The sequence below is a fragment of the Scyliorhinus canicula genome, chromosome 16, assembly GCF_902713615.1.
Source record: "Scyliorhinus canicula chromosome 16, sScyCan1.1, whole genome shotgun sequence".
In the NCBI taxonomy this organism is placed as follows: domain Eukaryota; kingdom Metazoa; phylum Chordata; class Chondrichthyes; order Carcharhiniformes; family Scyliorhinidae; genus Scyliorhinus; species Scyliorhinus canicula.
The window spans coordinates 26,479,005-26,600,900 of record NC_052161.1 but is presented as its reverse complement, the minus strand read 5'-3'; the positions used below and the strand labels follow the sequence as shown (position 1 = coordinate 26,600,900).

Below are 121,896 nucleotides of genomic sequence, written 5' to 3'. Positions count from 1 at the left end.
TGACTAAACCGGCCGATCAGCTGCTGCAGAAACAGGAGTCGCAACTGGAAACGGTCAGTGGCAGTGACTGTAACAGTAACCCAAGGAGGCAAGAAAGACCACGACACCAATCTCTACATCGCCTCACGTGATCGTACACTGTACTGCATTGCAAATTTACCCAGAACTGCAATGCGAATTTACCCGGAGAGAAAACGGGGAAAAAATGTCAGGCAATCTTTGGGGATCATTTTTGACAACCTTTTGGAGGCCCATTTTACATTATCCCATGACCCACCCGCAGGTTCGACCCCCACTATGAAAAACAGTAGCGTAGAAGATGAATCCGTCTGAGCCAATATCGTTGCAGGGACCCACCTCTCACTCATGGTGGAGCTGCGTGCTAACACTTGTTCTCCTTGTTGAAATGAGCATTTCCTGGAGTTACTTTCTCATCTCAAGATCTGTGACTATGCGTTTCACTCTACTATGTCAGATGTCTCCTCTGACAAGAGTAAATTAAGGGTAGTTCTCAACTTTGCTTTATGTGGCCATACGTGTTGCATTCCGGTATTTTGCTAAAACTTGTTCATATAAAGCTGGAGTGAACTTTGGTCCTTAGAAACTTTCAGAGCATGTTTCAAGGACTGGACAAACCTTTCGGCTGAACCGCTCATGGATGGGTGGTAAAGTGCTGACTTTATATCTTGAACTCCACACACCTTTAAGTAGTCTTCGATTTCTTGGGCTGTAACCGGTGGCCCACTGTCGCTCACCATCTGCTCTGGTTTTCTAAATCTCGCAAAAATCTTGTTGAGTTTATCAATAGTATCTTCCCCACTGGTTGACTTGATTAAGACACCCTCAGGCCACTACAAAAATCATGAACATGTGCCCCTTGAATGAACCAGTAAGTTTATCATGCAAAGGTTGCCACAGCATTTCTGGCCACTCCCAAGGATACAATGGAGACAATGGCAGTCCGTTCCTTACCCGCGCATATGACTGGCACAGTCCTGATTTTTCTTCTTCTGGACATTAATTCCTGGCCACCAAAAGTAGCTTTGTGCTAGTTCCTGTATTTGGACTATCCCTGGGCGCCTTTCACATAACTATTCCAATACTCTCTTGCAAATTTGGAGGAATAATTACTCTCATCTCCCATAACAGGCATCCACCCTGTGCTGCCAATTTGAGTCTCCTGAAAATGTAGTTTTAATTCAGGAAGTTTTCATGCTATCCTCCCCTTTCCCCTTCACAGGATCATTCTGGTATGTCTTTGGACTTGAGCTGCACTCACTGGGACATTGTCACTCTGTGCACAATAAAAAATATTTATCATGACTAGAAAGTATGTGACTAGCTGGTAATGGCAGACATGATAATGCATTGGCATGATTCTCAGGCTGACGGTATTTGGTCTTGTAGGAATGTGCAGATCGTATTAAAGACCATCGTTGGGGTGTACTTGCGGACAACAAAGGGATACCTTTGTGCGGCCTAAAAATAGCTGTTAGGGGCCTGCGGTCGGTCAGCAATGTGATGGGACAACATTACAGGCATTGGTGAAATATACGTACACCAGATATAATATTCATTGCCTCCTTCTCCAACTGAGCATAATTAGATTCTGTGCTTGTTAGCATACGAATCGCAAAAGCTTTGCTGATTGATGAACTTTTTCGCATTCAGATGTCCATTGACATGTCTGTTTTGCACACAACAAGAAGTGTAACGGCTTCAACAGGATTGCCAGATTCTGGATGAATTTTCCATAGTAGATGATTAACCCTAGGAATGGCTTAAGTTGAGTGGCATTCATTGGTTGTGGAACCTCCATGATAGCAGCTATTTTTTAGATGCTTTATGTCACTGTTCTTCAAACTTTTCTTCCAGGGACCCATTTGTACCAACCAGCCAACCTTCGGGACCCAACCTGGCCGAACTTCACGACCCACGCCGCCCGACCTACGCAACCCAATCCGACCGACCTGCGCGACCCACCATTTTCTCTTACCTTGTTTGCTGCTGACAAAAATGGAGGAAATGGTTTTGGGTCCGTTTGGCCCTCGTACACGATCCTCCAATGGAACCTGTTGGATGAAGGTGAAGCCTTCCGGTGTCGGAAAGTATGGAGTCTCCATCTCTCCAAAGTTCTGCATTTTGGTCCTGTAAAGTTTTATCAGATAAACCCCCCCGAACTTGTAAAAAATAAATAAAATGAATAAAATAAATGAAAAAAATTAAAATTAAATGAATAAATTAAATGAATAAAATGAACAAGTCCCCACATCCCAAACTTGTAAAACAAAAAGCTGCAACCTTTTTTTTAAAAGTGGCTGCTCTACGCATGCGTGTCCGATCATCGGAGCGTACGCCCATAGTTTTGCGCATGCGCGCCAATGATCTGGCACGCATGCGCAATGCAACCACACTTTTTTCATGTTTGCGGCCATTTTGAAGGCCAATCGCATCTGGCAACGGAAATTCCGCCCTTTAACTCTGACACGTTCTTTGGGGTTGGTGCTTCTTCAATGGCCCAAACTTTATCTTCCATCCAGTGCAATCCTTGTGCATTTACTCTAAACCTTAACTAAGTCACTTTGTTTGCCTTGAAGGTGCATTTCTCTCTCTTTAACCTTACTCCAGCTTCCTGGAACTTTTTTAAAACCTCCTCTGGTTGGTTAGGTGTTTTCTTTCTGTGGCTCCCCTGATAAGCACATCATCCAAATAAACAACTACTTAACGGACATCTTGTAATCGGCTCTCAATTGAAAGGTTGCACAAGCCGGTGATACTCCAGATGGCAATCTGGGGTACTGGTGTTGGCCCTTATGTGTTTGTGGTGAACTTATTGCTACTACAATTCACCACTGTATTGTATTGTATTATGTTGATGCCCTTGTGGGCTCCGCCTGTGGCGCCACCCCCTCAGGGGTGGTATATAAACCTGTCAGGCTATAGGCAGCACTCAGTACAGAGCAGTCGCAGGCAGGCATAGATCTAGCATATTCAAACTACTGATCGTCTAATGTGAATTGATGGTCGTATCAATTTAGTAAGCTAAGATATCGCAATGGAAGCCGGCCTCAAACCTGATTGACTGGAACTTGACCCACTGGCAGCTGAAGCCAAAGGAATCTTTTCACATTGGCTCCACTGCTTTGAGGCCTACCTCACTGCCTCCTCCTCGCCCGCCGTCACCGAGGCACAGATGCTGAGTCTCCTTCACGCCCGGATGAGCCACAGAATCTCCGTACTAATCAAAGACGCGACCACGTACACAGGCGCGGTCGCGATCCTGAAAAGACATTACGTGAGGCCGGTGAACGAAGTGTTCGTGCAGCATCTCCTCAACACATGTCGTCAACGCCCCGGGGAATCACTGGAGGAATATCTACGCGACCTGAGGGTAATCGCACAAAACTGTAACTACAAGGACGTCACGGCCTCGCAGCACATGGAACTCGCCATCCGGGCCACCTATGTGGCTGGACTTTTATCAAGTCGGAGGTCCAGCGGCTCTTGAGGGATGGGATCATTGAGGCCAGTAATAGCCCCTGGAGAGCCCAAGTGGTGGTCTTCAGGACCGGGGAAAAGAACCGGATGGTTGTAGACTACAGCCAGACCATAAATCGGTACACACAACTCGATGCGTATCTCCTTCCCCGCATAGCGGACATGGTTAATCAGATTTCACACTACCGGGTTTTCTCCACGGTAGATCTGAAGTCCGCACACCACCGGCTTCTGATCTGCCCAGAAGCCCACCACTGCACTGCCTTTGAGGTAAACGGCTGCCTCTTCCACTTCCTCAGGGTCCCCTTCGGTGTCACCAACGGGGTCTCGATCTTCCAAAGAACGATGGACCGAATGGTTGACCAGTACGGATTGCGGGCCACGTTCCCATACTTGGATAACGAGAAAGAGCTATCAATCTGCAGGTCATCTGCGGCCATGATCATCAGGACCACGACGCTAACCTTCAGAAGTTCTTCCAAACCGCCCAACCCCTCAATCTCACCTACAACAAGGAGAAATGCGTTTTCCGCACAACCCAACTAGCCATCCTCGGCTATGTCGTGGAAAACGGAGTCCTAGGGCCCGACCCCGACCGCATGCGCCCCTTCCTGCAACTCCCCCTCCCCCACTGCCCCAAGGCCCTGAAAAGATGCCTGGAGTTCTTTTCATATAATGCCCAGTGGGTCCCCAACTATGTGGACAAAGCCCGTCCACTTATCAAAGCCACCATCTTTCCCCTGACAACTGAGGCTGCCTGGCGTTCAGCCACATCAAGGCAGACATTACCAAGGCTGCGACGCACGCGGTGGACGAGTCCATCCCCTTCCAGGTGGAGAGCGACGCTTCAGATGTTGCCCTGGCCGCGACCCTTAACCAGGCAGGCAGGCCCGTGGCCTTCTTTGCCCGTATCCTCAACGCCTCCGAAATTTGGTACTCCTCTGTCGAAAAGGAAGCACAGGCCATTGTGGAAGCGGTGCGGCATTGGAGGCACTACCTGGCCGGTAGGAGGTTCACCCTCGTCACCGACCAACGGTCGGTAGCCTTCATGTTCAATAACACACAGCGGGTTAAGATCAAGAATGATAAAATCTTGAGGTGGAGAATTGAACTCTCCACCTATAATTACGATATCGTGTGTCGTCCTGGGAAGCTCAATAAGCCTCCAGATGCCCTGTCCCGCAGCACATTTGCCAGCACGCAAGATGACCGACTTCGGGCCATCCACAGTGACCTCTGTCACTAGGGGGTCACCTGGCTTCTCCACTTCATCAAGGCCCGCAACCTGCCCTACTCCACTGAGGAGGTCAGGGCCATGACCAGGGACTGCCAATTCTGCGCGGAGTGCAAACCGCACTTCTATCGGCCAGACAAGGCCCACCTGGTGAAGGCATCCCACCCCTTTGAGCGCCTCAGCGTCGATTTCAAAGGGCCCCTCCCCTCCACTGACCGCAACATGTATTTTCTCAACGTCGTTGACGAATACTCCCGTTTCCCCTTTGCCATCCCATGCCCCGACATGACCGCGGCCACTGTCATTAAGGCCCTGCACAGCATCTTCACCCTGTTCAGTTTCCCCACTTATGTCCACAGTGACTGGGGCTCCTCGTTTATGAGCGATGAGCTGCGTAAATACCTGCTCGGTAAGGGCATTGCCTCAAGCAGGACTACCAGCTACAACCCCCCAGGGAAACGGACAGGTGGAGAGGGAGAACGCGACGGTATGGAAGGCCGTCGTCCTTCTGGCCCTACGGTCTAGAAGTCTTCCAGTTTCCCGCTGGCAGGAGGTCCTCCCCGACGTGCTCCAGTCCATTCTGTCACTCCTCTGCACAGCCACGAATGAGACCCCTCACAACAGCCTATTTGTCTTCCCCAGGAAATCCACCTCCGGGGTCTCGCTTCCATCCTGGCTGACAACACCAGGGCCTGTCCTCCTCCGGAAGCACGTGAGGAGCCATAAGTCCGACCCCCTGGTCGAGAGGGTCCAGCTCCTACATGCCAACCCTCAGTATGCCTGCGTGGCGCACCGCGGCGGCCGACACGATACAGTCTCCCTCCGGGATCTGGCATCCGCCGGTTCCCCAGCGACCATCGCCTACACCCCCCCTCCCCCCATCGCCAACCCACCGTGATGAGGCTCCAGATGACACGCTCCTGCAGTCAACGAGCCCAACACCTGTGCCCGCAGCGACGAGTTCAACACCTGTGCCCGCAGCGAAGGCGGAGCTGAGGCGATCACAGAGAACGATCATGGCGCTGGACAGACTCGATCTGTGAGCCCACTTCACCCCCACTGGACTTCAATTTTTAACAGGGGGTGAATGTGGTGAACGTATTGCTACTACAATTCACCACTGTATTGTATTATGTTGATGCCCTGTGGGCTCCGCCTGTGACTCCGCCCCCTCAGGGGTGGTATATAAACCTGTAAGCCTATAGGCAGCACTCAGTACAGAGCAATCACAGGCAGGCACAGGTCTAGCTTATTAAAACCACAGTTTACTTCTACTAATCGTCTTGTGTGAATTGATTGTCGCATCAGTGTGCTGATAGTAACAAACTCTCCAGATGCCTCATCCAACTCCAGCTGCTGGTATTCATGACTCACGTCTAAATTAGAGTCTGTTAGACCTCCAACTAGCTTGGCATACAGGTCCTCCATTTTAATATGAGGTCCTCCATTTTAGGAATAGGATAATTGTCTAATTTTGCCTCTTGATTGGCCGTTAATTTATAGTCCCCACATATTCGTACAGTCTTATCCAACTTAAGTATTGGTACAATGGAAGCTATCCACTCCACGATCTACACAGGCTTGATAATGCCCAAATTTTCTAATCTTCTAAGATCGGTTTCCACCTTCTCGTGCAGGGATCAGTGCGTGGGTCTTGCTCTGTATAATTTTGGTGTCGTCTCTGATCATACATAAATTTTGGCTTTCAAACCTCATATTTTGCCGCGTTGTTATTGAAATAATTCCTGGTATCACAAGAGGACATCATCTAGGTTCACTTCATTAATTTTCTAGCCAATTAAATTTTATTTCTGAAGCCTATCTCATCCCATCAAGCTTGGCCCTTTGTCCTTAACTACAATTGAAGGCAGTTGGGCAGACTGCTGCCTGAAACTAACAGGTGCTGTCATTGTTCCCAATATCCATATAGCCTTCCCCACATACATCACCAGCCTGGTTACCGTGTTTTTTAATCTGTAGCCATGTAAAATGGCCACCTGCATAGGACCATGGGAATTGTGGTCAATTTAGGACACAGACAGGTAGGTACACAGCCTCTGTGTATTGCGCAAAGAAACCAGACTTGGCTGAAACTTGTATCCATTGAGAGTCGATCAACATTTCCCCAGGACAATAGAGTTTGAATCAAGGAGTTACAACAGTAGCAGACTAACCGGCGCCACCCCCCCCCCTTTATTTGGAAAGGCCTACATGCCTGGGACAAGGATAGCTAGGACCTGCCCACCTATCGAGGTATCCACCCCCTAATTGGCTGAGATCGATGAGGGTGATCGAGAACCCTATCGATCCATTGGACCCAGAGTAAGAACCTCCCAAAAGGGCGCGAAAGAGACGAAGGATTAAAAGCCCTGCGCACTAGAGATCTATCTCATTTGGGACCGGCCTGTTTGCAACCAACTGCAGCAGAACAACCAAGTTCAAGGACCTGCGACCATTCCTGAAGGATGAGCCCAGCTGAGACGAACCCAACCACTTCCAAACCGACCATGTGGACCCGGATAAATACCAGCACAGTGCCGGTCACTTGAAGTTAAGTAAAGGTCATCTTAGTCGTTAGGTGTAGTTTAGTATGGAGTCGTGTGTGTTATTGCATAGAGATACAAGTCTTGTGTTATTAATAAACTGTGTTTTTGAGCTAACATATTGGTTGTGTGGTCATTTAGTCGCTAGAAGAAACAGCTTGTGGTTCACCCCAAAGTAAAGAAGGCAACGATCTCAGAGGCTGGACCCCTCCCGGTAGTTATCAATAAGTCTGTCTCCCACCACTGAAGCAGAGGCTCCTGTGTCGGCCTCCATTTTGAGCAGACGACCATTAATCATCAATACGATTGTGATGGGAGCCACTTTGCAGACTTTAATATTATTTAACCTGTATGCATCTGATCCTTCTTCTGAATTACTCTCTGCGCTGTGCACTGGAGCTGGAATTTTTAAAGCGCTACGTAGGTCCTGTTTATCCTTGTACTTGCTTCTTATATGCCCCTTCCTTCCACAGGCTTAACACACCGCTTTCCAAAACCCACATTTCGCCTGGGGGAGGCCTCCCCTACACCAATAGCATTCTTCACCATTCCTGGTTTGTAGACTTAATCTCCTGTACCTCTGCACACTCTCTGGTTCTCTATTTCTTTTTTGTTAAACTCTACGCCCACATCCTTGGCGCTATAGCCGTTAGCAGTGACCCTCCAAACATGGTGGACCTTGCCAGCTTGCACACTTTCCATCACATCTTTTCTGAACTTTCAACAGCAATGGCAATTTCTAACACCTTCTTTAAGATTATTTCTTTTCTTGCCAACAGTTTCTTCTGTATTGAAGTATTATTTACCTCACACTCTAGCCGGTCTCTCAACATCTCATTAAGAACAGACCCAAATTCAAAATGTTCAGCCATTTGCCTCAACCTCATCACGAAAGCTGCTGGTGCACTCCCTTCTTGCTGTTGAATTCAATTTCTATCTCTGTATAGTTACCGAGGGCTTTGGGTGATAATGCCCTTTTACTATTTCTATGAGTTCTTCATAGTTCTTAATGTCAGGGGCCTCCGGAGAAGTCAAGCTCCTTATCAACGTATATGTTTGGGCACCATAGGCTATTAACAGTATTACCCTCTGCTTCTCCTCCTCCCCCCCCCCCCCCCCCCCCCACCCCCCATTTTGTTTGCTTTGAAGAAATATCGCAGGCATTCAACGTATTGAACACAATCCTCCAAATTAGGTTCGAATGGCTTCAGCTTTCTGAATAAAAACATTATGACAACTCACGGACTGCTGAGTATACAACCTGTACATTAGATCTGCTCTGCCGTTCTCAGTGGCTAATGAAACGCCTCAACGGCAAATTTAGTATCTTGGAAGAGTAGCGACCACCAAGCCGAGTAACTAACAAGTTATTCATTAACAGAATAACTATGTACAGAGAATGATAATGATGCTAAATTTGACTTTAACTCCTGTTTCTAGACTGCCCGGGAGAGCCCACACTCAGCCCCAGGCATCGTGCTCTTTGGCTCGATTGGCTAAATGCGTGACCTTCTGAAACCCGCCCCGTAAAGGGGCTCGCTATTGTAATCAACTAAAAGAGACTGGTCACAACCTTGGTGTCACACTTGATTCCGATATGATGTTCTGACAACACATCTGTACCACTAGGACCACCGACATCCACCTCTTTAAGGTCACTCAACTATGCCCTTTCCTCAGCTCATCTGCTATTGAAATCCTCATCCATGGCTTTGTTGCTCAAGGCTTGACTTGTCCAATGTAGGCCTGGTTAGAATCTCACTTTGTACCCCTCATAAATTTAAGGTCATCCAAAACTCTGGTGCCTCTGCGTTAACTTGCATTAAGTTCCATCCATCCATCATCCTGCACTCGCTAACCTACACTGGTTGCTGGTTAAGCAATGCTTCAATTGTAAAACCACAATCCCATTTTCAAGTCACTTTTTTGTCTCTTCCTTCCCTACCTCTCATCTCCTCCAGCCCTACAAACCTCCAGGATATTTACACTCATCCAATTAGGGGCAGCATGGTAGCACAGTGGTTAGCACGGTTGGTTCACAGCACCAGGGTCCCATGTGCGATTCTCAGCTTGGGTCACTGTCTGTGCGGAGTCTGCACGTTCTCCCCGTGTCTGTGTGGGTTTCCTCCGGGTGCTCCGGTTTCCTCCCACAATCCAAAGATGTGCAGGTTAGGTGGATTGGCCATGATAAATTTCCCTTAGTGTCCAAAAAAGGTTAGGTGGGGTTACAGGTGGAGGTGTGGGGCTTAAGTGGGGTTCTCTTTCCGAGGGCCGGTGGAGACTCGAGGGGCCGAATGGCCTCCTTCTGCAATGTAAATTCTATGATTCTATGATTCAATTCTAGCCTCTGGGGTATTCCTGATTTTAATCACTCCAGGGTTAGTGTCCATGACTTCGCCTACAGACAGAATGGGAAGGTATTTAATTGGGGGGAGGGAAAATTATACTGCTATTAGACAGGAGCTGAGGAACATAAAGTGGGAACAATTGTTCTTGGGGAAATGACAACAGTAATGTGGGGTTGTTTAAGTAGCACTTGCTGTAAGTGCTGGATAGTTTTGTCCCACTGAGACGAGGAAGGAATGGTAAGGTGAAGGAGCCTTGGATGACAAGAGAAGTTGAGCTTCTGGTCAAGAGGAAGAAGGAAGCTTACGTAAGGTTGAGGAAGCAAGGATCTGGCACGGCTCTCGAGGGTTACAAGGTAGTCAGGAAGGAACTCAAAAATGGACTTAGAAGAGCCCAGAAGGGGGCATGAAAAATCCCTGGTGGGAAGGATTAGGGAAAACCCCAAGGCATTCTACACTTATGTGAGAAATAAAAGGATGATCAGAGTGAGAGAAGAGCCAATCAGGGATAATGGAGGAAACTTGTGCCTAGAGTCTGAGGACATAGGGGAGGCCCTAAATGAATATTTTGCTTCAGTATTCACTAGAGAGAGGGACCTTGTTGCTCATGAGAACAGTGTGAACCAGGTTAATAGACTCGAACAGATTGATATTAAGAAGGAGAATGTGCTGGAAATTTTGAAAAGCATCAGGATAGTTAAGTCCCCTGGGCCTGACGGGATATACCCAAGGTTACTACGGGAAGCGAGGGTGGAGATTGCTGTACCATTGGCGATGATCTTTGCGTTCTCACTCTCCACTGGGGTAGTACTGGATGATTGGAGGGAGGCAAATGTTGTTCCTCTGTTCAAGAAAGGGAACAGGGAAATCCTTGGGAATTACAGACCCATCAGTCTTACGTCTGTGGTGAGCAAAATATTGGAAAGGATTCTGAGATAGGAATTATGATTATTTAGAAAAACACAGTTTGATTGAAGATAGTCAGCATGGCCTTGTGAGGGGCAGGTCATGCCTCACAAGCCTCATTGAATTCTTTGAGGATGTGATGAGACACATCCTGATGAAGGTCAGGCAGAGAATGTGGTGTATATGGATTTCAGTCAGGCATTTGATCAGGTTTCCCATGGGAGGTTCATTCAGAAAGTTAGGGGGCATGGGATACAGGGAATTTAGCTCTCTGGATTCAGAATTGGCTGGCCGAAAGAAAACAGTGAATAGTAGTGGATGGAAAGTATTCCGCCTGGAGGTCGGTGACCAGTGATGACCCGCAAGGATCTGTTCTGGGACCTCTGCTCTTTGTGGTTTTTATAAATGACTTGGATAAGGAAGTGGAAGGGCAGGTTAGTAAGTTTGCCGATGATACAAAGGTTGGAGGAGTTGTAGGTAGTGTTGAGGGCTGTTGCAGGTTACAACAGGACATTGACAGGATGCAGAGCTGGGCTGAGAAGTGGCAGATGGAGTTTAACCTAGAAAAATCACCTTGCAGCACGATAGCACAAGTGGATAGCACAAGTGGCTTCACAGTGCCAGGGTCCCAGGTTCGATTGCCTGCTGGGTCACTCTGTGCGAAGTCTGCACATTCTCCCCGTGTCTGCGTGGGTTCCGGCTGGGTGCTCCGGTTTCCTCCCACAGTCCAAAGACATGCAGGCTAGGTGCATTGGCCATGATAAATTGCCCTTAGTGTCCAAAAAATGTTAGGAGAGGTTATTGGGTTACAGGGATGGGGTAGAAGTGAGGGCTTAAGTGGGTCGGTGCAGATTCGATGGGCCGAATGTTCTTAAATGTGAAGTGATTCATTTTGGAAGGTTGAATTTGCATGCTGAATACAGGGTTAAAGACAGGATTCTTGGAAGTGTGGAGGAACAGAGGGATCTTGGGGTCCACAAACATAGATCCCTCAAAGGTGCCACCCAGGTTGATACGGTTGTTCAGAAAGCATATGGTGTGTTGGCTTTCATTAACAGGGGGATTGAGTTTAAGAGCCGTGAGGTTTTGCTGCAACTTTATAAAACCCTAGTTAGACCACACTTGGAATATTGTGTCCAGTTCTGGTCGCCACATTATAGGAAGGATGTGGATGCTTTGGCGAGGGTACAGAGGAGATTTACCAGGATGCTGCCTGGAATAGAGGGCATGTCTTTTGAAGAAAGATTGAGAGAGCTAGGGCTTTTCTCACTGGAGCGAAGAAGGAAGAGAAGTGACTTGATAGAGATGTATAAGGTGATGAGAGGCATGGATAGAGTGGATAGCCAGAGACTTTTTCCCAGGGCGGAAATGGCTGTCACGGGAGGACATAATTTTAAGGTGATTGGAGGAAGGTATATGGGAGATGTCAGGGGTAGGTTCTTTACATAGAGAGTGGTGGGTGCATGGAATGCACTGCCAGCAGAGGTAGTGGAGTCTGAGTCTTTAGGGACATTTAAGCGACTCTTAGACAGGCACATGGACAGCAGTAAATTGAAGGGGTGTAGGTTAGGTTGACCCTAGATTAGGATAAATGGTTGGCACAACGTCGTGGGCCAAAGGGCCTGTACTGTGCTGTACTGTTCTATGTTCTATGTTCTACCAAGGACCTAAGCTCTGGAATTCCCTCTCTGAGACACTCTGCCTCTCTTTCCTACCTTTCAGATGCTGCATAGAATCTACCACTTTGATTAAGGTCTTGCTCATTTATCTTCATATCTCCTCAGTGGCTCGGTGTTAAACCCTGTTTCAGAATACTGCTCTGCAGCATCTTGGGAGATTTTACAATGTTAAGGGATCATATGGGCAGCACGGTAGCATAGTGGTTAGCACAGTCGCTTCACAGCACCAGGGTCCCAGGCTCGATTCCAGCTTGGGTCACTGTCTGTGCGGAGTCTGCATGTTCTCCCCATGTCTGCGTGGGTTTCCTCCGGGTGCTCTAGTTTCCTCCCACAAGTCCTGAAAGACGTGCTGTTAGGTGAATTGGACATTCTGAATTCTGCTTCTGTGTACCCAAACAGGTGCCGGAATGTGGCGACTAGCGGACTTTTCACAGTAACCTAATTGCAGTGTTAATGTAAGCCTACTTGTGACAATAATAAAGATTATTATTATATAAACACGAAATGTTCTTGTTGTTTGTGATGGTTAGTTCACAACCCACAGCATTGTTACAGCACAGAAGGGGGCCGTTTGGCTGTTATGCCTGCATGAGCTCTCCGAATGAGTAATTCACTCAGTGCCAGTCCCCCACCTTCTCCCCATAACCTTGAACATTCTTCCTTTTCAGGTTCAATTACCACTTGAACCTGCCTCCACCCCACTCTCAGGCAGCATCCTTAACCACTCGCTGCATGGAAAAGTTGCCCCCATGTCTCCATTGTTTCTTTGGCAAATTACCTCAAATCTGTGACCTCTTGTGCACAAACCTCCCACCAGTGGGAATAGTTTTTCCCTATCTATTCTGTCTAGACCCCTCATGATTTAGCCATGAGCCTTCATAATAAGAGTGCTTCTTAAAATGATGGTGGGAGGTAGTAATTCTAACGTAATCCCAACTGGCGGGAAACTGATATGATTGGGTCGGTCACACGTTTTGCACCCTGCCTGGTGTTATTCCCCATTGAAATCACCATATCGGGTGGCAAACCAGAAGCTGTCAGTTTTTCGTTGGACGGGTCAGATTAATATTACCGCAGGATGTTTTGTCCTAGTCTCCATTACAGAGAAAGAAAATCACAGCAAGGTTGGCTTCCCAGAATTTCCAGATTTGATGTGATGATCATGCCATAGCAACACACATGAAGTGAAATGTCTACCCATGATCACGGGGCGGCGCAGTGGCAAGGGGCGGCACGATGGCGCAGTGATTAGCAGTGCTGCCTCGGGTGACTATCTGTGTGGAATTTGCACTTTCTCCCCGTGTCTGCATGGGTTTCCTCCGGTTTCCTCCCACAGTCCAAAGATGTTCAGGTTAGGTGGATTAGCCATGCTAAATTGCCCCTTAGTGTGCAAAAGGTTAGGTGGCACTACTGGGTTACGGGGATAGGGCGGAGGCATGGGTTAAGCAGGGTGCTCTTTCCAAGGGCTGGTGCAGACTTGATGGGCCGAATGGCCTGCTTTTGCACTGTAAATTCTATGATGCCAGTTAATAATAATAAGATTTATTATTGTCACAAGTAGGCTGATATTAACACTTCAATGTAGTTACTGTGAAAATCCCGTAGTCACCACACCCTGGCGCCCGCTTGGGTACACTGAGGGAGAATTCAGAATGTCCAATTTGACCGGTCTGTCCAATCCAAAACATAAATAAGAACAATATCTGTTTGTTACAAAATTGACCAAAACTTTGCCTTTTAAAAAAAAAATTGCCCTTTCTTAATTTCTAGTTTCTAATTTAACTTTTTTTTAACATGGATGCCTCAACTGGCAAGATAGCATGATGACAAAGCACTAATTTTGCATTATTGATTAGCAGGCTGGCGAAGGCTGAAAGCAGAGTACAAACACTAATGGGCAGACAGAAAACCAAACAAACCAAGGGAGAGCTGAACAAGAGGAAGAGAAAAGGTAAGCTATTGAAAGAATGTAAAAAAAAGAGAGCAAAGAGATGAAAAAGAGCAAGTAAGGCAGAGACAGGGAGACTTTTTCTTGTTAAGTATCGGCGTAACAGTCAGAACCATCCAGTGTATTTCATTCACATTTTGGATGGTCCACAGAGGAAGTTTGCAATTCTGGGCAACTGCTGTGGAATCCTATCTGGGAACTTAAGCAGGGGCTCCTTACCTGCGAATTCTTCAGTGCATCTTTTGCTGATGGGGTGGTCAGAGGTTAAAGCCCATACAGTTGTATCACAATACAGAAACTCCCTCCCCAACAGCACTGTATATGTACCTACACCACATTGTGTACTACTGCTCAAGTTGGAGTCACCCCACCTACAATCTCAAGGGAAATTAGAGCTGAGCAATAAATGTTGGCTTTGCCAGCAGTCCCCAAATCCCATGGGGTGGCGGGGGGACTCCACCAAAGAGCTTTCATTTGGCAGCAGGAGTGTCAAACAATCAACTGATTGTTAATAGGTCATTTCTCGTAAGGAGAATTTAGCCTTGGGCGAATCGACCTAATTCTATCCAACAGTATTGATCCCAACTCTACGTTTGTGTGTGTACATAGATGTTTTATTTTTAAAGAGAGCTGCTCTTTCAACCAATACGGAGGCGGTGACAGACTTTATTGCAGAAAGTGTGCGTGGATTTCCGCATTGTACTTTCGATTGAACTGATCTCCCGGAATACAGCAACATGGCGTGGAAGGACAGTTTGCCCGGAATTGTAGTGCTGTGTCTCATCATCAATGGTAAGTTTTATTACATGTGAAACTCGACTGGGGTGGGTGGGGGGATCGTGTGTCTTTTCAGTGGGAAACGGGAAGCAGGTGCACAGATCCTTCAGGAGCTGATACAAACAGTGCAGGTTACCCAGTCCCAGCGGGAACTTTGTTCTATTCCTGACCCCGGTGTTGTGTTGCATCGACTGTGCTTAAACGTCCAGAGATACGTTTTCACTGGAGGTCCTTTTTGTTTTCAGTGAGAGACGGAAGACATGGCAATAATCTAAACTTGACTTTTTGTTTGTTTGTGCGTGTGTGTGGGGTGGGGGTGTATTAAGTATCTACTCACTGGGGAAACTGACCGTGGTCGGACCTTGGTCTTGGGCACGTGCTATCCCCCGGAACCAACTCCATTGTAACCAACTAATATCGCTAAAACTTCGCCTTCACTTTCGTTTTAATAACTTCCTTGTTTCAGAGAGGAAGGGGTTGTTTTTTGTTCTTGATGTTTGTGTCTGCCTCAAATTTTGCGGCGTATTTGTCCCCAGGGACACGGGCAATCTCCAATCCAAGTACGGAGCCTCCAGTATATTTGGGAGTCGAATGCAACGCTTCATCTCTCAAAGAGGTCTCAGCCCCCCCTGCCCATAAAAACGAGCCCCGCCCTTTTAAAATGAGGAGTTTCCGGAATGCACTGGTTCAAAGGGGGTTCTCTTCAGAATCACAGAATTGGTACAGAAGGAGGCCATTCGGCCCATCATGTCTGCACCAGCTCTCCAATGACACTGCCCTGCCTCTTTCCCTGTACCCCTGCACATTCTTTCAATTCAAATAATCATCTAACGCCCTCTTAAATGCCTCGATTGGACTTTCCTCCACCACACTTACACACAGTGCATTCCAGTCACAAATCACTCCTGTGAAAAAGATTTTTTTCTCGCATCACATTTGCTTGTTTTGCAAATCACTTTAAATCTGTGCCCTCTCGTTCTTAACCTTTTACGTTTCTCCCTCTCTATCCCAATCCCCTCATGATTTTCAACATCTCTAACAGAGTCGCCTTTCTTCCAAGGAGAACAGTCCCAACCCTTCCAATCTATCCTCATTGCTGAAGTTTCTCATTTTTAGAAATCTTTTCTGCACTCTTCAATGCGTTTACATCCTTAGTGTGGTGCCTGGGACTGTACACACTATTCCGGCTGAAGTCCAACTAATGTCTTGTGTAAGTTCAGCAAACCTCCTTGCTGCTATACTCTATGCCCCAATTAATAAAGACGAGAATATATAGGCTTTATTAACTGCTCTCTCCACATAGACCTTAGTCCCTCTGCTCCTGCACACTTTAAGAATATTACCCCTTATTTTATATTGGCCGGAATACTCCGCCTGTTCACTTTTCCCGCCAGCAGCGCAACCCCGCCCATGGTTTCCGGCGGTGTGGGGTGGTTTCAATTTGGAATCTAATTGACAAGCAGTGGGTGGATAGAATCGCGCTGCCGAGAAACATGTGGCTGGGGAAGCGGAGAATCCAGCGCATTGTCTCTCCATGTTCTACCCTGCCAGAATGCATCACCTCACGATCTTCACACTCAACTTCATCTGCCACCTATCTGCCCACTTCACCAGCTTGTATATGTCCTTTTGAAGTTCTGCACTGTCCTCCTCACACTTTACAATGCTTCCAAGTTTTGTGTCATCCAGAAACTTTGAAATTGTCCCTTGCGCACCAAAATCTAGATAACTAATATATACCAGGAAAAGCAAGGGTCCCAATACAGAGCACGAGGTAACACCTTCTTCCAACCCCCAAAAATATCCATTGTCCATTACACTCTGCTTCCTGTTATTCAGCTAATTTTGGATCCACGTTGCCACTGTTCCTTTTATTCCATAAGCTGTAACTTTTCTGAAGTCTGTTGTGTGGCACTGTATCGAATGCCTTTTGAAAGTCCATGTACACCACATCAACAGCAGTACCCTCATCAACCTTTTCTGTTATCCTCTTGAAACACTCCAGCAAATTAGTTAAAAATGATTTCCCCTTTAAAAATCCATGCTGACTCTTCCAATCAACCCACATTTTTCCATGTGACTACTTGACTACAAATGTTATAGAAAATCATAATTTCTCTGATAATCCATTGCAATTATTGAGCATCTTAAAGATTTTCCTCACTTAAGACCTGAACAGGAAATGAGGTTCAGTACATTTTTTTTGAGTGAAACCACATAAAAAATTTACAAAGTTTCCTGATTACAAGTTTTGGGCTCCTTCTGATTTGTATGAATGATTTAGTTAATGGAGTTGAAACTTTTACTTTATGTTCCTGGAATAAAATTTTCTGGTCTCTGGACTTTATATACAACAGAAGATTCACGCCTGGGCCCAGTGGAAATCCTGACACCCGGATCTACAAGGAAAGTTTTCACTTCTGGTGGAAAATTGCTCTGCTGCCCTGGACCCTCTGTGAATGTTTCTGATGCTAAGTTACAGTCTGAGGCTTTGGATAGTCTTGATGTACTTGCCTGGGTAGTTACCCAGGTAATGTTAAGACAGAAAAACTTGGCCAAAGGGCAACTAGGGGCATATCCTGTCTTCCTGACTCTACTCTGCCACAACAGAGTTCCCTGAGGGATGCTGCATTGTGAAGAAAATTGGGCTTTGAAGACCCCAACAGGAATGTGGAATAGTGTCGCGTCCGGGTTGGGAATTCTCAATAGCAGCAGCAGCAATCAGATTATTTTAGCCAGTGCTCGGAGGTTCCCAGCCTTTATCCTCCTTTGGCGCCTTATTGCTTATACTAGATTGCATGCATCCCCACGTTTGTGACTATTCTAATGAAATTCACAGGAAATTTGAATCAATCATAGCATGGGTGCATTTTTATAGTCTGGATTGTGCCCAATGACGGAAATCTATCTTTCAATATAGTACCTTCATTTGTCTGGTATTGATTGATTGATGTACTCAAATAAAATTGGCCCTAACATTAATAACATTTGGTTAAAATCCTGATTTGTGTGGGCCAGAGCTAGTCTGTGCTCGATAAACAATTGTACATTATTTGCTTTTTAAAAAAAATTTGCTTCAATCAATTGCTTTTAACCTTTATAATGCCAATCTTTTCTAAGTATTTATATTTCTGTCTGCCTGCTCAGTGCAAAAAGGGGAATTTTATTTACAGTTAACACCTTGACCTACACTTATCAACTCTGTTGCTGATAACGGTCCCAACATATTGGGAGCAGGCGCATTGTAGCAGCTATACACGGATAGCTGCCTCTTTTTCATAGAATTTACAGTGCAAAAGGAGGCCATCCGGCCCATCGAGTCAGCACTGGCTCTTGGAAAGAGCACCCTACCCAAGGTCAACACCTCCACCCTATCCCCATAACCCAGTAACCCCACCTAACACTAAGGGCAATTTTGGACACTAAGGGCAATTTATCATGGCCATTAGAACATAGAACAGTACAGCACAGAACAGGCCCTTCGGCCCTCAATGTTGTGCCGAGCCATGATCACCATACTCAAACCCACGTATCCACCCTATACCCGTAACCCAACAACCCCCCCCCCTTAACCTTACTTTTATTAGGACACTACGGGCAATTTAGCATGGCCAATCCACCTAACCCGCACATCTTTGGACTGTGGGAGGAAACCGGAGCACCCGGAGGAAACCCACGCACACAGGGGGAGGACGTGCAGACTCCACACAGACAGTGACCCAGCCGGGAATTGAACCTGGGACCCTGGAGCTGTGAAGCATTTATGCTAACCACCATGCTACCCTGCTGCCCCCAATGCACCTAACCTGCACATCTTTGGACTGTGGGAGGAAACCGGAGCACCTGGAGGAAACCCACGCACACACGGGGAGGATGTGCAGACTCCGCACAGCCAGTGACCCAAGCCGGAATCGAACCTGGGACCCTGGAGCTGTGAAGCAATTATGCTATCCACAGTGCTACCGTGCTGCCCCTTACTGTTCCTTAAAGTGGCACTGGGAGTTTAATTTACTTTTTTTACCTCTAATACTTAGAAACCCTCTGATCGATTACGAATGCATTGAATCTTGTATGCGGCTGGTGAGCACTGTCTCATTTTATGACTTGTTATTCAAAGTTGACTTTCTTTGGGAAAACCAATATTACTGCCTTGCACACTAATGTAAACTTGTGGCCAAGTCGGAAAAGCAAAAATGCCACTAATGGCATTATTGTATGTTCACCATTGTTTCAGAAAAGGAGGCCCAGAACTTAACAAGCTTGGGGAAAAAACAAAACATGTGCAAATGGTTTGCCACGCCCGTGGAACACCATTCAAGTCTCCTCTACCCCCGGGAAGAACCCACTTGGTCAAGTGCAGCCTATGCTGTATCAAACTTAAACCTTGCACATGAGGAGGTATAGTTGGCCCTATGCAAAGCCTCACTCCACACCCCGTCTTTCAAAACCAAACCCAACTATTCCTCCCATTTTCCCTTTACTTTCTCCATCGCCAGTATCTGCCCATAGATATCTGAAATTCTCCATTCCCCTATCCCATCATGAGACAGAACCTTATCCACAAATGAAGGCGCCAGCAACCGAGGAAACAAAGTTCTTATGCACAGTCTCGCGCCTTGAGAACATCCCTCTTGGAAGTTGGAACTTCTCCAGCTCAGCAAACCTACCCTCCTCAAACAAATTTCCAATCCACACTACCCCTTTCCCTCTCCCATATCTCAAATGTTGAATCTGTCCCAGCCAGTTCAAAACTATGATTCCCACATATCGGAACCCGTAACGACCTAGATCCTAACTTAAAATGTTGTCTGAATTCTCAGAGAGGCTATTACCACTGGGCTCGAAGAGAGCGTGACTGGAGAGAAGGGAAGAGGATCAGTACTAAGTGCCCCCAAACTCGAACCGACACAAGAAGCCACCTCAATCTGCCCTCATATACAAGAAGCCTCCTCCATCCACCCCCATACCGAATCTGAGTTCTTAAACCACCCCTGACCATTCTCAATGTTTTCTGCCCAGTTATAATCCATCAAATCAGGCAGTGCCAATCCCCTCGATTGTTTATCCCTTTGCAAAAAACCCTTCAAACCCACCTAAACAAAGGTCAAAATCAACTTGTTGACCCTACCGAAGAAAGACTGGGAGACACTGAAACATGGACAAAAACCTTGGGAGAATTTTTATCTTTCCCATCTGAACTCTACCTGCCAGCGACAATGGGAGGGCATCCCATCTCTTCATCTCTTCAAATCCACCTTCATCCCATTCACCAGATGGGCCAGGTTCAACCAAGGAACGAGGCCCAGTCAGCGCTACCCGTACCCCAAGATATCCGAAAGAAGTCCTGGCCAGACAAAACGTAATCCCCCCAGATCAGCTCCCCTCCCCTTCCTGGAGGATTCACCGGAAAGATTTCACTCGTTCCCATGTTTAATCTATACCCTGAGAAGGAACCAAACTTCCCAAGTACCTCAATTACCTTCCCCACTGGAGAGGGATGATCTGTGACCTATAACAACAAATCATTCGCGTACAAAGAAACCCCAAGTTCTCTATCTCCCATCTATTCCCTTCCGACTGGTCGATGACCAGAGTGCAATGGCCAACGGCTGAATTGCCAAAGTGATCAATAACAAGGAAAGTGGACAATCCTGCCTCGTACCTCTATTCAACCAAAAGTGCCCCAAATACAGGGCACTGTTACGGACACTTGCAGTGGGGGCGCTATACAAAAGCTTAACCCAAGATATGAATTTAGGCCCAAAACCAAACCAGCCCATAATTTCAAAAAGGTACCCGCACTCCTCCCAGTTGAACGCTTTTTCCGTGTCCATGGCGATAATCACTTCTGGCTCAAACCCGAAAGAGAGCGACAACACCACATTCAAAAGTCTCCTAATAATGGCAGGCAACTTTCAACCCTTAACAAAACCTGTCGGCTCCTCAGAATTCACCGAAGTGGGTTGCCAGCATCTTAGCCAACAGCTTTGCATCGAAAGTAGGCAGAGAGATGGATTTATACAATAGGTCTTTAGCCCTTTTTGGAAGATCAAAGAGATCGAAGCCAGTGTAGCGGGTAACACCCACACCCGGGACAAAGAACCATTGAACATATCTAATATATAAAACACCAACAGAGCCGCAAACTGTTTATAAAGTTCCATCCACCCCACCAACCCCGGGACCCACCCAGCCCCTCTTGGGGCCCCTTCTACTTCCGCAAGTAAGTCTGACAGGGCCCCAACCTGCACCCCCTCCAGGCCCACCCAAAATGACTACCGTCACTCTCCTCAAACCAGTATGTAAACAAAGGAACTTTCATTGTTGGCAATCCACCCATCGCCCGCACAGTCCCACCCTCCGCAAACAAAACCCAAGAAACCTATGCACGTTAGCTTAATGGACAAAAGAACCCCCCCTCCCCCCAACCCTCCCAGGTAACCAGCTGCAGTACTCTCCCCCACTCCGCTCCCATTAATCAGAATACCCGCCTGCACGGTGACCCCACCTGGGAAAACTCAAAGAATCAAAGTAATACGCATTATGTCTCAGCGAACCGGTCTCCTTATCCATACGTAACTTTAATGTCAAACATTATCGGATGGGAAAAAACACCCCGCCAACTCCTGCGCCCCCACCACCAACACACACACACATTACCAACAGGACAGTGAACATTCCCCAATTCATCCAAATACCACCCCCTCCTGTTTTCTGAATTCCCACGTTAGGAAACCACCAACCTCCTAGTCGACCACTGAGAGGACAACGACGCCACAGAGACTAATGCCATTTTCTCCCCTTCTGAGGCTGCAGGGCATTGGGGATCCTTTGTCAACTTATTCCTCGTGTTATAACCTCCAGACATCACACACCGAAGGGGGAACCAAAACTCTCGAGCTACACTACGCTTCTTCCCAAAAGACACCCATTAACTGGGCAAAAAGGGCCAAAAAACAAATCCCCAAACGGGAGCCACATTCTGTGAAACCGTTCATCTCATAGCCGTCACCAGAAGTCTGGTATACTTTAATTACAATGTTTATCTACAATACAATAATTGCTATATTTTGCTGGGAATGTTTTGTGTCATCTAGTGCAGTATGTTTAAAGAAAAAAGTAACCTTTTCAATCCTCTTTCTGCCACCACTTGCAATATAGGATGTTTATTGAACGGTGAGGGACCAGGAAAACAGGAACCAGGAAACAAAGAAAAATACGAAACTGCGGTGACAAAGGGCAAAGGAAACAACGGAACTGCGGTGACAAAGGGCAAAGTAAACGATGGAACTGAGGTGACAAAAGACAAAGTAAACAACGGAACTGCGGTGACAAAGGAGAAAGGAAACAACGGAACTGCGGTGACAAAGGGCAAAGGAAACAACGGAACTGCGGTGACAAAGGGCAAAGTAAACGATGGAACTGAGGTGACAAAAGACAAAGTAAACAACGGAACTGCGGTGACAAAGGGCAAAGTAAACAACGGAACTGCGGTGACAAAGGGCAAAGTAAACAACGGAACTGCGGTGACAAAGGGCAAAGTAAACGATGGAACTGAGGTGACAAAGGACAAAGGAAACAACGGAACTGCGGTGACAACGGGCAAAGTAAACAATGGAACTGAGGTGACAAAGGACAAAGGAAACAACGGAACTGCGGTGACAAAGGAGAAAGTAAACGATGGAACTGCGGTGACAAAGGGCAAAGTAAACAACGGAACTGCGGTGACAAAGGGCAAAGTAAACAACGGAACTGCGGTGACAAAGGGCAAAGTAAACGATGGAACTGCGGTGACAAAGGGCAAAGTAAACAATGGAACTGCGGTGACAAAGGGCAAAGTAAACGATGGAACTGCGGTGACAAAGGGCAAAGTAAACAATGGAACTGAGGTGACAAAGGGCAAAGGAAACAACGGAACTGCGGTGACAAAGGACAAAGGAAACAACGGAACTGCGGTGACAAAGGAGAAAGGAAACAACGGAACTGAGGTGACAAAGGGCAAAGTAAATAATGGAACTGCGGTGACAAAGGGCAAAGTAAATAATGGAACTGCGGTGACAAAGGAGAAAGTAAACGATGGAACTGCGGTGACAAAGGGCAAAGGAAACAACGGAACTGCGGTGACAAAGGAGAAAGTAAACGATGGAACTGCGGTGACAAAGGAGAAAGTAAACGATGGAACTGCGGTGACAAAGGACAAAGTAAACGATGGAACTGCGGTGACAAAGGGCAAAGTAAATAATGGAACTGTGGTGACAAAGGACAATGTAAACGATGGAACTGCGGTGACAAAGGAGAAAGTAAACGATGGAACTGCAGTGACAAAGGATAAAGTAAACGATGGAACTGCGGTGACAAAGGAGAAAGTAAACGATGGAACTGCAGTGACAAAGGATAAAGTAAACGATGGAACTGCGGTGACAAAGGAGAAAGTAAATGATGGAACTGTGGTGACAAAGGAGAAAGTAAACGATGGAACTGCGGTGACAAAGGACAATGTAAACAATGGAACTGCGGTGACAAAGGACAAAGTAAACGATGGACATGCAGTGCCAGAGGACAAAGGGAACAGTGGACACGCAGTGCCAGAGGACAAAGGGAACAGTGGACACGCAGTGCCAGAGGACAGAGGGAACAGCGAACACGCAGTGCCGGCCAGCCCTGCCATCCTGAAAACTGTGCTATCCGAAATATTTGAGCATCACTTCATAATTTATCTGCTAATTGGATCATCGCTTGTCGCGGTAGTGTATATCCTCTACCACAACAAAAATAAGGTATGCTTGTCAGCTTTCTGATTTTTCTGTACTAACTACAGTAATTTAAGTTTTGGATGTCAAGGATATATAATCAGCACACAAAGGTTTTCCTGCTGATTTTCATGCACTAAATACAGTTTTGAGAAGAGGGATAATCACGCATGTTAATTCAAAAACAATTGGAATCAAATGGTGTAAGTGTGAACTCTTCAAAACCAGGCATGTAGGTTAATGTCTAGTCATGGTCAATATGAAAGTCACAATGGGTAGCACGGTAGCAGAAGTGGCTAGCACTGTGGCTTCACAGCGCCAGGGTCCCAGGTTCGATTCCCTGCTGGGTCACTGTCTGTGGAGTCTGCACGTTCTCCCCGTGTGTGCGTGGGTTTCCTCCGGGTGCTCCAGTTTCCTCCCACAGTCCAAAGACGTGCAGGTTAGGTGGATTGGCCATGATAAATTGCCCTTAGTGACCCAAGTTAGGAGGGGTATTGGGTTACGGGGATAGGGTTGAAGTGAGGGCTTAAGTGGGTCAGTGCAGACTCGATGGGCCGAATGGCCTCCTTCTACACTGTATGTTCTTCATTCAATTGCACTGCATGTAAGTAATAGAATGCAGAGCCAATCTTTAAATTTCACATTCAGTGACTTGTTAGTGTAGCTGTTCTATACAGTGCCTACAATTAGCCTGATAAAATGCTGCTTGCAAAACAAATCTGCTGGCAATAGGTAAAACTTTGGTAATCAAAATTTTTTTTTTGTTTTTTTTAAATAAACATTTAATTGAGGCATTTGTTGGCATTGTAACAGCAACAATATAAACAATGTACATAAGACTATAAACATAGTGCAAATACCACCTCCCTCCATAACAGGTCCCACCATTAATTAACCTCCTAATCTACGCTAACCTAACCACCGCCCCCCCCTCCCCTCCACCGCCCCCCCCCCCCCCACACACACCCCTGCTGACGATTAATTTTCCGTGAAGAAGTTGATGAATGGTGGCCACCTCTGGGTGAACCCTAACAGTGACCCTCTCAAGGCGAACTTAATTTTCTCCAGACAGAGAAAGCTAGCCCTGCCAGATAGCCAGGTCTCCAACTTCGGGGGCTTTGAGTCCCTCGAAGCTAATAGTATCCGTCTCCAGGCTACCAGGGAAGCAAAGGCCAGAACATCTGCCTCTTTCTCCTCCTGGATTCCCGGATCTTGCGACACCCTGAAAATCGCCACCTCTGGACTCAATGTCACCCTTGTTTTTAATACCTTGGACATGATGTCAGCAAAACCCTGCCAAAATCCCCTAAGCTTTGGACATGGCCAGAACATGTGGACATGGTTCGCTGGTCCTCCCGCACATTTTGCACACCTGTCTTCCACCCCAAAGAATCTGCTCATCCGGGCCACTGTCATGTGAGCCCAGTGAACGATCTTGAATTGTATCAGGCTGAGTCCGGCACAAGTTGCGGTCGTGTTGACTCTACTCAATGCGTCCGCCCAAAGGCCCTCCTCTATCTCTTCCCCCCAATCCCTCCTCCCACTTGCACTTCAGCTCCTCGGTCTGCGTCTCCTCGGATCCCATAACTTCCTTGTAAATGTCAGAGACGCTCCCCTCTCCTACCCATCCTCTGAAAATTACCCTTAGCGGTAGGAGGCGGAAGGTTGACACCTGTCCACGCAGAAAGTCCCGCACCTGCAGATGTCTAAATTTGTTTCCCCTCACCAACGCAAACTTCTCCTCCAGCGCCCTCATACTCTGAAAGCTCCCCTCTATAAACAAGTCCTCCATCCTTTCAATCCCCGCTCTCCGCCATATTCGGAACGCCCCCATCCATACTCCCGAGGCAGACAGGTGATTATCGCAGATTGGGGACCAGACAATATCTCCTCCATTGCCCCCAGACTCTCAGGGCCGCCACCACCACAGGGCTGGTGGAGTACCGCACCGGCGGGAACGGCAGAGGCGCAGTTACCAATGTCCCCAAACTTGTGACCTTGCAATAAGCCGCCTCCATGTGCACCAATGCCAACCCTTCCCCCACCACCCACTTCCTGATCATGGCTATATTAGCCGCCCAGTAAAATTGCCCCCAACACAAAGCCCGCAATTACTTTGTTGACCCGCTTAAAAAAGGACCGCGGAATGAAGATGGGGAGACATTGAAATACAAACAGGAATTTTGGGAGGACCGTCATTTTCACTGTTTGAAGCTAGAGACAACGGGAGTGCATCCCATCTCCGGAAATCATCTTTCATCTGATCTACCAACTGGGCCAAGTTCAATTTATGTAGCCTGTCCCAGTCCCTCGTTACTTGAATACCTAGGTATCTGAAACTGTCCCCTACCAATCTAAACAGCAGATCCCCCAGTCGCCTCTCCTGACCCCTCGCCTGGACCACAAACATCTTGCTCTTCCCCATATTAAGCTTATACCCCGAGAACCGGACAAATTCCTCTAAAATTCCCATGATTTCTTCAACCCCTCAATTGGATCCGAAACATACAGGAGCAGGTCATCCGTATAAAGTGAGATTCTGTGCTCCAATCCGCCCCACCCCCCCCCACCCCCCGGACCAGCCCCATCCAGCCCCTTGAGGCTCTCAGAGCAATTGCCACTGGCTCTATAGCCAGCACAAACAGCAGTGGGGAGGGGGGCATCCCTGTCTCGTCCCCCGATGCAGTCTAAAATAGTCCAAAGTCGTCCTGTTCATCCGTACACTTGCACAGGAGCCTGGTACAGCAACCTGACCCAGTCAATAAAGCCCCTCCAAAATCCAAACCACCCCAGAACCTCCCATAAATAATCCCATTCAACCCGGTCAAAAGCTTTTTCCGCATCCATTGCGACCACTACCTCCACCTCCCTACTTTCCGGGGGCATCATGATCACATTTAACAGCCTTCTTACATTGGCCATCAGCTGCCTGCCGTTAACGAGCCCCGTCTGATCCTTCACAATAACGTCCGGCACATAATCCTCGATCCTGGAGGACAAAATTTTGGCCAATAGTCTGGCGTCAACATTCAACAGGGGTATCGGCCTGTAGGACCTACATAGCTCCGGGTTCTTGTCCCGTTTCAGGATAAGCTAAATCGCGGCCTGTGACATCATCTGGGGCAGAACCCCTCTTTCCCTTGCCTCATTAAACACCTTCATCAGCACCAGTCCCAGAGAACTTTTTATAGAACTCCGCTGGGTATCCGTCCGGTCCCGGGGCTTTACCCGACTGCATGGCCTTCAAGCCCTCCACTATCTCTTCCAACCCGATCGGGGCCCCCAGTCCTTCTACCAGCTCCCCGTCCACCTTCGGGAAAGTCAACCCCTCCAGGAAGTGCCTCATCCCCTCCAGCCCTGCAGGGGGCTCCGACCTGTAAAGCCTGCTGTAGAAATCCCTAAACGCCTTACTTACCCCTGCCGAATCCCCAACCTAGTTCCCATCCTCATCAATAACTTTCTCTATTTCTCTAGCTACCTCCCTCTTTTTGAACTGCTGTGTAAGCATCCTGCTGGCTTTCTCCCCGTGCTCGTAGATCACCCCCCTCGCTTTCTGACCTGTTCCACTGCCCTCCCTGTGGTTAACAAGCCGAACTCCACCTGTAGCCTCCGCCGTTCCCTTAAAAGCTCTATCTCTGGATTCTCCGCATATCTCCTGTCAACTTGTAGAATCTCTTTTACCAGTCGGTCTGTCTCTGCCCTGTCCGTCCTGTCCCTATGAGCCCGGATCGAGATCAGCTCTCCTCTCACCACTGCCTTCAGCGCTTCCCAGACCACTGCTGCTGAGACCTCTCCCATTTCATTTACTTGCAGGTAATTTTGTATGCATTTCCTCAGCGTCTCGCACACCGCTTCGTCCGCCAACATCCCTACATCTAACCTCCATGCGGGCACTGATTACTATCTTTACTAACCTGCAGGTCAACCCAGTGTGGAGCGTGGTCTGAGATTTTAATCGCCGAGTACCCGTGTCCACCACCCCTGGGAGAAGAAGAAAAGCTCCTTCACCCTCAGCTGCCTAAATCTCCATGGACCCCCCCCCCACCAATTGCACCTTGAACCCTTTCAGTTCCTTTGCCATTGCTGGAACCCTGCCTGTTTTCGTGTATGACCGATCCAGGCCGGGATCAATAACTGTATTAAAATCCCCTCCCATGATCAGCTTGTGCGAGTCCAGGTCCGGTACTTCCCCAACATCCTCTTTATGGATTCCACGTCATCCCAATTTGGAGCATATACATTAACCAACACTACCTTCATCCCCTCCAGCTTACCACTCACAATAATATATCGACCCCCCCCACATCCGAATCTATTCTGCCCACCTCAAATATCACCCGCTTATTAATCAAGATCGTAACCCCTCTAGTATTTGTCTTCAGCCCCGAGTGGAAGACCTGACTGACCCAGCGTTTCCTCACCTGGTCCGCTACTCTAAGGTGCGTCTCCTGCAACATTGCCACGTCCGCCTTCAGTCCCCTCAGGTGCGCGAACACAGGTACCCTCTTAACTGGCCCATTTAGCCCTCGAACATTCCAAGTGATCAGCCTAGTTGGGGGACACAGTGCTCTCCCCCCCCCCCCCCCTCCGCCGATCAGCCATCCCCTTTCTTGGGTCCACCTCCAGCCCATGCACCGCGCTTCCTCCAGCCCGGATTCCACCACCCCCCCCCCCCGCCCCCCGCCACCGACCTCCTCTCTGTCCTTCAACCGAAGTCTCTCCCTCGTCAGCAGAACAACGACCCCCACCTCCCCCTCCAGCAACACCACTCTGAAACATAATCTATACAATAAACTAAACAAATGCACCTGCCCCCCCCCCCCCACTGCGCTTCCGTGAGCTAGCTCACCCAGCTAGCTTGGTGGCCCTAGCCACTGGCGCCAGATAATCTCCCACCTATTGTTCCCTCACTCCCCTCCACCACCCCCCCCCCCCCCCCCGCTCATACAAACAAATTCCCTCATCTAACGATCCCCACACAATCACCCAACTGAAAGAAAAACACAGAAATCCAAACAAGCACTTCTCCATCCCACAAAAGTGCAAATCAAAGCAAACAGCATTGCTAACATTCATCAGAAAGAAAACACGAAAACAAAAACTTTTTTCCCCCCTTCTTAAACAGAACCCAAAACAGAAGAGAAAAAAACCCAAATATAAGCCAAAAAGCTGCAAGAAAGTTCTAAAGTTCTCAGTCCACCACCAGTCCTTTTCTGTTTGTGAAGTCCAGCGCGTCTTCGGATGACTCAAAATAATGATGCTGGTCCTCTTTTGTAACCCAGAGATGAGCCGGATACAACAGTCCAAACTTCACCTGTTTCTTGAAAAAGATTGACTTAATTTGGTTGAAGCCTGCCCTTTTCCCGGCCACCTCCACACTCGGGTCCTGTTAAACCCGCAGGATACTGTTGTCCCACTTACAGCTCCGCGATCGCTCCGCCCACTGAAGAATACATTCCTTGTCCAGGAACCTGTGGATTCTCACCACCATTGCCCTCGGAGGGTCCCCCGTTCGCGGCTTCCTCGCAAGCGCTCAGTACGGCCTGTCCACCTCCAAGGGTCGGGAGAATGTCCCCTCCCCCAGCAGCTTCTCGAAAATAGCCGCTATGTATGCCCCAGCATCAGCTCCCTCAGACCACTCAACATCCCCACCTCCAGCTCCACACAGTTTGATGCTCCTCCTGCTCAGCCAGTACCTTCTCAAACTTCTGGATCGCCCGATCCTGGGCGTCCAATCTGTGCTTCAGCCGATTAATCGACTCTTTTATCGTGTCCAGGCAGTTCCGTTTCTGCTTGGCAAAGCCGTCCTGGATGACCTGCATCAACTCCTCTTTTGATCGCTGGGCCAACACACCAGGGGCCCGGTCCTTGGCCATGCCACCTTCTGCCGCAGCTTCAGCCCAGCCCTTGCCTGTCTTTTTATTTCTGCCTTTTCGTGCACTTCTGGTTCTTTTCTCCATACACCGATACGTGGAAACGGTGCCCAATTGCCTCAGCCTTCGAATTTACAGTTTCAAACCGAAAAAAAGTCAGGGGGAAAGGTCCAAAAGTCTGACCAGAGCGGGAGCCACCAAATTTGCGACTTACTCCTTCATAGCCGCCACCGGAAGTCCGAAATCTAAGTTTTAATGGTGGGGCTGTTGTGGGCTCCACTTATACTGCTGCCACTATATTTTTGATGGCTATGTGGTGGGCAGAACTAACAATGGTCATCAAGCTAGTTCGTCAACCATTTTGCCCCCAGCACCTATCAACTCAGGAAAAGCCCATTATGAGGGCTTTCTTGTTAAATTGTTAGAACCAGTTTAGAAACGGATGGTGCCTTGTTCTTCCTCCCTATCCACCCACACTGAACCATCCAAAATGGGATGAAATTCCTTGGGTACAAACTAGTCTTTTCTTATCGTCCGTGATCAAAATGTTTTGTATGAAATGTTGACACTGCCCCCTGGTTGTCCCAAATAAAAATATATCCAGCAGCAAGCCTTTTGAGTTTTACAATAGGCATAGTCTCCACGAGGCCCACAGCGAAACCATCATTGATCTCCCTGTGGGGCTCATGGGGTACGAGCTTCCCAGGTAAGAGATGGAGGCCAATCACTTGGGGCTCGCTATGAGCAAAGATTAAAAGCAGGGCCTGGTGAGACGTCCTCCCAACTAGGATCACACTGACAGCCTCCTCTGTGTCATTAGAAAAATATTTATGATCCAACACTTGCACCCCGATGTTTACAAAGTGATGACGCACACACTATCACTCACACAAAGTTTTGATACAGATGAAGAAAAAAAACCAATTGGATTACTATCCAGAGATGTCTCAGTTCCTCTTTTCGGTGTGTTAGGCAGATAAACATCCTGCATTGTGGCTTTTTAACACGGTTCAGACAGCCAAGGTCTTTGTGTTTGGATGAGGGGCTATCACAATACAATGAAAGGTTGATGGGATCCATTTCATGTTCATCCTACACCCACTGACCTTGAATGTTCCTGGTGATCAGTTTCCTGCAAACCCCTTTAAAAAGGTATTGGCTGCTGATCCGACTGTTCAAATGCCAAAAGTCTGTTTATCTGCCTATGGTATGCTGCAGTTAACTTAACAGCTTTATAGCTAACTTTTAAAAAATTGTTTTAAATTTTGTAATATGTATGTGCGGGTCCATGACAGAGGCTGGGATGGGAGTAGATCCATGTATTTAAACAGAGGCTGGGATGGGATCAGCGAGTCATTTAACAGTCTTGTCAGGAAACCAATTTTACACCCCATCTGATTTTACTCTTATTAAAGTCCGCGTGTAAAAAGTTGACGGTGCAGTGTTCACCTCAAGTTAAAATTACTCTCCTGATGGTTCAAAACTCTGTTTTCAGATCGACAAAGTGAGTTGAATTATGCCGCGGTAGACAGGTTATTTCACCAATGGCCAGAGACTGAGTTTTAAACAGAACAATTTCTACTATGTATTTAATTAATTTCAGATCACTGCCGTGTGTCAGAAAAATAGCTACAGAAAAACTAGACGTCCGAATGTATCGGAATATCAACGGCTTGATCAGAATTTAAGTGAAATAATTGTCAGTCTGAAAAAAAGAAATCTTGATTAAGCGGCAAAGTTCTTAAAGAGGTATGTGTTTTCATAAAATGATTTTGAAATCTATCTGCATCTAATAAGTTTAACTGAATACATTGATTGTGGGTGGCTTTATTCAGCGTCCAAGTTGGGCCCCTGGGCCTAGTTGTTTTTGCATTTTTGTTTCATGGAACATTTATAGAAAGCTTACTGCCTGTCTGCGGTTGTTTACACCTGTGGTTTATTTTTACTCTGAAACTTATGCTCCTTATCTTGAGGAAGCAGTAGAAACAAATGCTTGTACAAAAAGAACAAAGAAAATTACAGCACAGGAACAGGCCCTTCGGCCCTCCCAGCCTGCGCCTATCCAGATCCTTTATCTAAACCTGTCGCCTATTTTCCAAGGTCTACTTCCCTCTGTTCCCCGCCCATTCATATATCTGTCTAGACGCATCTTAAATGATGCTATCGTGCCCGCCTCTACCACCTCCGCTGGCAAAGCGTTCCAGGCACCCACCACCCTCTGCGTAAAAAACTTTCCACGCACATCTCCCTTAAACTTTCCCCCTCTCACCTTGAAATCATGACCCCTTGTAATTGACACCCCCACTCTTGGAAAAAGCTTGTTGCTGTCCACCCTGTCCATACCTCTCATAATTTTGTACACCTCAATCAGGTCCCCCCTCAACCTCCGTCTTTCCAACTAAAACAATCCTAATCTACACAACCTTTCTTCATAGCTAGCACCCTCCATACCAGGCAACATCCCGGTGAATCTCCTCTGCACCCTCTCTAAAGCATCCACATCCTTCTGGTAATGTGGCGACCAGAACTGCACGCAGTATTCCAAATGGGGCCTAACCAAAGTCCTATACAACTGTAACGTGACCTGCCGACTCTTGTACTCAATACCCCGTCCGATGAAGGCAAGCATACTGTATGCCTTCTTGACCACTCTATCAACCTGCATTGCCACCTTCAGGGTACAATGGACCCATTGACCATATAGTCCGCTCTTGAATTAGATCTTCCAAAATGCATCACCTCGTATTTGCCTGGATTGAACTCCATCTGCCGTTTCTCTGCCCAACTCTCCAATCTATCTATATTTTGCTGTATTCTCTGACAGTCCTCCTCGCTATCTGCAACTCCACCAATCTTAGTATCATCTGCAAATTTGCTAATCAGACCACCTATACCTTCCTCCAGATCATTTATGTATATCACAAACAACAGTGGTCCGAGCACGGATCCCTGTGGAACACCATTAGTCACCCTTTTCCATTTTGAGACACTCCCTTCCACCACTACTCTCTGTCTCCTGTTGCCCAGCCAGTTCTTCATCCATCTAGCTAGTACACCCTGAACCCCATACGAGTTCACTTTTTCCATCAACCTACCATGGGAAACTTTATCAAACGTCTTACTGAAGTCCATGTATATGACATCTACAGCCCTTCCCTCATCAATTAACTTTGTCACTTCCTCAAAGAATTCTATTAGGTTTGTAAGACATGACCTTCCCTGCACAAAACTATGCTGCCTATCACTGATAAGTCTATTTTCTTCCAGATGTGAATAGATCCTATCCCTCAGTATCTTCTCCAACAGTTTGCCTACCACTGACGTCAAGCTCACAGGTCTATAATTCCCTGGATTATCCCTGCTACCCTTCTTAAACAAAGGGACAACATTAGCAATTCTCCAGTCCTCCGGGACCTCACCCGTGCTCAAGGATGCTGCAAAGATATCTGTTAAGGCCCCAGCTATTTCGACCCTCTCTTCCCTCAGTAACCTGGGATAGATCCCATTCGGTCCTGGGGACGTGTCCACCTTAATGTCTTTTAGAATACCCAAAACATCCCCCTTCCTTATGACGACTTGACCTAGAGTATTTAAACATCCATCCCTAGCCTCAACATCCGTCATGACCCTCTCCTTGGTGAATACCGATGCAAAGTACTCATTAAGAATCTCACCCATTTCCTCTGACTCCACGCATAAATTCCCTCTTTTGTCTTTTAATGGGCCAATCCGTTCTCTAGTTACCCTCTTGCTCCTTATATACGAATAAAAGGCTTTGGGATTTTCCTTAACCCTGTTAGCCAAAGATATTTCATGACCCCTTTTAGCCCTCTTTATTGCGCGTTTGAGATTCGTCCTACTTTCCTGATATTCCTCCAAAGCTTCATCAGTTTTGAGTTGCCTCGATCTTATGTATGCTTCCTTTTTCATCTTAGCTAGTCTCACAATTCCACCCGTCATCCATGGTTCCCTAATCTTGCCATTTCTATCCCTCATTTTCACAGGGACATGTCTGTCCTGCACTCTAATCAACCTTTCCTTAAAAGACTCCCACATTTCAAATGTGGATTTACCCTTAAACAGCTGTTCCCAGTCCACAGTCCCTAGCTCCTGCCGAATTTTGTTGTACTCTGCCTTTCCCCAATTTAGCACTCTTCCTTTAGGACCACTCGCGTCTTTGTCCATGAGTATTCTAAAACTTACGGAATTGTAATCGCTATTCCCAAAGTAATCACCGACTGAAACTTCAACCACCTGGCCGGGATCATTCCCCAATACCAGGTCCAGTATGGCCCCTTCGCGAGTTGGACTATTTACATACTGCTCTAAAAAAACTCTCCTGGATGCTCCTTACAAACTCTGCTCCATCTACGCCTCCAACACTACACGAGTCCCATTCAATGTTGGGGAAGTTAAAATCTCCCATCACAACCACCCTATTGCTCCTACATTTTTCTATAATCTGTCTGCATATTTGTACCTCTACTTCATGCTCGCTTTTGGGAGGCCTGTAGTAAAGTCCCAACAATGTTACTGCAGTCCTACTGTTACTACTGTACTCGAGGCATGTTTGCCTTTTCCTGGCCTAAGAAGGTAGCCTTGGCAAAATTGCTGATGGGATTTTGCTACAGTTTTGATGTGCCTTCTGAAACCCTTTTGTGACTTTTCCTTCTAACTGTTCACCCCCAATACCAGAGATTACGTTCACACTGAGGTGTCTTTTAATCTATCTTCAGTGTGACAAGACTGATTTAGCTGCACTGGTAGTTATCGGTAACATTTAACTGAACTTTACCAGTAATGATTGTATCAATAGACTGGCAGCTTTTGTTCCTGAATCTTATCGCTTCCCTTCTAACTGGGATTTGTAGGGAAGAGAAAGCACTTCCTCACTGACTGGAAAACTTCCAGTCTTGTCACGTTGCTTCATGAGAATAGCCACACATGACAGCCTTCACTCTTAATCACATCGTCTGCCTTTTTCAGAGGTGGGATGTGACCACATCTACTGGCTGACATGAGTCATGTTGACATGTAGCTCAACTCAAAGAGTGAGTGTTTTTTCCAGGTTTGGCACTGATGTTTACATCCCTGGCCAGGCTTCCTCAGACAGGTAGCCAGGAAGGTTTTTATGTTTAAATAGCATCCTCCTGGTGGGCAGTTTCAAAAATTGCAACGGCAGCAATGGAATGGAATCAAATTCAATCTAATAATTTATAATGTGCTCTCTTCCTTCAGGTTGACAACATGTCATCGAAAAGCTCTGAAACCTCAAATGCGTGAAGAAAAAGCTTGAAGCAGTTTTAAAAAAAAATATATGTTTCTTCCCATCGAAAATGGGAAGGAGATCCCCTTTAAAGATTTCGGACCATTTGCAACTTTGCTTACTAGTAAACCAGATGGAAGCAATCCATGTTAATGCTGCCCATATCTAATAACAAGTGCCTCTTTATCCTGTGCTTTAAAACTTCATTGTTTTACTTCAACATCTCAATTGAACAAAACCGCCTCAAATGAAACTTTAGTTAAATTGTGATTTATATGCAGCATTGATCAAATTTGTACATGCATTTATAAGATTGAATGATTCTTTACAATAATTTAGTTCTAGTTAAGTTGTATTTTCAGACCGTGTATTTTTTTAGAATAATTATTAAAATTAGATTGATGTCCAAATTGCAAGTTTTCTTTAATCAGATGCTCACTGGATCCAAGGCCATGATTTCATACAGTAACAAGTAGCACAAATACAGATTTGAAGACTACATTTTTAGCTTTCCAAAATTATCAAGAACATAACCTATCCATCCTCTCTATTTGTATTGTGCAAGTAGTTCTGATTTTTGACAACATAAAATGTAAATATTCTAGTCTGTCAATGACTTTAATAGGATGATGTTGAAAGACACAGGGAATAGGTGCAAACTTCACATAGCCAGTTTCCTGAGGTGGGAATCGCACCCGAATCCCTGGCGTTGTGAGGCAGCAGTGCTAACCACAGTGCCACCACTAGAGTAGAGATTCCTGAAAAGGCATTGTCTCTCTATCAGTCCTTCACAGATAGCCACACCTTACCGCATTGCTCTACAAAAAGGCTGGCAGCGACCAGATGGGCTAAATGACTGTCCCCTATAATAATAATCTTTATTGTCACAAGTAGGCTTACATTTCAATTAAGTTACTGTGAAAAGCCCCAAGACGCCACATTCCGGCGCCTGTTCGGGTACACAGAGGGAGAATTCAGAATGCCCAAATTACCTAACAGCACGTCTTTCGGGACTAGTGGGAGGAAACCGGTGCACCCGGAGGAAACCCACACAGACACGGGAGAACGTGCAGACTCCGCACAGATAGTGACCCAGCTGGGAATCGAACCCGGGACCCTGGTGCTGTGAAGTCACAATGCTAACCACTGTGCTGCCGTGCTGTGCTATTCTGATTTGTGGTGGAAGAGTTCTGGTCAGTGACCATTTATCAGTCCTACCATACTATGCCCTGTTGTTTCAGATAATGAACAGTAGTTGGAATGATAAAAAAAACTAGTCTTCATCAGCCCAGGTGGCGACCTTATGGCGCAATAGTAGCATCCTTACACTGGACCAGCAGCTTCGGGTTTGAGTCCAACGTCAGGACATATTGGCTCATATTCATAATGTGGCTGAAAGGGCTAATAACCAGCTCAGGAGTCCTCCCACCACTTCCCCACTGTTTCCCAGAGTAAAAAACAGTGTGGATGTAATGATACGCTAAAAGAAAACCAGTCCCAGGCTGTGAGCTCTGTCAAGTCGAATAGATGTTACATTTCTGATTGGAATATGGTGTACATGACGTTGGATGAATTAAATGACACAGCACGCCATGCTTGGGAGCAATAGCTGTGCTAGCCTGCTTGCTTGTGTTAGAATGGACTGTGTTCTCTAGTGGGTAGGCTCACTGAATACTTAGCTGGCTGTTATCGAAGAACAAGTGAAATGGGGGCCATGACCCGAATTTCTGGGAGGATGTCATTTTACCCAAAGTCCTTCCAGGAAAGGAAGTTTTATGTTTGGCTTTATATGAGGTGGGGGATAGGATTTTCAAATCTTTTGAGTTGGCTTTGGTGAAACCCGAGAGTTTGTCGGTGGTTGAGGCGCAGGACATGTCTACTCTTACCCTGAACCTAACTATATTGGTGGAGGAGGAGAATTAGAATGCCCGCAAAATATAATGCTTTTTATAGCACTGCTTGTGGGCCTTGGGAAGCAGGAGTACTTTCTCAGAGCTGGCTAACCTGCCAATTGACACTGGCCACTCAGCCCTGTTATCCCTGCTTTCCCACAAGCCCAATTCTTTTACAGAGTTCGAGAGGGTTGCTTTTGGTATGATAAGGAATGCTGGACAGTTGACCTCCATAATTTCACAGAATCCCTACAGTGCAGAAGATTATTCGGCCCATCGAGTCTGCAACGACACCCTGACAGGGAACTCTACCCAGGAGGACACCCCTCCCTATTGTTGCCCGTTCTGGGTGAGTGTGCTTAACACTCAATTTGGCTCTGTTTCTTTACTTAGCTCTGGAGTCGCCAGGTATCGTTAAGATACCGCCACAAGTTTCAAGGTGAAGTTCAAAGCAATAAAACCATACACCAATTAGTAAGTTCAAACAACTGAGTTTATTATAATACAATTATAAAACTACCCATGCATACGTTAAGAGGATTAAACTATTCCTACCGCTAAATAAACTAATACTTATCTCGAAGGAACTGCCGGATCAGGGAACAAGGCCTCTTGCTCTGCTGTGGTCTGCAGACTTCAGGTTGGTATAGGTTAAAAAGGGGTCAGGAGTGTCTATCTCTGGTAGCGATCGTTGTGAGACACTTGCTGGCGGCTGCTGTCCGAAACCTCTCCTCTCTCTCGTTCAAGGTCTTCTTGGCAAAAGCTGGTCGAGGTGCTGGTCCACAGGGGAGGGCTGGTCAAGGAGAGAGGAGGGCTGGACGAGAAGGCTGAACCATGTGTGGAACCTGTCTTTTATAGGTCCCAGGGACCCGCGCCCCTTTGGGCGGACTCCCTTACCTGTTTGGAATCGATTGGGTCTCTTCCCAATCGATATGTTTGAATCCCCCCAATACTGAGGCTATTCCTTAGCTACTGGGCGGGCTTTCAGGCTCTTTGTTTTCGAACCCTGCTGGTGCCTGGGTGTCTGGTGTCCTTTACAATGTTGCAGTTACTTCCCCATTTGTGTCCATTGTCTCTGGAATCATTCCATTAACATGCTAACTATCTCCGAGATTGCCTCATTAGTATGCGGAATGTTTGTTTCGGTGCTATCTGCTTTCTTAGCAGACAGAATCCATACCTGCTAGGTGCAGCCTGCTGGCACTGCAAACATTGTCCATTTTATCCTACATGCTTTGCGTTCCTCCATTTTGTATTCAGGGAAATGGCCAACTTCGGTGGCTACACTATAATCCCAACTAACCTTTTGGACACTAAGGGAAACTTGAGCACAGCCAATCCACCGAAACCTGCAAATCTTTTGTCCTGTGGGAGGAAATTGGAATACCCAGAGTAAACCTGGGAAATGTGCAAAGTCCACACAGGCAGTCATCCAAGATCGGAACTGAACTCGGGTCTCTGGCGCTATGAGGCAGGAGTGCTAACCCCTGTGCCACCGTCCCGTTTATGGTCTATTTGTCCTTGCTGGTCATTTGCCACTCATTGTGTGTGTGTTTGTTTATACACGCAAATACATTAATGTGACTAGATGTAAAAATGATTAGTAATTTAGAGCAGTTACATTGGTAGGAGCATGACAGTGATGGGGGAGGTATAATAAACACCTAACTGAGACTGGAGGAATGTTAACCATGAGTAGTGAGATACACAAGGAAGTGGTTGCCCTTATTTTGACAATGGTAGTCGAGAGCAGTCCAATGCAACAGTTGAAGCGGTGACCACAAGCTTAGTGTTCAGATGGAAGGAGCGATCAAGAAAGGACAAGGGGCTGTATTCTCGGTTTCTGGGACTATGTCCCCACACCGTCGTAAAAACTGTGGACTTTCACGCCAGAAAAACAGGTGTGAAAGGCTCGCATATTCTTTGCCCCGCAGGGGGCTAGCAGTGAACCATCGTAAAAGTAGCAGCTTTTGTGGCAGATACAGGCCTCCGGACTTCCAGATCAGAGGCTGTGTCGTGCTCCATGGCAGACTCAGATCGGCGAGCTGGACCTTAAACATAATGCTGCCAATTGGCCACGCGGCCAACCTACACCGCTCGCCCAAAGTTTGCCCGGTCCAATATAAGGCATCACTGCCCTCCGTTCGGCCCGCCCCCGGCCAGAGGGGCCGTGGACTGAGTCCGCAGCTGCCACGCTAGTATCCTGACTGGCAGGACCATGTTAGATCCACGGCGTTGGGACTTCGGCTGGTCGGGACGGAGAATGGCCTCCGGCAATGGCCACTTTTTGGGGCCGGGAGAATCGGGGAACCGGCGCCGGTGCCGATTCCATGCGAGGAAATGGAATCTCCGCCCCGGCGCCAGCCGCGATTTTGGCGCAGAATCCAGCCCAAGGTGGTTAAGATGAAGTTTGAGATCACAGAGAATAAGGTTACACAGTGCAGAGGCTAAAGGGAAAGCAGGTGGATGTCTTGATGAGAAGCTCCGGATAGGGTAAGATGGTAGGGAATGATTTTAGAGGAGAGACAAGACCAGTGGACCAAGATGAAGTGTTCAAAAGAGGACAAGGTTTCAGAGGAGTAGCTTGGTGACAAAGGTGGCAGTTTGGGAGAGAAAGCCGATATCGTGTGGCCAGGGACAACTGTTGTCACCAATTAGCCCAAATTTCAGTGAAAGCAAAATGACAATGTAATCAGCCATAATAAAGTAACAGATGCAAGGTTTGAGTGAATGGATATTCTGGAACCATATTTCATAGAATTTACAGTGCAGAAGGAGGCCATTCAGCCCACCGAGTCTGCACTCGCCCTTGGAAAGAGCACCCTACTTGAGCCCACGCCTCCACCCTATCCCAGTAACCCCATCTAACCTTTTGGACACTAAGAGACAATTTAGCATGGTCAATCCACCTAATCTGCACATCTTTGGACAGTGGGAGGAAACCTGAGTGATGGAACCATCAATTCAGCGAACACGTGTAGTTGGATCTGAACAGAGGCTTTAATACACTTACAATAGAGCCAGCCTATTCGTCGTTGAACTCCAGATAAACTGCAGGCTGGCTCTAAGGCACTGATCTTTATACATCGGTCCCAGGAGGAGGAATCCTGGGCGGAGCCAAGGGAGGAGCCCAGTACAAACTCTCGCGCACTCCCAGAGCGACTCCCCCTGGTGGTCGGATAGTGCAACTGCACTTACAATGGTGGATAGTGAACATATATACACGGAGTTATATTGGCAATTATATACAGCATTGATCTTACAACGGGTAGATAACGAACATATATACATGGAGTGATATTGGCAACTATATATAGTGTGAATCACATTCACCACACTGAGCACCCGGAGGAAACCCACACAGACACGGGGAGAAAGTGCAGACTCCACAGAGAAAGTCACCTGAGGACGGAATTGAACCCGGGTCTCTGGAGCTGAGGCAGCAGTGCTAACCACTGTGCCACCATGCCACAGAAACGGTGGTTATTTTTTGATCCTCTGGCAGAGGGGTAGGAGGTTGGTGTGAGTAGTTCCGGTGAAGTGGGAGGGTGGGAAGGTCGGGAAGAAAGAAGGAAAAGACAATCGTGTTTGCTGCACAGAGTCAGCAATGGAGGCTTCAATGGGCCCTTTGGAGAATGGCAGGAGGGGAACAGACAAGGAATTTGTCTTGTGGAGCAGAGGGTACTAGAGAGGTTGTGATGGAATGGAGGACAAAAGGCCTGACATGGAGCAAATGAGAGATGGCATGAGTGGATGACAACACAATATGCACACAAATGGACGAGGGACATTGATTATCTTTACTGGGTCAAGATACAAAACACCTATTTCATCCTATGTAACATCCTCTGCCCCTGCCCTGACTTCAGCCCATCAGCTACTGAAATGTTTATGCCCGTCTTTGGTACCTTTAGCCCTAACTATTCTCCACCTCAATACATTTCAGCTCATCCTAACCTTTGCTGTTCCTATCCTGTTCTGCACCTAAGTCCCAGTAACTACATTGCCTCTCAATGTAAAATGATCATCCTTTTATGGATCCCTCTGCGGCATTACCATCCTTAACCTCCTCCAACACCCCAAGACTGGACTCTTTGTCCCACCATTGGCAGCGGTGGTTTTTGTGGTGGCTCCGCACTCTAAATCCTTCTTTCTCAAGCTTAAAGTGCAAGCCTTTGCTCACTCCCCCCCCCCCCCCCCCCCCCCCGGCTTAAAACCGATTTCAGTACCAGCCTCATATCTCCCCCTCACTCAATAATTTATGGTGGTTCTGAGTTAATTTTCTGTCTGATTGGGCCACTGTCAAGTGGGCAGGAAGAATGTTGCAGCTACTGTAATAATGCCGTACTAATTGTGCATCTCTCCAGCTCACTCCTTCAGGCACAGAATATGTGAAGCTCACGAATGAACATCCTGCTGCAGATGTAACCTATACTATCGTCTCCTTTGGCAGGGACTGAAGGCAGGCTGACTTTGAATGTAGGTCTCATCTAATCCTGCGCCATGTCCAAACCGCAGGACCAACTGCGTCTTTCTCAGGCGCCACTTTTGTGGTCCCTGTTGGTGGGCGGCAGGGAAAGCCAAGGGCGCGATTCTCGGAAAGGTTTCTAAGTGTGTTAGCGAGCGGGAACTGCCAGGAGCTTCCCGGCCCTTGGTCCAGCAAGGCTTGCAACGCTATTCAAAGGTAATTGGTCCACTTAACAAGACTCCATGGGCCTCACAACGCAAATGAAGGTTTGCCAGCCGATTCTCCGGCACCGCGCTCACCAGCCCCTCCGCTAACAAGGTCAAATGTCACTTAAAAAGCACTTGCACAACCAAGCTTGCTCAGCTCACAGCCATGGCGCCGAGACAATCGGCCCCAAGGTTTGGAGACACGGACCTGAGGAGGCTCAAAGATGTGGTGGAGGCCAGGATGGAGGCCCCAGAGTGTGAGCCACAGGGCAGCCAGCCCCACCAGGGATGAGATGGCAGCGGCAGTCAGCTTGGGCAGCGTGGCAAGGAGGACTGGCCTCCAGTGCCCAAGATGGTCAACAACGCCAGGCAGCACGGGTCAGTTGACATCCCCCCACACCCTACCGAATCCCCCCAACACGACTAATTCCCCAATCCCCCATCTGCCCCCAACCCAACCTACACCCCAACCCTCTCTTCACATCTCTCCCCCCACCAATGTGAACCACACGTGTGGCTAACGATACCCTCTCAGTCTCCACAGGAGAAGCTCTCCCACGATCGTCGGGAGAGGGCCCAGATGGGCGGAGGGGTGTTGGATATAAGTATCCTCACGACGAGGAAATGGCCTGGAGGTTACAAGGGTGACTGAGATCAGAGCGGTCACCAATAGAACATACATAGAACATACAGTGCAGAAGGAGGCCATTTGGCCCATCGGGTCTGCACCGACCCACTTAAGCCCTCACTTCAACCCTATCCCCGTAACCCAATAACCCTTCCTAACCTTTTTGGACACTAAGGGCAATTTATGATGGCCAATCCACCTAGCCTACACGTCTTTCGATTGTGGGAGGAAACCGGAGCACCCGAAGGAAACCCATGCAGACATGTGACCCAGCGGGGAATCGAACCTGGGACCCTGGCGCTGTGAAGCCACAGTGCTAGCCACTTGTGCTACCGTGCTGCCCACAATGCGGAGGTCGGGCATGCCGCAAAGGTGGGGATCCACTGGACCCCACCCAGATGGACTATCACACGTGAGTTGTTATTGCCATACATCTGACCCATCCCTCCATCTGAACACATGTTCATTCTTCCACAGGTCCTCCAGCTGATGGCCCATCCGGGGTGGCCCCCTTCCCTGCCGACCATGAGACCACCTCAGAGGAGAGCTGCGAGGATGCCACAGTCGATGTGTCACAGCTGTCATCCGCACCCTCCACCAGAACAGATACACACAGCTCGGTGGGCAACGTTAGTGGACAGGCTGACGGGACACATTCTGGTGAGCACCACACAGTCGCTGATGCACATCAGGTGGAGGCAGTAACACCCAGGCGAGACAGCACTTGGAGGGCTGCTGGATGCCAGGACTCAGCTGGGTCCCAGCCAGATGCTGAGCCTCAAACAGGTTTACCAGAGCTGATGGAGATGTTAGGGTGCGGCCGGGACAGTCAGAGGGAGATGTCAGCAGGTCCATAGCTGATTGGAGGAGTCCCAGAGGCTACGGGTCCAGGAGATATCACCAGCAATGAGTGGCACCAAGGCCAACACTACTAGGGTGGTGACCGCAGTGGAGAACCTGGTGCACAACGTCAGCAGCATGTGTGAAGGTGTCCAAGGCGTTGTGCAGTCGGTGACGACCATGGCTGAGGGCCTTGGTAGATTGTCCGACCCGATGTGGGGACGTGACCCAGTACCAGGCTGACCTTGATGAGGTGCTACGGGACATATCCCGGTCTCAGATAGGATTGGCCAACGTGCTACGGAGCTTGCCCAATCACAGGTGTGCATTGCCGAATCTCTGCAGAGCATGGCCCAATCACTGAGGAGCAAGGGCATCGACACAGTGATGCAGATATTGCGGGCCACAAGAGCTGGCAGAGCCAGATGATGCAGGAGCAGCCGGGGTTCAATCCAGCTGCCTCCCCATCCTGAGTTGAACCCCAAGGCCCTATGCGCACCATCCGGGAGGAGGGGGTGATGGATGGCAATGCAGACCCATCCTATGGCTTGACAACAGTGACTACCAGCTCCCCCAAGTCCCAGCCCCTGATGAAGCCGAATCTCACAGCCAGCACCCAGAACAGGGCGGTACGGCTAAGCATGTGCCGCCGACAAGTATGCCGGGGCCCTGCGGCCCCAAAGCCCCAGAGGACGCCCGCTAAGGGCATCGAAGGCCACGGCGTTGGTAAGAAGCTGGCTGCCTCCACCTCTGATGTGGATCCTGGGGACACACCTAGAAATAGCCGTGGAGCAAGGAGGGAACATTGAGGATCACGGAGGGCACTGGGAGGGGGAGGAGTAGATGGGGGGTAAGGAATCGAGTGTGTATTGGGTGAAGGGGCATTGTAGCGGGTTGGGGGAGGGTGGAGATAGTAGGGTGGCACCATCAGGGTAATGGGGCAGTGACATACACTTGTACAAAGAACATTAAAATACATTCATCACAACCAGTATGAGGCCTCTGGCTCTTTGTTCCGGGATGCGTGCCGACCACCAACCCCAAGCCCCCCCACACCCTGCCCATACACACTTGGCCGCGGACATGTGCCCAGGACGGCTGGTGCCCATCCCTTGGGTGTTCAAAGTTTGGCTGCTGTGTGTGTTGTGTTGCCTCCCGCAGTATTCAGGCACAGTGTCCATGAATCAAGGTGTGATTTGGATGCTAGGCAATGATTCCCACATGCCACATGATCCGCCCATCCATGGATATCTGCTTGGGTTGTGTGAAGTGCTCACTTAACCATGACTGCCAATTCCCTATTAGCAATAGCCTTCAGCCACACGGCCTCCGTGGTCAGTGGGAGTTATGGGTGGTCGGTGAGGCAGACAGGCCAGGGCTGGGGTTGCTGCCTGTACAGGAGCACACGGCCCAGGGATTGACATGGCGGACCTGCACACACCCACCCCCAACCCCATTGCCCGCAGGGCTCTCCCAGCACTGATACCCCCAGCCCCACCATGCCAGGTACTTCATCCCCGGTTACCACCCCCTCCCCAAGCACAGGGGCAGGATGCCCAGTACCGCCGGGCTCACTGTCTGTGAGCGAAGATGGCTGCTGACGTCCTCGGCTCCCCGCAGCAGCCCACCCGCCACGTTCATGTTTTTCAAAAGGAGTACGAATCGGCGCCAGCGTGACCACTTGCTGGGGAGGCCGCTGAATGACGAGAGGCCATTGGATAAGGGGTGGCTCCTGTTAATTGTACAGAGATGGGGTTTAAGGGGTGATAAATGGTTCCTCGCCACGGCAACGCAAACGGTTTGGCGCCTGGCGCGATTCTCATTTTCCGCCTCTCAGGCTATTCGCCGGCCCCCCTCTCGCCCGCGACGAGTCCGGAGATTCGCGCCCTGGTTTCTAAAGCGAATCGGAAACTGGCCGGTTTTCCGGGCGTGGCCGAAGGGTCTAAACTGACCCCTTGCACCCAGTCCGGAGGTGGGGGGGGGGGTGGGATGTACTGCGAGGAAGTACAGCGACTGTCAAAATAAAGGCACCGATTCCTAGAATTGGAGCCGATCCGAATCTTGCGCCTGTCTTTCTTGGCCGAACGATTTTAAGATTAGCGCCGACGAGCGGGAGGAGTCCCGCCGGCGGATTGAAGTGAGATTCAGCGGGGAGCGGGGAGGAGCTGGCAGCCGGCAGTTGCCAGTTTCCCATCCAATCCCTTCCCCCGTCCAGCTCTGGGCGACCAATAGCAACTGTGTCAATTTCAGCCACAACCAACCAACTGCAAAGCAACTTTCTTCCTGTTATTTCACTCCGAGCAGCTGCCCCTTGCTTAGGCCGACGGTACTGGTTAGTGTCCAACAAAACCCTCCTTTCTTTTCTCTCCCCGATCTGGCGATTGTCAGGTTTCTAACTCGCGGCGTTTCTGTGTTTTTTTCGGGGTGGGTGGTGAAAGTTGGGCAACAAATGGGGTTACAGCCTGACCAATGAAAGAGCCTTTTTCAAAATCGGGAATGTTTTAAAGGATTACAAAAAAAATACATTTGGGCATTTGCGTGTTTCTTTAAAAAAATAAATGTGATTTAGAAAATAACCGCGGTACGGAGCCTTACAGAACTTAAAGCTGGCAGGATTTCTGGCGTGCTTTCAGTTTCTGGGGGTTTCTCTTTCATTTGAAATGTTTTCTGGATGTTTTATTTAAGCAACTGATTGTGGAGAGATGGCTTGTCTCCTGGAGGCGGATGAAATGTGAAAAGGGGATTTGTCAAAGTGAGGATTAACGATACATTCCACTGACATTTAATGTATTTTTGTACCTCCGGATTTCCGTACCACTCCTCGAAGCTGGTTGTACGACCGCAGGCCCACCGCTGAAGAATGCATTCAACTAAACATTAGTGGAAGTACTTGTTCCGCTTTAAACAAAAAAAATTCACAGTTGGCACTGACCGATTCCCGTTGCCAAATATGCCCCAACTCACTCTCAGCAATTGCCTTGAAGTGCAACATGCACTTGAGTTCCAGGGTCCATGAGTATTGTAGGGTGCAGCATGGGATAGAGGCAAATTCCAGAGGTCAGGGCTCGAAGATGAGTTTAGAACTTTTAATAGTTTCCTCTCTGACCTTTTGTTTTCCCCTGGCAATCCAGTTTCCCTGATTTTATCTTTTCCCTTTTGCTGTCATATGTCTGCTTCTCACCTTTTCTAGGATAAGAAGCCCAACCCTTCCTCCACTCTTTCCATGTCAATCAGATCCCTAATGGTAGAGATTTGTTGTGAGGTTCTGCGAGGAATTACCTTCAGTGCTTGAACATAGGGCCTCACGGTAGCATGGTGGTTAGCATCAATGCTTCACAGCTCCAGGGTCCCAGGTTCGATTCCCGGCTGGGTCACTGTCTGTGTGGAGTCTGCACATCCTCCCCGTGTGCGCGTGGGTTTACTCCGGGTGCTCCGGTTTCCTCCCACAGTCCAAAGATGTGCGGGATAGGTGGATTGGCCATGCTAAATTGCCCGTAGTGTAAGGTTAATGGGGGGATTGTTGGGTTACGGGTATACGGGTTACGTGGGTTTAAGTGGGGTGATCATTGTTCGGCACAACATCGAGGGCCGAAGGGCCTGTTCTGTGCTGTACTGTTCTATGTTCTATGTTCTATATATCCCCAGTACCTCAACCAGGTCTCGACAAATCGCTGGCTTTTAAAGCAGACCAAGCAGGCCAGCAGCACGGTTCGATTCCCGTAACAGCCTCCCCGAACAGGCGCCGGAATGTGGCGACTAGGGGCTTTCCACAGTAACTTCATTTGAAGCCTACTCGTGACAATAAGCGATTTTCCTTTCATTTCATTTCAAGGCTGTCTTCCTCCCTCACAGATCCCACCATTTCTAGCCTCCTACTCTACACTAAATCCCCCCCCCCCCCCCCTCTGCTGACGGTTAATTTTCCTGAAAGAAGTCGACAAATGGCTGCCACCTTCGGGCAAACCCTAACATTGACCCTCTCAAGGCGAACTTCATATTCTCCAGTGAAAGCTAGCCATGTCCGATAGCCAGGTCTCTGACTTCGGGGGCTTTGAGTCCCTCCAAGCTAATAATATCCGTCTCCGGGCTACCAGAGAGGCAAAGGCCAGAACGTCTGCCTCTTTCTCCTCCTGGAATCCCGGATCTTCTGACACCCCGAAAATCGTCACCTCAGGACTCGGCGTCACCCTTGTTTTCAGTAGTTTGGACATTACGTATGCAAACCCCTGTCAGAATCCCCAAGGCTTCGGACATGTCCTGAGCCTGTGGACATGGTTCGCTGGCCCTCCTGCACACTTTGCACACCTGTCTTCCACCCCAAAGAATCTGCTCGTCCGGGCCACTGTCATGTGAGACCGGTGAATGACCTTGAATTGTATGAGGCTGAGCCTGGTACGTGTTGTGGATGCGTTGACCCTACTCAACACATCCACCCAGAGACCATCCTCTAACTCTCCTCCTCTTCCCATTTGTGTTTCAGCTCCTCGGTCTGTGTTTCCTCTGATCCCCATAAGCTCCTTACATATGTCCAAAACCCTCACCCGTGAGCAGAACAACCCCCCCCCCCCCCAACACGGCTCGGAGACACATATGCAAACATAAATTCCAAACCCAACCCAATTGCCCAAAAGAAACACACAAAGAAAATCAAAAAGAAAATCTAAGAAAATCAAAAAGAAAATCTAACATTCATATCTCCATCCCCCATCAGAGCAAATGCAAATTTTAACTCCAGCAGCTCGTCTGCAGACTCCAACTCAATACAAAAGGCATTACAAGTAATATCCAAAGACAAAACCCTTTCTTTTTTTAAAAAGTAACTGAAGAGAAGAGAAAAAATAAACACATGAGCACTGCAGCAAAGTTCAGTCCAAACACCTCAGTCCGCTACCAGCCCTTTCCTTCTCGCGAAGTTCATCGCTTCCTCGAGCGACTCGAAGTAGAAATGTTGCTCTTTGTGCGTAACCCAAAGACGGGCCGGGTACAGTAGTCCAAACTTTACCTTCTTAAAAAGGGTTGATTTTATCTGGTTGAACCCTGCTCTTCTCCTGGCCATGTCAGCGCTCAGTTCCTGATATATACCGAGGGCACTGTTCTCCCATTTGCAGCTCCGCGCCTGCCTAGCCCACCATATAATGCACTCCTTGTCAAGGTACCTGTGGTATCTCCCCACCATTGCTCTCGAGGGGTCGCCTACACACAGCTTCCTCACTAGCCCTCTGTGCGCCCTGTCCACCTCCAAGGGTCGGGAGAATGTCCCCTCCTCCAGTAGCTTCTCAAACATAGCCGCTATGTATGCCCCTGCACCCATTCCTTCGGATCCCTCTGGGAGACCCACGATTCTCAGGTTCTGCCGGCGGGACATGTTCTCTAGATCCTCCACCTTCTCCTGGAGCCTTTTCTGTTGGTCTCTCAACATTTCCACCTCCAACTCCACTGCGGCTTGGGGCACCTCCTGCTCAGCCAGTGCCTTCTCCACTTTACAACAGTAAGAGACATGGGAAAATATATATATATATATATACACATTGGTCAGTTTCAACATTTACAGGCATACATCGTTGTTCTTTCTTTTGCATTATTTACAGTGGCGGCTGTGGTTTCCTGTTTATCGTTCCCCGCTGTTTTTTTTGGTTCTGGTTGTTGCCCCTGCCCCCCTTCGCTTCTTTTGTTGGGCATGGTTGGGTTCCGTGTTTCTCTGCCCCTCTGCCCCCCCCTTCCCTGCTGTATTGTGGCTACCCCCTCCTATTCTTTGGTGTCTTAGGTGTTGGCTACAAATAGGTCTTTGAACAACCGAGTGAATGACTTCCACGTTTTATGGAAGCCCTCCTCCGATCCTCAGATGGAGAATTAAATTTTCCCCATTTGTAGATATTCCAATAGGTTGGACAGCCAGTCTGCAGCATTGGTAAACGCTGCTGACCTTATTTCAGTTTGTAACTTGTCTGTTTTGAACTTCACCTTCCTTTGTCCTCCCCACTTAGATTATAGAACGTAAAGATCAGAAGGAGTCGAGGAATTGGAGGGGTCTGGTGCGGGGTAGGGAGGAGCACCGAGTGTCATTATACACAGATGACTTGTTGCTTTATGTGGCGGACCCAGTGGGGGGAATGCCGGAGGTGATGCAGATCCTTAGGGAATTTGGGGGCTTTTCTGGGTACAAGCTCAACCTGGGTAAGAGTGAGCTATTCGTCGTGCACCCGGGGGATCAAGGGGAGGGGATTGGTAGGCTCCCGCTGAAAAGGGCGGGGAGGAGCTTTCGGTACCTGGGAGTCCAGGTGGCTACGAGCTGGGGGGCCCTTCACAAGCTTAACCTCACTAGGCTGGTGGAGCAAATGGAGGAGGAGTTCAAAAGATGGGACATGTTGCCGCTGTCGCTGGCGGGGAGGGTGCAGTCCATCAAGATGACGGTGCTCCCAAGGTTTTTATTCCTGTTCCAGTGCCTCCCCATTTTATCCCGAAGGCCTTTTTTAGGAGGGTCAACAGGAGTATTACGGGATTTGTATGGGCGCATTGGACTCCGAGGGTGAGAAAGGTGTTTTTGGAGTGGGGCAGGGATAGGGGGGGGGCTGGCATTGCCCAACCTCTGTGGGTACTATTGGGCTGCCAATGCAGCAATGGTACGTAAGTGGGTAATTACCCATTGGATAATTAATGGACAGGGCAGGGGCAGCATGGAAGAGGATGGAGATGGCGTCCTGCGTGGACACGAGCCTGGAGGCGCTGGTAACGGCGCCATTGCCGCTCCCTCCAACGAGGTATAACACAAGCCCAGTGGTGGCGGATACCCTCAAAATTTGGGGGGCAATGGAGATGGCATAGGGGGAGGTGGGGTGTTCGATGGAGTCCCCGATACGGGGGAACCACCGGTTTGTTCCAGGGAGCATCGATGGCGGGTTTCTGGGTTGGCACAGGGTAGGTATTAGGAGGTTGAGGGACCTGTTTGTGGATGGGAGGTTTGCGCGCATGGTGAGTTAGAGGGGAAGTTTTGGCTCCCCCCAGGGAACATGTTTAGGTATATGCAGGTTAGGGCGTTTGCCAGGCGGCAGGTGGAGGGGTTCCCTCTGCTGCCCCCATGTGGGGTGTTCTCGGGGGTGTGGGTTGAAGGGGGGAGGATATCGGACGTGTACCACGTCATGCAGGAGGTGGATGAGGCCTCGGTGAAGGAGCTGAAGGGTAAATGGGAGGAGGAGCTGGGGGAGGAGATTGAGGAGGGGATGTGGGCGGATGCCCTGGAAAGAGTGAATTCCTCCTCTTCCTGTGCGAGGCTTAGCCTCATACAGTTCAAAGTGCTGCACAGGGCCCACATGACTGGGATGAGGATGAGTAGGTTTTTCGGGGGCGAAGACAGGTGTGCTAGGTGCTCGGGGAGCCCAGCGAACCACACCCATATGTTCTGGGCATGCCCAGCGCTGGGGGAGTTTTGGAAGGGGGTAGCAAGGACGGTGTCGAGGGTGGTAGGATCCAGGGTCAAGCCAGGCTGGGGACTTGCAATTTTTGGGGTTGCAGTGGAGCCAGGAGTGCAGAAGGCAAAAGAGGCTGGTGTTCTGGCCTTTGCGTCCCTTGTAGCCCGGCGGAGGATCTTGCTTCAATGGAAGGATGCGAGGCCCCCAAGCATGGAGGCCTGGATCAATGACATGGCGGGTTTCATTAAATTGGAGAAGGTGAAATTTGCCCTGAGGGGAGCAATACAGGGGTTCTTTAGGCGGTGGCAGCCTTTCCTGGACTTCCTGGCAGAACAGTAGGAAAATAGGCCGGCAGCAGCAGCAACCCGGAGGGGGGGGGGGGAGGGGGGGAGGGGGGGTAAGGGGGGGGGGGGGGAGGGGGGGAGGGGGGGTTGGGGGGGGGGGGGGGGGGGGTGGGGGGGGGGAGGGGGGGGGGGGGGGGGGGGGGGGGAGGGGGGGGGGGGGGGAGGGGGGGGGGAGGAGGGGGGGGGGAGGGGAGGGGAGGGGGGGGGGGAGGAGTGGGGGGGGGGGGGGGGGGGGAGGGGGGGGGGGGGGGAGGGGGGGGGGGGGGAGGGGGGGAGGGGGAGGGGGGGGGGGGGGGGGGGGGGGGGGGGGGGAGGGGGGGGAGGGGGGGAGGGGGGGGGGGGAGAGGGGGGGGAGGGGGGGGGGGGGAGGGGGAGGGAGGGGGAGGGGGGGAAGGGGAGGGAGGGGAGGGGGGAGGAGGGGGGGGGGAGGGAGGGGAGAGGGGGAGGAGGAAGGGGGGGGGGAGGGGAGAGAGAGAGGAGAGAGGGGGAGAGAGTGGAGAGGGGGAGAGAGGGGGGAGGGAGAGGGTGGGAGGGAGAGGGAGGAGGGGGAGGGGAGGGGGGTTTTGTTTCGGGTGGAGGGAGAAATGTGTATATGTGTTTATTGAATATGCCGGGTGTTTATCTATTCTTTTTGTAGTTACTGGGGGGGGGGGGGGTTTGGTTTTGGGGGTTAGTGTGTTTTTCTTTTTGTTGTTGTTAATACTGTTTTCTTGTTATTTTTTGGTTTTGATATGTTTTTGAAAATCTCAATAATCTCTTTTTAAACTCAGAAGGAGACCATTGGTCCATAATGCCCATGCCAGTTTGTTGAAAGAACTATACAATCAGCCCCACTTTCCTGCTCATTCTCTAGTCTTTCCACTTCGACGTATTTATCCATTTCCCTTTTGAATGTTAGTGCGGCCAGCATTCTTTCGGGCAACGTAATTGAGATCGTAACTGTTTGTTGTCAAAATGTATTCCTCATGTCACCTCTAGTTCTTCTGCCAATTATCTTTGATCTATATCCTCTTGTTACTAATTCTTCTGTCACTGGAAACAGTTAACAATCCAAAATTTTGAACACCACAATCAAATTGCCCTTTAACCTTCCCTGCTCTAACGAGAACACTCCCAGTTTCACAGCTCTCCCCGCGGATCTGCCAACATTTTATTCAATCTCCTTAGCACCCTCCCTAAGCTCTGAGCATCCTGAACCACTTTAGGTCTCTTAATCAATTCACTTGTATTTTTTGGGATGTCCCTCTCAATTTAACATACTTGTACTGAATTTCCTATTCATTAATGAAAATCAGGAACCGTAGTTATCTCAAAGGCATCCCACTGTCACCACCAGTTATTACTTAATAAATACCCATTGTTTTTAGTTTTCGGTCTATTTCTTATCCCGTCTCTGGGTTGATCCAGAATGTTCACAACTCTCCTGACAGTGCCACATCATAAAGCATTGATTGATTATGTTGATTGAGGTTGTCTGTTAAAATACCTTTGCTGGTCTCCCAGATGCTTCCCCTCTCTTTAGTAAAAAACTTACATTCAATCCCTGGACTCTGATATGATGTGACAATTTATCTCGGTGTCCTAGGTTGAGGAGTGGAAATATGTCCAGGGTTCTCATTCCCAGCTAATATTCAGTGATCCATGACGAGAAATGCATGTGTATAAACAGTTGCAGATGTGAAGTATGTGGGATAGGTATGTTTTGGGACTGTGTCTTTGGTTTGGAGTAGGATGTGGGATGGTCATGTGGCCTGCTCTGATGCCTGCTGATCAGGAGCCTGAGTGGCTTAGTTATTGAACGTTGGAGGGGGGCCTGGGTTATTTACTGGGAAGAAGGTACAAGATATTCACACTAAACAATGACTGGGGTAGTCATGCTGATGGTGGATGAACTTTGGTTCTCCTGGTCAAAGGGAAATGTTGGGAATAGCAGGTCCTTTTGGACTTTTCTTTAGACTGTCTATTTAATTTCAAGACAGGATGGAGACGTGGGTCATGATTCCTACCTAGATACAAGGCCCATGTGATTCACATTGCGGTGGACATCGGCTTTGGAGAGGGAAATGTCCATAGGAAGCTATTGAAGGGCAGAGTTGCAGATTTTCCAAAAATATCACTGAACCTCACCGACATGATGAGTCTTCTTGAATCTGAGCGAGAGAGCAACATTGAAGAAACACGTCTCTATTGTTCACCACTCAGCTCACACTCAGATTGAAGAGATCAATGAGGGTCTAAATGAGGCTCAAAGATTCACCTAGCTTTGGCTAGAAGGAAGAATCTCCCATTTCATCACTCACTGTGAAAGTCAGTTTAGGGATTAGAAGTAACCTGATGGGAAAGGGAAAGAAATTAAGTAATCCTCTGGGGTTAAGAATTGGATTGGACTGGTTCCTGTAGAATGAAGTATCCGAATAAGTATAGTGTAACCATTGGAGGGGGGGGGGGGGGGGGGGAGGGGGGGGGGGGGGAATTTCAGACATTTAAAAAGTTAATGAGAAACTTTTCTGTAGCTTATAATATACATTGCCTACTGAAAGAGTATTTGGTCAATGTCCCTTTTAGCTTGCTTGTTACAGTGAAAGTCTTAAAAGTTGATAGCCTGTTTTGTAATCCTTTCAGTCATTGGAAGTTAGAATTCTGTTTTAGAAAGTTAGCAGTCTCTACGGCGATCATCATGAGAAAACCTCAGGTGAAGATAGCATCGCATTATGTCGCGATATTATGGAAGGGTGGTTAAATTGCTGACAATTACTATCAGTTGAATCTTGCACAGCAATGACCTTGAGGCGAAAAAGGAAGGAAAATGATTGACAATATAAAAAATTGGGAATGAAAAGCATGTGAATTTGTGCAATAAGCCAAGGTACGATATTTGAGTCAGAAATTAAAACGGTCATTATGTTAAAGGTACTGTTCACAGACTGGGTCCAGTAGAGTGAGTCATACTGTTCAGTAACCAAGAAGCAAGAGAGTAAATGATCTGTGAAACTTAATGATCATCAATTTAATGGCTTTAAACTGGAACACTCTTGAAAGTGTGGGGACTACTCAGCTGGGGTCTCCTCAGCAAGACTGATAGATACCAGGAGGCCAATTGATCCGGCTAAATGAGTTCCATAATGGACAGGACCCAGATTGCGACATCCGGCAAGATCTGGTCTCGCAAGGTGTATCGGCCATCCAGTAATCCCAGGGGAGGCCTCTCTCACATCTACCAGCCGTATCCTGCTTCGATTCCAGTGGGACATGGCCGGTAAATCACGCCCGGAATCTTTGCCTGTGCATTAGTCCCTCAGTATTGCACTGCAGTGTCAACCTAGTGTCAAGAACACAGCTAAGGGTATCCCAAATCCCAGAAGGGAAACTTGGAACACCGGTTCCCAACTGTTCATTTTGCAATTTGGTAAAATGCGAGGAAAGAGATGTATACCAATGAGGAAAAGTCCAGTCTTGTGATCATTCAAATAAGAAAATGTTTATGAAACTGTAAAATGCCCAACACGAAAGGCAGCAGACAGAACAAAAATTATACATAACTGCATAATGGTCAGACACACCTCATACCTGAATTAATCACGTTCCAAATGGATCTCCTTTCCTAAACTCCGAGAATATACCTTCCCCAAAACACTATCCCATAGGTTTTAACACCAGGAACCAACTCCAGCGATAATTACCACACACAGTCTGCATCTTTCTTTTGGGAAACCTTTCCTGTGAGTTGAGTGTAGAATCTCTGCGTTTTAAAATGGCAGCCTTCAGGATGAAAGCTTGTTTTTGGGTGAGCTCTGCTTCTCATCTCCCCCCCCCCCCCCCTCCTGCTGACGTTCAATTTTCCTTAAAGAAGTCGATGAATGGCTGCCACGTCCGGGTGAACCCCTGGGTTGAAGCTCTCAAGGCAAAAGCTGTATTCTTCTGGTACACAACTAACCCTGACACTGATATATGATTTATCTCTTTTGATTGAGCCTTATCGGAACACCTAGCCTTTGAAGTTACACCATTATCATGCATGTTTTGATTTGATTTATTATTGTCACATGTATTAGTATACAGTGAAAAGTATTGTTTCTTGCATGCTATACAGACAACGCATACCACACATAGGGAAGGAAGGAGAGACTGCAGAATATAATGTTACAGTCATAGCTAGGGTGTAGAGAAAAGATTAACTTAATACGAGGTAGGTCCATTCAAAAGTCTGATGGCAGCAGGGAAGAAGCTGTTCTTAAGTCGGTTGGTATGTGACCTCAAACTTTTGTATCTTTTTCCTGACGGAAGAAGGTAAAAGAGAGTATGTCCGGGGTACGTGGGGTCCTTAATTATGCTGGCGGCCTGTCCGTGGCAGAGGGAATTATAGATAGAGTCAATGGATGGGAGGTTGGTTTGCGTGATGGATTAGGCTACATTTGTCATGATATGCAGACATGCACATAATGAGATACAGACAGGCAGCTAATGAACACAGAGAACAGAACATAACCAATCAGCAGGCAGAACACTTGGGGATGGTTTCCCACTATAAAAGACACGAGGCCTCACACTCCGCTTCTTTCCACTGGGGACATCTACAGAGTGAGTCAGGGTATATATATCACATAACATTTCCAGCACGTGGCTAAGAGCTAGTCTGGTTCAGTTAGACAGAGTAATTACACTTAGCTTAGCAGAGAGTCGAACTCACAGAGAACTGTGCTAACTGTGTGACAGGTTCAATAAATCAGATTGAACTAACTTCAAAGTCTGGAGTACCTTTCAGTTAAGACTGCATCCAGTTGCAGTCCGTGTTATCTCAGTGTGCCTAACACGACAACATTCATGACCTTTTGTAGTTTTCTGCGGTCTTGGGCAGAGCAGGCTCCATACCAAGCTGTGATACAGCCAGAAAGAATGCTTTCCATGGTACATCTGTAAAAGTTAGTGAGAGTCATTGCTGACATGCCAAATATCCTTAGTCTTCTGAGAAAGTAGAGTGGTTGGTGGGCCTTCTTAACTATAGTGCCGGCATGAGGGGACTAGGACAAGTTGTTAGTGATCTTGACACCTAAAAACTTGAAGCCCTCAACCCTTTCTACTTCGTTCCCATTGATGTAGACAGGGGCATGTTCTCCATTACGCATCCTGAAGTCGATGACTACCTCCTTCGATTTGTTGACATTGATGGAGAGTTTATTGTCATCACACCAGTTCACCAGATTCTCTATCTCATTCATGTACGCGTCATTGTTTGAGATCCGACCCACTACGATAGTGTCAGCAGCAAATTTGAAAATCGAGTTGAGGGGAATTTGGCCACACAGTCATAGGTGTACAAGGAGTATAGTAGGGGGCTGAGGACACAGCCTTGTGGGGAACCAGTGTTGAGGATGATCATGGAGGAGGTGTTGTTGCCTATCCTTACTGATTGCGGCTTGTGGGTTAGAAAGTTCAGGATACAAATGCAGAGAGAGGAGCCGAGGGCCAGGCCATGGAGTTTGGAGATGAGTTTCCTAGGAATAATGGTGTTGAAGGCTGAGCTGTAGTCAATAAATAGGAGTTTGACATAGGTGTCTTTGTTATCTAGATGTTCCAGGGTAGAGTGCAGGGCCAGGGAGATGGCATCTGCTGTGGACCTGTTGCAGCGGTAGGCGAACTGTAATGGATCAAGGCAATCTGGGAGGCTGGAGTTGTTTTGTGCCATGACTAACCTTTCGAAGCACTTCACAATAATGGACGTGAGAGTCACTGATGATAGTCACTAAGGCACGCTGCTTGGCTTTTCTTTGGTACAGGGATGTTAGTTGTCTTCTTGAAGCAGATAGGGACCTCAGATTGTTATCATAGAACATACAGTGCAGAAGCAGGCCATTCGGCCCATTGAGTCTGCACCGACCCACTTAAGCCCTCGCTTCCATCCTATCCCCGTAACCCATTAACCCCACCTAACCTTTTTGGTCACTAAGGGCAATTTATCATGGCCAATCCACCTAACCTGCACGTCTTCGGACTGTGGGAGGAAACCGGAGCACCCGGAGGAAACCCACACAGACATGGGGAGAACGTGCAGACTCCGCACAGACAGTGACCCAGCGGGGAATCAAACCTGGGACCCTGGCGCTGTGAAGCCACAGTGCTATCCACTTGTGCTACCGTAAAGAGTGGTTGAAGATGTCTGCCTATCCCCCCGCCAGCTGATCCACGCAAGACCTGAGTGCTCGTCCGGGTACCCCATCCGGGCCAGTAGTTTTCCTTGAGTTGACCTTCGAGAAGGCTGCTCTGACATCTGCAATGGTGACCTCAGATACAAGTTCATCCGAGGCTTCTGGGGGTGGAGGGTGTGCTCTCCCTGACCTCTGTACGACAGATATTCTTATTTCTCCTTTTGAGCCCCTACCCTCTTTATCTTTAACTCCTGTATTTCTATGCCCTATTGTTCTCCACTTTACTTATGTAAATACCTGTTCACCCTGCTACCAGGCTAATATGCACAACAAAAGTCCTCAGTGCTGCTGAATCCATATCCGTTTCATTTTATCCAATTCTTTAGTTTTCATTTTATTCTGACTTCCTGACACTAGATTATACACTCAAATCCCAGAGTGAGGCTCGAATCAGTGACGATCTGATACCGAAGCCTGTGTACTCTGCCAATAGCTGGACCATGTGGATCATAAAGAAATGGGGAAATTGGCAAGGCTTGCAGCCATTTGACATCCATTGCTAGCTGCAGGAAGTAGACAAGTAGATATTAGTTCTCAAAATAAAACTCAATGTGAATGTTGATGAATTAAGCCTTGGAACAAAATGATCCAAACTTTATTTGAAGAGACTGTGTACAACGTAGCGTATACAACTCGCCGCATGTGCATGATACAATTAAATTACTAGGGAATTTGACTAATTTATTTTTGACAAACTTTCTGAATGATATTAGTTTGTTAGTGGTGACTGGTTGGTTATACATTTAAATTTGTTTTCACTATTTAGTGAAGAATAATCATGTTTATTCAATTTCTCAAAGTTAAGTATTTACAGCTTCATGTGAGCACAATTTACTGGGTATTTACATTTAAGTTCAGAGAAAGTTACATGAATAACTCTTGTCATGCACTAGATATGGCTGAAAAGGAAGATGTACCAGAAAAAAAGGAAGATGATTCCTCTGCTGTCCCAGGAAAAGAGGAAGATGACAACGCATCGGAAGATACTGTTGATGCAAAGCCAGACAGAAAGTCAAGATTTCTCGTATTCAAGTAAGTTTTAAATGTAGAAGTGGTCAACTTGGCTACCATCATGTTTCCTGGCATTTGCGCTGTGCGGAATGCCTAGTGCCAGGCCTGTTTCCTAGGCTCTGGTGTTGAGAGATGATCTGGCACTACCTATCCAATGTGGCACAGACTAGATGCTGGAATTGAGTAGAAGTCCTTAACCTGTTGCAATGCTTTGGATTCTCAAGAATTCAGAGTGAAAATAAGAAAAGGTCAAGGCTCGCAATAAGGTTACAAGCTACAAGATATACGCTTCATAGAGCACTGTATTTGCTGAGAGTGACAAATATTGTTGTGTGTATTGAAGATCTTTACTGTCAATGGCTTCACTTGTTTCTTTTTTTGGCTGTGCATCAATTAAGTGTCAAGTCAAAAGCCGTGTAGAATCATCGAATCCCCGCAGTGCGCAAGGAGGCCATTTGGCCCATCGAGTCTGCACCGACCGTCTGAAAGAGCATCCTACCTAGGCCCACTCCCCCACCCTATCCCCGTAACCCCATCTAATCTCCACATCCTTTTCTGAACTGCAGAGAATAGAAGTAGAAGAGAAACATCAAATTCTAAAAGTTCATAGAGGGACTTCATTCAGCCGATTATGTTGGTGTCAATTCTTTGCTGCGACAATCCAAAACTAATCTTATTTCCCACCTCTCCCTCCCCTTCATCCTCAGCTTCAAATATTTGTCCAATTTTCCCTCAAAAGATCTGATGGCCTCAATCATAACTCCTCTCCATTGCAAAGCCTTCTCTGCTCCACCATGTTTCTCCATAAATACATTTCTCCAAACCCTTTCATTCACTCTCTTAGTAATTGTTGATGTCCCTACACTGATGCTCCCAACAGAAGTACTATATTGAATATCAAGCCCCTCAAAATTTTCTCTCTTGCCCCCATTACATTTGAAATAGTCCTAATTATCTGCATTCTCTCTTTTAAAAAAAAATTTTTTTTTTATTGAAGCATTTGTAATTTTCACATTTTTATCAATTTAACATTTCCTAAACAACTGAGCGGGACGACACACTCAACAACATTAAAATAAAATAACATACCCTACTGCCTCCCTGCCCTATCTCCTGACCACCTATACGTTAAGCTCCCTGTCCTTGTCTTACACTACCATGCCTCTCATCCGAGTCCCTCCATCACAGCAAAATCTGACTCTGGGCCAGCCGGGAGGAGATGACCAGGAAATCGGCCTCCCTCTCTCCCCGGGCCCCCGGATCTTCCAATATCCCAAATACTGCCATTTCCGGACTCGGAGTCACCCTTCCAGGACATAGACATAGACATAGAACAGTACAGCACAGAACAGGCCCTTCGGCCCTCGATGTTGTGCCGAGCCATGATCACCCTACTCAAACCCACGCATCCACCCTATACCCGTAACGCAACAACCCCCCACTTAACCTTACTTTTTTAAGACACTACGGGCAATTTAGCATGGCCAATCCACCTAACCCGCACATCTTTGGACTGTGGGAGGAAACCGGAGCACCCGGAGGAAACCCACGCACACACGGGGAGGACGTGCAGACTCCGCACAGACAGTGACCCAGCCGGGAATCGAACCTGGGACCCTGAAGCTGTGAAGCATTTATGCTAACCACCATGCTACCCTGCTGCCCAAAGGACCTCTGACATGACGTCCGCAAATCCCTGCCAGAATCCCCCCAACTTCGGCCATGCCCAGAATATATGTACATGATTCGCCGGGCTTCCCTCACAGTGTCCGCACCTGTCCTCCATTTCCTCGAAAAACCTACTCATCCGGGCTACCGTCATGTGGGCCCATGAACCACCTTGAACTGGATCAGGCTAAGCCTGGCACACAACGAGGATGAATTAACTCACCTCAAGGACTTTTCCCATAGTCCGACTTCCAATTCCCGTCCCCAATCTTCCTCCCATTTCCTTTTCACCTCCCCGATTGGGACCCCTTCCCACTCCATCAATTCTTTGTATATCTCCGAGACACTCCCCTCCCCAACTCCCGTTTGTGACATCACCTTATCCTGTAGTCCCCTCAGGGGTAGGCGAGGAAAGCTTGGAACCTGCCTCCGAACAAAGTCCTGTACCTGCTGGTACCGAAATCCGTTCCCACCTGGCAACTCCAACTCCTCCTCCAATGCCTCCAGACTCGGGGAAACCCTCCTCAATGAAGAGATCCCCAAATCTCTCAATCCCTGCCGCTGCTGCATTCCTTCTTCTTAACTATAATTTTGTTTTTTTGGTAAAGCCTGCACTTTAAGTTCATTCTAAAAGCTCCTAAGCCAGGTTGTCCCAAAAATGACAGGATGCTGCCATCAGGGTAGCCAGCAGCCCCCCCTGCCCACCCACCCCCCCTCCAAAATGGTGATCCAATCAGTGGATCTGCAGTGGAGGAGCTTCAGCAGTGCCACCAGGAGCAGTGGCCATGTATGTCTTCACAACCAGCTTAATGGGATCCGAGACATTGAAGCCAGTCAGGAAAGGTGGAGGAGAGCTCACTGAAGGTTGATGTCGCTGATGCTGCAAGGGCAACCATTGCTGCTGGGGCTAGATCGAGAAATATTGAAAATGGTGTTAAAAAAGAAACTATTTGGCTGTCAGTTAAGCCACACACAATTTTTGCTTTCCAATTGACTTAGGAAGGTAACGAGGATGGATGAGTCGTCTGACCAACGGCTGGAGCGTGAGGTCAAATCGTGATAAAGTCTCCAGGCATGCATTTGCTCACAGCTTGCAACCTTATCATCAGGGTATACCTAGCAGTGTCCCCACCTTTCCACATTGTGGAACCCCAACACCCCTCCCCATCCCCCCACCTCTGGCAAAATGGCAAACAGATGTGGGGAGGGGCCTTTCATTGGCCAAGTACCTCTGTTGGGCTGCAGATGGGCAGGCTTTGCGATTTCTAGCAAAACGGCATAGCAGCACAAAGGCATCTCTTTGGACGCCTTCCTGTGCCACTTTGCCTGCCTTTCCCTCCCCAAAGGCCCTATAAAATTCAGTCCCGAGTGGCATTCATGCAGTAACACAAAAGGATTTGTAATTCTTGTTATAAACCACCAAATGGCTTGTCAGACACCGGGAGAGCTGCAGATAGCGGGAAACGTTTTTATTAGAAATTTGGTTGGATGATAGCTATTGGAATGTAACATTAGAAACTGCAATAATGTATTCACTTGATCAAAACATTTTTGGAACTCACGTGAATGGCAGACTCTCATATCATAGAATTTACAGTGCAGAAGGAGGCCATTCGGCCCATCTAGTCTGCACTGGCTCCTGGAAAGAGCACCCTACCCAAGGTCAACACCTCCACCCTATCCCCATAACCCAGTAACCCCACCCAACACTAAGGGCAATTTTGTTTTTTTACAGTGCTAGTTGCCATATTCTAGTCTGTAAAAAGTTTCAGTGTCCCAAAGCTTCTTTGAAAAGCTAAGAAAAGAAGGTAAGATTGTAAGTGGGTAGGGTGCCAGATGAGTAGGGTGGCATATGGATGAAACGTGTAGGCGGAAGAAGTAGGCGGGCAGGTGGGTAAATGAATAGGTTTTTCGGACGGAAAATCAGGTTGGGAGAAGTTGTCAGGTCCATTTGGAGGGCCATTGGATGGTAAGGGCCAGTCAGCTGAAGTGGGTGTTGGGACTGGATTGGGAGGGTTCAAGTTGGTGGGGGCCAGTCAGGTCGAGTTGCGGGGGCTCATGGGGGTAGCTGTGGAATCTGGGCACGGATTAGTGGGTGAACAGTCGGAGGGAGGGCGATTGAGGGGGGCTCAAGCAGAGAGTCGGGGGTGTCATGGTGAATGATTGGGGATCAGTGTATAGCTAGCCAAGAGTTAGGCTAGAGTTATTCTGTCTAATATTTCCTGGGTAACTATCCAGTCGGAACTGTCCAAAATCTTGACTCCTCCTTACTCAGAGTTGGAGACGTTTGTGCGGGGTCCCAGGGAACAGGGGATTTGCCTATCAGGAGTACAATCTTCCTGGGCAATTGTGCATTGGGACCTCTGAGGGGCTCTATAATGCATCTTCCTGGGTACATCCGGTGTCCGACTATCGAGAGAATGGAAGATCTGGCCAAATGCATTTATCCATCCACTGAGCTAATAATTTTGCCTGAAATGGTTTGTCCAATGATTTGCTGATCTGAGACAATGGCTATTAAAACCTCGTGACCTCCTTTCACCTTCCTCTGATCTCTGACCCCAAGTATTGTTCCCTTTCAATCATCTTTGTATTAATAATACAAGAATTGGTGAGGGATTTAATTTATTATTGTAACTTTGCTTCTATTGTGTCAAAAAACAAAGCAACTACAGTATTGAACAGTAATTTTACTGTTAGCAATATTCACCATACTTCATTGGAAATCATTGCATGAAATAAACATAATTTAGTTTTTCTGTTACCAAATGTAATTGTTGTAACATGAAAGAATGTTGTTTTTTTAACAATATTAGTATTTTTTGGGTGTTCCTCCTTTTCTAAAATGTAAATAGGGAAAGTAACATTTGTGAGTTCAGTATAATATGACCTGCCTACATTTGTCAATCACATTTTTGAAGTCTTGTCACCACTGTTAAACTTTTGGGCTGATTGCTAAATTGGAGGGAGGGAGGGAATGTGGTTGCTGTTTTTCACATTGTGAAACCCCAAAAGCCACCGGCGAACCATATGAAGGACCTGATTTGCATGTTTTGACCCCATTTCCTCCTCTCAAGCAGTCAGATTGAGATGCTCAGCAAAGCGATCACCCAGTCTGCGTTTGGTCTCTCCGATATAGAGGAGACCACATTGGGAGCAGCGAATGCAGTAGACCAAATTGAAAGAGGTGCAAGTGAAACGCTGCTTAACCTGGAATGAGTGTTTTGGGCCTGGGATGTTAAGCATGGAAGAGGTAAAGGGGCAGGTGTTACACCTTCTGCGATTGAATGGGAAGGTGCCATGGGTGATGGGCGAGGTACTGGGTATGGTGGAGGAGTGGAGTAGATTATCTCGGAGGGAACGGTCTCTGCGGAATGCTGACAGAGGGAGTGAAGGGAAGATGTGTTTGGTGGTGGCATCACGCTGGAGTTGGCGAAAATAGAACATAGAACAGTACAGCACAGAACAGGCCCTTCAGCCCTCGATGTTGTGCCGAGCAATGATCACCCTACTCAAACCCACGTATCCACCCTATACCCGTAACCCAACAACCCCCCCCCACCTTACTTTTTTAGGACACTACGGGCAATTTAGCATGGCCAATCCACTTAACCCGCACATCTTTGGACTGTGGGAGGAAACTGGAGCACCCGGAGGAAACCCACGCACACACGGGGAGGACGTGCAGACTCCGCAGACAGTGACCCAGCCGGGAACCGAACCTGGGACCCTGGAGCTGTGAAGCATTTATGCTAACCACCATGCTACCGTGCTGCCCTAAATGGCGGAGGATTATGCTTTGCATACGGAGGCTGGTGGGATGAAATGTGAGAACGAGGGGGACTCTATCCTTGTTCTGGCAGGGAGAGGAGGGGGCGAGGGTAGTGGCGTGGGGGATGGACCGCACACTGTTGAGGGCCCTGTCCACAACTGTAGGTGGGAAATCACGGTCGAGGAAGAAGGAACACATTTTCGAAGCACCATTTTGGAAAGTGGCATCGTCGGAACAAATGCGGCGGAGGCGAAGGAGTTGAGAGAAAGGGATGGAGTCCTTACAGGGTGTAGGGTGTGAAGAGCTGTAGTCCAGATAGCTGTGGGAATCAATGGGCTTGTAGTGGATATTAGTGGATAGTCTATTGCCGGAAATGGAGACCGAAAGATCAAGGAAGGGAATGGAAGTGTCTGAGATTGTCCAGGTGAAAGTGATGGAGGGGTGGAAACTGGAAGCGAAGCTGATGAATTTTTCCAGTTCCGGGCGAGAGCATGACATGGCACCAAAATAGTCATCAATGTATCGGTAAAGGAGTTGTGGCAGGGGGCCCGGATAGGCCTGGAACAAGGAATGTTCCACATACCCCATAAAAAGGCAAGCGTAGCTAGGACCCATGCGGATACCCATTGCTACACCTTTGATTTGGAGAAAGTGAGATGAGTTAAAGGAGAAGTTGTTGAGAGATAGAACGAGTTCAGCCAGGCGGAGGAGAGCGTTGGTGGATGGGAATTGTCCGGGTCGCTTTTGGAGAACGAAGTGAAGAGCTCTCAGGCCATCCTGGTGTGGGATGGGGGTGTAGAGGGATTGCTTATCCATGGTGAATAGAATGCGGTTAGGGCCCGCGAACTGGAAGCTGTCAATATGACACAGGGCATCAGAGGAATCCCGGATGTAGGAGGGGAGGGAATGGACCAAAGGAGTGAGGATGGAGTCAAGATAAGAGGATATAAGTTCGGTGGGGCAGGAGCATGCTGACACAATGGGCCTACCGGGACAGTCCTTTTTGTGGATTTTGGGAAGTAGGTAAAAGCGGGCTGTACGGGGTTGGGGGACTATGAGGTTGGAAGCCGTAGGGGGAAGGCATCCGGAGGAAATTAGGTCACTAACGGTGTTGGAGATAATGGTTTGATGTTCAGTGGTCTGGTCATGGTCCAGGGGGAGGTAAGAGGAGGTATCGGAGAGTTGGCGCTCAGCGTCTGCGGGGTAGAGGTCAGTGCGCCAGACGACAACAGCGCCCCCTTTGTCGGCAGGTTTGATGACAAAGTCGGGGTTAGACCTGACAGAGTGAAGAGCAGAAAGTTCAGAAGGAGAGAGGTTGGAATTGGTGAGGGGGGGCAGAAAAATGAAGACGGCCAATATCCCGTCGACAGTTCTCAATGAAAAGATCAAGGGTAGGTAATTGTCCCGGCAGGGGGGTCCACTTGGAGGCAGAATGTTGGAGGCACATGAAAGGATCCGTGGAACGGGGGGAGGATTCTTGCCCAAAGAAGTGGGCACGGAGACGAAGGCGACGAAAGAAGAGTTCAACATCATGTCGAGCCCGGAATTCATTGAGGTGGGGATGTACGGGTACAAAGCCGAGTCCTTTGCTGAGAACAGCATGCTCAGCCTCAGAGAGGGGAAGGTCAGAGGGTATGGTGAACAGCAAGGGCTGGGATTGGGAGAAATGGGGTACGAGGGATTGGAACTGGTGGAGGGCCTGGGATGGGCAGCGGTGTTGATACTTGGAGAAATAGGGTACGAGGGGTAGAGATTGAGAAGCTGGCTGGCTACTGGTCCATGGGCCTCTGGTGTCAGGCTGCAGCCATGGAGGCTTGGGAGACCCCTGTTGTGGTAGGGTGGGGACGATCTGAGTCCAGAACCGGGGAAGATCAGGCAGGTCATTGCAATGGGAGATTGGTACGGAGCCAGGCTACAGTGGGGGATCCAGGATTGGGGGAGGGGTGTCGAGGTCGAAGACCAGAGACGAGGCAGAGGCCTTGCGAAGGAGATTGGAAGGTTCAAGGCAGAAGGGATCTGAGGCCTAATGGAGGCAAGAAAGGGCTGGGGGTATTGGCAGGCAATGGGAGGGGTAGGTGAAGCAGGAAAACTGGTTGCAATAGTTAAGTAAAAATACACTGAACTCCTGCATCCAGCAGTGTTTGCTTCCTTCCAGCCAGTGCATTTCTCAAATCCTGGTAAACTGAGCCAGTCAGGGTTAAACTTAAAATAGTGATTAAAAATGAGACATGCACCCTTATAATAGTTAAAGGGATAACTGTCTCAATAAGTGATTTATTTTCCTTCCTCTTTTATCTTTGCAGTTTGTTTTATTGTATAATGCTTCCTCAAAAAAGAGAACAAACAGCCCTGTGTATCCTCCCTACCTGTTAAATTTGTGTGAGCACACGTTTATGACTTTCTTCACTCGGTTTACTATTGAGAAAATAATCTCTATCAGCAGTGTGATTGTCAGCAAAGGTGTAAGAGGCCTGGATGACCTCAGCAGGTTGTTAAGTCACAGGGAGCCCTCTGAATAGTCCTATAGAAAAGTCCAGCGTGACCTGCTGCTGACTCGGGGGGATTTGAACATGTTGAATGGCCTCACTTGCACCATTATTCAGTGTCACACAGAGTAATGGTGGAGCATGACAGTTTTCTGGCCTGTTGCTGTTTCAAATAATCGGATAAAGATTTGCAGATGCAGAGTGGAGTACCAATTAATGTGGAATCCAGGTAAATTATCTTAAACTTTTGCAAGTAGGGTGCCTATAGATGTGCTTCAGTTCAGATTAAAATTCTTAAATCAATGCCGTGTTCGCAGTGTGTTAGAGGTTCCGGGCACTCATGAATTCCTCTGAACAAAACTGAACTGGATCGCCGCCAGTTTCTAATGAGGCCTGTCTCGTAAGGTCCTCCTGTCTATCTCGTTCTTCCTCAAAATGAGATGAACCTGGTCACGTGTATTATGCAGACATGTTGCCAGGAGTTTGCCAAACGGCTGGACTAAAATGACAATCAATCTAAATACGTCCAAAGCATTGCTCTTCCAAACGGTTGCTAAATCCCCCTGCTCAAACTGACAGATTTTCAGGCGTGTTTTATGATGTGTAGGTTTTATGGTCTTGTTGATAGCAGACGTCCAAGTAGCAAAGTAGTTTGTTCAATTATGATTGAGATTGTAAAGCTCTTTGAACCTGAATTGGCCAACGATTTGGTGATGCTTATTTATTGCCCCTGCTTGAATCTACACATATTGAAGTCATTTAAATGTTTCTTGCCTGAGACAAGGATTAGGTTTTAGAAAATGTGGCTGCCGCCATACTATTTCAAAGTCATTTAAACATTCCAAAGTGACCTTTTTATTTAATATAGTCATAATTCCCATAGTTTCAAACTTTAGATACCAGTAATTAAAACCTGTAGATTCCCCTCCCTATTAAAATATATTTATTACCTCCTTTAAGTTTATCCACCTAAAAAAAACAAGGAATTCCTGTTGATGAAGTACCACTTTCCTACCAGCAGTGGGTAATGCAGCACACAATCCGATGGTGTTGCTTGTTGTCACCCTCCCAATGCAGAGCATTTTAAATTAGTGAAGTGTCTGGCTTCATAGCTAAACACAGTAACAGGAGGGTTTGAACTTTGAATGTAAATGTAAAGTAAATGAGGAATTGCACTGTTCAGCCAGGGAGGGGGGTCTCCCTAACACTCTGGAAGCAGTCTGTCTGAACCAGCTGCTGTGACACATTACAAACCCATCATGTTAATTCTGCAAAGATCAGTTAAAGGAGCTTCTAAGTGCAGGTTTCACCGTCAAACCATTTTTGAAACATCGGGAGGGTTTGATCTGATACTGAATTGCCAGTAAGGTACACATTTCCTTTCTGGTTTAAATTATCACAGAAATTGGTATGTCTATGAGGTGAAGGAATAGGCAATTAAATTTGAAAAGCTGCTCTGCATTGCAACGTAATTCCATCTGTGGTATTCTATGGTGAAATATATAACACCTTACATAAATGAGGAACATACATTCCAACCTGTGATTCATTCTAGTTGTGTAGCATCGATACAAACTACAGCAAATTTTGCGTCACATTTTATGACTCATCGAGTGCCCCTCAAATAATACAGTATCAAAATGCAAGACACTTTAGTTTTATCATTCAGTTTTCATAATTTGTAATGATTATTTTTCCATCAATGTTCATGAAATTTTACTGTGAGCACAATTTTCAATGGCCAGGAGTTTCTTGTGGGATTCTGGACACTTGTCAGTCACAAATGAGAACTCGGGAAGCCTGCATTGTGTGAGAAACCGTCACTCAACTGTGATTTTCCCCAAATTGGTCAATTAATGGCAAGAGGTTGAGTTGGCTGTCTCTCGAAGCGGTATGGTGGACAGCCTCTCTAAGCGGGAGGACCAATAGGAGACCCTGCAGCTTGAAAGCGGTAGGATACCAAAATGGACGCATTCCCTCACCAAATGTTTCAAATATAAAATTTTTAAAAGCCTTTGCAGCCGGGCCACCATTGTGGCGAGGAAGGCCTCGAAGCCTGCCTGGGGTGCTGCCCTTCAGACAACCCCCGAGAAGACGGCTAGAAAATTCTAGTCAGTCTCCTACGATTGGCCTTAAAGTGGCCATCAACTAGGTCAATTAGCTGTCCATCTCTTTGCCACAGGAGGGGTCGGGATGGAGTCAGGCAACCGGCACGTCGGTTAATGACGCCATTTTTTTTTTTAGCGCTCTGTTTCCGGCTTCAATGGAGGCTCGAAATTCTGTCTTGTATTTCTGTTAAATTACATTTATTTTGTTTCAAATTCCTGCTTCAGTCCTGAAATGTGGAATCATTATAGTTTCCTTGTCTTGTTTGTTTCTAATGAAGGAAAGCACAAATATGAGGGATTAGTTAGTAGCATAATTCTATCGATGGATGTACAGTACATCAGCTGGATTCAGTTGATGAGTGACCTCTGCAACAGAAGGTTGTGGTGGGCCCAAGCACTTGATTTGTGCTGACGCTTGGTGTTAGTAGAGCAGCGGTGCTGCCTGGTACAGATTTGTTGTCTTTTAAATGGCATGTTATACTGTGATCGTGCTCGCCTATTGAAGGGAACACTGGGGATCCTAGCAGGGAGCTATTAAAAGAGACGAGGAGATCCTTCCTTGCGTCAAAAAGGCCCAACAATCTTGATTCATCTCATTTTGCTGGTGACTGTTTTTAACTACCTAATGGCCACTCCACTATCAAAATTATTTTTAAGGCTGAATTGGATAATTGACAATAATAATCTTTATTGTCACAGGTAGGCTTACCTTAACACTGCAATGAAGTTACTGTAAAAAGCCCCTCGTCGCCACATTCCGGCGCCTGTTTGGGAACACTGAGGAGAATTCAGAATGTCCAAATTACCTAACAGCATGTCTTTCGGTACTTGTGGGAGGAAACCGGAGCACCCGGAGGAAACCCACACAGACACAAGGAGAACGTACAGACACGGCACAGACAGTGACCTAAGCTAGGAATCAAACCTGGGACCCTGGCGCTGTAAACCACTGTGCGACATTAAAGGGTATAGAGGTAAGAAAGAAAGTGGAAGTAATGTTACAATCAGTCCATCCATGATCTTATTAAATGATGGAGTAGGCTTAAGGGGTTGAATGGCCTAATCCTATTTCTTGCATTCATTTGTTCGTAAATCTAATTGTACGAAAGCCTTTGTGAAATGAAATGAAATGAAAATCGCTTATTGTCACGAGTAGGCTTCAAATGAAGTTACTGTGAAAAGGCCCTAGTTGCCACATTCCAGCGCCTGTTCGGGGAGGCTGTTACGGGAATCAAACCGTGCTGCTGTCCTGCTTGGTCTGCTTTCAAAGCCAGCGATTTAGCCCTGTGCTAAACAGCCCCTTACTGTTGTGGGGTAAGATGCTGGATAAATGCAAGTTTCCTTTTCACGTGTTGACTGACATTCATGTGGTTGCCTTCTAAGGATTTATTTCCTATCTCAAAAGAGCCAGCTAAAGATTTTGAGAGCAAGTGTTTAGACACCCCAAAAAAGCTGCAAACCATATTGTGGGACTGCGTGGCATTTGAAGTTTGAGGGCTGCTCAGAAGCAGATTTACAGTTCATGGCGCACCTTGCTCATCCTTCATTTTGAGGCCCCTGCCCTCACCTGCCCCCCCCCCCCCCCCCCCCACCCACCCACCCAGGTCCAAAATGCAACCCGGCCCCCTCACACTCTCCCTCCTTGTAGGTATGCAACCCTGGCTAACCCTCGCACCCACTTTTTTTCTTCCCCACCCGCAAGCCCCATCCCCTCAGTGTCTCTCCCCACACCTCACACTCGCCCATTCCCACAATCTCACTCCCCTCACTTGCTTGGGGTATTCAAGGCAGCCTCCTTGCTTCATACATCGTCTTCTCATGGCTAAGATTTGATTCTGGGTCTCCTACCTCAACGTTGCTGGCCTGCCCTGCTCAAGCCGCAAACCTGCTCACCTCGCCTGCTTCGGTTTGAGGCCGGCCTCAGCTCATGGTGACTTTTGGCAGCTCGCGCTTCGTGGCTCGCTTGGCCTTCGGCACCCTGTAACTCCCTGTTGCTGTCCTGCTCTGGTCAAGTCACAAACCTGCTCGGCTTTCACAAAAATGAATTAACCTCAGGAGCCTCTGCCTCTCCCTCCTCGCCTAGTTGCCTCTCTTCGTTCCTCGCAACGCGTGCTTCAAGTTAAGCGTCCATACAGATCGGGCAAGTGTTTTCCCGCTCTTTCCGACTCACCAATCAGAATCTGTTTTGCTCTGCATTGCCTAATGATCAGCAAATGCAGAGTAATCAGGCTCTGATTGGATGCCCAGTGCATTGGCCTGCATGGGGCCCTCCCATTGGTTGGGGTCCTGTGCCTCGGCAGGGTGTGTTTCATTATAAATCTACCTCTGCTCAAGAGGTATTGATTCTGAGGTGTCATTGCCTCCCAAAAAATTGGTCAACAGAATTTGCTTTGCTTTCTACCCATGGAATTCTCCAACCTGTGCACAGCAAGAAGAACCTCTGCAAAGACTCACTCCTGCAGCCTGCCACGGTGCGGGTATTTTGTGGACCCGATTACTTCAAGTTTGAGAAATCCTGCTGTCTTGACAACATTATAATGTCTAGCTGCAGAAGCCAAAAAATGGGGCAAAGTGAAACTGCGTTCTGAAGGAAATCTACCCTCCAGAAGCCACTATTGGCACTGCTGCTGCACGTGGAAATTATGAAAACCGACCGCGACAGCAGTCTGTCATTTTTAGGACAAGATCTTTTTTGTTAAACTTTTGAGAAGCTATGAATATTGATCATCTCTAGTTAGGGTGCTGCATGGTGGCCTAAACGGAATGTGTGAACATCTTGTCTGCTTAAGATCTGCTTTAATGTTGCAATAAAAGCTCTAATCAAATTTTTTATAAAACTCTACTGACATTTGGAATGGGAAAACTGTTTCACGTTTAGGACAGTTTTTAATGCTCTGCCCATGGTGAGTTTGGCAGGTGGGGACACCCATCACCTTCTGCCATTGCCCTGACATAAGCCCATGGTGGTGCCAATTGAAGCCCTTGAGTGAGCAAAACTGAACACCCTACTCCAGGTGTTGACTCTGCCCGAGTGCATCCAGATGTTTTATGCTCCTTAATATATTCCAGCCTTTTCCCTATGACAGATGTTAGGCTAACTGGCCTGTAATTTCCTGCTTTCTGTCTCCCTTCTATCTTGAATAGATGAATTTGTTACTTTCTAATTGGATGGGACCGTTCCCGAATCTAGGAATTTTGGAAAATTTCTGGACTGGTTTAGCACACTGGGCTAAATCGCTGGCTTTTAAAGCAGACCAAGGCAGGCCAGCAGCACGGTTCAATTCCCGTACCAGCCTCCCCGAACAGGCGTCGGAATGTGGCGACTAGGGGCTTTTCACAGTAACTTCATTGAAGCCTACTCGTGACAATAAGCGATTTTCATTTTAATTTTAATTTTCAATGCAACTGTTATCCCTGAAACCGCTTCTATTAAGAGCCTGGAATGCAGGCCAACAGGGACTGGGGTCACACTTTAGTTCCAATAGTTTTGTAATGGTGCTTGTCGACATGTGTAATAACCCCTAGGAGACCCATTAATTGATCTGCCCGTGGGACTAATAGAATTCGAGCTCGCCCGATAGTGGGCGGAGGTCCACCTGCTGGGGCTCATAGAAATCGCCTCATAAAAGCCATCCTGGGTTGGGACCAGCGAGATCAGTCGCCCTGATTGGGACATTGGAAGTGTAAGCCATGTTGCAGCCATTACATTTGTTGTCAAACTAAACTTCTTTTGGATTTACCTTCTCGGGACTCCTGAGCTTTTATAACACGGAAGTGAATTCTTCAGCATTCACTCTCATTTTTGAGGTGCGTTTTCATAACTTTTAACTGCCTCAAGTCTATTTCTGCAGAACAGAACACAGTGATATTTCGGAATATCCATGGCTAGTGTAGGTGCTGCAAGATGCAATGTTTCGAAAGCTGACAATTCCAGTCTCATTGAAATGGAGCCATTATGTCTTCCAATCCCTTGCTCCGTTTTGTATAATCCAAAAGGACTTTGATCGTTCTGTAATTTGTTTTGGAGCTATTCCTGTAATTGGTGTGACATTAGACAAATTATTTACAATTGACGCTTGCCAGTGTATAGCTAGTGAGAAGGCTTCTTTTCCCAAGGATACTGGCCTAAAGGTCAGACATAAATTGAACTTTGTGGTCAGTATTTTCCCTGCCAGTTTCTGAATGCTGCTCAAATGGGAGTCAGAAGCCCATGCTGCATGGGTTAACAGTCAGTCAATATGATTTCACCCAGGAGAGCCATTTAACCACCATTAGGTGAGCTTGTTGTTCAAGTAAGGAAGGTGGGTGGGCTCTTAAAGCTGATGGGACAATCAAAGGCCTTCCAGCCAGAAAGTAGCAGCAGGCTATCATAGCCACTAAGCGAAGGGCACTTCAAAATGTATGTTCCTCTCTCCAACATTTTCAAATTTTATGTAAAAAATGGCCTTTGCAGCTGGACCACGATTCTGTGGTGGAGATGGGCGGTGGGGTGGGGGGGTCTTTTCCCACAGAACAAAGAACAATACAGCACAGGAACAGGCCTTTCGGCCCTCCAAGCCTGTACCAGTCATGATACCAACCTTGCCAAACCCCTCAGCACTTCCTTGAGCCATATCCCTCTATACCCATCCTATCCATGTGTTTGTCAAGATGTCTTTTGAACGGTATTAATATATCTGTTTCCACAAGCTCCTCTGGCCACGTGTTCCAGGTAGCCTCTCCAAAGCCTCCACATCCTTCTGGTAGTGTGGCGACCAGAATTGTGTGCAATATTCCAAGTGCGGCCTTACCCAGGTTCTACACAAATGTACCATGACTTGCCAGTTTTTATACTCAATGCCCCATGCCATGAAAATAAGCATTCCGTATGCTTTCTTGACTACCTTGTCCACTTGTGTTGCCATCTTCAAAGACCTGTGGACCTGCACGCCCAGATCTCTCTGACTTTTTATAGCCCCAGGAGTTTTACCATTTACAGTATATTTCCCCTCTGTATGTACTAAAATGCATTACCTCACATTTGTCCGGATTAAACTCCATTTGTCATTTCTCTGCCCAAGTCTCCAACCTATCTATGTCCTGCTGTATCTTCTGACAATCCTCAACATTATCTGCCACTCCAGCAACCTTGGTGTCATCCGCGAACTTACTAATCAGACCTGCTACATTTTCCTCCAAATCATTTATGTACACCACAAACAACTGAGGCCTAAGCACCGATCCCTGTGGACCACTAGTCACAACCTTCCATTCAGAAAAACACCCTTCTACTGCTAACCTTTGCTTTCTGTGACCGAGCCAGTTCTGTATCCATCTTACCACCTCACCTCTGATCCTTCTCTTATTGTACCAGTCTGCCATGAGGCACGTTGTCAAAGGCTTTACTGAAGTCCATGTAAACAACATCCACCGCCCTCCCCTTATCAATCATCTTTGTCACCTCCTCAGAAAAAACAATCAGGTTAGTGAGGCATGACCTCCCCTACACAAGTCTCCAGTGTTCCTGGCATGCTGGGCATCATTTCACCATTCTCTCTTGATGTCGCCGTCAATTCCAGACCACCACACATAGCTCCTTGCAAGCATCTTCATCTTTGAGGTCCCAGATGTACACTATGAAGATTCTGCAGGATCGTCTCTTGACCAGACTGCGGGATGACCATGCGAGCTCCCCATAGGAGGATACTGTCCTCCACCAGTGTTTCATGATGTAGGCTGCTTGGTGCTTCCCTGTAAAACGACCGTGCAGGATGAGGTGGCGTGGTTTTGCCAACGTGAGATCCCTCTGAGTCCAAGTACAAATCTACACGGCCGTCACTGGAAGAGTGTCCACGAATTCAGCGTTTCCACGCTCTCGACCGTTACTGGTGGAGGTGGGGCTCATAGGCAGCAGGAGAAAACTGAGGGCATCAGTGTTTGCTACTCGATCAATTTATGGAGGCACGACCTCCCCTTCACAAAACCATGCTGTCAATTGCTTACGAGTATTTGTTTCTGATGCTCGATCAATGACTCCAGAAGCGAGATTGGATGACAATTGAAGGCTTTATTGGACAAGATGTTTCCCCCAGCAGCGCAGGTACAGAATGCAGCTGCTAGGGAGACACAGGCTCTTACACTCCGCCTTACTGGAGCCAGCAGGCAGGCTTCACCAATGATATTGCTGCCTCAGGTACCTCCCACACCAATGGTCTTACAGCATCAACCTAGGTACCGTAATACCCCTAATACCGACTACCCCAGTTTCCAAATGGTTATAAATCCTATCCCTGAGAACTCTCTCCAATAAGTTACCTACTACCAATGTGAGGCTCACCGGCCTATAGTTTCCAGGATTATCCCTGCTACCTTCCTTAAACAGCGGTCTATAGGGTGGCCTCTAGCTGCTGCTTCAACCAGCCAAGCAGTAAAGGGTGGCCTTTAGGCCTGCAAGGGGAGCTGGCCCCTCAGAATACTGCAGGCGGAAGGGGAGCACCTTCAGGCAGCTAGATTCTCCCTCCCCAAGTGCCTTTGGAGGCCAGCTGGAAAATCTCAGTCAGCTCCCTTCAGTAGGCCTTAATCACCCCGTAACTATTTTAACCCCCCCCCCCCCCCCCGCCCCCCCCCCGCCCCCGCCTCACACACTCCACACAGTCCCAACGTTCCATCTCTGGGAAAATGGCCTATTAGAGGATGGCCAGAGAACTGCCATGCAGGCCGGTGGCATGAAATTCCAAGTCTACCCTCCTCTGGTCACATCCCTGACAGCAGCTGAAAATGCAATCCTTTATGCCTGATTCCATAACTGAATCTTAATTTAATCCTCCTCCAACACCGGAACATTAAGATACCCTTGGACCAATGTCTCAAACTCGGGGTCAAAACCGTCTTGGGAGTAAATGGGAGGCACTGAGGGGGGAAATTCAATGGTTGGCTAGTGTTGACTACACTTTATCAGAGACCTTTTGACTGAGGACTAGTCTGTGGGATTGCCACAACCAAAGAGAAGTAATATTAAAATGGACAAAACTGATGACTATCCAGATGGTGTGCCATGATTAGTAGACCATAAGACCATTGTAAAATGGTGTGTAGGATAAATTTGTTTTGTTTTAGCTCTAGTGTGATGTTGCAATATGGTAATCTACTTCTGCGTCATTAATAATTTGACTTTGACAACTTGTGTGTTTATGCTGCTACAGGAGGCAAAACTCCAACAGTGACAAACTGGCAACTTAAGGGTAACATTAAATTGAAAACTCGGAATCTGGCTCTACTGCGTTAGAATTTATCGGCAAACATGAAAACACAAAAGTGTTAAGCCACTTTGTGATTCAGTCCTTCATTTCTTTCTGTCTTATCATAACCTCACACAGAAATGTACATGTGGAAATATTTGATTGTTATGATTGCGTAAAATGTATTTGTTTTCGCACACCTATAACGTTTAGGGCAATTCTGCTGGGTGTGTCTTTAGCTAGAAACACATTGCACTCTTCAAACTTGGGCATTCCCGCAGCAAAAATATTTGCATATTTTTGATCAAATTTTTATTACAGGAAGTAGATCATTTTAAAACAGGACGTTGGGCAGTAATTCAGTTCTGACATGTCTGAAGATTGTTATTTTTACTAATTCCACTTAGTTGTAAAAATAAATGTGCTTCTTTTATGCTGCTCACTGCTGAATTAAAATAGCCTTAACGCATGGTTTTATTGAAGTGGCTAAGCAGCGTAAGTGATGTAGTCTGACACTTGTGACTTACAGGCATATAATCGCTCTTGTATCAGCAGATCTACCCCGGGTGAATTCATCTGCGTGCACAGACTCAAAACATCTCTCCCTTCAATAAAGTAAGCTTTCTGCCCCAAATAAAACTGCCCTACCCTAACACAGTGATGTATTTCTAATAATAATAATCTTTATTAGTGTCGCAAGTAGGCTTTTATTAACACTGCAGTGAAGTTACTGTGAAAAGCCCCTAGTTGCCACATTCCAGCGCCTGTTCGTTTGCACTGAGGGAGAAGTCAATGTGAAATTCACCTAACAAGCACCTTTGCCCATCTTTCGGGACTTGTGGCAGGAAACTGGAGCACCTGGAGGAAACCCACGCAGACGCGGGGAGAACGGGTAGACTCTGCACAGACAGTGACCCAAGCCGGGAATCGAACCCGGGACCCTGGCTCAGTGAAGCCACAGTGCTAACCACTGTGCTGCCGTGCCGCTCAGCTAGATTCTCAACCCTGAAACTGAGGGCAAGTGTCCACTTTGTGAAGTGCGTCTGAATCAGAATGAATGTGAATATGCCTCTGGTCAAGAATTGCAGCAAAACATGGGCAGTTGTGCCTGTTGCATATGCCAGCCTACATATACCCATGTTGTATATTGTTAAATCCTTTTTAACCAGCCAGTTCAGTTATGTGTGTCATGGTGCTGCACATTGTGTTTATGTTGCGCAAGGCTGTGTAATGAGGTATCAGATAAAATAATCTAATGGTTTTTCTAACTTGACTTCGCCATTCAGAACAAAAGCTTTCCTCATACATTCTCAATGTTTTAACAGCAAGGTTTTAATCATGATCAACGATTTGGGGTGGGATTCTCCATCGGCGGAATCCTCGGCTTCGCCGGCAGCGCACTTGCGGCCGTAGATTTCCCGACGGCATGGGGGTACCCACAATGGGAAACCCCATTGGCTGGCTGCCGGGGTGGAGGATCCCGCTGCCGGCAAGGGCTCACCACACCAGAAACTGGGTGCGGCGAGACGGAGAATCCCACCCAGGTTTCCAGTAGTTACTCCAAATTCAGAAAAAGGAAAGACTTGCATTTATATAGCATCTTTCATAGCCCCCAGAGAAGGCAAAACTTTACAGCCCATGAAGGACATGAGAATGTAGTCACTGTTGTAAATTAGGAAACACAACAGCCAAATTGTGCAGAGCGAACTTTCACAAACTGGAATGTGGTAATGTTCAGATACTCTGTATTTGTGATGTTGATTGGGGGCTGACATCCCTGTTCTTCAGAATAGTCCCATGAGGGGCGCCATTCTCCCAAAGGGAGACTAAGTCCCGACGCCGGAGTGAAAACCGGAGTGTTTCACTCCAGCGTCGGAGCCCGCTCCCAGCCCCCTATTCTTCCACCCCCGGGGGGCTAGGAGTGGGGTCGCGTCTTTTATGTGCGCTGGGCCTTGGCGCCACGTAAAAAGCAGCGCCGCGTAAATGACGCGGCCGGCGTCGCGTAAATGACGTCACCTGCGCATATGCATGCGCGGTTGCCGTCCTCCCCTAGGCCACCCCGCAAGAAGATGGCAGATGGATCTTGTGGGGCGGCGGAGGAAAGGAAGTCCTCCTTTAGAGTGGCCGGCCCGCCGATCGGCGTGCACCGATCGCGGGCCAGACCCCATCGGAGGCCCCCTCCACCCCGGTGAAGGAACCCCCCTCCCCCCGCCCCCCCACAGGCCGCCCCCCCTCAGCATTCCCGCACAGTTCCCGCCGGCAGCGACCAGGTGTGGACAGAGCTGGCGGGACTGTCAGACTTTTCACCAGCCGCTCGGCCCATCCGGGCAGGGAGTCACCGCAAACGGTGAGTGGCAATTCTCCGAACAGCCCGGCGCGATTCGCACAGCGCTGGTTTTGCGGGGGGTGTGGGAGAATCGCGTGAGGGTGTTGGGGCGGCGTGGCACGACTCGCACGGCGCCCAGGCGATTCTCCCACCCGGCATGGGGGGGGGGAGGGGGGGGGGGGGGGGGGGGAGAATAGAGTCATGCCAACACTGGTATGCAGACATTCCACTCTGGGTTAATGCTTTATTTTCCTTCATTTAATTTTCGATTAAAAATTCTCCTCTTCATTATTCTTTTATGTATTAGCAAGCAAGGCTACTCGGTCAGAACCCACAGGTTTATAGGCCTGAAACAACCAATGAGGTGGAGCGATTCTCTTTCTGGAACAGAATTAAGTTTGAGACTTTTACTTTGACCCTGTAAATATTTGCTGCCAGTTTAAACTTGCCACAAAATCTGTACTAACCTGTAGAACAACAAATGAACAAAAAATAATGGCTATACCTGTATATAGATTTTCAAAAAAGCAATAAAGATGCCATACAAGAAACCTGTGTCAAATGGAACGCGCATTAAAGTAAGGGGAGAGTGAAGTCATTTGATCGAGATTTTGAGAGAGTAGAAAGCTAAGGGTAGCGAGTAACATTAACTAAAGAATTACATTTTTTAAAACAGCAGGACAAAGCAAACAAACAATGGCGCTCGCTCCTGATCTTGAAGAAAACCTTCCTGAGAGAGTGCAGGGTAGCACAGTGCTTAGCACTGTTGCTTCACAGTGCCAGGGTCTCAGGTTCGATTCCCATCTTGGGTGATGTTCTGCATTTTCTCCCCGTGTCTGCGTGGGTTTCCTCTGGGTGCTCCAGTTTTCTCCCACAAGTCCCTAATGACATGCTGTTAGGTAATTTGGACATTCTGAATTCCCCCTCACTGTACCCGAACAGGCGCCGGAATGTGGCGACTGGGGGCTTTTCAAAGTAACTTCATTGCAGTGTTAATGTAAGCCTACTTGCGACAATAAGATTGTTATATTATTATAACCATCTCTTGATAAGGGGACTTTACCTCCATCTGTTGTGCAACATTCTTTTACGGTGTTTTCGCCAGGGAGCTCCAGTGGTATCAATCAAGCTGGCCCAGCAGACAATCAAGTTAAAGAATTCTCTCAAACCATGAAAGAGGAAATGAAAGGGTACTGAAGTCAAACAAGTTCTTTAAACATTTGGCACAGCAAAACCTAAAAATTGGGACATATACACGGGGTGGAGGGGGTGGGGGGGGGGCGGAGGAGACAAACGCTGAAATAAAAATTTATTAATTTTTAAATCTAGAAATTAATCATAATGGAGATGCTTCACACTCCACAAATGTGAAATAATATTTTCAGAATTATTACTCACGTCATCATCTAAAGACTGACTTAACAGAGTGCAACTTTTAACCAGCTTTATAGAATTTACAGTGCAGAAGGGGGCCATTCGGCCCATCGAGTCTGCACCGGTTCTTGAAAAGAGCACCCTACTCAAGCCCAATGGCTTCACAGATCCAGGGTCCCAGGTTTGATTGCTGGCTTGGGTCACTGTCTGTGCGGAGTCTGCACGTTCTCCTCATGTCTGCGTGGGTTTCCTCCGGGTGCTCCGGTTTCTTCCCACAAGTCCTGAAAGACATGCTATTAGGTAATTTAGACATTCTGAATTCTCCCTCAGTTTACCCGAACAGGCGCCGGAATGTGGCGACTACGGGCTTTTCATAGTAACTTCATTGCCGCATTAATGTAAGGCTACTTGTGACAATAAGGATTATTATTATAAGAATCAGATACCTTCCGAGGTCACGGCCAAATCTTCCCCTGTATTGAGGTTCCTGGTGGCGGAAGCCCCACCCAATCAACAAGGAGTTCATGCATGCCAAAGATTTTTAGCTCAGGTTGGGCGTGGTTGATTACCCACAGAAATACGTAGCCTAGAACAGCTATTTGAATATGTCAGAGGCCAGAAGCTCCTCATGGCACCCACACCAGTGAGAGCAGTGGCTGCTGGCAGCAATAGACCCGTCAGACACTCGATCATTGGGCAACTGCAGACCAAGGTCACGGGTCACAGGTGGGGTTTGGGCAAGAGGGACTGAGGAGGGGAGGTGTGGCCAGAGGTAAGGGCGGGGGTGCAACATTTAGAGGCACATCCCCAACTCAATGTTGCGTCCTTCGTTAGGCATAGAGTGCCTGATTATGAAAAACACCTCAGGAGGGAAACAGAACAGGGTTTGCAAGGTGACCTTCCAAGGGCCAGGAAAGCCATGTGGCCTCCATTTAATCCCCTAGGCAACACTAATTCACTAATTTGTTGTGAACCCGGGATGATGGGTGACATTGAACTCATGAATGAGCCAAAATGGCATCTCAATGGAGATAGCTAGGGATTACACTTTCGACCCTTGGGCCCCCTGCTCTGAATTAATTGGTGTGGGTTTTACCACTGCTAGGTGACTGAAGTGGGACTCTCCACAATTAAATGGGTCACTCCACCATGTTGCCCAGCTCGATAGGCGGCATTAAATCCAGCCCTTTGAGTTTGAAAAGTCCGGCCCGCGGTTCTCCACTGAATATTTTTCTTCGTCTTGAGTCAATCAGAATGATTAATTGTTGAATTAATTTGGGATCTGGACAATTGATCTGCTGCTAAATTTGGTCTGCTAACCTTTTGACACTTCCTCTACAGTAATACTAAACAATAATATTCGCTTATGCTTTGGTTGATTTGCATTGTCCACTTTCACAATTTTAAAGCAACCTTCCAAAAGGTTGAGCTGTTGATTATGATGTGTCCAGAAATAAATCTGAGTATTTAATAGACTTAGTATTTTAATTGCGATGGGGCACAACTTTGGCCATACAGCCACGCAATACATTGGGCGATTCAGCGGCCTCATCGCACCCGACTTGATGTCGGGACCAGGCCATTGAATCTCGTGAGAGGCCTCTCGTGTGATTTGTACCTCTCAAAACGCCTCGCATAATTTTGTTAAATCTCGTGAAACATCGTGATCTGGATCTCGCCCTCACTGGGCATGACCCAGATCTACATATTTAAATATCCATTAGGCTCACTTAAAGATGCATTGGATTTTCCCGCTGCCCGGGACATAATGGGAGACCTCGCTAGGGCACTATTTAGTATTGGTTTCCACAAACGTGGACCAGTCATAATGGCATCTGGGATGTGGTTCTCAGGCCATTAGAGACTCTCAGGTGGTCGGGACAGGGCAGGATGGCACCCTGACACTTCTGGTACCCGAGCACCCTGGCAGTGCCACCCTGACATTTCCACTGTGTTAGGGTGGAACTGCGAGGCTGGAAGGGGCAATGTCACGGTGCCAGGCGTGAGGTTGGCACCGCCAGGGGTGCTTTACCATGTGGAGGGAGATGACGGGGTGTTCCCGGGGGCCTCCCCGAGGATTATGGGGGGGGGGGGGGCTGAAACGCAGGAGCGGGGGAGATTGAGGCAGCCAGACAAAATGGTGCCCTGATAAGCCAGGAGCCTTTACTGCTGGGCAGCCCACCAGTAAAAGACAGAGCGAAACGCCCCATGGCCAAAGAAAAATGGCAAAGTGCTGTTGGATAACAGGGTGTTCCTCGGCATTCCAGCCACTGGAAAACATCCCACCAAGCAAAGATTTTTTTTCACTGGTGAATTGAGCCCTTTTTTACGCTGCTTTTTGCTACATCTGCTGAACTGAACAAATTTTGTTTTGAATGGATCAAGAGATTAACTTAAAGTAGTTCCTTGTTGAATTCATTTATCGTGGCATATATCTCAAATGTCTGGTATTTATACCAGTAGAATTTGAAACTTTTACACTTGACAATGGGCAGGAAATAAAATGCAGGGGGAAGAAAAGCCAGAATATACCCATGGGAAGTGTAAATCTGGAACTTGGGAGATTCCGAGTTAGTTTTCTCATTGCTTCTGAGCTCTACCATAGAAGAATTCTCTATTTATTTTCTCTTTGGAGAACACAACACTAAATATTTATGCAAATAGTTTGAATGTATCTTGGCATAATTTTGGATCATGCTTTTATGTCAACAGGATGTTCATGCATGCCAAAGATGTTTAGCACAGATTGGGAGTGTTTGACTACATTGTCAGGCAGTGCATTCTGGATCCTAACCACTCGTTGGAAGGAGAAATGTTTTCCCCCTGTCACCTCTGGTTCTTTTGCCAATCACCTTAAATCTGTCACTTCTGGTCCTATTGCCAATCACTTTAAATTTGTCACCTCTAGTTCCGGACCCTTGTGTCAATGGAACAGTTTTGCTCAATCTACACAGTCCAGACACTCTTGAGCAGCTTTCTCTTCTGAAGGAGAACAGCTCAATTTAACCAATCTGTTTATTCAACAGACGTCAATCCGGGCTAAGTGTTGACGCCGGCGTGAAGCCCTGAGTGATTCATGCCAGTGTCAACAGGCCCCTTGGCCCAGCGATTCAGTGGCCCACAGGGGGCTAACACGGCGACGGAGTGCTCCAAGCAGCTCCAGCGCCGATACGCGGCCCTGCGGTGCCGGCACGGGTCCGAGCATGCGCGCGGCAGCTGTTTCTGCGCGTGCGCATGGTGGCCATTTCTGCGTTGGCGCTGTGCAACATGGTGTAGTGACACAGCAGGCCCGCACGGAAGAAGGTAGACCGCCCCCCCAGATCGCGCGTGCCCGCCGATCGGTTTACATTGCCTCTCCTCTTCCTTCCCAACAAAATCTATCACTTAACGTTTCTCTACAATAAATTTTAACCTGTCAATTCTACCAGCCGAGCTCTGTCCTCTTGGAGTCTTTCAGTATCCTCCTCACAGTGAACCATATTTCCAAGTTTTGTATCGTCTGCAGGTTTTGAAGTTGTGTCCTGAACACCCAAGTCTAGGTCATCATTTCTCAAGTATATGACAGCAATTTTAGGACAGCAATTTCTTTTTTTTCTGAAAATCTTTTTATTGGCCTTTCTCATATTTATAAACAGTTGTTACTTATATACATTACATTTTTCTTGCCCGCGCTAATTTGCTTTATTTTATAGAGAGGTTTGTTTTGTCCTTCATTTGACTAACTGTAAGTATATTTTGCTGCCCTCTGGATCGGTCTATGATGTCCTCCCCTTCCTCCTTTTTTCCTCTCCCATTTTTCTTCCCTGGTTTGCTCCTCATTGCTGGCCTTGAACAGTTTTGGAACATTTCAACGAACTGCCCCAAAGTATCCAGGAAGCCTTCCTCTGACCCTCGGGTGGAGAAATTCTGAGAGTTCAGCCAGCCAGTCTGCAGCTTTGGGTGGTGCTGCCGATCGCCAGCCGAGCAGGATTCTCCGGCGTGAGATTAGGGAAGCGAAAGCAAGGGCGTTGGCCCACTTCCCCATGTGTAGCTCTGGCTGCTCCGATACACCGAAGATTGCCACAATTGGGCATGGCTTCACCCTCACCCCCACAACCTTGGACATTGCCTCGGAGAAGGCTGTCCAGAACCCAGCAAGTGTGGGTGTGGTTGGCCAGGCCCCTCTGGCACCGTTCACATTTGTCTTCCACATCCGGGAAGAGCCTGCTCATTCGGGCTCTGGTCAGGTGCGCTCTGTGCACCACTTTGAGCTGCATTAGGCTTAGCCTTGCGCAGGAGGAGATGGAGCTCACCCTGCTCAGTGCTTCGCTCCAGAGTTCCATCCCACCTCTGACCCAGTTCGTCCTCCCATTTTTGCCTGGTCCCGTCCAGTGGTGTTCGGGCTCTGTCCAGTAGCTGTCCGTATATTTTTCCACATAGCCCCACCTTCATGCTGCGTGTGCCGATCAGGTCCTCTAGTAGTGTGCTTTCTGGGGCCCCGGGGTACCCTACTGTCTCTTTGCGGAGGAAGTGCTTTATTTGGAGGTGTCTCAATTCCTGTCCTCTCGATAGTTTCCACTTCCTTGTCAGTTTGTCCGGTGTCGCCAGTCTGTGCCCTACGTAAAAGTCCCCGACCGTCAGTGTCCTCCCGTCCCGCCTCCATCTTTTGAAGGTGGTATCTAGAATGGCTGGGGGAATCTGTGATTGCCGCAGATGGGGGCCATAGGGGACATTCTGGCTATCCTGAAGTGCTGTCTCAACTGGGTCCACGTTCCCAGCGTGGCCGCTACCACTGGGCTCGTTGTGTACCTTGTTGAGGAGGATGGGAGTGCTGCTGTGGCCGGGGCCCGGAGGGTCATTCCTTTACAGGATGCCTCCTCCATTTGTACCCAATCTGCGTCCCGCCAGGGGGAGTGGGAGTGAGCCCCACCATTGCAGGTCTTCTCTTACCTCCTCCACCAGGCTGGTCAGGTTCCACTTGTGGATCTGTGTCCATTTTCTGGCTATTTGGATCCCCAGGTAACGGAATCTGTTCTGGGCTGTTTTGAGCGGGAGCCCCTTCAGCTCTGTCCCTACCCCTTTTGTGTTCACTGGGAAAGGACAGCAATTTCATGCTCTTTCTTAAATATTCAGATGAAATATTTGATTGTATACTTTTTTCTTAGGTGATCTAGCAAAAAGAGCAAATTATTAATATCCAAACAAAGTCAACAAATGTGTGTGTGTCTTCATACAAATACTGTATTGCACACTAGCTGATATTCAAGCAACAGTAAAATCAGATTGTGCTGTGTGTGCTAGAGTTGAACATTTGTTGATTTGTGAAAGACAACGTTATACCAGCTTGCGGGTGAGAAATTGTAAGCAAATGTTTTAACTCCAAATATAAATGTGTCACTGGTAATTTATATAATTTAGAATATTATTGATGTTTGTTCCTCATCTCCAATGCTGTCTGTATGCTGCAATGGGGCTGTTCAGGGCAGCACGGTGGCACAGTGGTTAGCAATGCTGCCTCACAGCGTGAGTGACCTGGGTTCAATTCCAGACTTGGGTGACTGTCTGTGTGGAGTCTGCACGTTCTCCCCATGTCTGCGTGGGTTTGCTCCAGGTGCTCCAGTTTCCTCCCACAGTCCAAAGATGTGCAGATTAAGTAGATTGGCCGTACTAAATTGTCCTTCAGTGTCCAAAGATGTGCAGGTGAGGTGAGGAGATCGGGTGGCGGAGTGGTCCTAGGTAGAGTCCTCTTTCAGAAGGTCGGCCCAGACTCGATGGGCCAAATGGTCGCCTTCTGCACTGTAGGAAATCTTATAATAATAATCTTTATTAGTGTCACAAGTAGGCTTGCATTAACGCTGCAAATTAGTTACTGTGACAATCCCCTATGGTTCTACATACGCAATTGTGATCAAGAAAGACATTCTATCTCTGTCCCATAGTTGGGAACAGTAGACCTGAATTTACTAGGTGCTCATTTTGCTATTAACAGTGCAACAGTCTGCCCTTTCCCTAACTGCGACCTAAATCCCAGGGCTAGGATCATTTGAGTGAGGAGTTGACCATATTTTTTCCAGCTTTTACTGAACATCTCCCTTCCCGGATGCCGATAAATTCTCAATGACACCTTGCTGTTCCATGTAGGGAACTGATAAAGGTGGAAAGTTGTTTTTTCTTAAACTTAATTGCATGGTTGCCATTCGGAATCTGGCATGTCGGGCTTTTTTCTTTTAGGAGCAGGATAAAGGCGTGCTTTTGTGGCGAGGCAAGATTTCTAACGGGTAACATCATCTTACAAATCCCACACCCTCTTCAGACATATAGGCAGGGTGACCACAAGAAGCCCGCTCCCACTTGCAACAGAATTTCACTACCTTGGAAAAGGGAGGAGAACTGGATCCTGCCCCAAATTCTAACCTGCCTTTCACACTGAACAATGTTTTCTTGGCCGCAGAAAATATGCATCCTATGAGGCGAGTGAACAATTCAAAAAACAAAATGAATTGGTTGTTAACACCAGCAGTCATTAACACAGCTGGCAAAATGTCCATAACCTGAATAACTTTTGCAAAACAATTTAAAATAAAAGACCTAATTTGATGTCTGAGTTTGAATCTTGGTAAGGGCCAAGTGACCTTAATTTTCCTTTTTTTTTAAAAAAATGGGATAAGTAAAGTTGCAAGATTGTGACCTGCAGCATAAAGAGCAATTGAACTCTGACCTCACCTATTCCTCACTGACTAGCTATCTGTGGTGATTTGTGGTGATTGTCCCTTTAAATGCAACACAACAGAATAGAGTCTCGGGGGACATATTGGGACTGAGAATGGGTAATCACCCCAAGGGGTGGAGTCCTTTCTCAGGACAGCCATGTGGCTGCCCTGCAGTTTTTCTTGTACATAATGTTTTTAAGGAAGTCTGTGAAAGTGCACAACACATCTGGCAACGAGGATCAGCTTATGGTGACACTGTCTCTGGCAAGGCATCTGTGAATATTCTGTTTCAATCAAAGTCTTTAAAACAAAATACTCAGCTGGATGTTTCTCTTTGGGCAAATAGACCCATTTGAGATATTGGGACATACAAGCTCCCGATCAAAGCAGAACTTGCAGGGGTTCCATGGCAGCAATCACTGCACTGATGGACTTCAAACAGAGACATTCTAAAGTTTTAAAAGAAAAGTCCCCTGCCTGTTTGAACAGAAGTTGCAATGTTACTGCCCCAAATGGACCGTGTTGGATCTTGCAGTGAAATCAATGAAAGGGCCAGCACATCAAAAAGAAGGGACAAAAAAACAGACTCTCTAGGCAGCCAGGAACAAAAATACTGCAGAGATCGCTAAAAATTCAGGAAAAGTGAAAAAAGAGCAGCCAGGTTTGCGCCAAAATTCCAGAAGCACAGGAACAACACCAAGGAAGTTGGCAGCTGCTGAAAGCTGAGTCATGTTAGGGTAAATCCTATGTCTGTTCTGTGTTTCCTTTTTAATTCCTGTCCTGCTGACTGCCTTTAATCTCTAATTTGTGCTGGCTGCTGCCACACTGAGACTTTTGCTTAAGCTGCAGACTTTCAGCACAGCAAAAAACCCTTGGTCCAATGAACTAGCTCAGGACGTCCCTTTTTGGGTTCTGTGACAGAGCCCATGATGTCAGTTTGATGGACTTGGAAAGCAGCCAATCTGGAATTCTGAGCCATCTCCTGCTGTTGTTGGTGGTGCTGTTCAGAATCCTCCAGAAAAAAGGCGGGTCATCTGAAGAGCTCCATCTGTAAGAAGATGCAGCCAGGAAACACCTGGAAGACACTTTCCCTCTCTGCTCTCTCTCCCTGCCAGGTGATTTAAAAGGCTTCTCAACCAGTCCTGTGTCGGCACTCTTATTTGGAAGACTGCAGGCAACTATCAGGTCTATGAAGGGAACTTCTGGAGTGAAATCTCACCAGGTCTGTAATACTTTAATGCTCTGTCTGAAGGGCTGGGGAAAACCCAACCTGAGAATCCTCTTCATAATACAGCTGGTGTCTCTGCGCAGAGATCAGGTGAACGGGAAAGACTGCAACTCGGGTATAAAGCTCCAGTGATATCACAGGGAAACCGGTGATGGTAGGCCAGTATTTCACTGATCTGAATCCCCTGTGTTTGCTCCATCTGGTGGTCGAAGGACAGAATTGCACCAACCTGAAACTCTTGTGTAAATCCATTCCCCAGAGAGTTGATCACTGCAAAAAGACAGATTTGACAAAATGAAGTTAAAAAGGAGAAATTAATGAGTCAATGTAGAATAAGCTGAACTCGAACTAGAAAATAAGAACAAGTCCAATGAAGAATTGATTCAAGAGAATAAGAGCAGAAGGAGGAAGCTTGGGAATGAGAAATTAACTGAAGAGATAAAAATATTGAAATTGACAGTGAGAATCAACAATTCCAACAGAGAGGGAAACTGAAGGAAACTGAGATGATGGGTTCGATCTAGACTGTAAAACGGTCACACTAATAGAAAAGCATAAAATGGTCGATGAAAAAATGCTGAATTGAAAGGCTGGAATGAGAAGGAGCTTTATCACACAACCTATGTACCAGAAATCAGAGAACTACAATCATTCCTCCACATGCGACAGACTGAGATTGTGAAAAAAACTATCAAGACTTTAGACTTGTTGTATTGTAATGATATGTGCCTGTGTGCGATATATGCCTACGTATGATGTGTGTCTGTGTGCATTGTAATGTAAGGTGCTCGGTAAAGCAAGGGGTAACGTGGGATGCAGAGTGGCACCGTGCACAGCGTGAAGTCTGCAGTCACATGGTCAGATAACACTCTAGGACAGAACTCGATAAGCAGCAAGCCTGTATGAGCTCCATGCAAGACTATATTTGAAACTGTACATAGTTAACTATCAATGAAAGTGTTTATGTTAAAAACCACAAGCCCCAAGATCTCATCAATGAGCCATCTCATTGCCACATTAAAAAAATCATATCAAGTACATAATATTGCATGGTGTCATAATATGAACTTCGATAGATGATCAAGTTAGATCCCCAGAATTTTCTCTAAGACTGAACCCCTGTCATACCAAGTTGACATGAGGGGGGGGGGGGGGGGTGGGGTCATTCGTAAACGCGTGGGCCACTTGAGGAGTAGAGAGGCATTCCATTAGTCAGCGTTACCATCAAGAAATGTGTTCAAACCTGTAAGCCCCAAAGTCCATGGTCTCCATGGGAATGCACTGCCTGTGCCAGAAGAGTTAGGTATTATTGCAGGTCCTATTAATATAGATGTTGTGGAAGTATCTCAGACTACAGAATTACCCCATGTTACAAGAAAAGAAAAACCTCACAAAGATTCGATTCATGATTGTCCAACTTGTGCATACATTGCGAGACTCTCCATCGGCGGGATCCTCTGCTTCGGTGGCAGTGCATGCACGCACGTGGGTTTCCCGACGGCGTGGGATAACCACAATGGGAAACCTCATTGGCCGGCTGCTGGAACAGAGGATCTCGCTGTCGGTGGGGCCGTGCATCCCACACCATGCCGGAAAACGGGGCAGGTGGGACAGAGAATCCTGCCCATAAAGTTTAGTTAGAATTTAGGAGAGAGTAACTTTGTTTTTGAACATTGTATAAAGGGGGGAGGGAGGTGGTGATTAATGTGATTGTCCCTTTTAAGGTCAACAGAGCAGAATGGGGTCACCTGGCTTAGGGGACCAATTGGGACGCAGAGTGGGTAACCACATTGGGGATGGAGTCCTTTCTCGGGCAGAAGACATGTAGGGGACTGGGAAAGCTGTGTGGCTGCTGTGCAGGTGCATAGTTTTTCTTATCAATAAATACCTTTTGTGTTTCTAATGAAGCCAGTGAAAGTGCGTTGTGCATCATTACACTATCACATTTTCTTATCCTTGATGGAAGAAAGCTATACCTTTGTAGACCCAATTAGTCTGCTGCTTTGTTTGGATACTGGTCTTTATAAAACAGTGTAACATCCCACTTTCTGTAAACAATGCTAAAAGAAATCCTCCTCACCTCAGCGGAATTTCCAGCACTGGGTTGTTAACGTAGTGAAGATGGATTCATGAGCCAAAATTGTTGAGTGGAAAATAGTCACAGTGAGCTTTCTGGGATTGCTGATGAAATGAGAAATTTTTATCTTTTAATTTTCTTTACGCACACGAAAATGTCCTGGTGAAGATAGTACCATCTCTTGACACACAGACATAGAAAATAGAAGCAGGAGGAGGTATTGCTGGTTATTACATTGGCTGTTTGGATTTCTTGCAGCTGGTCGACCGGTTTCTGGTGGAATCTGATGGAGTTTTTTCTGAGCAACTTCTTGCTGATTTTTTTCATGGAGACTAAAAATGGCTTCCTCACCATGTGACTTGAGCAAGTTCAAAGTCCCCTTTTTCAAAATTGTGTACTGAGCACACATCCTGCGTTGTAGTTTGATTTTTGAAAAGTCTAAGATTGGACGAGAGACCATCACAGTACAAACAAATGTCAATGGGTGTCCATTCGCCATCGTCTTTTACACATTGAGTTTGAACGTTTCTTTTGTCTGCGGTGAAACAACAGATGAGCCAGCTGGAATGCAAATATTCTTTTGATGATGTCCCATCCTGAGGCAAAGGATTGTGTGAATTCCCCAGATGGCTGTGCCTGTTCACATTTAATTAGGTAATTAACTGAGAGTTGGGGCTGCCTGGAGCTCTTAAGCCAAAAGGCCACATGATTTGCAGTGGCTATTTGAAAAGACTGCTTGTGTTCAAAATGTATTGACTGAAAGTTCATAATATACTGGGAGATGACAATACAAGCAATTAAAATATTGTAATCAGGTCAGCTATTTCTTGCTTTCTGCTAACTCCATTCATCTGGGCTTCTCCTAAGGAAATTTACACATGGCTGACATTCTCGAGAAACAAATTCACGAGTGAATTCATGAGTTTGTGAAGAATGGCCCAGGTGAAGTACATTCCACACGAGCAGCTAAACTCGACAAAATAGCTTTCCGACCCCATTCTATTCATGTGCAATGCCTAAAGAGATCAGTTAGCTTTAAAGAGGAGCGGCAAGAGCAACATTGTTATGTCTTTGTCGAAGTAAGTTACACGTATGACAATCTGGTTCTGTTTTATTTTCCATACAGCAAGAAAAAAAAAGATGAACAAGGAAGGGATTCTGAAATATCTAATTGTCACACACGGATTGTTGCACCGACATTCCTGTATAATATGAACTTCAAAAGCGTAGGAAAGTGCATCATTATCAATAATAAGAATTTTGATGACAAAACAGGTACTGTACCACTTTCATCACTCGCTGCAATTTAGAATTAGAACAGTACAGCACAGAACAGGCCCTTCGGCCCTCGATGTTGTGCCGAGCAATGATCACTCTACTCAAACCCACGTATCCACCCTATACCAGTAACCCAACAACCCCCATTAACCTTATTTTTTAGGACACTAAGGGCAATTTAGCCTGGCCAATCCACCTAACCCGCACATCTTTGGACTGTGGGAGGAAACCGGAGCACCTGGAGGAAACCCACGCACACACGGGGAGGACGTGCAGACTCCGCACAGACAGTGACCCAGCCGGGAATCGAACCTGGGACCCTGGAGCTGTGAAGCATTGATGCTAACCACCATGCTACCGTGCTGCCCAATTTATTGTGTGGCTGCAGGGAATCACTTGCTAAACTGCATAGACCGGTTTTGAGGATCAACAGTAAATCTTTCCAGGGCAGCACGGTGGCACAGTGGTTAGCACAGCTGCCTCACAGCACCAAGATCCCAGGTTCGATCCCGGCTCTGGGTCACTGTCCATGTGGAGTTTGCACATTCTCCCCGTTTTTGCGTGGGTTTCGCCCCCACAATCCAAAGATGTGCAGGGTAGCTGGATTAGCCGCACTAAATTGCCCCTTAATTGGAAAAAATTAATTGGGTACTCTAAAAAATATTTAAAGAGTAAATCTTTCCTGTAGAAATACCTTTTTTTTGGCATAATTTAATTTCAGGAACTAATAATGTTCACCGTGACAACAAGCCTGGCCATGTATCTTGATCTCTCCACTCTCCAAAAGAAGTAGCTTTCAGCAGTGCAAGCAGTACAGGCTAGCTTTAACGGGTGCTAGTAAGTTGTAATTTTGGACCCACTGCTAATGTGTGCAGCCAATAAACAGCACAGCTAGCATTGGCTGCATGCAACAATCATTCAAATGAGCGGGCAGTGGGCATGTTGTATGCACTACATTGAAAGAACATATGGGTAACTTTTTTAAATTTAAGAGTACCCGATTCATTTTTTTCTATTTAAGGGGCAATTTAGCGTGGCCAATCCACCGAGCCTGCACATCCTTTGGGTTGTGGGGGCAAACCCACGCAAACACGGGGAGAATGTGCAAACGCCACACGGACAGTGACCCAGAGCTGGGATCAAACCTGGAACCCTGGTGTAGTGAGGCAGCAGTGCTAACCACGGTGCCGCCGTGCTACCCTAGAACATGGGTTAGTTGGCATTGCGATCCCCATGCCCGTTTTCAGGGGCTACCCAAGTTAACACTTCTTCTAGGGGGGAATTATAGCTGATTTATTATACTGGTTCTCTAAAAGCACACCCCTTCCCCTAAACTGCACTAAACCGGACACGTACTGGCAACAACCTCTCAGTTTAATGATTTGTTAATTTTGCTGATTGAAGTAGCTATGTGAAGGGATTATATCAACTGTTCCGACTTTGTGTTGTTTGTTCCAGAAATGAATGTGCGGAACGGCACTGACATTGATGCTGGGAATCTGTTTGCATGTTTTACCTCTTTGGATTTCAACGTTGTTGTTTTAAATGATCAAACTTGTTCTCAAATGGAGAGGATACTGCAAGATGGTGAGTAAATGTTTAAATAAAATAGTTTGGTTTAATTAAGCTGTAATCTCTACTTTGTGCTCACTTTCTTGCAGTGATGCAATGCTCTGTAACCGTTTATAGTCATCAAATCTATCGTATCCTAAATATCACATTGATATTCCAACCAATTCTAGAACTTTTTTGAAAAACGTCCATGCTAAGATTACACTTCCTGGTAGCTTTCCAAGACTATACAAAGTCAGTGTTCAGGCAAAATGAACACTTAGATTTGTGTTTTTTAGCCAAGCTTTTTTAGTACATCTACAACACTAGCACCTGCCTGACAATGTGAATAATTACCCCGATTTGGCCTGTACACAAGAAACAGGACTAAATCCAACCAATCAATTACTGCCCTATCAATGTATCCTCCATCATCAGCAAAGTAATGGAAGGAGTCATCAACAGTACTATCAAACAGCACTTACTCAACAATATTCTGCTCATGGACGCTGTGTTTGGGTTCCGCCAGCGTCTCTCAGCTCCTGACCTCATTACAGCCTTGGTTCAACCATGGACAAAAGAGCTGAATGCCAGAGGTGAGGTGAGAGTGCCCTTGACATCAAGGTAGCATTATGGGTCAGGGTTTAGAGAACCCCAAAGTGTATCATGGAGTTCACCTGACCCACAACTTTTACTAGATTGTAGTATGGGGAGCACACGGCCCACTCTACAGGTGTGGTAGAGCAGAAATGGAAAAGTAAATTTTAAAGCAAAACAATGTTTATTCTATGAACTCAAGTTAACCTTTTTGAAACATACAGTGAACATCTTAGCAACCATCAATCCAAATACAACCCCCAAAGAATACAACACTGAGTAATCCTTAATAACTTCCCAAACAACATCCAGAAGACCGAAGAAACACCTTTAAACAGAAGCATATTAGGTTTACATTCACTACTGAGAACATTTATAATTCTGAATTCACCAAATGATCATGAGATCGTCTTTTCATGGCGGAGAGATCAATAGCACACCTGCTCTGTCTGGCATCAGCTCCAACACTGAAAACGAAACTAAAACACACCCTGCAGTCTGCTCAAAAACGAAAGTAAAAAGCTGACAGACAGCCCAGCTCCATCCACACTCTGACATCACTGCAGTAATATGAGCAGCCAAACATTTCTTAAAGCGACATTCTCATGCCACCTATTACGGCATCAAGGAGCCCTAGCTAAACTGCAATCAATGGGAATCAAGGGGGAAACTCTCCGTTGATTGGCGTTATACCTGGAAAATGGTTGTGGTAGTTGGAGGTCAATTATCTCAGCTCCAGGACATCTTCCTCATCCCCAATCCCACTTTTTTTTTAAAAACTATATCTTCAAAAATGTTATGGAGTTCCTCAGTGTGGTATCCAAGGCCCAACCATCTTCAGCTGCTTCATCAATTACCTCCCTTCCATCATAAGGTCATAAGTGGGGATGTTTGCGGATAACTGCACAATGTTCTGCACCATTTGCAACTCCTCAGATAATGAAGCAGTCCTTGTCCAAATGCAACAAGACCTGGACAACATCCAGGCTTACGCTGACAAGTGGCAAGTTACATTTGCACCACACAAGTGCGAGGTAATGACCATCTCCTACAAGAGAGGATCTAACCCCTGACGTTTGACATTGAATGGCATTACCATCGCTGAATCCCCCACAATCAACATCCTGAGGGTTACTATTGATCAGGAACTGAACTAGACTAGCCATGTTAACACTGTGGCTACCAGCGCAGGTCATAGAATCATAGAATTTACAGTGCAGAAGTAGGCTATTCGGCCCATCAAGTCTGCACCAGCCCTTACAAAGAGCATCCTACTCAAGCCCACGTATCTACCCTATTCCCATAACCAGTCACCCCCACTTAACCTTTTTGGACACTTAGGGTAATTTAGCATGACCAATCTACCTAACCCGCACATCTTTGGAGTGTGGGAGGAAACTGGAGCACCCGGAGGAAACCCACGCCGGCACGGGGAGAACGTGCAGACTCCGCACAGTCAGTGACCCAGCGGGGAATCGAAGCTGGGACCCTGGAGCTGTGAAGCAACTGTGCTAACTGCTACCGTGCTTCCTAGGTGGGGCGAGGGGGGGACTCTTGGGGAATATGGCCGATTTTCGGGGTATAAGCTAAATATGGGGGAAAGTGAGATGTTTGCGGTCCAGGCGAGGGGACAGGAGAGGCGATTGTGGGAGCTGCCGTTTAGATCAATAGGGGGAAGCTTTAGGTACCTAGGCATTCAAGTGGCACAGGAATGGGACCGGCTGCATAAATTAAATCTGGCCCGACTAGTAGACCAAATGAAGGACGATTTTCGGAGATGGGACACGCTCCTGTTGTCATTAGCTGTGAGGGTGCAGACGGTGACGGTCCTCCCGAGATTCCCGTTCGTGTTTCAGTGTCTCCCCATCTTTATTCCGCGGTCCTTTTTTAAACAGGTCAACAAAGTGATCTCTGGCTTTGCTTGGCCAGGCAGGACCCCGTGGGTAAGGAAGGTAATGCTTGAGCGGAGTTGGGAGAGGGCGCTGCCAAATCTTAGTAACTATTACTGGGCGGCGAATATAGACATGATCAGGAAGTGGGTGGTGGGGGAGGGGTCAGCATGTGAGCGTCTTGAGGCGGCTTCATGCAAGGGCACCAGTTTGGGGGCATTGGTAACTGAGCCTCTGCCGTTCCCGCCGGCATGGTACTCCACCAGACCCGTGGTGGTGGCGGCCCTGAGAGTCTGGGGGCAATGGAGGAGATATGTGGGAGCAGAGGGAGCATTGGTCTTGTCCCCAATCTGTAATAATCACTGGTTTGCCCCGGGAAGTATAGATGGGGGGTTCTGGATATAGCGGAGAGCAGGGATTGAGAGGATGGGGGATATGTTTATAGAGGGGAGCTTTCCGAGTACGAGGGCGCTGAAGGAGAAGTTTGGGTTGGCGAGGGGAAACAAATTCAGGTATCTGCGGGTGCGGGACTTCCTTCGTAAACAGGTGTCAACCTTCCCACTCCTACCGCTAAGGGGGATTCAGGACAGGGTAGTTTCCAGAGTGTGGTAGGAGAAGGGAGCGTCTCTGACATTTACAAGGAACTTATGGGGTCAGAGGAGACGCAGACCGAGGAGCTGAAGCGCAAGTGGGAGGAGGAACTGGGAGGAGAGATAGAGGATGGTCTATGGATGGACACGTTGAGTACAGTCAACGCATCAGCAACATGTGCCTGATACAATTCAAGATCATGCACCGGGCTCACATGACAGTGGCCCGGATGAGCAGATTCTTTGGGGTGGAAGATAGGTGTGCAAAATGTGCGGGAGGCCCAGCTAACCGTGTTCACATGTTCTGGGCATGTCCGAAGCTTAGGATATTTTGGCAGGGGTTTGCAGATGTCATGTCCATGGTGTTAAAAACAAGGGTGGCACTGAGGCCAGAGGTGGCAATTTTCGGGGTGTCGGAAGATCGGGGACTCCAGAAAGAGAAAGAGGCAGACGTTCTGGCCTTTGCTTCCCTTGTAGCCTGGAGACAGATACCATTAGCTTGGAGGGACTCAAAGCCCCCGAAGTCGGAGACCTGGCTATCGGACATGGCTAGCTTTCTCTGTTTGGATAAAATCAAGTTCGCCTTGAGAGGGTCAATGTTAGGGTTCGCCCGGAGGTGGCAACCGTTCGTCGACTTCTTCGTGGAAAAGTAATCGTCAGTGGAAAGGGGGGGGGGGTTAGTTTAGCTTAGAGTAGGGGGTTAATAAAGGTGGGACCTGTAAGGGAGGGAGACGGCTTTTCCACTAAGTTTATATTTTAATGTACGTTGTTTATTGTGTTGTTGTTATAATACCAAAAATACCTCAATAAAATGTTTATTAAAAAACAAATGTTCAGATCATGGTGTACAAATATTTTTTTGAAAAGTTCAGGTGTGTTGGATGAGGACAGGATTGAGTGCAACTGCTGAAGTGCACTGTCCAATCACACATTTCCGACCATTTGTTAAAGAATGTGCTGGATCCTGGTGCCCATAGCACCCAGCGTGAATCAGGGCACTCAGCTGGGAAAGGAAAAGGTGAAGCTTTATCAGATGGAGAATGAATAGAAATGAAGGATTGGATTGGATTGTATTTGTTTATTGTCACGTGTACCGAGGTACAGTGAAAAGTATTGTTCTGCGTACAGTTCAGGCAGATCATTCTGTACTTGAAAAGAAATACATGGGGCAAACATAAAATACCCAATGTAAATACATAGACACAGGCACTGGGTGAAGCTTACAGGAGTGTAGTACTCAGTAAAGGAGATGTGTGACGAGATCAGATCAGTTCATAAGAGGGTGGTTTAGGAGTCTGGTAATAACAGGGAAGAAGCTGTTTTCAAATCTGTTAGTGCGTGTTCTCAGACTTTTGATTTGAAGTTGAACTAACTACATATATTTAACATGTTACAATTATTAAAAGACGTGTACATGACGATTTATTTTTGAGCTAGTGAAAAAGTGGATAGGAGGCGTTCTGACAAAATCACCTAAGTGACATAAATAATTGCATTTTTAACCAAAAGATCAGGGGGTAAAGTAACGCGTAATATTGGTCATTTCTCCTAGTATTCCTTCAGCTTAAAAGAACACTTTTTGGAAATTGTCATTTTGATTTTGGTACTGTCACTGTCTGCTATGATGGCCTTATATAGGGTGAAGCTGTTGTCCTCTCCTTGACCTCCGAGCAATTGGGCACCATAACAATTGTACCTCTTTTGAAATGTTTGGCATGTGGTGTTGATAAGCAAATACTTCTGTTGATTTAGTTTCTGGTAAATCAACTGCTAATTCTATACAGGTCAATGTGAATCGTAGCATGATAAAATTAATCTAAATAATGCATTTCCTTTTGGAGTGCCACACTTTTGTATATAAATACTGCCACATTTTAGTTTCTCAGGAAAATCACAGCAACAATGCATGTTTTGCCTGCATCCTTTTAAGCCATGGCGACGAAGGCTTGATCTATGGCACCGATGGAGCAATGCCTATAAAGAGACTCACTTCTCTCTTTCGAGGGGATATGTGCAAGACGCTTGTGGGAAAACCAAAACTCTTTTTCATTCAGGTAACACGATCATCCAGGATTTTGCTTTAATAATGGGGGTGCTTAGAAAATTCCAAGTTCGATTCCCGGCTTGGGTCACTGTCTGTGCGGAGTCTGCACGTTGTCCCCGTGTCTGCGTGGGTTTCCTCCGGGTGCTCCGGTTTCCTCTCACAAGTCCTGAAAGAGGGGCTTGTTAGGCGATTTGGACATTCTGAATTTTCCCTTTGTGTACCCGAACAGGAGCTGGACAACGAGGGGATTGTCACAGTAACGTCATTGCAGTATTAATGTAAGCCCACTTATGACACTAATAAAGATTCTTCTTATAATAAAGATTATTATTATTACATCTCTGCAGTATGCAGGATTTCTCGGGGCTTCCCCACCATCTATAATTGGCACAGTGCCTATAGTAGGTGCAGACTCAGTGTTCGCATTGGCGGGTGCTTTCCGAGGCTTGCTCCATTTCCTCTAACCCTGAAACACTCGGTGCTTTAACAGATGAGTGTTTCTGCAGTATCGGTGTTTACCAAGTGGGAAACATGTAGCCCTGGGAAAAGGGCGGATGCCTCGACGGTCTACTTTTTCTTGATTGCTGCCCGATGGAGTTTTTAGAGATGAGAGCTTTTACGGACCTTCGCCTCCCCATCTCTGTAGTTGAGGGGTTCCCAGCTCCAATGTCTCTGGTGCCCAGCCTCATTTACCCTCACTCACCTTCCCGTTGCCCGCACTAGTGAGCTGCAGGTTGTGTCTATGAGCAGCAAGCGCAGGAGAGATTGTGATTGGAGGAGTGGCGGGAGGGTGAGTGCCGACTGAGCCTGAAAAGCGCACATGGCGCAGGAGCAGCAGCTGCTGGCCAAAACATGTCCGAACGAGAGTGGCGACTGCCTGACCCACAGGTCAGTGGGCTGCTGGGCGGCTGCCTGACCCACAGGTCAGTGGGCTGCTGGGCGGCTGCCTGACCCACAGGTCAGTGGGCTGCTGGGCGGCTGCCTGACCCACAGGTCAGTGGGCTGCTGGGCGGACATGTCCTGCCTGGCTGTTGCCAGCGCCCTGATGGAATTGTCTCAAAAAGACACAAAGGAGTGACTGGAGGTAGGGAGGTTGTAAAGAGGAGCTGCTGAGGGAGGGCGTGAGTGTGTTCGGGGAGGAGGTTGTGAAGAGAGGCTGCTGGTTGACACTGTGGGAGGGTGGTTATAATAGCTAAATTATTTTCATATTTTCCAAATGAGAGTACAGTGAATGCAGAAGAAGCATAGGATTCCGACACTGCAGAAGGAGGCCATTCAGCCCATCGAATCTGCACTGACCCTTTGAAAGAGCACTCCACCAAGCCCCCTTCCCCACGCTATCCCCCTAACCTCATCTAACCTACACATGTTTGTACATTAAGGAGCAATTTAGCTTGGCCAATCCACCTATCCTGCACATCTTTGGACTGTGGGAGGAAACAGCAGCACCCGGAGAAAACCCACGCAGACACTGGGAGGCAGTGCAAACTCCACACAGTGACCCAAGGCTGGAATTCAACACGGGACTTGGGTGCTGTGAGGCAACAGTGCTAACCACTGTGCCTTGTGCCGCCTTTATGTGCACAATTTGCATCCAAAGATCATACAATTGTTTGCCTCCTTTGAAACCTGTTTGGCTGCAACTTTTCAAAAGTTAAAGGGTGGTAGTTAAAAAATATATTTTTTATTCTTTCATGGGATGTGGACATCACTGGCGAGGTCAGCATTTATTGCCTGCCCCTAATTTTGCTAGGCCATTGAAGAGTCAACCACATTGGTGTGGTCCTGGAATTACAAATAGGCCAGACCAGGTAACAATGGCAGATTTCCTTCCCCAAAGGACATTAGAGAACCAGATGGCGTTTTATGGCTTCATGGTCATTAGACTTTTAATTTCAGATTAAAATCCCATTGGTGGGATTTGAACCCATATCTCTGGATTACTAGTCCACTGACGAAAGCACTACCGCACCACCTCCCTACTTGTAGGGTATGCAAACAATTAGTAAAGAGGCTAGATCCTGGATTAAAAAAATTTAAATATTCAAAACCTTTCAATATATACCTATTGGTATCAAAAGAAAAATACTGCAGAGGCTGGAAATCTGAAATAAAAACAGAAAATACTGGAAAGACACCAGAGGTCTGGCACTATCTGAAGTGAAAATTGCCTATTGTCACAAGTAGGCTTCAAATGAAGTTACTGTGAAAAGCCCCTAGTCACCACATTACGGCACCTGTTCAGGGAGGCTGGTACGGGAATTGAACCCACGCTGCTGGACGCCTTCTGCTTTACAAGCCAGCTGTTTAGCCCACTGTGGAGGGAGAAACAGTTAATAGTTCCAACAGGTGAACTTTGATCTGGGAAACGTAATGTAATCAAGTGGTAACTTCAACCTTAAGTGTTTGTATTCCAATTATTATTCAGCGTATGTTCCAGTCGTTGATGCCTTGTTCAGTTGCTTTACAATGTATTTCATATTTATCCAATTTAAACACTTTTATTCTGGCTTGTTTCAGGCATGTAGAGGTTCAGAATTTGATCAAGGGATACAGACCGATTCAGGTCCTACTGGTGATGTAGAAACAGATGCAAATCCTCGGCACAAGATCCCAGTAGAAGCTGATTTCTTGTACGCCTACTCCACTGTTCCAGGTAATGCAAAGATTATAGCCATGAATGCATAATATTTTTATGTTTAATCGATTAATTAAATTAGATTGGAGTCTCTAAAAAAGAACTTTTGCCTTCACAATTCTTCATTGTATATTTTGACCTGACCTGATGCCTGGGTGGTACTGCCAGGGTGCCACCCTACACTGTCCCTGATCACCCGAGGGACTCCAATGGCCTGGAGACCCCCCCAGGTGCCGATGTGACTGGTCTACGTTTGTGCGGACCAGTGCTAAACGGCACCGTGGCGAGGTCCCCCAGGCGCACAGCCGGTGAGTACCAGGCACCGCCGAATCCGGTGTCCCGGTATTTAAATGAGCAGTATAGAAATGGATCGTGCCGGGCAGAGCGAGTCAGGTGACGCACACGAGGGTTCGCGTCTGTGGTGGAGCCCAATTTGGGGCTCGCGCACGATTCACTCATTACACCCGGATCCGCGCTGGGCTCAATGGGGTCACTGAATCGTGCCTATTGAAATGGAGAATACACCAAAGAATCGTTATCTGCCAAACTTTTGTTTAATTCAAACCAGACAAATCAGCTCTCATTGGTCAAAGCATGCCATGAGGAATGAACAAGGGAATGGCTGTCTTACAAGCATTTATTTAGTTGAAAAAGGTGCAATGTGTGGACATGTTCTTTTTGCTTGCACAAATAGAGCTGCTAGTAAGTGTAAATGAGCCACACTGTGGGACCAAATAATAATCTTAAATTTGTTGTTAATGTATTCATAGAATTTACAGTGCAGAAGGAGGCCATTCGACCCATCACGTCTGCGCCAGCCCTTGGAAAGAGCACCTACACCCCATCCCTGTAACCCAGTAACTCCACCTAACCTTTTTAGAAATGTAAGGGCAATTTAGCGTGGCCAATCCGCCTAACCTGCACATCTTTGGACTGTGGGAGGAAACCGGAGCACCCGGAAGAAACCCACACAGTCACGGGGAGAATGTGCAGACTCCGCACAGACAGTGACCCAAGCCGGGAAACGAACCTGGGACCCTGGAGCTGTGAAGTAACAGAGCTGACACTGTGCTACCGTGCCGCCCATTGTAATTCTTAGCACAATCAGAATTGGTTAATAAGTGTTGCCCAGTCAAAATCACATCCAATGTCAGATACTCTAGGCAGAATTTTCCCTCATCAGCAGGTTTGTAGGCAGGGGTGTGACTGTAAAACGTTTTATATGAGCTGCCCACCGGGCTCCCGCCACCCGACCTCTCCGCAGTTTTGCGACTTAAGTAGGTCTGGCTGCCATTGTCCCAATTGAGGCCCTTATTGGCCAATTATTAACCATTTCAGGGCTATTTCCTGTCCTCGCCCAATTTAGCAGGAGGAGTTCAGGGGTGGGAAGAAAGCCCAAAAATAAACCTGCTGAGGCCTTGGGGAGGAAGGGGGTGTGTCTCCATTAATGGCTCCCCCATTAAAAATCAAGCCACTCCCCCACCCCCACTACCACCACCCAACAAAAAAAGTCTGGGCCCTGCAGATGTTCCCTGCCCAATGCAGATGTTCCCTGCCCCCACCATTGCCTCTCCACCAAGAGCCCCAACGCTCTGTCTACCTTTCTAGGACTTAACCTTCCTTCCCGGCCCTGAGGACCCAAACTGGTCCTCGATTCTGCCAACTTGGACTCTGGAGACTGCATACAGTCCCTGGCCTGTTCACTGCAGAGACCAAGAGTTGCCAGTCAATCTGATTGGCTGCCAGCTCCCTGAGCCTGGACTTCCTCCTAAGTGAGAGGCGGAAGCCCCACCTCCAGTTAATTAACACTCAGAGACTTTGGGTGCGATTCTCCGAGCCCCGCGCCGGGCCGGAGAATCGGCGCAACTGCGCCGCAATGGTGGCGCGCAATTCTCCAAGGTGCGGGGAATCGGCGCATTTGCGCCGGCGCATTTGACGCGTCGCTGGCCGCGGGCCGCTGGAATCGGCAGGGCCGCCGATTCTCCAGCTCGGATGGGCCAAGCAGCCACACAGAAACGGCAGTGCCGCCGGCGCCGTTCACCCCTGGTCGCTGCCGGCGGGAACTCTGCGCGATGGGTCGGGGGACGGCTGTGGGTCGGGGAAAAGTGCTTCTTTACTGGGTGGGAGGGCCTCCGCTGGGGTCTGGCCCACTATTGGGGATCACCGATCGGTGGGCCGGCCCCCCCCTACCCTCCCGGGCCTACTTTGTTGCGCAGCCGGCCCCTGGACCCCCCACGCCATGTTGCGTAGGGGCCGGCGCGCTGAAGAAGTCCCCCGCGCATGCGCAGGTTGGCGTGGCCCAACTGCACCTGCACAGGTTGACGCGGCGCCCATTTGACAAGGGGAAGGTAGGCTGGAGCGGCGTAAACCGCTCCAGTGCCGTGCTGGCCCCCTGTGGGGGACAGAATCAGTCGTCCCCATGCCCGTTTCGTGCCGTCATGAAGCGCGACGGTGCAAACACTTTGTCTGCATTTTGGAGAATCGCCCCCTTTACTACCTACAAGGAAGCCAGTATCGGTGGTGATGTGGAAATCCCCCATCTGAAAAATCCTGCCCTATATTTTGAGTTTTAGCAACATGGGCTTGTTGGGTACAGTCAGAACTTTGCCTGTTGCAAACAGCCAGAGATGTGCTGTTCAATAGCATGCACCTGTCATTGGGTCATTCCACCTACATACCTGGCATTGCCCTGGCACTGATATTACTGATTTGTGAGATCGGCAGATCGGCTTTTTCATTGAGGACTGCACCTGTTAGTGGAGAATGTCACTCATGTTGCTACTGTGTAGAAGCAGTGTGAAGCGGCTGGCTTTACCTGTTATTCAGGTTTTTTAGACTCCTTAATCTGAGGTAGACTGTAGACTGGACACTTTTCATTACTGAAAGTGATGACTACAGGCCCATTCATGAGCGATTGCGATACCAACAAGCAATGATCTGATCAGGGTAACCATTACCCCGCAGGATGGCTTTAATGCATCCTATTTCAACATCAAGCTTACACAATCGATCAATGGTTAGAGGTACTATTTGCGAGGTTGGAGATGAGGCCCATTTTAGTGCATGGAACTGTAGAAATCCCAATGTGTAGATTGGCTAGTGAAGGTAGGGTCGACAGTACTGAGGAACCCAGTGGCAGTTTTCTCAATCGGTACATTGAGCAAAGGGAGCTCATTTGATGCTCCACATCGAAGGTCAATTTGAGCGCAGATTGGAGCCCCTGTGTAAGGAAATACTTAAATGCAGCTGCTGATGAAAATATAGCCGTTTCACGTTTCTACAATACAGCAGCAACACGAGTGGTATTCGCCACCGACAGGCTCATGCCATCAAACCAAGCAGACGTTCTGTCTCTCACATAAAGGAGTAATGTGGTCTATGAATATCAGTGCCAGTGTAATGCCCGGAATGTAGGCAGTATCTAACACCATGTCCCTTTGATGGCTCATATCAGGCAAAATGCTGACCATATTCAACCAGGCCATGCTTCTAAAACTCAAAATATTGGGCTGGATTCTCCGATTTGGAGACTATGTCCCCAGCCGGCGTGAAAACTGTGGCATTTTACGCCAGGAAAACGGGCGCAAAACGGCCACAGATTCCCCGTTTTGCTGCGGGCTAGCATAGAGCACCCAGCTCTAGCTGCCGATACAGCCTGGAGAATTGCTGGGTCCGTGGCCGCGCATGGCGGCAGCCGCGACGTGCAAAATTGACCCCCCTTCGGTCGGCTCGCACCGAACCACCACAGTGCCCCCAGTCCTGAATCTGTCCACCCCTGCCCGTGGATCGGCCCTCCCCCGACTATGGCGGTGCTGGACTGAGTCCGCAGCATCCACGCTGAGTTCCTGACGGGTGAGACCACACCGTTGGAAACATCGGCCGGTCGGGGACGGAGCATCGTGGGTCGGGCCTCAGCAATGTCTGGAGGCCGTGGATACGGTGTGCAGAGTATGCTGCTTTTCAGGGGGCGGAGCATCGCAAAAACAGCGCCGCCCCGATTTCGGCGTCATTGGGGATTCTGTCATCGGGGATTCTCCGCCCGTCACACTGCACGCGATTTCGGCGTCAAGGATCGGACAATCCAGCCCGTAGTGTTCAACGTGAGATGTAATTCCACGATTAAGAAACATTTGCTAAACAATACTAAATATGCTATGAATTTCACTAACAACCATTTTAATTAGTTGGGTTCACCATATGGCTCCTTTATGCAAACCAGAAGCTATGTATGTTCACACACAAAGGCCTGTCCTTGACAGGCCCCTCTTTGTGCCTTTTTCAAGAAATGCTTCGGTGACAGTTGTTCCTTGGTTCATTCCTCATAGTAAAGCCTTGACCAATGAGAGCGACTTGCCTGTGAATATAAACAAAAACTCGGAAGTTACATTCTCCATGGCGATTACACGAGAAACCTGACTCTGCTTGCCAATCAATCAGTGCCCTATTCTTGTGTAGCATAAATTGTGTTCCCTTTGAAATTTGGTATTCTTACGAATCTGTCCTGATGAGTACAAGACAAAAAGCTTTGACTTCATCTCTCTTTGTTCAGTTATACTCACGTTCTATAGTACTAAGCAACTGATTGTTTGAGCAACAATGTGCCCTTGCTCAGCACATATTTGAGAACTGTAAAATGCGATGTCTGTCATTGCAGGCTACTACTCGTGGAGGAATCCAGGCAAGGGCTCTTGGTTTGCACAGGCCCTATGCAATGCCTTCAAAGAATATGGTAAAGAATTTGAGATAATGCAGATCCTAACCAGAGTCAACTACATGGTGGCCATGCACTTTGAGTCTTGGTCCGAAGATCCCCGATTCAGTGAGAAGAAGCAGATACCCTGCATTGTCTCCATGTTGACTAAAGAACTTTACTTTAAAAAGAAATAAAGCACAACATCTCAGTTTACATTTCAGGGAAGTTTTGAATTGTAAGGTTTAAGTTGCTCTTTAGGTCAGACTTTCGAGTGGAGATTTAGAATTGAGCTAAAGCAATCCGCAGAATTCAGGAAAACCATTTGCTTTCTCTGCAATTGATCATTTTCTTGGGTTTCATACTCTGAAGGATGAAAAAAGTAATGAACTATCTGTTCCGATATGGTCTGGGTCAGTTTACAATGCAGCTTATGAATGGCTTCAATGTAAAATTGCAAAATGCAAAGTATGACTGATATGGATTTGTCACTCATTTGTTATGACTTCTCGTTTAAAGTACTCTTTACAAAGCTTGTTTTTACAACCTCAGCAGTGTGAATTTCAGTACGGTTTGCATCATGAGCTATGGATTTTAAACTTTAAAACAAAACCTGTTCATCAAATATACTTGGTTTATGTTTCTCAATCAACTATTGGGACAGGGTCTGTTTTTTTTTATGCGTCATCTACCTTACTGATGTGCACTCATTTTTAGCAAAAGTGATTTATTTTTTTCAGTTCTTTCTTCTCCCCAACAATCCATTCGCTACGATACGCGAAGGATGTAGTATCTCCTACTCTGTTTATGTAACGTTGATGTATTTTAAAGAAGTATTTTGTCAAACACTCGGATGTGGGGTTGATGATTGTGTGACTTATCGGAAACAGTCAAGGTACTTTTCTTAAGGGCGGCACGGTGACACAGTGGTTAGCACTGCTGCCTCAGGGCACCGAGGACCCAGGTTTGATCCCGCCCCTGGATCACTGTCCATGTGGAGTTTGCACATTCTCCGCTTGTCTGCGTGGGTCTTGCCCTCACAACCCAAAAGATGTGCAGGGTAGGTGGATTGGCCACGCTAAATTGCCGCTTTATTGGGGAAAAAATAAATTAGGGCCTCACGGTAGCATGGTGGTTAGCATCAATGCTTCACAGCTCCAGGGTCCCAGGTTCGATTCCCGGCTGGGTCACTGTCTGTGCGGAGTCTGCACGTCCTCCCCGTGTGTGTGCGTGGGTTTCCTCCGGGTGCTCCGGTTTCCTCCCACAGTCCAAAGATGTGCGGGTTAGGTGGATTGGCCATGCTAAATTGCCCGTAGTGTAAGGTTAATGGGGGGATTGTTGGGTTATGGGTATACGGGTTACGTGGGTTTAAGTAGGGTGATCATTGTTCGGCACAACATTGAGGGCCGAAGGGCCTGTTCTGTGCTGTACTGTTCTATGTTCTATGGTACTTTAAAAAAAATTTTAAGTACTTTTCTTGACATACCTTTCACTGATTTTGAACACTTTTTAATGGTTTTTCTGTATTTCACAGCACATTGATGAATATCAAATTTGGATTGGAATTTGGACAATTTTAACTAAATTTAGCCTAATATTCTTTGAACAGTAGTTTCCTCTTGGACGTTGGTGTTCTGGGTTCACCCCCCTTTTGGTGAACAGCAAAATAAACTAACTGCTCGCTTATCTCATTGCTGCTTGGTGGATGTAGTAGGGCAAAATTATTTGCTGACAAAGCAACAAGCTCATTCACTTATAAAAAAATCATTGTGTGAAGAGTTTTGAGCCAGTTGTTAAGGACCGATATAAATATTAATAGCTAGGAAACATGTGACAGGAAATAAATAATTTAGCCGGTTACTGGCAACCAATACGCATGAATAACAGGGCTACGTTTCTGAGTGGTACATATTTAATGCTCAGGCTGTAATCATGACTTTAAGATTGTGCACTTGACCTGACCGCTTTAAATTCAACGAATAATTTCAATCTGCTAGATCAAAGCAATGGGCTGCTGTTGTATCGGACCTGATAGCCATAATCTGAGTGTACAGCTGTTAATGTTCAGCCATAATCTTGCTCACAAATCTCATTAGGGGAGCCTACTTTCCTCAGTGTTCCATGTCATTACTGAGAGAATGGAGATATTAGAAAAAACGTAAGTAATGGCTGTGTATTTTCAACTTGACTGGTGGTTCTGGCACTGATATTTCTTTCTCCTCCATCAGAGGTAGCTGGTATCGTCAGATTAAACTGAAGTATTAGCCATCCACTGAATTTTGCTCTGTTTGATTTACGTTTGTCAGCTTTTACCTTGTTTCTTTTTTTTTTAAAAGCTGTATCGTTATTTATCTTTGTTTTTTTAATTATAGGCCAGCAGAAAATTACGTAAATCATAATCACTTTTTCTGATCTCATTTACAAATTTAAGAAACAAGATCCCTGGAGCCTCATGTTGCCAGCAGAAATTCGGCCTGTAAAGTTTGTTGACTTTGCCCCAAGTCCTGAGTTTGGTGTCATTTCAATAATCAGGATGGCAGCACACTCCTGTGGAGCCACAATAGAAGCCGCCCCTCCCCAAGTGTGTGGTAAGTAAATCACTGAAGCCCCAGTGAAAGGGAGCCCCAGTCCTTTATTGGAATAAGGAGGACGTGTTTCTTTTGGGTTCTCCAAGCAAAGCCAACAGGCTGCATTTGGAATGAATTTATCTTGCTCTGCAACCTCCTTGGTTGCCTTTTGACCCTCAGCAGGCATCGGACCTGTGTTTGGTGGAATTTCCAGGGGAGGCGGGGAATGGCACCAGACACATTTAAAATGGCTGCTCAGCCTTTTCAGGGGGGGGGGGGGGGGGGGGGGGGGAAGTCTTCTGAAAATGATGCGGCACAAAAGGAGTCCATTCAGTTCCTTGCGCCTCTGCTGGCTCTTTGACCGAGCTATTCAATGTGTCCACTCCTCTATATTTTTCTCCGTAGAACTGTAATTCTTTTTCCTTTCCAAGCGTGTATCCAATCTGCATTCACCACTGACCACAACAACTCACTGAGCTGGATTCTCCTGCCGCCCCCAGCCACGTGTTCCTCGGTGGTGCAACATTCGCTGGTGACAGGATTCTCTACTCCTGCCGTTTGTCAATGGGATTTTCCATTGAAACCACCCCATATCGCAGAGAAACCTGTGGGCGGGGGTGCACTGTCGACGGGAGCACAGAATCCCAACGGCCGGAGAATTCTGGCCACTGGTGTCTTTTCCTCTGCCCTTTTCCAATTAATTTAAATCTGTGCACTCTGGTTACCGACCCTTCTGGTCCTGGAAGCAGCTTCCTCTTAAAGACCTTCAACGTTTGCACCTCTTTCGAATCTCACCTCAACCTCTTCTCCAAGAAGAATAACCTCTAGCCTGTTCTTCATTTCCCAAAGCACGTTGAGATTACCGATGAAGGACAAATGAAGATGAAATACAAGTTCCGCCTCAGCTTCCCTCTCCTTGATAGGCTATCGGCCCAACCCGTGCTCTCTCCCATCCTAGGAATTTCAGGCTCACGATATGCAGAACTACACAGCATGGTTACATTGAATGACAGTAAGGTGGCGCCATCAAATTTGCCTCATTAATTACCTGGCAAACAGAAATCTACTGTGTGCAGATAGGACATAAACTTGTAGGCCGCAAGGACGTTGCACATGGCTGAACATTTGAGAGGGGGAAGCCACAAGATATCGGTAACTCGTATGATGGTTAGTTTAGTTTAAACATGAATGTGATTGTTTTGAATACAAGAAAAATGTGTGCAGTTTAATCATTCCTAGACATAAAAGTTTTTTAAATTCATTTACAGGATATGGGCATCGCTGGCAAGACCAGCATTTATTGCCCATCCCAAGTTACCCTTCAGAAGATGGCTGTGAGTTGCATTCTTGAGCCGTTGCAGTCCCTGAGGTGTGGGTACACCCACAGTGCTGTTAGGGATGGACTTCAAAATTTTGGGGCGGAATCCTGCAACCACGCTCAAAAAGCAGCTCACCAAAAAGCAGAGTGGCCGGTGAAGGCCAGGAGAACCCGCTCCTGGGATCTACCTGGCCCATCACGTCTCTTGAGGTCCAACATGATCTCACGAGACGTTGCGAATGCATCCTGCGCACAATGCACAAGATCACGTTTTTGAAAATCTGCATATTAGAGTGGGGCAGTAACCCTCACTGTAATGTGCAGATTCCCAAGGTACCTGAGGCATTGGGATTCAACTCCTTTGCCTGAGAGATCTCAGCCAAGCACTGTTCACAAATGGGGACCAGATGGAATGGCACTCGTGAGGGTGTCCCAGGGGATCAGAGGCCCCCAACGACATGCCCTTTGGGCAGGTGGTGCCCTGGCACTGCTGGTATCACCTGGGTACCATGGTAATAACAGCCTAGCACCTGAGTGGTGCCAACTCAGTGGCAGCCTGGCACTGCCCAGGTGGCATAGGCATGATGCCAGGTTGGCACTTCCAAGGTGCCAGCTGGCATTTTATGTGTGTGCACGATCAGACCGGGGTTGCTCGGCGTGGGTGCGGGGAGGGGGGAGGTCTGGGATTGTTTTGGGGGTCTTGCAGATCGGGTTGCCTTTTTTTAATGGTGTCCCAATCTCTCGCTGCGATGGAGAATTCCGGCGAGCTGAGCTCCCCACTGTACAAAACGGAGCACGTTCCCTGTTCAGGCCCCTTATTCAGTGTGAGATGCGATGAATAGCTATGTGTTTCTCTACACTTCTCAGCGCGCACTGGGAAACACGCGGCTAAACGTGCTCACTAGGGGACTTTGTTCCCTTTTGGGAGAAAAGGTTCCTTGACCTTTTATTCAGCTGTTTTTTAACAAAGATTTTACCTTCACAGACTTGATGATTACTTGATTTTTGCAGGAAGGAAAGCACATTGAGTGATGGAAAGGGGGAAATAAACATGCATTTGTTTAGCGTCCATCACTCCCTCAGGATGTCCCAAGATGCTTTCCAATCTATGAAGTTCTGATGCAGGAAATGCCGTTGCCAATCTGGGCTTAGCAAGGCCCCACAGAGAGTAATGTGATCATGATCGGCTCACCTGTTTTTGGTGATGTTGGTTAATGGATAAATATTTGCCAGGGCACCAGGGATGACTCTTCTGTTCTGGTCGGGAATAAGGCCGAGAATATATTTAAGCCCTGGATAGCCAACCATCAAGTTCCAATTGACTCTACTCGTTACAAATAAACTATTGTGTGCACAGGGTTGGCTGTACATAGGGATATGCACGCCTACAGTGCCTCCATGGACAAGGATCCTCACCCCATGCTAATGGTCATAGGGAAAGTCAGTGAACATCTTTTGAGACCCCAGCAGTCTCTGAAAGGTGTACCAAGGCATTTGTGGATTTACAGTTAATAGGGCTCTGTGCTCAGATTCATTTTGGGGCTCCTGTCCTGACGTCCATGAGCCTGCAACCTCGTCTGGCTACACTGCTCACCTGGGATCCACTGCCACACGGAGAGTTCACAATCTGGGGTCTGGGTACGCCGCCTTGCCTGGGGTAAGCCGTCTTGCCTGGGGTCTGCCGCCTTGCCTGGGATCTGCTGCCTCATCTGGGATCTGCTGCCTCACCTGGGTTTGCTGCTTCACCTAGGTCCACTGCCCCGCCTGGAATCCTTCACCTCGCCGCCTCTCCCTCACATGCTGGGATCTGGTACTACCTCACCCTCCCCTGGGACACGCTGCCTCACTCTCTCCCAGGGCTCGCTATCTCTCCCTCACTTGCTGGGGTCTGGCGCTACCTCTCCCTCACTTGCAGGGGTCTGGCACTGTCTCTCCCTCACCTGCCTCCATCTTGTTTATCACAGCCATTTGATCACTCCTGGAGGTAGTAACAACATCAAGGAGCGACCGAACGACTCGAATAAAGCACTGAGGTGTGAGCGTTTTCAAATCATTTTAATTTACATTAGTTGAAAGTTGATAATGCCATATACCAGAAGGCAGATAGTAACATATTTCCCAGAATCTGAGCTCTGTGTTTGACAACACGTTACAAAAACTCCATGAGCAAGTTTAACAAATACACAATCCTATTGTGGTCCGACATTGTTGAGTTCACTGGTAACCTTACAGCTAGTCTCCGAAAGAATCTTAATTGTGACATGATGTGGAGATGCCGGCGTTGGACTGGGGTGAGCACAGTAAGAAGTCTTACAACACCAGGTTAAAGTCCAACAGGTTTGTTTCAAACACTAGCTTTTGGAGCACTGCGGAAGCACTTCACCTGTGGAAGGAGCAGTGCTCTGAAAGCTAGTGTTTGAAACAAACATCTTTGACTTTAACCTGGTGTTGTAAGACTTCTTTATTGTGACATGCAGACCTCACAAAACAATTAACTGTTGTTCAGTGTGTCTTAGTAGTGGAATGCTGCATCATTGCATAACTGACCAGGTTATTCAAGCCCACTGAAGCATTGCAGGCCCTTCCACGTAACAAGTATTGTACCAGAAGTTTTTAGATTTAAAAAAAATGTTTGAAACAGTTGCTTGAAAACTGATCACCGTAAGAAGTCTTACAACACCAGGTTAAAGTCCAACAGGTTTGTTTCAAACACGAGCTTTCGGAGCACTGCTCCTTCCTCACTGCAGAAGCACTTCACCTGAGGAAGGAGCAGTGCTCCGAAAGCTCGTGTTTGAAACAAACCCTGTTGGACGTTAACCTGGTGTTGTAAGACTTCTTACTGTGCTCACCCCAGTCCAACGCCGGCATCTCCACATCTTGAAAACTGATGGCCTTGGATTGCAGAAACCTTGACCTCATTTTTATACAGACAGCAAGAATCACCTTTTCAATTTTATTCTGAATGTGCTTTGTACTCCTCAAGGCAATGGCCTTGTGACCTTTTTTGAAAGCTATGTTGGTATCGTGTGCTGTTAAATGAAGCAGGGAATCTGGAAACGGTCAAAGAAATCTTGCACCTCTCTATCAACATTACACATTACTCCGAGGGCAGAACATATCCCAACTGTGCCAGTTGTGCTGATTCCGTTTCCCACACCTGTTATTCCATGTTTGCAAAGGTGCAGTCATAGCTGGATATTATTCTCACGGTGAGACTGCATGAACGCAGTTCACTTGAGGATCAAGTAGCCAGCAAAGAAAAAGCGCTCCTCATTATCAACTAACCTGGATTAATTCTCAGGTTCCAAGATGAACTCATCATGTTCTACTGACTAGAACCAGCTGGTTCCCACTCCTGCTGCAATTTATTATGAGGTGATTCTCCGGTCCCCCAGCTATGTGTTTCACGGCAGCATGCCATTCACTGGCGGTGGGATTCTCTCTTCACCTGGCAGGGGTGAAACCATAATGATGGTGGTGGTTGGCCCAGGACGAAGCTCGACTGTAAAGTTTTGTCAATGAGATTTCCCATTGAAGACACCCCACGCTGCCAGGAAACCCACAGGCTGGGGTGTGGTGCCAGCGGGGAAAGAGAATCCCAATATCCAGAGAACTCCAAACTAACATACGTAGTGTATCAGCAATGACATGATTCTCAAGATGTCCACTCCCCGGGCCTCATAAATTTGAAAATAAATCCTTTTCCCTCTTTTGAAATTGGGTGCAGTTTGTTGTAACCTCAATGAATGAGTCTGAATGCAATCTAGACAAGATGAGAAATGGAATCTCATAATTGTGCTAATGGTCTGGTATTGAACATGATGGGCGCGACGTAACGGCCACACCGCGTCCGACTCAGATGCGATACGGCTAGTAAATCTCGAGAGGATACTCGCACGATTACCTCGTAACCTAGTGGGATCTTGCGAGACCCTGCAATCTGGATCTCAACCACAATGGGTGGGGCCTAAATCAGCATATTCCAAGTGTGCAAGCAGGCTCATTTGAATATGCTCTCGCCGGAGTTAACCCTAGCGCCTGCCTATCGGAGATCCTAAGCGAGCGCCGTTTAGCACCGGTTTCCACAAATGTGCATCAGGTGGAACAACATTTAGGGTGGTCTCCCAGGTGAGTGGAAGCCCCCGATGGTTGACCTCTAGGCAGGGTGGAACACACACTGTTAGCATCGCTCCACATCATGAACCAGCCAACTGAGCTAATGAACCCCCAGTTATTTTTGAATACTAAGGCTTCAAGGAACATGGGGACAGGGCAGAAAATTGAAGTTGAGATAGAAATTCAGCCATGATCTAATTGAATGGCAGAGTGAACTAGTGAAAAATACTCCTGCTCCTATTTCTATGTGACGCAGGAGCAGAAGTTGGTCATTTGGCCTATCGAGTCTGCTCCAGGATTCAGTGAGATCATGACACATCTGAAATGATAATTCTCAACTCCACTTTCCCACCTTATCCCCATAAACCGTCATGGAATCATATAATTTACAGTGCAGAAGGAGGCCTTCTGCACCGGCCCTTGAAAAGAGAACCTTACATAAGCCCACACCTCCACCCTATCCCAGTAACCCCACCTAACCTTTTTGGACATTTAAAGGCAATTCAGCATAGCCAATCCACCTAACCTGCACATCTTTGGACTGTGGAAACAGGAGCACCCAGGCAGACACGAGAAGAACATGCAGACTCCGCACAATCACCCAAGCTGGAGAAACGAGGAGAAAATTCTTCTCCCAGAGGGAAATGTATCTGTGGAATTCTTTACCACAAAGAGCTGTAGAGGCAAGTTTGAGATAGTCAGATTTTTATTCAGTATGGGAATCAAGGATGGCACGGTAGCACAGTGGCCAGCACCGTTGCTTCACAGCGCCAGGGACACAGGTTAGATTCGCAGCTTGGGTCATTGCTTGTCTACCCAAGTTTATTCAACATTAAATAACTAGTCTTGGACTAGATGTTCTGTTGTACACTGATTCATTTATTATCTGGCCGAATATGGTGGGGGGGGGGGGGGTTATATCTCGGGTATTTATGGACACATCATGCCAATGGAATTGGTTCCGGTAGGTGAGGGGGTTAAAATGAGAGGGTGAACTGGGTCCTATTCTGCACGAGGAGGTGTAGAGTGAGGATCATCGTCGGGTCAAATTCACGTCCTCCTGTGCTCAGCTTAATGTGATCCAGTTCAAGGTGGTGCACAGGGCGCATCTGACCAAGGTGAGGAGGAGTGGTGTTTTTTCGGGGGTAGATGCTAGGTGCGAGCAATGTTATCATAGAATTTACAGTGCAGAAGGAGGCCATTCATCCCATCGAGTCTGCAACGGCCCATGGAAAGAGCACCCCACCTAAGTCCATGCCTCCACCTCATCCCTGTAACCCAGTAACCACAACTAACCTTATTGGACACTAAGTGGAAATTTTAGCATGACCAATCCACCTAACCTGCACATCTTTGGACTGTGGGAGGAAACCAGAGCACTCGGAGGAAACCCACACAGACACTGGGAGAACGTGCAGACTCCGCACAGACAGTGGCCCAAGCCGGGCATCGAACCTGGGACCCTGGAGCTGTGAAGCAACTGTGCTAGCCACTGTGCTACCATGCTGCCCAGGTAACCGTACGCACATGTTCTGGTCGTGTCCCAAATTGATAAGCTTTTGGGCCTCCTTCTTAATGCCATGTCAGCAATTCTAAATGTCGAGCTGGAGCCATGCCCGTTGGTCTGCATTGAAGGGGTCTCCGTCTTGCCAGCAGATGTCCTCGCCTTCGCCTCGTTGACAGCCTGGAGGGAAGTTCTGCTTGGGTGAAGGTCTCCTCCTCCACCTCATGCCTCAGCTTGGTTGAATGACCTCATGGAATTTTTATATATAGAGGTCAAGAACACTGTCAGGGGGGTCAGTAGAAGGGTTCTGCCTAAGAATGTGGCTATTCATTTCCTTTTTCAAGGAAGTGGCCATCTTCCGTTTTTGAGGGGAGGTTTGCTTTAGTTTAGGGGGAGGTTGGAGGTGTTGATTGCGTATTGTATTCTTTATTATATTGTGTTATTTTGTTCCATTGAAAAAGCTTTTAATAATTTAAAAAATAAATTATTGCAACACGCTGGGTAGCTTTCAGGTTCTGGATTTTTCGAGTTCTCCAAATAACTGTTGAAAAACATGTTCGTTTATGCACCTTGGCTTGCCTACATCAAAGCTGTGCGTCACCGATAAAACCCCGTGACGTACCTGTTCCTGAATCTATTTATATCAACAGTTATTGTTGTTTACTTCAAAGATACTTTCCTCAGACACGATTCCCTGACCTATCTGCTCTTGAATGCTTTGAGTAGTTTAAGTAACAGCTTATCTCCCTAAACATACCTCTATACGGTAGTTAGTGGATTCCTCTGACTATGCTTATTACACTCGTCACTAATGTTACTTTAATGCCACCCCAGTCTCTTATTTCCTTACTCAAGCTTTTCTCGTAGGGAGTACAGAGACGTTAGGACCAGATTTTTGCTGTCCTACCTATCTTGGAAAGACTGCCGCTGTAAAATACAGGGAAGGATCATTAACCCTTAACTCTCCAAGCTTTCAAGCTGCAGCCGCATATTTGGACTCCACTCCCCACACGCACTTATCCCAGCCAAGAAGGTGGCAGCACGGAGACCAGCACTCCAGTTTGCGGATGTGTAGTTGGAGGCCCTGCTAGACACCATGGAGGTGAGGCAGGCTATCCTGTGCACTAGGGTGGGAAGGGTTTCCACCAGCCGCCCTACATTGGGCCTAGGCGCAGGTGGCAGATGCCATTAGTGCCGTGGGCCCCACCATCAGGACCAGACAGCAGTGCAGAAAAAAAACTGCACATCCTGCTCAGGGCGACCAGGGTGAGTAGGCAGCACTAACCGCAGTCCCACACTCCCTTAACCGCACCCCCCCCCCCTCCCCCACCCAGAGGGCGACCGAATCACCACCCTGCTCCACATGCCAGCACCCATACGGCTGCCATGGCCGGGTGTCCTAGCCACAAAGGTCACCAGCTACCCACCCACTGTGCTGCATGCGTCCGACTGTCTAGCACTGTGCGTGGTCTGTCCGCCCCCTCGCCCCAGGAGAAGGCGGCCCACAACAACTGGGAGAAGGAAAAGACCGGAGGAGGACCGGCGGACTTGCGGCTCTTCACGCAGAGCAGCAGGCACTGGGCCTGGTTGGTGGGCCTAGAGAGGGGGCATCAGGTGAGCAAGTGGCACGTGTGTCATCACGACCCTCGTGCCCCCCACAGCAACCCCCCCCCCCACATCCCCTCACACCAGCTTGAAACTCACACCCATCACCACACCACCCCTACACCCCACTTCACCATTAACACCTTCAACCCCCCCCCCCCCCCACATTAGAACATAGAACATAGAAAGATACAGCACAGAACAGGCCCTTCATGACAATACCCCCACACCATTCCCCCTCCACCACCACCCAACCCGTGATCCAATCATGCATCATGTCTTGTGTCTTGCGGGGGAAGGGGAGCATCACGGAGGCCCCGGAGAATACTGGGTTAGGCCTGCTAATGATATGCAAACGGAGTTTACCGTAAGAAAACGGAGGGGGGGGTTTACCGCCCCCCTCCACCCCCCCCCCCCCCCCCCCCCCCCCCCCCCCCCCCCCCCCCCCCCCCCCCCCCCCCCCCCCCCCCCCCCCCCCCCCCCCCCCCCACCTTGCCCCGCTACCCTCCGGTGGAATACTGAGACTCACGCTGCTGGAGCCCGGGAACCCCATTTGGATACATTGCCAGGTCATTAGCGAGCATTCTCTCCAGTCATTCCCCCCCTCACGGAATCTTGACCCGGTGCTGGCATGCACCAACTCTGGCCAGGCATGAGGCAGTCTAGGCGATCCCTCCGAGGGGACACAGAGGTAAGGATACCTCCGAGGGGAGGTTGAGTATATATGTGGTGGGCGAGGGGGTGGCGAGCAGACATGGGAAGGTGGATCTGCCGGCAGTGGCTGTTGCGGGGGGGGGGGGGGGGGAATCAGCCGACAGGGCCTAATGTGGGGGAGAGTCCTGAGTCCTCTGAGGTGCGGCCTGGGTGCCACTTGGCTGCAACGCTGGTTGGGATGCCCTATAGAAAGGGTGCCCCGATCTCTTTGAAGCTTGTTCTCAGCTCTGAGTCCCCGCCTCGCCCAGAGTGACACCGGTATCTACACCAACTCACTTTCTTTCTTCTAAGAGGCTCAAGATTCCATGAGAAATCCCGCCGAATCTGTTTTTCTTGTCTGGGCTGATAATTTGCCACTTTTTGATAAGACTTAACCCACCAGTAATAATGCAGCAATAGAACCATCAGCATTGTTATTTTAAGGATTGGCATAAGTGTATTTGCATGATCCCATATGACTGATAGTGCCACTGTGGAAGGATGAAGAGTGGTGGCTATTTGTATGAAACAAATACATTTATCTTACACATCAGTAACACCAATACTTTTTATCGACAAACTTTATGGGTTTCACTTACTGTGTGGAATGAAAGACCCTCTTAAACATTATGTGCTTTGGGATGTCTCCTAACTTGAAATTCCAATGTGAAATTTCCTGTCAGCTTTTTATTCAGAGCCACCAATCCTAGAATCACAGAAGCCCTACAGTGCAGAAGGAGGCCATTAGGCCCATTGAGTATGTACTGACCCTCTAAAAGAGCACCCCACCCATGCCGCTGCCCTATCCCCTCAACCCCACCTAACACACACATTTTTCGACATGAACGGGCAATTTATCATTTCCAATCCACCTAATCTATATATCTTTGGACTGTGGGAGGAAACCGGAGCACCAGGAGGAAACCCACGCAGACAAGGGGAGAACGTACAAACACGGACAGCCACCCAGTGTTGGAATTTAACCTGGTCCCTGGTGCTGTGAGGCAGCAATGCAATCCTCTGTGCCACTGAGTCGCCCTGTACTTAATATTTAATTCACCTGAAACATCTTTTTCTTTGGAGGTCCTGATTGACCTTTTTATTTTATTTTTTTATGTAAACATTTTATTGAGGTATTTATGGTTTTACAACTGATGAGACCATCAATTCACGCGACACGTGGTTAGAAGTAAACAGTGGTTTAAATCGTCTTACAACAGAGCCTGCCTGTGACGAGGTGAACTCTAGATGAACTGGCAGGCAGGCTCCGACTGCCAAGCTTTATACAACCAGTGGGGGGGAGGAGTCATGGGCGGAGCCAAGGGTGGAGCCCAGTACAAACTTCCGTACATTCCCAGTACACCTCCCCCTAAGGGCAGAGCCATGCAACTGCTCGTGTGCCGAGCTTACAGAGGCATAGTACAACATGTGTGATAACAGTGTGAATTATGCTATTATGATTCACCACAACAACAACAAAATAAGCAAGGTACATGAATCTATAAACATAGTGCAAAAGCCGTCTTCCTCCCTTACAGGTCCCACCTTTATTAACCCCCTACTCTAAGTTAAACTAACCCCCCCCCACACCCCCCTCCCACTGCTGACGATTAATTTTCCGCAAAGAAGTCGACGAACGGTTGCCACCTCTGGCGAACCCTAACATTGACCCTCTCATGGCGAACTTAATTTTCTCCAGTCAGAGAAAGCTAGCTATGTCAGATAGCCAGGTCTCTGTCGTCGGGGGCTTTGAGTCCCACCAAGCTCGTAGCATCCGTTTCCAGGATGTTACTACCAGGGAAGCAAAGGCCAGAACGTCTGCCTCTTTCTCCTCCTGGATTCCCGGATCTTCCGACACCCAGATAATCGGCACCTCTGGACTCGGTGCCACCCTTATTTTTAACACCGTGGACATTTCATCTGCAAACCTCTGCCAGAATCTCCTAAGCTTCGGACATGCCCAAAGCCTGTGGACATGGTTCGCTGGTCCTCCCGCACACTTTGCACACCTGTCTTCCACCCCAAAGAATCTGTTCCTCCGGGCCACTATCATGTGAACCCGGTGAATGACCTTAAATTGTATCAGGCTGAGCCTAGCACATGTTGCGAATGTGTTGACTCTACTCTACACGTCCGCCATAAACCATCCTCTATCTCAGGGGTGGGCAAACTACGGCCCGCGGGCCGCATGCGGCCCGCCAAAGGTATTTCTGCGGCCCACCAAGTCATTAAAAAAAAAAAAAAAAAATTTTTTTAAAATTTTTTTTTTTTTTTTTTAATTTTTTTTTTAAGGTTAATGGGGGGGGGGGGACTGTTGGGTTACTTACTGGTATAGGGTGGATACGTTGACTTGAGTAGGGTGATCATTGCTCGGCACAACGTCGAGGGCCGAAGGGCCTGTTCTGTGCTGTACTGTTCTATGTTCTATATGAGGCGCCCAGAACCATAACCGGGTGAAGTAACTATTTTACTTAATATACTATGCGGCCCTTTGTGAATTGTGAATTTCTGAATGTGGCCCTTGCACGGAAAAGTTTGCCCACCCCTGCTCTATCTCAACTCCCAGCTCCTCCTCGCACTTGCGCTTCAGCTCCTTGGACTGCGTCTCCTCCGACCACATATGCTCCCTTCTCCTACCCACCCTCCAGACACTACCCTGTCCTGAATCCCCCTTGGTGGTAGGAGCGGGAAGGTTGAAACCTGCCTTCGTAGGAAGTCCTGCACCTGCAGGTACCTGAATTTGTTTCCCCTCACCAACCCAAACTTCTCCTCCAGCATCCTCAAACTCAGACAGCTCCCCTCTATAAACATATCCCCCATCCTCTCAATCCCTGCTCTCCGCCATATCCGGAACCCCCCATCCATCCTTCCTGGGTAAACGGTGATTATTACAGATTGGAGACCAAACCGATGGTCCATCTGCTCCCATATGCCTCCTCCATTGCCCCCAGACTCTCAGGGCCGCCGCCACCCCAGGGCTGGTGGAGTACTGTGCCGGCGGGAACGGTAGAGCCGCGGTTACCAATTCCCCAAACTGGTGCCCTTGCATGAAGCCGCCTCCATACGCTCCCATTCCGACCCTCCCGCCACCACCCACTTCCTGATCATGGCTATATTTGCCGCCCAGTAATAGTTGCTAAAATTTGGCAGCGCCAGCCTGCCCTCTCCCCGACTCCGCTCAAGTATTACTTTCCTTACACGAGGGTTCTTGCCCGCCCAGACAAAGCCAGTGATCACTTTGTTGACCCGTTTAAAAAAGGACCGCGGAATAGAGATGGGGAGACACTGAAACACAAACAGGAATCTTGGGAGTACCGTCATTTTCACTGACAATGGGAGCGCGTCCCACCTCCAAAAATTGTCCTTCATTTGGTCCATTAGTCGGGCCAGATTTAGTTTGTGCAGCCGCTCCCATTCCCATGCCACTTTGATGCCTAGATACCGAAAGCTTCCCCCTACCACTCTAAACAGCAGTTCCCCCAATCGCCTCTCCTGTCCCCTCGCCTGGACCGCAAACATCTCACTTTTCCCCATTTTTAGCTTATACCCCGAAAACCGGCCAAATTCCCCGAGAATCCTCATGATTTCTTCCATCCACTTTATTGGGTCCGATACTAAAGAAACAGGTTGTCCGCATAAAGTGCAAATCTGTGCTCCAACCCGCCCCGCCATCCCCCCTTCCCACCCCTTCGGACCAGCCCCTTCCAGCCCCTTGAAGCTCTCAAAGCATTTGCGAGTGGCTCTATAGCCAGCACGAACAACAGTGGGGAGAGGGGGCATCCCTGTCTCATCCCTCAGTGCAGTCTAATATAGTCCGATGTTGTCCAATTTGTCCGTACGCTCGCCACAGGAGCCTGATACAGGACCTTGACCCAGTCAATAAAGCCCCGCCCAAATCCGAATCACCCCAGTATCTCTCACAGATATTCCCATTTTACTCGATCAAAGGCCTTCTCTGCGCCCATTGCAACCACTACCTCCACCTCCCTACCTTCCAGGGGCATCATGATCCCGTTTGATAGCCTTCTTATATTGGCCACCAACTGCCTACCCTTAACAATCCCTGTCTGGTCCTCCCCAATAACGTCCGGAACACAATCCTCAATCCTGGAGGACAAAATTTTGGCCAGCGGTTTGGCATCCACGTTCAACAGGGATATCGGCCTGTAGGACTCACACAGCTCCGGGTTCTTGTCCCACTTAAGGATCAGCGAAATCGTGGCCTGTGACATCATCCGGGCAGCACCCCTCTCTCCCTTGCCTCATTGAACATCCTCATCAACACCGGCCCCAATATTCCAGAGAATTTTTAATAGAACTCCACTGGGTAACCGTCCGGCCCCAGGGCTTTACCCGCCTGCGTGGCCTTCAGACCCTCCACTATCTCTTTCAACCCGATCGGGGCCCACAGCCCTTCTACCAGCTCCCCTGCCATCTTTGGGAAATTCAGCCCCCCCGAAGAAGTGCCTCATCCCCTCCGGCCCGGTAGGGGGTTCCGACCCATACAGTCTACTGTAAAAATCCTTAAACGCCTTATTCACCCCTGCTGAATCTCCAACCAGGTGCCCTTCCCCATCATTTACTTTCCCTATCACCCTGGCTGCCTCCCTCTTTCTAAGCTGCTGTGGAAGCATTCTGCTGGCCTTCTCTCCATGCTCATAAATCACCCCCCTCGCCTTTCTCAGCTGCTCCACCGTCCTCCCTGTGTTTAATAGAACATAGAACATTACATAGAACATTACAGCGCAGTACAGGCCCTTCCGCCCTCGATGTTGCGCCGTCCTGTGAAACCCCTCTAAAGTCCCTCTACACTATTCCCTTATCGCCCATATGTTTATCCAATGACCATTTGAATGCGTTTAGTGTTGGCGAGTCCACTACTGTTGCAGACAGGGCATTCCACGCCCTTACTACTCTCTGAGTAAAGAACCTACCTCTGACATCTGTCCTATATCTATCTCCCCTCAATTTAAAGCCATGTCCCCTCGTGCAGGACATTACCATCCGAGGAAAAAGGCTCTCAATGTCCACCCTATCTAATCCTCTGATCATCTTGTATGCCTCAATTAAGTCACCTCTTAATCTTCTTCTCTCTAACGAAAACAGCCTCAAGTCCTTCAGCCTTTCCTCATAAGATCTTCCCTCCATACCAGGCAACATTCTTGTAAATCTCCTCTGTACCCTTTCCAATGCTTCCACATCCTTCCTATAATGTGGCGACCAGAACTGTACGCAATACTCCAAATGTGGCCGCACCAGAGTTTTGTACAACTGCAACATGACCTCATGGCTCCGAAACTCAATTCCTCTACCAATAAAAGCTAACACACCGTATGCCTTCTTAACAACCCTATCAACCTGGATAGCAACTTTCAGGGATCTATGGACATGGACACCAAGATCTCTCTGCTCGTTCACACTACCAAGAATCTTACCATTAGCCCAGTACTCTGTCTTCCTGTTATTCCTTCCAAAATTAATCACGCGTCCAAGCCAGGGTCAATAACTGTGTTGAAGGCCCCTCCCATGACCAACCTGTGCGAGTCCAGGTCCTTCCCCAGCATCCTCTTTATAAACTCCGCATCGTCCCAATTTGGCGCATATACATTTACTAATACCATCTGCACCCCTTCCGGTTCCCCACTGACTATAATGTACCGACCTCCAACATCCAAAACTATTCTACCTGCCTCAAACACCACCCGCTCATTGATCCCGAGTGAAAGACCTGACTGACCCAGCCTTCCCTCAATCTAATCTGGACAGTTACTCTAAGGTGCGTCTCCTGCAACATTACCACATCCGCCTTTAGTCCCCTCAGATGCGCAAACACGCGTGCCCTCTTGACCGGCCTATTTAGCCCTCATACGTTCCAGGTGATCAGCCTAGTTGGGGGGCTCATTGCACCCCCCCCCCCGGCCGATCAGTCATCCCATTTTTGGGGCCCGCCTCCAGCCCATATCGCACCTGCACCGGCCCGCCTCCAGGCAGCCTCCGCCCCCAACATCCTCTCTGTCCCTTAGCAGGAGTCCCTCCCTCATCAGCAGAACATTT

At 47.8% G+C, this 121,896-nt stretch overlaps 2 protein-coding genes across 9 annotated transcripts; both read left to right on the top strand.

The window, feature by feature from the left end:
* Positions 1-14,654: 14,654 nt before the first annotated feature.
* LOC119950601 (circumsporozoite protein-like) lies at positions 14,655-35,229 on the top strand. Of its 2 annotated transcripts, XM_038773177.1 has the most exons (5): positions 14,657-14,945; positions 22,092-23,050; positions 23,381-23,707; positions 31,157-31,302; positions 34,792-35,229. In XM_038773177.1, exons 1-4 carry the CDS (start codon positions 14,891-14,893, stop codon positions 31,280-31,282), a joined length of 1,467 nt encoding a protein of 488 aa, XP_038629105.1. In that variant the 5' UTR covers positions 14,657-14,890; the 3' UTR covers positions 31,283-31,302; positions 34,792-35,229. The 2 variants fall into 2 exon arrangements, with proteins under 2 accessions (XP_038629104.1, XP_038629105.1); XM_038773176.1 differs by having other exon boundaries at positions 14,655-14,945; positions 22,092-23,707.
* A 9,801-nt stretch (positions 35,230-45,030) lies between these two features.
* casp7 (caspase 7, apoptosis-related cysteine peptidase) lies at positions 45,031-104,691 on the top strand. 7 transcript variants are annotated; one of them, XM_038822225.1, is made up of 8 exons: positions 45,031-45,185; positions 57,700-57,838; positions 75,624-75,683; positions 89,889-90,037; positions 91,499-91,627; positions 96,546-96,721; positions 99,232-99,367; positions 104,004-104,691. In XM_038822225.1, the coding sequence occupies exons 2-8, from the start codon at positions 57,702-57,704 to the stop codon at positions 104,234-104,236; spliced, it is 1,020 nt and encodes a 339-aa protein (XP_038678153.1). In that variant the 5' UTR covers positions 45,031-45,185; positions 57,700-57,701; the 3' UTR covers positions 104,237-104,691. The 7 variants fall into 7 exon arrangements, with proteins under 7 accessions (XP_038678153.1, XP_038678152.1, XP_038678155.1 ...); XM_038822224.1 differs by having other exon boundaries at positions 75,621-75,683; XM_038822223.1 differs by lacking the exon at positions 45,031-45,185 and adding an exon at positions 45,414-45,605.
* The last annotated feature ends 17,205 nt before the right edge of the window (positions 104,692-121,896 follow it).

Coding starts and splice junctions, on each gene's coding strand:
- LOC119950601 (XM_038773176.1), top strand. CDS start 14,891: ATGGCGTGGAAGGACAGTTTGCCCGGAATTGTAGTGCTGTGTCTCATC. Junction 14,946..22,091: donor GCTGTGTCTCATCATCAATG/GTAAGTTTTATT, acceptor CTTGCAATATAG/GATGTTTATTGAACGGTGAG. Junction 23,708..31,156: donor TCTACCACAACAAAAATAAG/GTATGCTTGTCA, acceptor AATTAATTTCAG/ATCACTGCCGTGTGTCAGAA.
- casp7 (XM_038822222.1), top strand. CDS start 45,578: ATGAAATGTGAAAAGGGGATTTGTCAAA. Junction 90,038..91,498: donor GAATTTTGATGACAAAACAG/GTACTGTACCAC, acceptor TGTTTGTTCCAG/AAATGAATGTGCGGAACGGC. Junction 96,722..99,231: donor CAAAACTCTTTTTCATTCAG/GTAACACGATCA, acceptor GGCTTGTTTCAG/GCATGTAGAGGTTCAGAATT.